The sequence below is a fragment of the Azolla caroliniana genome, unplaced genomic scaffold, assembly GCF_043228905.1.
Source record: "Azolla caroliniana isolate FFs.n. ecotype wild unplaced genomic scaffold, voAzoCaro1.0.p SCAF_12, whole genome shotgun sequence".
NCBI lineage: Eukaryota > Viridiplantae > Streptophyta > Polypodiopsida > Salviniales > Salviniaceae > Azolla > Azolla caroliniana.
The window spans coordinates 228,312-367,876 of record NW_028230447.1 but is presented as its reverse complement, the minus strand read 5'-3'; the positions used below and the strand labels follow the sequence as shown (position 1 = coordinate 367,876).

Sequence of the window (139,565 nt, the reverse complement as noted above, 5' to 3'; positions counted from 1 at the left end):
TCATTTGTGGAATCATAATTGGGGATTCAAGGTTGTGGTAGGATTTGAGATTGAGATTACATAGGTTTGGGTGTGCTTTTCAATCATAAATGTGATGTTGTCTCTATTCGTCATTATTGTTTTTCTTTTCGAAATTGTGACATTTTTGTCCAAGATGTGATGTCTTGAGCAATTGTTGAGACAAATTTTTAAGAAACAAGGAGAATATGATTATTATTGTATCAAATGCTCTGCAGTCAAGTTTCCTTACAATAGAGAGACCTAAAAAATTGACTGAATTGTTTCTACTAAGCGATGCATCAACAATGGTAGGTATGAACACAAAGACGTAACTTGGTCGATGGTGGCATGTGTGAAGGAATTTTATTAAATTTATTCACTCATTGTGCAATAATTTTGTAAAAGATGAACCAAGAGCAATCTAATGATTGGTAAGCAATTAATTTCAAAAGTTGTTAACAACTTTTGCACTAAGAGAAAATCTTGTTTTTTACATGTATCAATCACTTGAACCGTACTAAAATCTCCTTTTTGAAATAATCCCCAAAAAGAATAAATTGCCTCATTTATTTTTATTGCATGTGCATAACACTCTTGCAATGTTGTTTTCTATACATGGATAAGGTAAGAGAGCATATAACACCCTCATGTTTTTTTAGGTTCTTCTTCTTGCTTGAAATGAATGGGACAAAGACACCTTCATACATGTGTTCTTCATGTCGGTAAGGAAAATGAGAGAGAGAGAGAGAGAGAGAGAGAGAGAGAGAGATTAGTAAATGCTACCATAATTGACAACGAGCAAGTCAATAATAAATAGTCGAGGTTTTCAAAGATATATGGATCCATAGGGAGAGAAAGAGAAAGAAGTTAATAAGGTTTAGAATTTGAGAGGAGAAAATCAACAATGATTTCACGAGACAAATTAATTGAAGACACATATAATAGAAAAACACGGAAAGAGAATTTCATATATTTCATTAAGATCAATAGTGTTAAGAGTCTATTACTAATCAATAGACCAAAATAAAGTAAAAGAAGGAAAATAGAATGGATAGAAGAACCCGTTCCACCCAACCACCCTCGCGCTATGATCTAGACATAGCCAACCTACCACCGACGTCCCATACCGCCGGATATTAGGATGACTAATACCTTGGAAGAGATAAACACGATCGTCGAGACGAAAGCCTAGCCCGCACCACCGGTGTCTAAGACAGCAACCTTATGACGTAATGTGATTATGAGGGTAGCTAAGCCTCATATTTATACCTTTTCCTAGGCCCCTTGAATAGATGTGCCTTTCTAAAAGGCTCTCCATTCATTGGTTGTCCAAATCATGATAGTGCATGCACTTATCATTCCTTCTATCCAATCATTAGTCCCCTTTTTAACATTAGTGAACACACCCTTCACTAATGTAAATATTGGTGACCTACCCTCACCAATATTATGTGTACATAACAAATAGCCACAAAATACCCCCTTGTGTAAGCGTTGTCTTTTATCCAAGCACCAAAAAATAGCCTCACGTGTGCATCTAATGAACAACAACAATCTATCAACTTGATCTAGAAAAACCTCTTAGCAAAATGCTAACTTGATTTCAAAACAATAGCTTCTTTTTGGGATTTTTTTTTTGCTTTCAAAACGCCAATGAAGTTAGAAAGCAATAGTAACATGATTTGACACATTGAGGTGGCCAAGATAAGTTTGGCAACATGTGCAAGCCAACCTTAATTGGACAACAATAAGCTAGAAAATCTCAAATACTACATCCAAAAATTGCAAGGACAAGGAATTGAAGCAATAATTAATTGTGCCACTAACATATTTTGTGTATGGCCAAGTGACAATATCAAGGAATCCATATGTTTTTAGACAATTAGTGAAACATAGATTTTTCTAGATGTCACCAAAAATATGTGTGTATAGCTGATAAAAGAGTATGTTTGGATGAGTAGAGATAGTGTAACATGGGGTTTGTTTCATTTGTTGGGGATAAGGGCCGCGTGAGTTTTGCTGGTTTTTTTTTGTTGGTTTTAGAGTTGTTCCTCCATGTTGTATATATTGATCCCATTGTGAATTCTTGTTGAACTTTGTTGTATTCTATTTGCTAACTAATGCGAAGTAGTGTTTTTTATTGGAAAAAAGAATAAGATATTGGAACTAGATATAAACAACATACATCTCTACGAGAGTTTGAATAAGGAAATCATGTCTAAGATAATATGCCCAATATTCCTTCCAAAAGCTGCCATTTTGCATTTGGGATTCCAAATATCTCTTCTTCACATCTAAATATCGTTATATCTTTTACAAGGAAATACCTTTTAATGTATTGTTTGTGCTTCCCAAATAAACATGGCCTTCTTGGCACAAACAAGATGGTGTAATTTGTGAAGCTAATGCTTTGTATCATTAAGGTTGTGGATTTAAAAATTGAGCAATGAGGTTGATGATGTGCTATTGTAAAGTTGCTCATGATCACTGAATAAGATCATGTACACCAAATATTTTGTCCAAAAAAAGGTTTTACAACTAGAGTGGTTAGAGAGTACTAATAGCTAGTTAGATAACGTTAAGATTACGTTAACTCAACAACAACTCCTGCCTAGGTCTGTATAAAATGGGTGAGGGGAGGGAAAGACAATTACATTGTTCACTCAAAATATATCAAATAACGTTTCCTATACAATCAATGAATCAAAAACACTTGTTGCACCTCCATACTCATATCTTCCTTCCAAAACTAGATTGCTCATGATATTTAATTGTTTTCTCAAAATGCATGATTGAATTTTGTCCATTCATAAGGCCCATGAAAGCCATGTACTCAAATATTGTGTTGTGGTTTGTTTTGTAGGCCCACAAAACATAAGGTGACAAACATGAGTACTCACATTCCCCTAGCAAGTTTTGAAAAGTGTTTCCTTTGATTGCTAGGCTATGTCTCCACTCCACCTTCTTGTTAACCTCTTGATTGTATATCATGGTTACAGAAACCTTGATGTCTAACTATGCAAAATGATTCTTAACATCTTTAGCATCTAACTCCCTCGTGTCTGCCACAGATTTCCCCACATATCTGTATCGACAGATGACATAAATTTTATATTCAAATATCTCTGCCTTATTTTAAGACCTCTACCATCAACTTGGTTTGTAAGATCCTCCCTTGACAACTCTCATTCTCATTTCACCATCCACTTATAGTGCATTGCCAATGAGTAAGTTGGGTGGAGCCCATCCATGTGTCACATTTCTTAGTGCAATTGGCAAATCTTACACAACTTGTGACATGTCCTTAAATAGTCTTGGCCACCAATAGTTTTTCAGAGCTTGGCAAACGTTCCCAAGTGCCTTTACATCTTGTCCTTAGGCTAGATCATAAAATTTGATAATAAAAAAGGTTCATTCCTTTTTCCCACTCAACACCCTTTATGGTGCTCCCAATGTCTTATTTGGGTGTTTCCATAGATGCCCTTCATACAAGAAGACCTAATTCTCCTTCCAGATTCATTGAGCCTCTTCTCTATATTATTGGTCTTTGTAGTCATCAAGCTCATGAATCTTCCCTATTCATGGCCATTCCCCGTCATATCTATCCTCCTAGAATATGGTAACCACATGCACCATCAAGTATTGGCAATTGCATCTAGGGTGACATGAAAATTTCAAGGTCTACATTATATTCCAACACATTAAATTGTCCCCCTCAGTGTGCCATAATGTTGATGCTTCCTAGACACATGCAATCTCTTTGTAAATGCATGTAACCTCTTTGTTTATGTTTGCTAGCGTATGTATCTAACACCAAAGCATATTTGGGTATTAGTGAGCTTCTAAGAGAGGTGAATGTGAGTTCATAGGATTAGGGTTAGTGAAGTTAGTGGCTCCAAAGTGTTTGACAACCACACTTTTTCACCTCACCATCAATGAAGTATATGCCCGTCTAAAACCATCAACCAATGATATTGGTGTTGGGGCAAAAATCCACTGATACAAAGATGTGTGCTTGGCGTGAACATCTAGAGCTAGCATAACATGTCACACTCCAAGGTCACATGATCAAACTCTCATAAAACAACCATTAGCTTCATCAATTGTCTATTGATGGTTGTAAACTACTACTCACGCAAAGGCAATCAACAAGTGACTCTATGAGGCGTACTAGGACAATAGTCTCCAAGAAGACCATATAAAGTCCATAGAGGTCTCCTTGGAGGAGCTATCTAGAAAGAGTTTGTCCTATCCGCATTCATGACACTTCCCATTACCATACTTTCATCTACAACCACATCCACTCTTCAAAATAATGTCATAACCATATGTATGTATGGGTCATTGTGTTTGGCCGAGCTACTCACTATCGTGGAGTTTATTTGTTAGATCTTTAGAGTTTGTTTGTTAGATAGTTAATATTTTAGACCAACATGAGCTCTCCTCTCCTTTTTATAGGTTTTAAGAGGGCCCCTATCAAAATAATAAGTTTCTTTTTGTAGCACTTGACTTGAGATTCGACGAATGCAAAAAGAATTACATCCCTTTTCCATTTTTATCGTATATATCGACCATACACCTTGTTATTTATGTTGGGATTACGGTCCCTCCGGATGGGATGGTCGGATGTCCGGGAATCCGGATGATGAAGACCCCGGCTACGGAGCCGGATGATGAAGACCCCGGCTACGGAGCCGGATGATGAAGACCCCGGCTACGGATTCGGATGATGAAGACCCCGGCTACGGATTCGGATGATGAAGACCCCGGCTACGGAGCCGGATGATGAAGACCCCGGCTACGGAGCCGGATGACGAATGTACCCGGAGAGAGATCCGGATGCGGGGACATATTTGTGAATATGTTTGCCAAGGGCCCTTGAGGCTATATTTGTAAATAGCCCGAAAGTCATATGTGTATAAATATGACTTAGGGCAAACAGTTTTGTGTTGTTGCTCATTTTTCTGTTTTCACTTAGAGGGAGTGAAGAGAGCAGCCGAGAGAGAGAGAGAGAGAGAGAGAGAGAGAGACGAAGAGGTCGCTGCCTCTGTGTATTACCGCCGCCTGTGGCGAAGATAGTGAGCTCAAGGTTGTTGCCTTGTAACTTCACCATTGTACATCTCTGTTTGTAGTGATAGTTGGAGTTTGAGGACTCCCGTGGTTTTTCCCATTTAGGGTTTTCCACGTAAAACATCCAGTGTACCCTTCTCTCTATTGTCTTCGTGCATTTTGTATTTCCTGTTTTCTGTGAGTTAATCCTATTCCTCGGTTGTGACCGAGCATTGTCTTCAACAATTTATTATAGATCACCTTTGTCCCTTCATCATTTGTTATGAGATTTAAACCCCCGGCTTTTCATTCATAACATACGTTTTTTGACGATTGAGCTAAGTACTTTTGTTGCTTTTAAATTCATCTTACATATAATATATATATATAAACTTGTTTCCTCATGTGCACTTCCCACAACATGACACCGCACAAACCCCATAAGCACCTCACCTCTAGTGCATGGTGTTTCATCGACCTTAGAAAATGCTTATTGATGACTCACCCCTACACCTATCTTTTTCTCCACCAATGTCTTCGACCAGATGTGAAGACCTAATTCGTTTAACATTTTAATCACAAACATTTCTATGACCAATTTCTTGAGCATTTTACGTTGAATGACACACTTTACATTGATGTGGAAAGAATGAAAAAAGGAGCGTGGCCAATGGATCACCTTGGCCATCACTATACTACACCACTTTGTTAACAATGTGATCCTATTGATAACAATCGGGCAACGGTTTGGTTCAGTTTGAGAGGTTCCAAATCGTTTAAATTTTTTGAAACCTGAACCAAACCACGAAACCGTTAAACCGAACTGGTAAACATTTTTCAAACCGTTAAACCATTAAACCGTAAATGTAAAAACCACGGTTTCGTGGATTGGTTTTGGTTTTCAACATAGGTCAAATTTTTAATTTTTAATTTTTTTAATTTTTTTAAAGATGTTCCTAAAATGTGAGAATAAGGTCAAAAAATGAAAAGATTGTTTAAAAACAAATTTTAAAATTTTATAGAAATTTTTAGAAATTAAAAAAAGAAAGAACCATTAAACTGTTTAAACTGAACTGAACTGTTAATAAAAACCTAAACCCGAACTGAACTGTTAAGCTACGGTTTCGCGGTCCGGTTCTGTTCAAACCAAACCATTGCCGATTGTTACCTACCGACTCACCAAGTAACCAATTCTTTCTGAAGATCAATGTCAAGCATTACTAGCATATGTGTGTTTGTGTAGGATAGATAGATAGATAGATATGGAGAGAAGGAGAGGAGAATACCATGGGAAAAGAAAATGATAGCTTCGTGGTGGCATGTTGGTAATAATGCTATGATACTTTATTATTCAAAATCTATTATGGTTCAAAAATTAATGCTTTCTTGGCAATACTATTTGACATTGTTCAATTGAGGATCCCCTAAGTGTAGGAAAGTTAATAATTCTTTGACAATAGGGGTGATGGTAGCCACAAGAATATAACAATGGGATGGAAAAGAAATCTCAGGTCAAAGTTCAATCAAATGGCACATCTTGGCTTGGTAAACTATGGAAGATGTTATATTAGATTAAAGTAGGAAAATGATATTCTTTAATACACTATGAAGTAGGTTTCATATGCCACATAGATATAGTAATATTTGACAATAAATATTGGTATTGCCTATTATTTTCAATTCTAGAGTTGGTGGTTGAGGAATAATGTAAATATTGATCATTTGGTAGTGAAAAATCCATATTTGTGGTGTACTCTAATGACGTATACCATAAGTTCGTTGAAAGCAGAGCTTGGTTAAAGAATAGGATTTTGGATACATGACACATTGATGTGTAAAATGGTGGTATCGAGTTTTAGATGCAGGACGTGCATTCTCGAATTCCATTTCATGCTGGCTGAAAACATTTGTAGGTTGCCTTTGGTGATAGCTTTAAAATGACGACATATTTCTAATGTATGGTGATTAAGGAAGATGGCAGACACATGTTCATTGCATGCCTAGTTGCTAAAGCCATTTGGTTTGTATGGACATTCTCATATTCCATTTCATGCAAAGGTGTTCCTTGGGCTTAGATCGTTTCCAGGTTGCCTTTGATGATAGCTTTAAAATGAAGACATATTTGTTATGTTTTGTGATTGAGGAAGATGGTAGACATGTGTTCATTACATGCTTAATTGCTAAAGCCATTTGGTTTGTCATAGTACAAATTTGGGCATCGTTAATTGGTAGTGTTTTGTTACCTTATAAATGGGTTTTCATTGAGGGTGTTAGAGATCTACCTACTCCATGATATTAGGTGGTCTTTCACTAACACGTTCATGTTCACAAGTGGAAGGATCATATGCATAAATGGAATGATAAGGAATATTCCGTTTGATTTTAGTACTTTTTTAGTGATATTACAAAACACATTGATACTAATATCATACATTCTCAAATATACTATGAAAATGGTTAAAAATCCACCATTTTTGTGATTTAAAAAAAAGAAGAGGAATTTCAAAAAGTTACATTCTCAATTTATATCACAAACTTTACAACCAATGTGTTTTATAATAAACGATATTCATAGGAATCAAAAGAATTCAAAACACCAACTTTTATATTACTCGATTTGTTACAAGCGAAAGGTAGTTACACTTAATAGCCAAAAATACATTCATGATCACTCCTTTACGGAGAATCATTACTATAGCTAATATACAATGAAGATTCCTCCTCATCATCCTCGGATGTAACAATCAATGCATTATCTTCCTCATAAACCAAATAGTGTGACTCTAGATTATGTCCAGCAGATCTCGTTCGCCTTCGACTTGAGCCACCTTCTAGACCTAGTAATTTTTCTTTTATTATATCTATTGTTGACTTCCTTAAACGTCCAACTTTTGTAAGTGTGAAGTCGTACACGATGATAACCACATCAGAGATATCAAGGGTTGAGGTGTTACGAATGTTTCACTTCCTTTTCCTATTTCCCCTTGTTGTCGGGCATTCCATCATCTTCGATGTATACTTACCCTTACCCGTAAAAGCATTTTGGCTTCTAGTGTTGTACCAATGCACTTTTACAGACTTGATCGTGTTTTCTATTTCATGCATCAACACTTCTAGAATCCTAACCGATCCAAAATTGGTGGCATTGTTCGTTGTCATCAGTAGGTGTTGCAATCAACCTCCCCATCGCGAGCTCTTGCAAATTGCCTTGCCATCTAGCTTCAGCTGCTTTGGTCATCCTTGGTCCCACATAAATGTCTCTTTGTTGTGGATGGACCAAACTGTCATTAATCGCATTAGTTGTTTGCTCCGGAGATTTATTTTCACGATCATGTTGTAGCGACCATGTGAATGACATTTCCAAAGTCGAATTATCATCAGATACACATTTGTCAATAATTCCTTTCTGATCACTAAAAAACACATTCCACCATGATGTGTCTTGTTGTGTGACATATTTCTTTGCGGCCTCAATATGCTTCCTTTTTTCTATTAAGGCTTGGAGCCATAAGTATTTTTATTCTTCTACTAACTCACTATGCAACTGTCCTTTTGTCTCAATTGGCATTTGTTTAGCTCCATAGACTATTGTACTCGGCATACAAAGTAAGAATTGGCAATCGCCTTCAAGTTCCCATTTTGTTGAAGATGAATATTGCTTGGCATACAAAAGCGTAGAACTAATTGTATCATTTTTCTTTATAAAAAATATGTGATTGAAGCTTATATTGTTTAACAAGGTGAGCACTTTATCATTCCCATCCCCCCCATCTGATATATATATCATATATCTCCTTCTAGTGTAACACTTTTGGTCGTGGTGAGTATGCATCACAAATGACATCAATAGTTTCGGTAATGTGAAAGCATCATGTCGAGACACCTATCTAAAGAATGTGCTAAACATACATTGTGCTTCACATCACCTTCTTTCGTTCTAACGATTGTGCTTCATGATGCTCTTGTAGTAACTTCTTACTCATATCCTTTTCCATTGTTGTCTTCACACCTTTAGCCATACTTTTAAGCATAGATTGACATATTTGCATTTGTCGGATTTCCCATTCGAATGCAAATGAATATGAATACGAATGGGTGGTCAAGTATTCGTTTAACCCAAAAAAAGAAGAAGAGAACTTTGTCTTTTTTAATTTCCTAGGATAGAAAAAAAAGAACTTGATAATAAATAGGGATAATAAAAAGGGACTTGGGGACTTGACACTACTAAAATTTTATAATAAACGTATAACTTATAAGTTATAAGTATTCATTTTATTTTTAATAAATAAATAAAATAAAATAAAGGCTCATTAATGTCTTTATTCCCTCAAAATTTATGGATATTTTTATTTTGACATTAAAAATAGTACTTCAAACTAATCATATCTTCAAAGTTTATACTAATCATATTTGTATAATAAATATAAATATATTCGTTTTTAAAAAGTTAATTAATTAATTGATTAATTAAAATAAGTTTCATAAACTCTCTTGACACTATAATCTATTAATGAATAATTGTTCTTTTTTTGGTGAAATAAATTTATTTAAATAAATAAATAAAATTTTTATATTTATTTTGCAAAACGAATGGTTTTTTAATATTCTTGGGGCCATTTCGTATTCTCGAATATTTAGAATATTGCGCATGGAGAATATTACGAACATCACGCATGTGTCAATCTATGCTTTTAAGGTTTGCACAAATCGAACAAAACCGCATGCATACTTCCCGCGGAATAATAACATTGGTAAACCATGTTCTCCACAATCTTGTGAACTGGTTGTATGTGACGTATTTATCACTTGATAATAGCATTTCTGATCGATAGACATCATAAACTTTCCGACGTGTGTAATTATCAGAGAGGTGCATCCTGCTTGTAGTAGGCATTACTTCACAATTTAGCTTGTAGTAAATTCTCATTCAACCAATAACATGTCTTCCAATTGCACCTTTCATACTTGGAACATCTTTGCAATTGATAGTGAGATCCCCACTAAGAAGACGTTGTTGTACTCTATGTAGCCGCATGTTACTAACACATAACGCAAATTTGAATGCCACTCTACATCATTGTTGCGCATGAAGAATATAATACTTGAATGATACTTTGATCGCTGAAGATTTGTCAAACACCAATTGCATATGTGAGCCGAGGTAAGTGTCTTGCTCATCACTAGTCATCGAAAAATAGTAATGCCTTAATTCACGCAACTTTTCCTTTCTAATCATATACATACATCCATGGGCACAACATCTTTTGCTGACATTAAATCCAAGTTGCTTATCTGATCTCACCAAGTTAAATCTTGCTCGACGTATTCTACGTGGGATTCTCCTGAGGTGTAACCACATTAGAGACAATTATGTTGTTGTTAGCTTGACCCCCCATGATCTCCGATGTTTCATTGGCATTACCTTCATTGTATGTATCTTTATTGTAGTCATATTCTTGAACTGAGAACTCTTCACATGAGTCATTATTCACAGGAGGTATAGGAGAAGATGAGCTCACGCAATATTCTTCGACAAAAAATTATGATTCTGCTGACAAACAATACTATTCAACTGAAAACGGTGAGTTTTCACTCATTGCTTAAGATCCAAACAAAGGTCTCTAAATAATGTGCTTTGACTAATATAATAACTTGAAACAAATGATAAGTACTAATGATAAGTACTTGAAACAAATGATAAGTACTAATGATAAGTACTTGAAACAAATGATAAGTACATAAGCTCCCTCAACGTAATATACAATAAACAAAGATATGGCCGAATGTTATGCTTTGACTACAAAGACCTCGACTCCCTCAATCTAATAATATTAGTAGACTGTTCAAAGGGAGTCCAAAAAATGTTTTTGTCGGAAGATCGACTTGTTAAAGATTCATGTGCTCCCGAATATTTTAAAGTCGCCATCGAGACTTAAAAAAATCTTATAACAACATTAAGACCATATATTCAAGGCCACATAACTCTGAGGAATGTGTCGCCATCTCCAATGAAGGCCCCACAAAAGGTCTCAAAGATGCAATCGAGACCGGCGAAGAAAAAGGTCTCAAAGATGTCAGAGTCTGAATCATCAAGTTCAACAGATGATGAGGAAACTCGGGCCACACCAGGTGCTGAGCTAGCATCTGGTGTTTTGTTTTCTGAGCAGAACAAGATTCGAAAAGAGATAATGCAAAAGAAACCGGTAAGAAAAGGTCAAGTCTTCAATTTTCCTATAACACACATTCATAGGCCACCAGTAGATGTTAATATAGGACGAAGACCACTTGAGATTAGAGAGACACATAGAATGCATGTTCAAAATCTCAAGAAGAAAATGAAAATAAATTCACATGCCACAATTGTACCATTTATCGTAATGGTGGATCCTGACGAATGTGCTTCAATTGAGTTTTTTGATGTGAGAAAGCACGGCCAATACAATTACTTTGTAATTGGTGGGTCACATTTTGTTGAAGCACGATGACAACTTGTAAGAGAACACCCAACCACTTTTTTCTTCAAGTATGCCGAGACTAGTATAAAATATATGTGGGCCTCACAACTGAAGAGGCAAACTCTTCGCCTTGGACCACAACAATAGTTAAATGTAGAGTAGATCCCCAACTCGAGTTGAAATCAACAACGACAAAGAAAATAGACCTCACAATTGAAGAAATAGCCAATGACATGAAGTTTTCTCTGTGGAGAACAATGCAAGGCATAAAGGATGAGCATCTATTGGTGTCAGTATTGTCAAGGGTTGTGGCCAAAGAATTGAGCCCAGAGGAGATGGTCACTGAGTTCAACAAGTCTTTTCATATAGTTAAATGTAACAATTATGGTTTTATATAAAGTTCTAATCTCTATTGGTGATTTTGCAATCATAAGGTATATATGAAGATCCAAGAAGTTATGATGAAACAACTTAGATGTATAGCTTGGGAACAAGTGATTGAGGATTATCCTCTGACGTCTTCATATAAGGCATTATCTGAGTAATTCATTGCATTCAAGGATTGGGTTAGGATTCGTTTTTATAATAATGACTTTTTAATTTGTAAAGGTTCTGTATTAATAGTCAATGCCTTATTTTCTCTATAAGAAACATTGTCGTGGCAAGAAACTAGGAGAAGTCCAAAAAATGTGCACAAACGAACAGAGCGAGGAGCAATGGCTGAATAACGACGGATACCTGATGCATAGAGGGGGTTCCGGTGCAGCTCCCCTCGATCTGCTTTCTAACTCTCCCCATATCTCAGGTAAGGTCGTCTCACTCTCCTTGTCAGATTATGATAGGACCATTGTGTTGGCAGAAATACAGCGGCTAGAGGTGGTCTCTCTAGTGGCGCATATGGAAGGATCAAGGCCGAATAGGCCTGACTTGCATCGAATGTTGTACGCATCCCTCCTAGAAGAAATTAGTACTATTGTGGACATCCAATTCATGGGGAAAGGATGCTATCATTTGGAGTTTACAGATCCTTCGTCAGTTGATCGTTTGTTGAAGATAAAACATACAACATTGTAGGGCAGTTGGATATCTTTTCACAAGTGGACTCATAATGTGGTTGCAAACGAGATTTTGCAACACAAAGAAGCCCAAATGATATTTATAGCCGTTTTTCCGGGATTAAAGAAAGAATGACATCAAGTATTAGACCAAATAGGCTCTCTTTTAGGTATTGTAATAACGATTAAAGATGAGGCTTCACAGGAGGATGTTCGTATACGAGGAGCACCAGTTGTGAGGATTTTGGCACCCAAGAATAACATTTTACCATCTTCAGTTTTGTTGCCAAATTTGCAAGAAAATAAAGAGCCGTTGCCCCAAAGGATTATGTATCAAGGGCTTCGAGACCAATCTTTTATATGTAGGCATTTGGGAAGGATTGTCCTCGGAAACGTTTTTGATCACAGGAGGCCTCTAAATCAACTTCTAAGGTGGGGAGATTCGATTGGACTCCAGTAGCAGCTAAGCATATTTTTAAACATTTTAACTCACCGATCAATTCGATAGTTTTGTTTGATTGTAATCCGTACAATACTTTGAATAGTGATGAAGGTAGGAATATCTCCTCCTAAAATATTGTAAGGAATATCAACCCCATATACGTATTTCTCTTTTCCTTATATAGTGATAGAAGAGGCAAAACATTATAACATCATGCTTTTCTAAAGTGTTCATGCACACTAGATGTGCATGTGTAGTTGTTTTTCTATCATGAGTTTTTCTTCTAACTAAAGCTTTTTCCTAGAAAATATGCGAAGTAACCTTTCGATGTGGGATATCTACTTTTTTTTAACACTCATGATGTGTTAGTGTAATGGTAAGGCTTTAAATTAGTAACATGGAGGTACAAGGTTTGAATCTTCCCCTATGCATGTAATATATATTTTTATATTTTCTTCTATTTCTTCATATTTATTGAATCTAGTACTATATACGTTTTTTATGTAGTGTACAAAATACACTACGACAACGTCTCTTAAGATATGGGAACCTTCTCCCTGGGAGGTGGCAACACTTCTAGTTGCCGGCTTTTGGACCAAATGATACTCAGGGGGGTTTATGTATTGCGTCACATGTTTGGGCTTCACATGCAAGTTTGTTAGGATCACTACCAATTAAAAGAGCACAATATGTTGCTTTTCAAATAGGTGAGATTAAGTGGGGTTTGCTTAATCTTTATGCGCCAAATTAAGAAGCAGTGAGGTCTCATTTTTGGACTGAAATTTTATTACAAATATCTCAAATTGACCATTGGGCATTAGTTGGGGATTTTAATATGTTAGAGGATGTGCAAGACAGGCAAGGTGGTAGTTTGCACATTATCTCTGGATCAAAATTTAGGGAGTGGGAAAGACTATGTATATCACTACGGTTGGTTGATCTTTGGTCAGTGCAATCCTTTAATAGATTACTGGAATGCTTATCTTTTTCAAGATCTGATAGGAGATTGGTAGGTGTCAACCTTTCTAGTTTGGATAGGTTTTATGGGGATGCTTTTATGTGGACTAGAGGTGGTCAATTAGGAATTATACTTGGTTTTTCTTTTTCTAATCATTCACCTGTTAAGTTAAAATTATTTTTATCATCGACAAAAAGGGCTAATAGATTTAGAATCCCTAACTCCGTTTTTCTTAGAGAAGATTGTAAAGATTTTGTTCAAAGTGTTTGGTCTCGTTATCATTATGATGTGGATGTTATCTTGATTAATGTGGTTCATGTGTTGAAGGAAATTCAAGATTTTTTTCAAAGTAAAGTGAAAGCTTTGTACCTTGATTATGATTCCAAGATTGGAAAATATAACCGAGCTTTGATAGCACTACAACATTTGCAACAAAGGTGGCCTAGGTCGGTAGATTTAGCCACGAGAATTATTGACGTTAGGAAAATGATTACTGATATACAATTGTAGAAGTCAGATATTTGGTATCAGAAATCCTTTGCAAGATAGATTAGACAGACTGATACGGTTTGTAAAGAATTTTTTCAACCTCATCGTATTAAATCACATAAGTCTCAACCGACAAGTATGAGACGAGTTGATGGATCTTTTACGTCGGATGTGGTAGAGATGAGGGACATAACATCAACTTTTTATAGTCATTTTTTGACAGCAGCTCCAATTTCAAGAAATAATTTGATTAAAAGAGATGTTGTGTGGGCTTCGGTCTCTAATCGAGTTTCACTTGAAATGCAAATTGCTTTGCTTGCTCCATTGCAACCTTCTGAAGTTTTATTAGCAACAAAGGCTTTAGGTAAGGATGTTTGTCCAGGTGTTGATGGGATGGGAGTTTCATGGTATATAGAGTATTGGGATATGATAGGTAATGTTTTGATTTCTTCCTACCAACAAATTCTTGATCATGGTTATATTCCTCACGAATGGACAGAAGGCCTAATATATTTGATTCCGAAGGGGGATGGCCCTTTGGATGATATTCGAAAATGGAGGCCTATAACACTACTTAATGTTGTATATAAGTTTTTAGCTAAAAAAATAGCAAGGAGAGTGCAAACTTTTTTACCTCAACTAATTCATGATTCGCATACGGGTTTTGTTCAACAGAGAAGTATTTTTTATAACATTTTTCTGTTTTGGGAAATGGTGGTTATTGCAAAGCAACAACAACAGGAATTGGCTATTTTGTTTTTAGATTCGAGAAGGCTTATGACAAAGTGAATTGGGATTTCATGGAAGGGATATTAATGCGAATGGGCTTTCCAATGCAATGGATTAGGGCTATCACAACTTTGTATAGGACTGATCGTAGTTTTCTTTTGTTTGCAGGTGATGTTGGCTGTAGATTTACAATTTCGCGATCAGTAAGACAAGGGTGTCCGTTGGCTCCCTTTTTATTTATTTTAGTCTCTGAAGCTTTTTCTTATTACCTTAGGAGTAGGAGTGTCAATATTCATGTTATAACCTTACCTATACAGGGATATGCAGCTATGATTGTTGATTCAGAATTTGCTGATGATACCGCTTTATATGTTTTTGCAGAAAAGGAGAACTTGTTGAATCTTCAACAAGCGGTAATAGATTTTTGTGATGCTTCAGGAGCTTTGATTAATTGGGACAAGTCCATGGTATTTTGGGTCGCGTCTTCCTCTCCTCCACAAGATGTGCCAACCGCAGGTTTTATTTGGGTACCTCGAGGTAAAGCAGTAAGGTATTTGGGTTGTCAAGTGGGGCTAGAATTGTCAGCAGAAGATATGGTAACACCCCTTTTGTTACGGGTTAGAAATAAATTGTTGTATTGGGATACAACTCATTTTTCTTTACCGGGACGGGTAGTTGTGGCAAACTCGGTTTTGCTCGCATCAATGTGGTATGTTGCATCAACTTGATTATTTTCACGTTCTATTATATTAAAATTACAACGTTTAGTTCGTAATTTTATTTGGGGTGCTTCGCGGAGATCAAGGGCTGTTGCAAAAGTTGCTTGGTCAGTTTTAATCTGGCCAATAAGTGAAGGAGGATTGGACTTAATAGATCCTATGCTCCAAAGTAAGGCTCTTCTTGCAAAGCATGTTGTGAGAGGATTTATGCTTGGGGATGAGTTGTGGAAAAAGTTATGGTTGTTGTATCTTAGCAACATTAAGCCTACCATAGGAGGACAGTGGCATGATAGTTTTAGATGGTTGTTCAATTTTGAATTTCCAATTAAGGCTCAAAATGTTGGTTCTAGGAGATATTTTACATGTATTTTGAGGGCATGGAAGGACATTAGTGAGGCTCTTCTATTTCAACTGCCATCAACAGAAGCCCAGTTTCTAAGGCAATCATTGCTATGGAATCCTTTGTTTATTGATAACTCTAGTCGTGTTTTAGGTATGAGGCCGCATTTATCGTGGGGGAAAATGGACTTGAGACCAGCTACAAGTGTGGTTGATTGGGATCGGTTTCACTTTCTCTCAAATGAGGACAAACAACAATTCTTGTCTTCATTACGTGGTGTCATGATATGGCAAGACTCGAACCCATGACCTTATGATATATGGGTCGAGCTCTTAACCATCACACCATCTATTGTAATTCATGGGATATTATTTTCATTTATGTTTTATTATAAGAAAGTAATGTATATTCCAGATTTCTCTGGAACATTCTAGAAGTTTCAGGATTACTCCTTACAACACTATAAAAGAAGGCACTAGGCATTATGTTGAACCAAATTGGTTCAACGCCAGTCTTAAGCCTCTCAGCCGCTTTGTACTTATCATTTCACATAATATATTAGCTGCTGTCATCATCTTTCTCTCTCTCTCCTCTTCTCACTTCCTCTCTCGGGAATCTTACGCAATCCCATCCTCTTAGTACTAATAGTACTTCTCTTCTTAGTACTAATTCCATCTCTACTTTAGTACTATTCCTGACAGTTTGAACCAATTTTTCCTTTCCTCCAGCCTACTTGTCGTTCTCCCTCATCCTCCTACCCTTTTCCCTATACTATGGCTACTGTTAGAGCCCAAGAATATCAATCCGTTTTCTTCGAGTTACAGTGCCTAAAAGAAAAGTTTGTTTCCCTAGAACAAGAAAACCAACGGTTGATAGGGGATCTGCAACAAATCGCTCTCGAAAAACAACAAACGCAACAACAACATGGGGAGTTAGCATTACGGGTACAACAACTCGAAGCAGCGTTGCAACAACAAGGATCAAGTTCCCAAGGATTTCATAATGAGCCCAAGATTGGACTTCCTGTGAAATTTGATGGAACGCGATCGCAATTCCGGGGATTCCTTAATCAGGTACGCTTAGTCATCTAGATGCATCCTTCCCGATATCCCACTGATGCATCTCGAGTCGGCCTAATAGGCACGTTACTTAGCGGCTCAGCCTTGGCATTGTTCGCTCCACTTCTAGAAAAACAATCACACTTGCTTAATAACTTTGAAGATTTTATTGGTGAGTTTAAAGCCTGCTTTGGAGATACCGACAACATCAGGACGACGATCAACAAGATCTGAAGATTACGTCAAGGCGATCGTCCAGCCTCTGCCTACGCGGCGGATTTCCGTCTACTCGCCTCAGATATTCCCTGGGATGATCAGGCCCTCATGGAGCAGTTTCGCTACGGCTTGCGCAATGATGTCAAAGATCTGCTTTTAACCTTCCCCGAAGAACCAAAGTCTCTTACGGAGGCAATCAGTCGAGCGGTCTGATGCGACAACCGCCTTTTCGAACGACGTTCAGAGCATCAGTTACAAATACCACGCTCTTGGCCGGAACCCACATACGCCTCAATCATGGCTAAACCGTTTGCACGCGATGTACCTCAAGCCAATATTCCGACACCGATGGAGATCGACACCATGCGTCGATGCGACCTGTTATCGGAAGAAGAAAAGCGACGACGACGTGCCAATCGATTATGTCTTTATTGGGGTGGACCAGGGCATATCACCATCAATTGTCCCCATAGGCCAAGAAGATAGGTAAATCAAATCGTCGCTTGTACTAAACCCGAGTCAATTCTTCCCTTCGGAGTGTCTGATAATATTAATAGTACTAATAGAGTGTCATATAGTATTCATAGTACTAATAGCCCAAGTATCTCAAACAAATTTGAAATCCTTAGTCAATTCGATGAAGAGTTAAACGATTGAGTCCAGCCAAAATAGGAGCCGTTTGGTTGGACAGCAGCCCTAGATCTGTACAGCCCATTAGTGGTTCCATTCCTTCCAAGCAAGTTAGCAATGTGTTCCTAGCCCAAGTCATTGTTAGTACTAAAAGTACTCCCCAGTACCCGTCCTAGCACTCTTAGATTTCGGAGCTAATTCCTGTTTCATGGATCGAAATTTTGCCCAAGCTTCTCAGATATCCCTAAGAAAACTTCCTTGTCCCGCATCTGTAGTAGTCATTGATGGTCGTCCCATTGCTTCCGGGAATATTGTAGAAGAATCAGAACCCATTCAAGTTGTCCTAGGTAGTTTTGTGTGTGTAATATCATTTAATATAATTAGTAGTCTAGAGCATCCCATTGTCCGAGGATTACCTTGGTTTGAATTACATAATCCTAGGACAAGAGAAGTCCGATATCGACCACCCCAAGAATCTACTCACCGAGTTTTGACCATTTCACTCCATCAATTATGCGAAGAAGGACACAAGGAGGCAATGTTCCTATTTGCAATATCAGTACATCCTTCCAACACTATTAAGAAGTACTCCTCAGTACAACTTCCGGCAAAATATCATCCTTATGCCGATGTATTTGACAAGGTAAAAGCCGGTACCCTTCCTCATCACCGTCCCTATGACTGTCCCATCGATTTACAACCAAGAACCGAGCCACCATGGGGACCAATTTACAACTTGTCACCCACCGAGTTAGAAGTCCTTCGAGCCTACATAGAGGAGAACTTGGCAAGCGGGTTCATTCGTCATTCGAAATCTCCGGCCGATGCACCCATCTCCTTTGTCAAGAAGAAAGATGGTTCACTTCGTCTCGTCGTTGATTACCGCGGATTGAATAAGGTCACCATCCGGAATAGGTATGCACTTCCTCTTATATCAAGTCTTTTAGATCGAGTTAATGGTGCCAAGTTTTTTACCAAAATCGATCTACGAGGAGTGTATAACCTCGTGCGGATCCGACCGGGAGATGAATGGAAGACCGCCTTTCGGACGCGGTATGGGCATTTCGAGTATACTGTTATGCCGTTCGGTCTAACCAATGCACTCGCAGTCTTCCAACACATGGCAAATGATATATTCAGAGACCTCTTGGATATCTGTTTGATCATCTATCTTGATGATCTATTGATTTATTCGAAGACCCAGCAAGAGCACGATTCTCATGTACTATTAGTACTAAAGCGACTCCGCGAGAATGGTCTTTATGCCAAGCTAGAAAAATGTAGCTTTGACTGCAAGCAAGTAGAATTTCTAGGCTACGTCATCTCCTCAAAGGGCATCGCCATGGATCTAGCTAAAGTCCAAACTGTACTAGAGTGGCAAATTCCACGGTCGGTACGAGATGTACAATGTTTTCTAGGTTTTGCTAACTTCTACCGTAAGTTTTTACAGGATTACTCAAAGATTATCTTACCCCTCACACAACTTATGAAGAAGGGCCAAGCATTTCATTGGTCCATTGAAGCAGATATGGCTTTTCGGCATCTTAAGAAAGCCTTTACATCAGCACTGATTCTAGCTCATGTGGATACTAGCAAACCATTCATCATGGAGGCCGATGCTTCAGATTTCGCCCTCGGTAGCATCCTTTCTCAACAAGGAGATAAAGAAGAGTTGCATCCGTTGGCTTTCCATTCGCGCAAATTCGATGTTGCGGAAATCAACTACGAAATACATGACAATGAGTTATTAGCCATCGTGGATTCATTTGTGTAATGGTGGCATTTCTTAGAGGGCTCTCCACATCAGGTCATTGTCTTTAGTGATCATAAAAATCTTGCTTATTTCCAGAACGCTCGTGTACTAAATCGACGGCAAGCTCGGTGGGCGCAATTCCTCACGCGTTTCGACTTCAAAATCACATATCGACCGGGGAAGCAGCAAGGAAAAGTAGATGTATCTTGCACCTCATCCTGGTGATCCAATATTTGATAATCAAAAGCAAGTAATCTTGGGACCAACACGATTGCACACGACGCGGATTTTTCACACCCCGATGGATTCACGGATTACCGATGACATACGTGCAAACTTGAAGACGGATAGTTTTGCTCAAGACATCCTAGCGCACATTGATACTTCTTGGGCATCCTGTTCTCAATCTCAACAACCAGGTATTGACTACCGACAATTCGAATATCATGATGGTTTGTTATTCTTTAAAAAGCGCGCATATGTCCCCGATTGCTCTTGTCGCCTTCAAATCGTCCAGCATTGTCACGACACCCATACAACGGGACATTTCGGTAATACTAAGACATTGGAGCTAGTGCAACGAACTTTTTGGTGGCCCCACATGCACTGTTTTATCGATGACTACGTTCGGACCTGTGATGCTTGCTGCCGAGCAAAGATGCCACGACACCATCCATATGGCTTGTTGGAACCCTTACCGATTCCTAGTAAGCCGTGGCAGTCTATTTGTCGTGATTTTATCACAGATCTACCGGTCTCGCAGGGGTTCGATGCTATCTTAACCGTCGTCGATCGATATATGAAGATGGCACATTTTGTTCCGTGTACTAAGGCCATCACTAGCGAGGAAACTGCTGCCCTAGTCATGCGTGAGGTATTTCGGCATCATGGCCTCCCAGACAGTATCATTAGTGACCGAGGACTGCAATTTGTCTCCAAATTTTGGCAGCATCTCTTCAAGATGCTCAAGGTCTCTTGCAACCTCTCCTCCGGCTACCATCCTCAGACCGATGGGCAGGCAGAACGAACAAACCAAACGCTGGAGCAATATCTCTGGTGTTTCCTGAGTTATCAACAGAACAATTGGGCCGAGATTCTCCACTTTGCGGAGTTTGCGTATAATAATGTTGTTCACTCCTCGACTCGAGTCTCCCCATTCTACGCTTATACCGGTTCTCATCCTCGCTGGTCGGTGATCGACACCCCGAAGCAACCTACCAATCCTCGTGCCGAGGATCATTTGGAGAGACTACGCAAGATCTAGACAGATCTCTCGACTCATCTTCATCATGCTCAACAGACACAGAAGACTTATGTGGATCGTCATCGGCTTCCCCCCTCTTTTGCCATCGGAGATCGAGTATGGCTCTTACGTCGTCACATCAAGACTACTCAACCGTGCGACAAGTTGGATTATCGACGACTCGGTCCTTTCCGTAGTACGGGTAAAGTTAATGATGTCACATTCCGCCTTGATCTCCCTCCGCAGCTTCAGACACATCTGGTTTTCCATTGTTCTCTTCTTGAACCTTATAAAGCAAACACCGTTCCCGATCGTGTTACACCACCGCCGCCCCCGCTGGAGTTGGACGCCGGCCCGGAGTATGAAGTTGCTGCCATTCTCGATTCCAAACTTATTCGCAATAAACTTTATTATTTGGTCGATTGGGTTGGTTATAGTCCGAGCGAACGCACTTGGGAACCCGTCGAGCATGTTGCCAATGCTCAGGATCTGCTTGCTGATTTCCAGCAAAAGTATCGGGACAAACCCGGTCCGCAATCAGCGCCGACTCGTTCCACTCGTCGTCTTTAAGGGGGAAATAGTGTCATGATATGGCAAGACTCGAACCCATGACCTTATGGTATATGGGTCGAGCTCTTAACCATCACACCATCTATTGTAATTCATAGGATATTATTTTCATTTATGTTTTATTATAAGAAAGTAATGTATATTCCAGATTTCTCTGGAACATTCTAGAAGTTTCAGGATTACTCCTTACAACACTATAAAAGAAGGCACTAGGCATTATGTTGAACCAAATTGGTTCAACGCCAGTCTTAAGCCTCTCAACCGCTTTGTACTTATCTTTTCACATAATATATTAGCTGCTGTCATCATCTTTCTCTCTCTCTCCTCTTCTCACTTCCTCTCTCGGGAATCTTACGCAGTCCCGTCCTCTTAGTACTAATAGTACTTCTCTTCTTAGTACTAATTCCATCTCTGCTTTAGTACTATTCTTGACACGTGGGGGATATTTGATGTCCGTTCACATTCAACATGCTTTTCAGAATTGTCAAAGGAAAATTAACTTACATAACAATTATACATGGTATGGTCTTTTCTCTCCTTTGGGCATTTTATTAGGTGCCAGTTCATACATTAACGAGGGTAGAATAAGATTTTATGAGGTTGGACATGGTGGTTTTTTATATTTAGTGGAAGACGAAGCTGAAGTTATGCAACTAGCCTCCCAAAAACCCATTAGGGTCATTGCTAGGTTTGGCAGACCATGCACTAGCAATGGGCCCGGTTCGATTTCGATTCAGTTTGGTTTCGGTGCCTTGAAACCAAACCAAACCCTTTATATAAAACAAAAACCAAACCAAACCATTTATGAACATTTGAACATTTAAACCAAACTATTTAAAAAAACGTAAACTAAACCATTTAAACCAAAATCGTTTAGGGAAAAGTTAAAACCAAACCAAACCATTTAATAAAAAATTTAAACCTAACCACATTTAAGCCAAGCTAATTAAATAAAAATACATAAAATTAAATAAGCATTTACGTTAAAATAAATAAATAAATAAGATTAATTGAGCCATTAGATTAAATAAACAATTAAGTTAAGTGAAATAAACCAATGAAAAACATTAATTAAACCATTAAATTACATAAACATTTTATGGATAAAAAAAGATAGCCCAAAAACCTATAAACCTATAAGCCAAACCTATAAGCCTATAAACCAAACCTATAAACCTATAAACCAAGCCTATAAACCTATAAACCAAACTAAACTGAAACCGAACCGTTTATTATTAATTAAAAGCAAAGCAAACCATTTAATTATTTTGGAACTTATAAACCTTTAAGCCATGGTTTAACGGTTCGGTTCGGTTCGGTTTAAGCCGAAACCGGGCCTATTGCTACCATGCACGACAACGATGGGCATTTCAAAGTAAATTGGTGGAACAATTGAATTGGGATTTGGCTGATAATGCATGGTTGTTGGTTGGAAGGTCCTCGACAAATGAACAAGAAAGTAGAACTATTCCTTTTTTCCAGTATTCCGTGGCCTATGGGAGACGTTTCTTGTTGCATCGACATTGCTTAAGTCATGCTGCACAAAAGTATTGGGAGTCAGGTGCAATATCGTCTCAATATCTAGCAGCTTACTGGAAAAGTTTATGGGCTCTAGTATCTACCATGTTTGCGGAGAGCCATTTCTTTTACGTGGTTATTACATCATTATGCTTTACTTGTAGATTTTCATCTAAAAGGACAGGTTTATAATCGGCATTGTGTGTGCTGCCAATTACAGGAGGAGACTTTGAAACATTTGTTCTAGACTTGTATTACAACTCGAAAATATTGGGGAAGAATATTAAGGATGTTTTCGTGTAAATATAGAGGAGCGATTTTTACATGGGTAGCCATTTTTTGGGGGTCTTTGGATGTGTAGGTATCCATGTACAAAGGGGAACAATATGCGGAAGCATTGCGTGTATCGGAGAATAGAATTGAAGCGGTTTTCCTGAACATTGCGGGTGGTAAATATTTTAAAAAGTCTTTTGTTTGGAATATTGTTTCGATTAATGCTTTATGGGTGTGGTGGAAGTGTCGATGCAGCAAGAAATATGAAGGTATCGAGTATAATGTGGTGGATATGATAAAGATGTTCGGGGACAACTTGATACACACAATTAAGGGAGAGTATGATAATATCAAAGGAACAACAGAAAAGGTGCATAACATATATTGTTGACTCTAATATGGAGAAAAATGATTTACTTAACCTTAAGCCTAATGTCGCGCATCTATTGTTGTCTCTAATATGGAGAAACATGAATACCTTAAGCCTCATTTCGAGCATCGAAGAAACATGACTTATTGATAGTGACAATCTTCCAGGTTCAAGTTTACTTGAACATATTATCCCCATTTCCATATGTTGCACACAATCATGTCGAGATTGTCAGTTTGGAGACTTTCAAGACTGACAAAGTGTGTCTAATATATAATTGTCCATATATTATGGTTCTTTGTCTTCTATTACTGCTTAGAATGGGTAGTGTGTTGATAATGGACGATGCTACACCGTCCCATTAGTTGCACAACCTTGGAGTAACACCTCTCATCAATATCCACATGTTTCATACACTTGTAGTTTAACTAGCGTTATCATTCGTAGTTCGATCCCATGAGAATCACCTAAGAATTAGATTGCATCAACTTTAAACACAAGTATGGAAAGCTTTAATATCTTTGTTATTTCAATCACATTATCCTAAGGTTCACTATCTTACATTAAGAACAATTAAGATATAGGTACAAGTATGGGTCAAACTCTTAATTATAACTCATTTTATTAACATGGATACAATTACGCCTCATAGTATTGCTAAACTTACCAAACAAAGTTAAGTCTTTATCTGAGTGTTTTCCAAAAGTGTGATATTGAGCCATTGTTGGACTTTATTATAATCGCATTAACATATCAACAATTCCAAAGTTGAGTAAATTTCACATGTTCTCTATTCGGAGACCTATCATGTTTTATTAATTTTGCAAATTCTAATCAAGTTGTTGAACATGTGATATTAGTGCAACCAATTTTTGTAGAGAGGGTACATTTGGATAATTACAAAAGGAATCTATAAGTGGAATGCGCGATCCTTCCACTTGTGAACGCAAACGTGTTCACTATCTTATAAGGTATTTGAGGATGTGGTATAATTGGAGCCTAAGAAATGGGTTCTTGTTTGATGGGTTTCATGGAGTACCACAACAAATAAATATGCTGAAAGGGGAGTTGATTTGGTTGTTTTCCCAACTATGTTGTATGGGCACTGTTAATAATAGGTAATTAAGAGGGTTAATTAATGTCTAATTATGTGAGTGGTTGATAAGAGAAAGATTATGAGATATGTGTGTGTATGTGTGTGAGAGGGAGAGAGAGAGAGAGAGGAAGTTGCACTTATGAACAATAATATAAATGGGGGATGATTAACACGAGTGTATATTAAAAAGCATCATCAAATACAAAAATACCAACAATGAGGTATATATACATTTCATGTGCAAAGGTGCACATGTGTGAGTAGAATATAGGTAGGTACAAAGGTGTAAGTCTTATATTAAATGAACATGGGAGTGGAGGATCTACAATGTATCCCACTCAAAGTACAAAATCTTATTTAAGGCTTTAAGGTCAACACACTAACTAGATTCTATCTAGGTAACTACTAAGTTATGTGTGTTGAGTAACTAACTAAATCTAGTTGAGCTTGATATCTCAACACGCCCCCTCAAGCTCAAGTGCGAGGCATCCGACGTCCGCTTTGGCTTTCGTTGTCTTCAGCCTTTCTGAGGCAATCTCGGTTCCTCCCCCTCAAGCCGGTGACAAAGGCTTGCAGTGTGAAATGGGCGAAGGCCAACTGCTCCCACACATTGTGGGTCACGAGCCTCTTTGGTAGAGCTCTTGGTCACTTGTTCGGCCACTACCTTCATCTCGAAGGCATAATGATGGGCCATATACTCGTTGTAGCCGAGCTGAGTGACGAGGTTCTTCTCTCTAGATGAGCGTCAAAGTTTTTCACTTGCTGATGTGAGCGCCTTCTTTATTGCGGGTGTACGCATGATGGGTACACAAAACTCACTGTCTAGTGAGGGAACCGACACATCCGAATCACTGTCGTCGGGGTGGTCGACTTCGTATTCCACCATCTTACCTTTGCCTTTGTCTGATCCGGCCCCTAGTTGAGACGCACTTGGAAGGCTGAAGGCTCGTGTGGTCGTCTTAGCTCGGTAGAGCTTAAATTGTCCTTTGGTAAAGGACCTAACCGAATATCATTATCCGAGTTGACATTCAACTCTTCCTCGGTCAGGTCGGGTGGAGCCGAATTGGGCTTTTACCAAGATGCCGATTTGTCGAAGACCTAGTCTCGACTCACCCGAACCGCTCAGGTCGAAGGGTTATAGCACTTGTATGCCTTTTGCTCGGACAAGTATCCTACGAGGATACATTTCTCCGACTTCGCGTCGAACTTCTTTCATTTTTCACTTGGGACGTATACATTCGCAACGCTTCCGAACATTTTGAGGTGCAATAGGATAGGCTTCCTTCTGACCAGAAGCTCATATGGAGTTAGCTCATGCACCTCATTAGTGGTGCACTGGTTCATGAGATCGATGGTTGTGGCTGCCACTTCGACACAATAGAAGTTTGGCATGTGCTTCTCATGCATCATGGCACGTGCTACCTCAAGTATGTGCCGATTCTTCCTTTCGGCTACTCCATTTTGTTGGGGTGTGTATCGGGCGAGAATTCTCTCCGGATGCCTTCACTTTGGAGGTAGGAGATAAATTCGTCAGAGAAGTACTTCTTACCTCCAATTGATCATCGTTGCCGATTAGGAACACAGTCTACGGTCAGTCCTTCGACCTAAACCTCAAAGTGACTACGTTGCAATGAATGGTACCATCGTACCGTTGTCGCGAAAATACGACGAGGATATGTGAACGTTGAGGCAAGACCCTGGGGCCTTTGACTAGAGGATATCAAATTCGTGTATTTATGTACTAAGAATTAACCGAAATGAGAAAGATTAACAAATTTCATTAACAAGTAGAAAGAAAGATTACAATTAATCTCGAGATTGGGATTACAAAAAGTTTGCTAATGGAGATGGCTAGAGTAATAGATTAGAGGAAATTAAGATATGAATTCTATAGAAATTAGGGTTTTTGGCTTTGATAAGAGATTATGGTTTTATGAGTTGAATAGCTTCCGTATGGAAATTTAGAGTTATGAGTAAGATATGGCTTCCGTAAGGAAATTCGGGTTTTACTTGAGAGATATGGCTTCGATAAGATAAGGGAACTCCGAAAGAAAAATAAATAAATTTAAGATAATATGGAGAGAGCATCCGTGTAGGAAAAAAAATGGAATTTTATATGAGTTCTCCCTTGATCATCTACATGTCCACTTTTTGTTGCACGGCCTCTACTTTTAGTTGCTTAGCTTTTTCTTTTAGTTGCATCTATTTTTAGTTGCATGGCTTTTTCTTTTAGTTGCATGCGACCGTCCACATGACCTTTACTTTTTGCATGCACTCCAACTTTAGTTGCTTGCGTCCACATGGCCTTTACTTTAGTTCTCTTCACTTTACTTTAGTTTGTTGCATGATCCAATCTTCCGTCAGTCCGTGTCCAACCTCGTCCGATAGCCGGTTCCGCCCGATCGCCGAATCCCTCGCCGGCCGGTTTCCGGATTCCAGATTTGCTTACCGGCCGATTTCTGGTTTTGCTTATTGACCGATTTACAGTTTTGCTTATCGGCCGGTTTCCGGATTCCAGTTTTGCTTACCGACTGGTTTCCAGATTCCGGATTTGCTTACCAACCGATTTCCGAATTTGTTTACCGGTTAGTTTCCGGTTTGCATACAAACCGGTTTCCGGATTTGCTTGCCGACCGGTTTCCAGTTTTTTGGGAACCTGGCCACCATCATCCATCAAGACAAAGTGGCCAAAGTGCTCTTAGCACAAATGAAAAATGAGGGAGCTCAAGGTACTTATATAGCCAGGGCCTTAAGTTTCCTATCTATGTGGGATAGTTCTAATTTCCCTATCTTCTCAAACTTTATTTTCACATAACTTGATATTTATTTCTCCATTTTGTATATAGTAAAATACGTTTTGAAGCTCTTGAGTATATCCATCTTTCTATAATAAGCTACTAATCTAATCTATAATAATTATTTCATTTTTTTTTTACATAGTGTGTGAAGATTCACACGACACCGTAATATGTAATGGGATACCTCCCCGTATCCTAGTAGCATATAAGGGAGACGGCTACAACCGAACTCCTTAGACAGTGCACTAGTAATAGCACTCGCACTCACACCTACGCCCTTACGATTACAATACGCCACCAACAATCACAGACACATAGTAGATAGTACTCTATTAAGATAACACTCTATGCACCCAAATTTACACACTACCTCTTACAGAGGATATCTGCCCTTTATATACACATGGTCTTTTAGCCGTTCATGCTTCCCGCGTGAACCGTTACATGCGTTACGTTTTTACTATATTCTATATTTCTGCGCTCCTGTCCGTCGGTTACTATTCTGGCGGACAACACCTGTCACGCCTGTGGGATAGTGCCATGGCACATCGGACCCACCCCTTTAATCTTCCTCCAAAAGGGCCAAGATGTTTGGTTCCGCCCCAGTGTCCAGGTCCAGGGATGGCGTAGTGTCCTTAGGCACGTCGTTGGGTGGTAGAGGAATAGAAAGATGAGAGGGTCAGATCTTGTAGAAGCCATGGCTTCGGCTGTGGATCAGACAATGAGTGCGCGCGAAGGCACAAGCGCCCTCGATAGGGCTATTGAAGCAGTCGTCGGCACGATAGGCCGGTTCGGTGGGAAGGACGCCACGAGCTACTTGGAGGCTTACCGAGCCAAAATGGTGATGAGGGACATCCCGGAGGACAGGCGACTGGCCGGATTCCCTTGGGTGGTGATGTCGGGCATCCACGTGGAGGTGCTTGAGGTACGGGCTGAGAGTCGAACCTGGGAAGAGTTTGAAGGTCGGCTCCTTGAAAAATATGGGCTTGATGATGCGCTTCGGCTATCGAAGCGGGACTTCATGGAATGGGTGGAGACCCCCGAAAAGGGGAGAAACACATCGGTGCTCCTTCGGGAGTTTGAAGAACGCTTCGCACGTCTTTCGGCACTGGACCGAACCGTACCGGACACAAGTTGTGTCCTATTGTTCGTTAAATCGGTGGACGTAAGGGACTGGGAGCAAGTGGGCTTCCTGTTGGAGACCGATGACGGCCTAACAACCGACTGGGCTGTGGTAAAGAGAGTCTACAGCCGTTTTGACAAACGGTGTGAGTGGGTCAATAAAGGCTTGATAGGGGTGGGTTCTATTGCGACAAGGAAGGTCGAGGTACCCCCACCGGCGCGAAGGGAAGAGACCCGAGACTGGCTCGAGACCGGCTCGACTTCGACCAGCATGGTTAAAGGCTCGTCTGGAGGAGCTGATTCAGATGGTGAGGGACCTCCAGATTGCACAAGCAAGGAGGAACGGCGGCAAACAAGTCCGTGACCGAAGGCCTTCGGCTGGGAACCAATGCTTGTGGTGCGACGTGGTAGGCCACGCCCGAAAGGACTGCGGGGACTTCGCCGAAGCGATAAGAGCTAACGTGGTGTACCTATGGAATGGTCAGGTGCATGCTAGCGAGGCCCAAAGGGCCCTGGATCTGAATGTCGGACGAGGGGGTATGAAACGGCTGATGGAAGAAGCGCCAGCTCGCCACGCGGAGACCATCCACTACTCGGCGTCGGCTAGAATCCGGGTCGGAAGTGATGAAATCCGAAAGACGAGGGTAGCCGGATTTTGGCCGTTGATGCTTGAAGGCCTCGCCGGCGTACGACTGAGGAAAGAGGAAGCGGACCAAGCGGAAAGACGGGTCCGGGAGGCAACCGGGTGGAGTGACCCAGTCGAAGAGAAGACGGGCTGCACCTGCATGTTAATAATGTGAAACCTTACCATTACACTAGCATTTCATTAGTGTTAAAAAGTAGATTTCCCACATAGAAAACTAAGTTCACCTAGGATAAACTTTAGTTAAAAGAAAACACATGCTAAAAAAAACAAAAAACTACGCATGCACCTCTAGTGTGTATGAACGATATAGTTTATGAAAAACACACAAGTTAGAAATTTAAGCATGATCACTTTAGATAAAGCATATAGTCTATCTATAGAAAAAGCATGGAGTCTATAGTTAGAGAAAACGCATGGGTTGGAAAAGACTCTCTCATCTCTATATAAGGATGAAGAGCACAATGTAATGGGTGTGAAATATTTGGGAAATTGGATATATTTCCTAAAGCACCAATTAATAAACTATAATCGTGGGATTCACGAGATTTCTATATCTTTCTCTATCAATCTAAATACATATTCTTACATACTCCTAGTCCAAAACCCTAGCGGTTCCCACCCGACTCACGCAACGATCTGGCGCCGAAAGGCACGACACAAGTGGTGAACCCGACGTGAAGAGGGGTGGTAAGGAGGTGGTGAATCAACAAGAAGCAATGAATATGATGATGATGATGATTAAGCGGATGCAAGAAGAGCAACACACAATGTCGGAGATGAAATCGGTAGTAGCGTGGCTTGTGCAAAGAAACGGGGAATTCGACGGAAAGGATGTGTCACGCTATCTATGCGAATACAAGGCCGAGATGATGCGATGTGGAATACTAGAAGGATTGCAAGTGACATCCTTCAATCGAGTAGTCACAGATGAGTTACAAGAGAGAATCCATAAAATAGGGCAACAAAACCCGACATGGGAGTCCTTTGAAGAAGCTTTACGAGAGGCATATGATTTCAAGAGATCGAAGGGACAAGATCGATGAGAATTCGACGAATGGGTGGCATCAGAGAAGACCTACAGGAGTGCAACACAAGTATTCCTAGAGTTCGAGCATCGTTTTGCTCGACTCTCGAAGCGGGAACAAAGATTGGTGAGAGAGGATAAAGTCCTGATGTTCGTAAAATCGATCGATCAAAAAGAAAGGATGGACATCGGAATCGAACTCGAAGACGATGACAGTGCGAATGGTCTTACCGAAGATTGGGCCAAAGTCCAAAGGGTATGCCGGAGACATGATGAGAGGAAGATGAGAATGTTGTCAACGACATGGCCGATGAAGGATGGTCGATTGAGGACAAACGATGGAGCCGATATGAAGGCCGAAATACAACATGATGGTGCGACGGAAGAGGGTGTAAAACAAGCTACCCTCTTGTCTTGCGAAAGAACGACGACGAAGGATAAGGCCGATAACCCAAGTGTAGAAGAAGATTTCGGAATACAAGTGTCCGAAACATCGGGTGAAAAAGGGGTAAGCATAATTGATATTTGCATAATTGATGCAGTGAAAGAGAGCAATGAGGACTTGATTGAGGAGGTCGCCACGAAAGAGGACATCGAATCATGAATCAATGGCGGATGGCCATATCGAGACTTCCTCACCACTGATTCCAGAGACTCCGGCGGTTGCGTTCGAAAGGCAACGTGAGACCGAAGAGATGGAAGGTGGTGGAGAGAAAACAAAGGTCGAAGCCGATTCATACGACGGAGAGATAGCTGAGAAGGTGGCTATGGTTGAAATGATAGAGGATGATAATACCGAGGGTTCATGCGCACTAATCCTAGAGACTTCGGCGGTTGCGTCCGAGAACCAACGTGAGACCGGAGAGACGGGAGATGGCGGCAAGGAAGGTAAAGTCGGAAGCCGGTTCGGATGGAAGATGATCCGTCCGAAATTCCGGTCTAAAAGAAAGCTAAAGCAAGTGGAAGTGGATCCGGACAAAATCCGAGAGTTCGACACGGATGGAAATCATTCCAACCAGAAGTCAATCGAATGAGACCGATCCGGAAAGAAGTTTCGGAAGTCAAACCGGTCGAGACCGGTGAAAACAAAGAAAAGAAAGAAAATCTAGACGAAAACCAATCGGTCGACACAGATCCGGAAGGGGACTGAATCGGTAAAAACCAATCAACCGAGTCCGAAATCAGCCGAATACGAATCGGAATGGAAGCCGATCCAACCGAAAGACGATCAGACGATACCGAATCGGAAAGAAGCTAATCCGACTCAACCGGAGATCCGAAAAGAAATCAATATTGATAAAGACAAGGAAGAGGCCAAGCAAAGACACTACCACGGATGACAAGGACCAAGCGGGCCATAGCAATGCAAAAAGCGAACAAAGACTATGGTGGATCGGATGACGACAATGGTTCGGGTGGAAAGAATGGATGTGTTCAAAATGGAGAGACAAAGCCGACATAGCAAGAGAAACGGAGGGTACTACAAGTAAAGAAGAATTACGAGGGCCGGTAATTGGAGACTGGATAGAACCTGCAACCGAACAGAACTGGAAACCGGGCGGAGTCGACAACCAAAAACCGGAGACCAAACGGGGCCGGCAACCAAAAATGACCGGCAAAGAAACCAACCATGCGGAGAACGGACGGACGAGACTAACAATCATCGACAACTTCGGCACATACCGGAGGATGTGTGGGTTCGGAGGGGGTGAGTGTCGTAGTGTATTTCGTACACTACGTGAAAAACTTATAAAGTACCAATTTAATAAATATGAATAAATAGTAGAAAATATTAAAATATATATAACATACATAGGGCAAGATTCAAACCTTGCACCTCCATGTTAATAATGTAATGTCTTAGCATTGCACTAGCATTTAGAAAGCTAAGTTCCACATAGAAAACTAAGTTCACCTAGGATAAACTTTAGCTCAAAGAAAACGCATGCTAAAAAATAAATAAAAAACTACGCATGCACCTCTAGCATGTATGAACACTATAGTTTATGAAAAACGCACAAGTTAGAAAAAGCATGATCACTTTAGATAAAGCATATAGTCTATCTATAGAAAAAGCATGGAGTCTATAGTTAGAGAAAATGCATGGGTTGGAAAAGACTCTCTTATCTCTATATAAGGATGAGGAGCACAATGTAATGGGTGTGAAATATTTGGGAAATTGGATATATTTCCTAAAGCACCAATTAATAAACTATACTCGTGGGATTCACGAGATTTCTATATCTTTCCATATCAATCTAAATACATATTCTTACATAAATATTAATCAATAAAATACATTATACTTGTGGGATTCACAAGTTTCTAATAATCTATTCATAATTAGAATCGTCTCAAATTCTTCTTCCTCCTAGTCCAAAACCCCAACAGTTCCCACCCGACTCACACAACGATCTGGCGCTGAAAGGCACGACAACGGGAAGGCTTTCACATTCTCACCAGAGGAGATCTGGGGGGACGGTTGTGGAACCAATGGTGATCTTCATGGTACCGCATGTGTCGTGGAATCTCAAACCGATTTCGGTACCCAGAGCTCACATCCCGAAGCTGTTGGAGATGCTGAAACAGAAGGTGGAGATGGGCATCCTCGAACCGTCGAGTGCCCCATACTCGAATCGGTGGTTTACCGTGCCAAAGAAGAACGGCACATTGCGCTTTATTCAAGACCTGCATCCGGTCAACAAGGTGACCATTCGCAACGCAAGAATCGGACCGACCATAGATGAATTCGCGGAGGCCTTCGCCGGAAGGTCGATTTACTTAGTCGGTGATCTGTACTCGGGGTACGATCAGTTCCAACTAGCCATGGAGAGTAGGGACATTATGACGATGCAGACTCCTCTCAGCCTAATGCGGATGTGTACCCTCCTGCAAGGAGGGACGAACTCGGTAGCCCACATGGTGAACGCAATGAACAAAGTGTTGAGGGATTGTATCCCGAACATCACCATGTCATTCTTAGATGACATTCCGATCAAAGGATGCTTGGTGGAGGAAAGGACGAGACAATTGGACCGGACGAATGTCAGAAATTCGTGGCGGCTCACATTGATGATTGCGAGAAGGTATTGCAAAGACTAGAAGGCGTGAGGCTCACCTTCTCCAGGGAAAATCGGCCTTCAGGCAATCGGAGATCATGGTTGTTGGACACCTATGCGGGCGATACGGTCGGAAACCGTCTCCGGCCAAGGTGGAGGCCATCTCTACGATGTAGCAAGACTGCAATTCGGTTACGGAGGTTCGGAGATGCCTGGGAGCATGTGCGTTCTACCATATCTGGATCCCGCATTACACCCACGTCGTAGAGCCACTCTATGGGTTGCTGAAGAAAGGGCGTATATTTGAGTGGGGAGACGAGCATACGGAGTCGGTCCGGAAGATGAAAGAAGCACTTGTCGCGGCACCGGCGCTCCGAAAGGTTGTCTACGGCAAAGACACTCCGATTTACGTGACTGTAGACACGAGTCCGACCGGGATAGGATGGGTGATCAACCAAGAGGATGACGATGGCGCGAGGTTCCCCATCCGGTTCGGCGTGAAAGTCCTCAGTGAGCGACAACGAGGATACGCCCAGGTTAAACGCGAACTCTAGGGTATCGTTTCGGCGGTCAAGGCCGATAAAGACTACCTAATCGGGACAGAGGTGATAGTCGAGATGGACTGCCTGTCGATTCTCGGCATGGTTTCCGGATGCGCGACGTCGGACCTGGCAATGCTCAGGTGGATAACGTACATCAAGTCCCTGAATCCGGAAATACGACACATTTCCGGAAAGGACAATGCCATGGCCGACATGCTTTCGAGAGCGAGGTTTGATGAAGAGGACGGCATGGTTTCGGAGGACAAGGAAGTCGGCGTGGACTTCTTCAAGGTGGCTTACGTAACAACAAGAAAGGGGAGCACTTCGGCGCTTAACGAATTCAACGAGAGCAAGTACGATGGGGAGTGGCTCCAGATCGGCGGGTTCCTAAAGGCAATGACACCAGACCCGACGTGGACGAAGGAAGAGACCAACTGGATTTGGAAGAAAGCGTACTGATTCTTCCTACGGGACGGGAGCATATGGAAGCACCCGAAGAAGAGAAACGGCATCCCACTCCGAGTGGTGGTGAAGAAAGAGGAGTAAGAAGAATTGTTGACGGCATACCACGAGAGTCCCTGGGCCGGACACCGCGGGACGTGGGCCAGATTCGAGAAGCTAAAGGGGAAGTACTGGTGGTCAGGACTATACCGGGACGTGCATCGGTTCGTGACGACTTGTGAAAGCTGTCAGGTGCACTCCATAGTCCGAAATCGAGACGAGCTTCACCCAACCTACCCTCTGACTGTCCACTTTAAGTGGATGGTGGATCTGGTGACGATGTCGATGGGGGTAGGGCAGATGCGGTATCTGGTGCTGGCTTGGGAGGACCTGACGAACGAGGTGGAAGGCCGAGCGTTGCAGAACAAAACGATCGCGGCCGTGTGCCGATTTTTGATCGAAGAAGTGGTATGCCGGGACGGGTGCGTAGGTAAGATCGTGGCCGATTGCGGAGAATTGGACGCGCAAGAGGCGGAAGAGTTGTTTGACTGGCTAGGGATTAAACTCTTGCTCACCACAGCATACAATCCGGAGGCTAACGGGAAGGTGGAGCGCGGACATGGAGCGTTAGTACGGGCGTGTAGAGGCCAAGTCGGGAACTGGCCGCGGCTCTTACCCTATGCATTGTGGGCGGACCGAACCACGCACAGTTCGGTAACCGGGTTTATGCCAGCAGAGCTAATGTACGGGCAAAAGCCGATCATGCCAACAAAGCAGACAATCTCCTCATGAGCCACGGTGGACTAGAAAGACGAGATGAGCCGGGAGGAGCCGTTAGTGGCACAGATTCGGCAGCTGGAGCGAAGACCGGAGGACGTGGACCGAGCCGTGGAGAAGCTACGGGTGGCGAGGGTAAAGAACAAAGCATGGTTCGACCGGATTCACCGACTGAGACCAATGAAGATCGAGGAAGGCGACTGGGTTCTAGTGTATGACAGCAGCCTCGACAACCAGCACAGGGCAATGGGAAGGTTGCAAGAGGGTGGTTCGGGCCTTATGTGGTGACAAGCGCCAACGACAATGGGACCTACCATCTCGCGGTGCTCGATGGGACAAGGATGGCGGTACCGGTGGTGGGGAAAAGAATCAAAGCATTCAAAAAGAGGCACGAGGCTGAACCGCACACCCGGACGACCTGGATGGCGACAACGACCGGCTCGGAACGGATGTTGATCCAGAAGACGAAGGATAAGCGTGGGCCGGTCTTCTCCGGCAAGAGTCTAATTTTGGCGCATACCGGTGGATGCGCGGTTAGGTGGGGGCGGATGTCGTGGAGAAAACCGTCCCTAGGCGGAACCCGGGTATAACGTGCGTAAACCGGCCCTTACACGTGGGCACAAGTTTTGTTGTATAGTACGTAGATAGGTACAAGTCGGCTGAGGCGAAATCCTAGGTAGCACGCATTCATTAGGGAGAAAATCGAGGCGTATCCCTATCCGAAAGGACAGGGAATAAACATGATGTAACGGGTGGTAACGGCCTCCCTCCTTGGGTTATAAAAGAGAGGGAGAGGTATTGTAAAAGGGGGTATTGCGTTTTATGGAGGACGAAGCTCTTCTCCTCTGTCTTCTCCATAGTCGTTTTGTGTAGGCTTTCGGGAGGCTGACCCTGCTCCGCGGAACGCCAAGTCCTTCCGGCAGAGTCTTCATCTCGCGTTGTGTGTTTGTGTGTGCAAGCATCAAACCCTATCACTCACCAGCTTGCCGGTTGTAACTCCTTGAATTGTATATAGCTATACATTCGTTTTGTCTCCATTGTTCAGAGTTAGTTGCAACATCGGTAGTTTCCTTTCCCTCTTCTCATTCGGTTATTTCTCGTCCGAGACACCCGTGGTCCCGCCCCTTCTACACGCACATGCATAACAATGCGACAACGGTTCAAATCTAGTCTTACAATGTAGCGTGATTTAAGGAATTTTATTCCTTTTTGTATTAAAGACGAAATTGGCGACCCCCCTTCTTTTTTTCCTATAAAAGGAGGTCGAGAGGGGCTTATTCGAGAGGATGTTTTGGGAGGAGGAGACTATCGCCATTTTTCCTTCGGAGCTCTTCATCTTCTTATTCACCGCCTCTCTTCATCTCATACCCCTTCATCCCCCCACCGCCACGTGCTCATCTTCTTCACGTCGGCACTCGAAGTGCTCGTGAGCCCCAACTTCGTTGGTTCGACATTGGTCCGCCCCGTTCGTCGTTCCGAGCCCGTGTGCTCGCCGTTCGAGTGGTCGTGGTTCGTTGGGATTGGCATTTTGGTGGTACTCGTGTGCTCATCTTCGCCGTGTTCGGATTTGCTCTTGTCTCTAAGGGCATTTAGTATTTATGTTTTGATTGAGCTTGTGGTTAACTATAAGTTGCCATTGTAATCAAACCCTATTTTATAAAGGGTGCTCTTGAGTATTTATTTCATTGGCCGATATCATTCGTGTTTCTTTCTTTCCTTCTTTCTTTGTTCGTGTCTTCCTTGTACGTTCGGCCGTCTTTTGTGAAGCGAGAGAGTTTCGGGCGTGCCCATGCACCTCTCCTCCTGATAAAGATGTACGAGCATTTGTGCGTGTGTTTGTGTCTTCCTTGTACGTTTGGCCGTCTTGTGACGAGGGACCGTTTCGGGCTTGCCCATGCACCTCTCCTCATAAAGGCGTACGAGCATTTTGTGCATGTGTTTGTGTCTTCCTTGTACGTTCGGCCATCTACTGACGAGGGACCGTTTCGGGCTTGCCCATGCACCTCTCCTCCTCATAAAGGCGTATGAGCATTTGTGCTTGTGTTTGTGTCTTCCCTTGTACGTTCGGCCGTCTTGTGACGAGGGAGCGTTTCGGGCGTGCCCATGCACCTCTCCTCGTCATAAAGACGTACGAGCATTTGTGCATGTGTTTGTGTCTTCCTTGTACGTTCGGCCATCTTGTGACAAGGGACCGTTTCAGGCTTGCCCATGCACCTCTCCTCCTCATAAAGGCGTACGAGCATTTGTGCGTGTGTTTGTGTCTTCCTTGTACGTTCGGCCATCTTGTGACAAGGGACCATTTCGGGCTTGCCCATGCACCTCTCCTCCTCATAAAGGCGTACGAGCATTTTGTGCGTGTGTTTGTGTCTTCCTTGTACGTTCGGTCGTCTTGTGACGAGGGACCGTTTCGGGCTTGCCCATGCACCTCTCCTCCTCATAAAGGCGTACGAGATTTTGTGTGTGTGTTTTGTGTCTTCCTCGTACATTTGACATCTTGTGACGAGGGAGCGTTTGGGCGTGCCCATGCACCTCTCCTCCTCATAAAGACATACGTCATTCGTGTTTGTGTTATCGTCACCTTGTGCGTTCATCTTGCATGCTCATCTTGCTTGTACCCGTTTGATCACTTGGCTCGTGCGGTGATCTCGAAAGGTCAATGAGTCGTGTTCAACGAGAGCCACCGGCCTCACAAAACAAAGGGCAACGAGCCCTTGCTTGGGAAGGGGGAAGTATATTGTCGTAAAGCAAACCTCGGGTCTTCTCTATCCCTTGAGTACTCCCTAGTCCAAGACCCCCGTGGTCCCGCCCAAGTAACACACGCGCGCGAAACTTCGCGACATAAATCGGTGAACCCGACATGAAAGGGAGAACCAAGATGCGAGGAGGAGAATTCGCTGAAGTGATGGCGGCGGCGGTGGACCGCTTGGTAAATGCCCGAGAAGGCATCATCGGCCTAGACCGGGCCATAGAGACAGTGGTCAACACAACGGGTCGGTTCAATGGAAGAGATACCACGAGCTACTTGGATGCCTATAAGGCTGAAATGCTTATGCGAAACGTCCCCAAAGATAGGCGGCTTATCGGATTCACTAGAGTAGTAACGCCGAGTATCCACGCATGGGTACTTGAGATCCAAGCGGACTATTGCAATTGGGTGGAGTTCGAAGAAAGACTCCTCGAGAAGTACGAACTTGATGACTTACTCAGAATTTCGAAAAGGGATCTAATGGAGTGGGTTGAGCTTCCCGGCAAGAGGAGAAATAGTATGGTACTTCTACAAGAATTTGAGAAGTGCTTCACGGGACGCTCGGCTCTCGATAGGATGATGCTTGACACAAGCAAGGTCCTACTATTCATAAATGTTGTTGATGCACGAGACCGAGAGAAGGTGGGGCTCCTCCTCGAAACTGATGATGGGCTCATGACGGATTGGGCTATGGTAAAACGGGTTTGTAGTCGCTTCGATAAGAGAAGGGAATGGAATGACGGGTCTCCGTTGAGCGGCCAAACATCCACAGGCTCCATTAGTCGAAAGAGTGCAAGCAAATGCAAGGTTCGTCCCCGAGAGAAACATGGTTGAAGCACCGTCGGGAGGGTCGGCAATTGACGAGCTCACAAAGATGGTGTGAGATCTCCAAATAGCACAAGCTAGGAGAGAGAGTGGCGGCCCTCAAGATGGACGTCCCCTGTTTGCGCAAAAATGTATGTGGTGCGACAATCCCGACCACCTACGAAGGGAGTGTGGAGACTTTAAAGAGGCCCTAAGAAGGGATATTGTGTATCTTTGGAACAATAGGGTCTATTCAACAGAGACAAGGTGCCCCTTGGGATTGAATCAAGGCCGAGGGGGCATGAGAAGGCTAATGGAGGAGGCCGAAGCACGACATGTTGAAGCCGTCCACTACTCGGCGTCGGCTGGGATCCGAGTGGGGAAAGAGGTGAAGAGGCAAGAGGAGAAAGAGTTTGACTTTTGGCCATCAATCCTTGGAAGCCTCTCTAAGGGAAAGTTCAAAAGAGAAGAAGTGGACGAAGTGGAAAGAAGGGTCCAAGAAGCAACCGGGTGGAAGAAAAGACGGGCTTAGTGGAAGCCGCTTGCCAAAACTACGAAGTAATGGTAGAAGAGAAGAGGGTAGGAAATGACGAGGGAGCCGGTCCATCAAGTAAATACGACGCTCGAGGTGCACGAAGAAGGGAAGAGCCGAACCAGTCTCAAGCACGTGACGAAAGATGGAAAGAGAAGGGGAACCCCCCCAACTTCAAGCTTTGCTCGGAGATCGAACAAGCAATGGACTTGAAGAAGGTAGTGGAGGAAAGGATCCTCGATAGTCGTGTAGAGTTTACTCTGCGAGAGGTCCTCGGAATTTCCAAGAAAGAATTCCACGAGGTCATCATCGACCTAATGAAGAGGAAGCGGCTCTCAACGGAGCAAGAAGTGGCAAAGCCCACGATTGTAAATGCATAATGATACCCCCACACACACGATCAAGATTGGGGTGTATGCTTTGGATCATGTGTGGGATCATTCCATGTCTACCCTACTTGTTACGGACATGACCATTAATTATCCCGTTCTCGCAAAAATCCATGGCTTTGCGGGTCGGCTTGGGTGGGACCATCAAGGTCTTGGACTAGGGAGAAACGGTGACAAGGGAACCTAGCTTCGTGGGTATCTAGCACTTCGACTAGGATGTTGGCCAAGTCGTCATCTCAACCATGACGGATGCAACCAATTGAGAGAGAGAGAGAGGTACACACACGCACACATACCAGTGAAGAGAGAGAGAGAGAGAGAGAGAGAGAGAGAGAGAGAGAGACCCTAATGACTAACAAATACAAACACGATATGTAACACTATATTCATATATGTATATAACAAGAACGATTGAATCCATGGCATCAAGCCGATCAATACCGAAATGGGGTACTACAACCCAACGAGCAAGCCACCTGCTGCATGTAGATCTCTTCATCCAGTTCCCCGCGCAATAATGTCGTCTTGACATCCAACTGTTCCATCTCTAAGTCCATGTTGGCAGCTATGCTCAGAACAGTTCGGATGGATGTCATCTTCACGACTGGTGCGAATATCTCGTCAAAGTCGACACTAGAGTCAGTTTATGGCTACTTATTATTATAGATAATAATAGTAGTGATGTGTAGTAGGAGCTACATTTGTAAATAACCCATATGATGTATGGGTATAAATACATCTACGGCAAACGAGTAGTGTGTTGTGAGTTGAGAAGTGAGTGTGTGTGAGCGTGAGAGAGAGCGGTAGCAAAGTTCAACGAACTTGCTAAGAACCCTAAGTGGGTTATCCTCTGTATGTGTCAGAGAAGATTGTAACTGTTTTTCTATACTCTCTTGTGTATACTGGAATCTCTATTCCCATGGTTTTCCTCATTTAGTGTTTCCACGTAAAACTGTGTATTCATGTATTTGCCGTGTCTCTATCTTTCCGTGATATTGTATATTCCACAGTCGGATTTTCTCACGATTAGAAGGGAGCTAATCCCATCAAACTAGTATCAGAGCTTAAGGTGCAAGCATGGAAGGAGGTGTGAGTGGCTTCCCAGGTTTGATAGTTCTAAACTCATAGAACTATGCAGACTGGAAGATAAAGATGGAGGACCATCTCATAGTCAAAGACTTGTACGAGCTGATTAATAGAGTATAAATACCCATGGGGATATTAGAGTCGGAATGGAAACTTCTTAAACAGAAAGGAGGTGGCCACCATCCGACAGTGTGTCGATGTAAGTGTCCTTTAGTATGTGGTGAACGACACAAATGCTGACGAGATGTGCCAGAAGCTATCAAGTCTATACGAGAGGAAGAACACTCGAAATAAAACCTCATTGATGAGAAAGATCATACGACTGAAATACAGAGATGGTGAGAGCATCATCGAACACATAATCATATTCATGGGGTATATAAATCAACTTGTTGCAACCAAGTTTCCCCTTGATGATGTGATGCAGGCCATCCTACTAATGTGCACACTGCCCGATAGCAAGGAGAACCTGGTGGTTACTCTTAGCACCTCCTGTCAAGAAGAGAACTTGTCTTTACAAGTGGTGAAGACAAGCATCTTGAATGAGGAAGCGAGAAGGAAGGACAAGGGTGTGCAGTCTCATTCAGATGCGAATGTGTCACAACATTCGGATAGAGGAAGGAATCGGCAAAGGAGTCCACAAAGGTGAGAAAATGCCCATGCTAGATCGAAGTCTAGATGTAAGCTAACATGCTTTTATTGTGGAAAGCCTAGACATTTCTAGAAGGACTATCGACATCTTAAGAAGGACCAGAGTGTCGGTAATAATGTCAAACCCAGGAAGATTCCTGATGAAAAGAACACTTCGGCCATTGCTACGACCAATGAAGAACTACTGTTAATTTGTTAATAGGCAAGTGCAAATCTTGCAAGAGAAGAATGCACTTGGGTGATCGACTTCGGTGTCGCGAAGTTTTGCGCGCGTGTGTTACTTGGGCAGGACCACGGGGGTCTTGGACTAGGGAGTAGTCAAGGGATAGAGAAGACCTGAGGTTTTGTTTACGACAATACTACTTCCCCCTTCCTGAACAAGGGCTCGTTACCCTTTGTTTTGTGAGGCCGGTGGCTCTCGTTGATCACGACCGATCGACCTTTCAAGATCACCGCACGAGCCAAGTGATCAAACGAGTACAAGCAAGATGAGCACGCAAGATGAACGCACAAGGGGACGATAACACAAACACGAATGCCCGTATGTCTTTATGAGGAGGAGAGGTGCATGGGCACGCCCGAACGCTCCCTCGTCACAAGACGTCGAACGTACAAGGAAGACACAAAACTCACGCACAAATGCTCGTATGCCTTTATGAGGAGGAGAGGTGCATGGGCACGCCCGAAACGGTCCCTTGTCACAAGACGGCCGAACGTACAAGGAAGACACAAACACACACACAAATGCTCGTACGTCTTTATGAGAGGTGCATGGGCACGCGCTAAACGCGCCCTCGTCTCAAAAGACGGCCGAACATACAAGGAAGACACGAACAAAGAAAGAAGGAAAGAAAGAAACACGAATGTATAGATAAAAGCCGGTGATGCCCATTGAAGACATGATCGCGTCATGGGTAGCGATGTCGTGGGAAGATGAGATGAGTCGAGAATAGCTTCTAGCAACAAGGATAAGGCAACTTGAGAGAAGACCTGAAGACTTGGAGTTCGCAAAGGAGAGGTTAGAAGCGGCTAGGCTAAGTTACAAAGCCCGGTTCGACAAGACACACCGACTACGCCCTCAGAAGATCGAAGAAGGAGAATGGGTGATTGTATGTGATAGTAGTCTCGACAATCAACATAGCTCAATGCGGAAATTCGTAAAGCGATGGTTCGGGCCGTACATGGTAATGAGTGCAAACGATAATGCTACCTACCATCTCGTTGAACTTGATAGGACTAAGCTGGCAGTACCAATAGCCGAGAAGCGGGTCAAAATCTTCAAAAAGCGACATGACAGGGAGCCAAACCTCAAGGATCTTGACGAAGATAAAGGCAAGCAAACAACAAGCCATGGGGTCAATGAGGAGGAAATGAACTATTGACCACCCTCAGCCCACCATTCTTGGCACATACCGGAGGATGTGCGGTTTGGTGGGGGTGAATGTCGTGATGCGGAGTGCTCGAGAGTGGGAAAAACTGGCAAAAAGGGGGGGGGGGGGGGGGGGGGGGGGGTCAAAATGTGCATGTGCAATGTGTGTGCACACAAAGGCGATTAATTGTGCACATGAAAAAGAAAAGGGAAAAGAAAGGGTGGAAAGGATACATAGAAGGCTGTGTCAAAAGTACGAGAGAGGAGAGATAAAAAGTAGAGGGGAGATAGGCTAGAATTTATAGAGATAGAATCATATATTATATAAGAGAGAGTTAATGGGATAGTCGATATTCACATTGACTTCTACTTAGAGGTGCATGATTCAAATTTAGTCTTACAATGTAGCGTGATTTAAGGAATTCTATTCCTTTTTGCATTAAAGACAAAATTGGTGACTCCCCTTCTTTTTTTTCCTATAAAAGGAGGTCAAAAGGGGCTCATTCGAGAGGACGTTTTGGGAGGAGGAGACTATCGCCATTTTCCCTTCGGAGCTCTTCATCTTCTTATTCACCGCTTCTCTTCATCTCATACCCCTTCATCCCCCCACTGCCACATGCTCGTCTTCTTCGCATCAGCACTCGAAGTGCTCGTGAGCCCAAGCTTCGTTGGTTTGATGCTGCTCTGCCCCGTTCGTCATTGTGAGCCTGTGTGCTCGCCGTTCGGGTAGTCGTGGTTCGTTGGGATTGGCATTTTGGTAGTGCTCGTGTGTTCATCTTCGCCGTGTTCGGATTTGCTCTTGTCTCTAATGGCATTTAGTATTTATGTTTTGATTGAGCTTGTGGTTAACTATAAGTTGCCATTGTAATCAAACCCTATTTTATAAAGAGTCCTCTTGCGTTGGAATCGAACACGTATTTATTTCCTCAGATTGAAACATGTCCTCAAATTGACACATATCTAATTGTGTGTTGTGGCCAAGAAGGCAATTATTCAAATATTTTTTTAATGAGTTTTTCATAAGATCTCAAGGGTAAACCAAAATGAGGGCCTTGATGCATCTCAACAAGACTAGTGAGAGTTGAAAGGAAGGGGTCAATGTCCTTAAATTTTTAATTTATTGGTTGATCATTGTTCATTCAAGATTTGTATTTGATAACTTATTTTTTACATGGTTATTGAATCCTACTCATTTTTTACTTTCTCTAATTTATATTATTTTTCTTAGGTTATCTTTGTGGATTTGTTTCTTTTTTATTTTTCAAACTACACTAATCCTCATTATGAATAAAGGGAATGCCAGGAATTTTCCATATTCCTTACAATCTCTTGTACCAAGTGTGATCGGCAAGATAACCCGATCCCACTTTGGTTACAATAGGCCGATATTACACTATAGACACCACAATAGGAGTAGTCTCACAAAGAGGCTCATTGGCACGAACTCTTACAACAAAATGGAAGGCCAACACATGGTAACCATGTGATTCCATGATTGAGAATTAGACTATCTCACCAAGGAATAGAAACCAAGAAGGGTCTCCAAACTCCTTATAATCCATCCCACGATTGGCCTGACATGACACATCGCCAACATCTCACAAGAAGAAGAAGTTGGGAACTCATGAAACCCCAAGTCATTGTAGATTTCATGAAGACGGAAGGATCCATGTAGATACATTCACTTATAATTCACAATAAGGACACTATCCATTGGCAGTAGTTCAACTACTAATGGCAGGAATGGTATGATATATATATATATATATATGACCAACCATTCATAGCAAGACATCAAGGGAATGTAGGGTCTCCTAGAACAACTTCAATCCCCTTTGACCGTAATATTGCGTGAGTTGTGCTAACATTCTAGAGTTCCCTCTAGGGCTCATTGGTACTCATGGAAATTTCTTCCTAGTATTTCTCTTGCTCATTGTAGTGCCCATGTGCACACCTTCCAGCTGAAGTGGTATTAAACCACAATTGGCATCTTCTATTAAAGAAGTGTCTTCTTTTGTGTGCACTTTCTCAATGGCCTCACTTGCTTGGTCAACATTGCACAAACATTGGTGAGGGTTGTTGTATCCTGTGCTACAGCCCAATCATGTAATATTAAAGCCTCGTATTACCCATGTCGGGTATAATTACATTTGTTTCTTGACTGATCTTGAAAGTAGCATTAATATTTCTAAAGGTGGTATCTTGGGCGTCTGAACTCCAATTCACGAATCGAAAATTTCAACATGCTCCTTGTCCTAAGCTCTAGATGGGAAATGTCCTTCTATAGATTTTTGACATTGTCGGGCAATTCTATACAATCAAACAGTTGCCAGCCGAGACTGTCGCAGACTTTAGTTTACGCTTCCAAAATCTACGGCGGAAATTAGAACGGAGCCTGACAGAGGAGGAGGCTCGAGAGACATTTCTGGTAGCCTTACAGTGACCTATACGGACGACGCTCAACAACAATAGCATGAAAGGAGAAACAACCGATATGGTCATAGAGCGAGCGTTACAACTCGAGCTGGATGAGGAAGAGGAAAAGTTTTCCATGTCCTCCTCATTACGACATGCATTACCTCAGGACGAGGAACGACATTTTCGTCAGGCAATCCAATGCACGATTTGCCTCAATTCCGGGCATTCTGCAGTGGAATGCAACATGTGAATCCACTACCCAATCTGTCACTCGAAAGCACACACGGTCGAGCAATGTGAATACAATATGCTGAACAGACCCACGCCCACAGTACGAAGCGTAGAAACACAACGACCACCTCGCCGAAATGATCAAAGGCGCCAAGAAGAACAACCCCGGTATACGGATCAGAATCCACGCGATGACCGGCACTACCGGAATCGCCGGAATAACAACGATTCCGAGGAAGAAGAGCCGGAGGAGAAAGACTACCGGGGCAACCACAGATATAATAAAGGAGGACGTCGTTACGAAAACTACCGTTCGGCGAACAAACGTGGTGGCTTCAATGGGCCTCGCGGGAAACATCGACAATATAGGGACCAACAGAGTTACGACGAAAGTTCGGAAGATGACCGGCATCAGGAGCCACGTCGGGACCAACAACAACCACCGCGAAATTTCAGAAGAATAAACCAAGTCCAGGAGGAGCAAGCCACACCTAGGGATAAGAACACGCCACCGGCTGCCGAGAAAGGCAAATCCAGCATCAATGTCCACTACGCAAGGGCAAAGGCGCCGCCGTCAATACAATTATGGCGGAAGTTCAGCAAGTTACGACAAGGCAGCAAACGAAAAATGTTGATTGGTCCGCGCAAGATGAGATACGTAAGACGGCCCAAGCATGGGTCGAAAAAGTGAACGCGGCCAATACGGAGCGCATGCGGCAGGAGTCCGCAAACAATGTGGGGCCATTGGAGGAAGACATAATATCCCCGGATCCCATATGGCAAGCACTGGCAGGCTGTGAAATAACACTAACCATGGAGAAAATACTTCAATTAGTTCCACGGTTCTGTCAAGCCGTAGAGGATCACATAACGGGCAAACCTGGGGTCACCGTCTCCGTCAATTTTACGGACACCAGCAACGGATCAACGGTGGTGGATCACCACAATCTAGCTATTAAGTTGGTATTATGCGGTAAGGAAATCACAAGATGCGTAATTGACAAGGGCTCTAACGTCAATGTAATTAACGCGAAGACATGCGAACAATTGGGAATTTCAGAATGGGAAACTTGCCCGTTTTGGCTTCGCATGGCGGATACCCGCTCAGTTAGGCCTTTAGGCTTAATCCGAAAATTAGGCATCATCATTGGCGGCCATCGCTTCGACATCTCGGCAATAGTCCTCGCCCTCGACGCTCCAGGAGCATATCCAATGCTGCTTGGCAGACCTTGGCTTCGTTCGGCGAATATCAAACAAAGTTGGCAACATAAGTGCATCAGTTTTCGCCGAGAACGCACCAAGGTTCGCATACCCACAGAGGAAATGACGGCACAACCCAAGGGGATAACACCATTATATGCAGAAGATATAAATATGTTGGATGGGGTGGAGGATACAGAGTTGGAAGCATACCTGGACGAGCACCCCCAAATCATTCCACTATTCGAAATCGACGTAATGGAAACCGCGGCGGAGTATGCTACGCCCTCTTTACTTCACGAAGAGGCTTATGAACCAAACCTAGAGTCGATCATGGAATTAAGCAGAGCACGGGCGGCTTTCGAGAAGGAAATGGAAATTTCACAACAAGTCGTTGCCTCAACCCTAGAAGAAGTTAACGTAGGCACGGCATCAGACCCTCGACTCCTCTCCATCGCAAAAGAGTTACTACCGGATTAGAGAGAGGCGATGATAGCACTACTCATGAAGTATAAAGATGTGTTCGCTTGGTCCCACGAGGACATGAAGGGATTAGATCCGAAGTTCTATCAACATAAGATCAATTTAGCGACCGATGCAAAACCAATCCAGCAACGTCGATACCGCATGAATTCGAATTACGCGGCTCGCCTAAAAGAGAAATTGACAAACTTCTCAAGGCCGGATTCATTCGACCAGTCAAGTAAGCTACATGGCTAAGCCCGATAGTAGTCGTACGTGTGTGCGTGGACTACCGGATATTGAACGTCGTAACCATTACAGATGCGTTCCCTTTACCTTTCACCGACAGCGTACTGGATGCAGTCGCAGGGCATGACATGTACAACTTTCTAGATGGCTTCAGTGGGTACAATCCAGTACACATGCACCCCAATGGCCAAGAGAAGACGACGTTTGTCACGAACTGGGGAGTTTATGTTGCGGTCTTCATGATGTTCGGGCTAAAGACGGCATCGACTACATTTCAGCAGACAATCACAGAGATTTTTGGGGAATATATACCCACCTTCATGCAGGTCTTTTTAGACGATTTTGCGGTGTATGGGATAGCAACCGAACATTTTACGCATCTACAGCTTTGCCTGAAGCATTGCCGAACTTCACGCTTAAGCTTGAATCCCGACAAATGCACCTTCATCGTCACTAGTGAAGCCCTCCTCGGACACATAGTCAATAAGGAAAATTGGCTAGATGGATGTTGTTGCTCCAAGAATTCGACTTTGTAATTTAGCACCGACCGGGTGCGCAACATGCGGTGGCGGATTTCTTGATCAGATAAGATAATGGAGAAATGGCGCAAAAGGATGACGACGACTTTCCAGATGCGGACATTATGCGAGTAGCAACTTTAGCAACAAGAACAGAAAAGACTTTTCCGGATCGGTGGTGGATGGAAAGGACCTACTTCCTGACCACGGGGTTACCTCCACCACAATTAAGGACGGACGAGAAAAAACGGTTGGACGTCCGGAGTCGTAATTTCTGTTTAGTCGAAAACGTCCTATATCACAAAGGTAGTGACGGCATCTAGAGGCGTGGAATACGGCAAGATGAGAAGGCAGCAATTTTACGCGAAGCTCACTATGGTACGGTGGGAGGACATTACGCGGGCAATGTTACAACCTGGAAAATCTGGCAAGCAGGACTGTGGTGGCCGACTATGCAAAAGGATGCGTATGAATATTGCAAACAGTGCGATTTATATCAGCGGATGGGCCAGCCCACAGAAGTCACAAGAATGCCACATCAACCGGTGTTGCCGTTGGATCCTTTCCAAAAGTGGGGGCTCGATTTTGTGGGGCCCTTTACACCGGCGGCTGCCCGAACCGGCAATAAGTATATCCTGGTGGCTACGGATTACTACACCAAGTGGGTAGAAGCGAAAGCACTACGCGAAAATACCGCGGCGGTCACAGCGAAATTTCTTTGTGAACATATCTGGTGTCGTTTTGGTTGCCCTATTGAGCTCATCAGTGACCAAGGGAGTCACTTTTTGAATACGGTGATCAATGAACTGACCCAACACTATGTCGTGGTCCACAAAAAGAATATGCCATATTACCCACAGGAAAATGGCTTGGCCAAATCCACGAACAAAACATTACAAACTATCCTCAAAAAGATAGTCAATGAGAATAGAACAGATTGGGATACCAAATTGCACAACGCGTTATGGGCATACCGAACCAACTATAAGACCAGCATACAATCCATGCCCTTCAGGCTAGCATTTGGGTTGGAGGCCGTAATGCCAATCGAATTTCAGGTACCCAATCTGTGGATTCAAGTACGAGACCGGCTGCCAAAGGACAAATCCGAACAAATACGGCTACAACAACTGTTAGAACTAGGCGAAACACGGTTACGCAGTATGGCCATATTGGAACAAGAATAGCGGCGGCGCAAAGCATTCGTGGACCGACATCGGCATGCGCGTGAAAAGGATTTCACGGTCGGGAAAGCGGTATTGGTTTTCCAAACACGCATGGGACAAATGCCAGGAAAATTAAGATTCCGCTGGACAGGCCCGTACTGGATAGTTGGAACGGAAAACGGCACGTTTCAACTTGGCACCTTGGCCTGAGACGTGCTGCGACAAACGGTGAATCGGTTTCGCTTAAAACCTTACTTGGGGCCTACGCCACCTAACCCGTTCCCCGCCGGACAAGACAAATCCGGAGAATCTACAAAGTAATTATAGAGACCTATTTGTACTATAGTGTAAACATAATATTGTATGTAACCGTTACAAAAGCAGAAAAAAAAGAGAAGATAGCGACGCTATTAAAAGGACTTGATGCATGCACAAACTTCTAGAGCAAGAACACGCGGCACCATAATGGCTCACAGACCAATGAACCCGAGGCCACAAAAAGAAGAAAATAGAAGGTTTTCTGCACAGTACAGAAACCAATCTTCTAACCTTATTGCTTTCATCGCTCTCCTCACTCACCTTCCTCTCCATCATACCACAGAGCCCATGTTCGCCATAGCCAGCATACCTCACCCACTACCCACGAGTCTCACCCACCTACGATGCCGATCACTATTTCTGTCACCCTGCGTCAATGGCTCGTCGAAAAGCGACTGGATGGATACATCAAAGTCGTCGAGGCACCTGCTTGTCCTGAAGCCCTGGACATTGCCAGGAAACTCAATATAGACACGGTCACCAACACATCCATCCGGAAGAAGCTTGACCTATCATCGCTTGGAGAAAGACATTTCGACATCGCTCCTACAGAAACCTTGCAGAGATATTTCGGGGCATATTCGGCGTCCGCCAAAGCATACAGGACGAAGGAAATCCCCAACCCCTTCTTTCGCGAAATAGCCAAGTTCTTGTTGGAGGTAAGATGTGTGCATGTAAATGCCTAAGGGATGCCAAAGCAGAAGGCGGGCATCATCATTGATACTTTCGAAGGGTGTGCGGTCGATTGGGGGGTAATTACAGGACCAACGTTATGGGAAGGCTTGCACGCATATCAAGGTAGAAAAAAGCTAAGCCCAATCATACAACAATATCTGACGATACTATTTCCACCCCGAGGTCTGCCCGCACCACAACCGAGCAAACCCACGCCGCCGCCATGTTTTGCGAAACGGAGGTTAGCGGAGTTGGCTACCACGGAATGGGAGGATGAACCCCAATCTTCCCAACCCAGCACGCGGAACCCATCGCAATACCAGAAAGTGATACTGCCGAACAGGAGGAACCTCAGCCCACTTCATCGAAAATAACAACTACGGTAGGCAGCATGGGACAATGATCGGAGCCCATCGCGATACCGAAAAGTGAGACCGCCAAACAGGAGGAACCTTAGCCCAATTCACCAGAGAGGACAACTACGGCCGGCAACACTGAGGAAGTTACAGACAGGATAGAGCCTCAACCTACCAAGAGCCCGCAGGCAGATGAGCTAGCCACAGTAGAACGGGATGAGCCAGCAGAGCCTAGTCCACCCACACAGGGAGACGTTGACGCTATGGAAAGCCCCACCGAGCAAGTATCAGACATGGAAACGCGCAACGACGCGCGTATGGACACTACGCCATCCTCGAACCAAGACATCGGAGCGGAACCAAACATCCGAGCTATTTTGGAGGAAGAATAAAGGGATGGGTTCAACGTGTCATGGCACTGTCCCATAGGCGTGCCAAGTATTGTCTGCCGAAATAGTAACCGACGGACAAAAGCACAGAAGCATTATAATATAGTAAAGCGTAAGAAACACATGTAACGGTTCACGTGGGAAGCGTGAACGGCTAAAGGCCCTATGTATATAAAGGGCAGAAATCCTCTATAAGAGGTAGCGTGTAATTTTGGTGCATAGAGCGTTTTTCTAATAGAATACTATCTTCTCTAATTTCTATGCATATTTGTGGTTTTATCTATTGTGTTCCTTGTTCTCTGTTGCGTACTGTTAATCGTAAGGGTGTAAGTGTAAGTGTGGATACTAGTGCACTTTCTAAGGAGTTCAGTTGTAGTCGTCTCCCTTATATGCTACTAGGATACGAGGGAGTATCCCATTATGTATTACGATACGACGGTGCCATTGCTTGCAACACGGTCACCTTAAGGTCTACGTCGAAGGACTGACCGTAGGCAGTGTTCCTAATCGGTAACACTTACCCCCTAGTTCTCAGCCAACATATGCAATCTTCGTACTATCTGGTGTGGTATAGAGCTCAAAATGAGACTCCCATCGGCCCAACCACATGCAGATTGCTTCTTCGGTTCTTTCCTTTTTTTCTCCTGTAAATGGCTTAACGACAAACGATGGTTCACCCTGTTGCTCATTAGGTGTATTAGTCTCACGTTGTAAACTAATGACACGTGCCTCGAGAGCACTTTGAGATTGCCGAAGTTCGGTCATTTGTTGAGCAATGAAACTAAGGTATTGGGTTATTTGCGAAAAATACATCTCAATGGACATTTGTCCAGGAGGATTTCCTTGAGTTCCTTCCGCTTGAGCGGATGACATTGGGTCGTTATTTTGAGCCATTAAATGATTATTTCTAGCAAAGAAATAGGATAAGGTCATACAAATAGTCATAACATCATGTCGTGATGTAAACATATCATAGACAAACATTAATCGATATCATGATCTCACGTCAATACCCCTCTAGACATATGAGATGAGGTTCAAGATCAGGTTACTATGGTAACACAAAGGTGCTTTAAAAACCATGAGGGTGACAAATTAATGTCTTTCCCTTATCTCTATATCGATTTTTTCATGGCGGCTCCCCGAGGCTCAACCATGTATGTTCGCGTCATGAGTAGTTTATACACGACGAAAATGTTAACAATAAACTATGTTTCTGTGCCCACATATGTGGTTTCGACTCTTTAAGTCCTATTACGAGGACCCCGAAGTGCACTTAGACCTCAAGTATAAACATGTGTTATAGTCATATGTAGGAACGATGTTGTATGGTCTTGGTCATATTTGAACTCGAGACCTCAAGAACAAATGCATTAAACACTTCAGCCAACCAAGTAGGTTGCTCTTCTTGAATGTTCAATGTTTTATGCGTATAAAAGATATGCAAGGCATTTGCCCATATATGTTTTTTTCAAAAGAAACATATATGTCAAGAGTCCTTATTTCCCCCTCGTTAACCACAAACTTTGTTATTACGTTACCTAACCTCAAGTCTCGTAATTATGATGACATATGCCAATGCAACCTAATGGTCAAGTCAAATGAGCCCTCTTTTCGTAGTAGGCCCACGTGGCCCATCACATGGTTACGTCATTATGAATGCCTTTCGTAAGAATGATCTCATGGTGGCATCGTATCCATGTAATGAGGGAGGGATGTTGAATATGTGTGTCATAGGAGCGACCTCACATGAAGTGGGTTAAGCCCTACGTACTTAACACCATTGTGGCTATGATTGTTTCATTACGTAACGAAATATCAAAGTGACCAACGGGGATGTCAACAAAAAATTGTTGAAAAAGGGATGGTGAAAACGTCATTCTCACAAAAATGTGAGGACGGCCACCAAGATCCTTTTCCTAACAAGGACAACATTTGATAGAAATCACGTAATATCAAATATACACATATGTTTACTTATCACATATATACCATCAAATACGTATACACGTGACCACATATGCGTACATTAAACAAATCGTTTACATCAAATAGCCAAAAATGATGTAATCGAGATACGTAATCGAGGCATATACCCTCTACGCACATAAAACATCCAAAAATAAGGGTTCATCCTGATACGCAACTGAGGTATTGACCTCTTACGCATACGAGACCAAACGCATATCATTTACAATGAAATCGAGGTATTGACCTCATACGTCCAAACCCTAACAGGAACCGCATAATGAACAATCAACCATCTAAATAGAATAATCTTCTTTGGAATTTGTATAGCCCATAGCCATTTCCAAAATATTGTCATGTGAGTAGGATCAACATTATAAATCAACCATGTTGTAGCTGTTGTTCGCCAATGGGGTACCCTACGTCTTATCATCTCCCTTCCCAATGTGAGTAGAATCTTAAGCACTTGTATTAGGATGAACTACAATTAATTGAAGCATGATGTTTGACCTTTTGTTATTTCATTGCATTTAATTTCTTAAGTGTATCAAGTCTATTGGGGAATTTCATTTGGTTCTTAGTTATCTTCTTTATAAGGGTTTTAGTGTTAGATTAATGATGTGTTCATCAGTGGTAATTAACACCATGCTAGTGGCTAAGGAACAGTTGACATCCACCCCTTCCCGCATCGTCAACAATAGGGTAGACACTAATCTGAACTCCCCAAATGAGGATCTCAGTGTGAGAGGAATAACTCCACCAAGTGAGAAGTGCGTTGAAAGAATCTTGCACACAATGCCCATCAAGTGAAAGATGGGGTTCCACACTATTCAGAGTGTGGATGCCTACATAAGATGTGTGTAGATGTAATACATTCCAACATTTCAACCTTCATCTCACATTTTAGCTTTTCCAATGTGGTCAATTGTAGATAGACCATTGAACAAAATGAGTGATGCAACAAATTGTTAGTTTTAGGGTGTACTCCAATGGTGAGTACACCAACTAGTACTCCAAATCTCATTACCCAAGATCGACCCTAGTAGACAAGGTTAGGAAAGGGACTTTGTTGATCCTCCAAATCGTATATAGCTTGTAAGCTTTTAAGGGGCAAGTGAATGTTGAATTGTCGAATGTGTTTCTCATCTTGTTTTGTTAACAAGTAATTGGCCTGAACTTCATGTGGCCTTTTTATAGGTGAGGGCATTGTTATAATCCTAAGGTATGCCCAGTTTAATGGAGACATGTGTGGTTGAGTTTGGAAACTTGTTCAACATCTACTTCAAATCAAGTGGGAAAGCATCACTTAAATTGAGTCAATGTGAGAAAGCAAAAATCTCCTATTGTATTTAATGATGTGACTCGTGAGTTTGAAAACTTGTTCAACATCTACTTCAAATCGAGTGGGAAAGCAACACTTAGATTGAGTCAATGTGGGAAAGCAAAACTCTCCTTACGGTACTTTTTCCTATTTGCTAGTTGTTTAGTTTTATAAGAGGGATTAGATGTTGAAAGAAGAACAATCTCTTATAATTAATTAACCTTGATTCTCTAGAAGACGAGTCCAACTATTATAATCATTTAACAACCAATTTGGAAGAGAGCGTGTAACTATTAAGGATTCCTTGGCCACCTTGCACTTTGATAGTAAATGCAAATATCCCATCCATTATGGGGAGCTTGTCCAATAAAGCTTGATCTTTTTTTTTTAATTAATTAAAGTTTTTTCTTTTTTCTTTAATTATGTAAAGTCTTTAAGGTTGCAATCGCAATATCTTGAAGTAATTAGGGTAAGAATGAAAATAGTTCCCTTAGGGGCTTCTTTTGTTCTTACCCAAGTTACATTAACATATGGGGTATCTCGATTCTCATGGTGTACTATTGTACTCCCATGCACTATACTTTGATTTAAATATTAAGAAATCATAATAGGTCATTTAAAATAATATCTAGAATAATCCACAATATATTTATTTATTTATTTATTGATGTGATTTTATAGCTCAATTCCTTACTTCTAATACAAGTCAATATATGCTTCTCCTAGGTAGATTTGATTTACAATGTCACAAAAAGCAATTGAAAACTTCCAAATAGGAAATCCACTATTACAATCTTTTCCCAAGTGTTAGCCCAATAGACAATATGTGAGAAATTACCTATGCAATGCCACAATTTAGCCCTACATTGCTACGCAAATTTGTAGTGTTATCTGCAAGTAAGCTTACGAATACAAGTTATAGAGATGTAGATACTATATATTAACAATGATCATTCGAATGTGGATAGTGGATGTGGGAATTCACAATAAAGAATTTCGTATAGTAATGTATTTGACAACGACCATGCAAATACTTTAACATCCGAAGGTTTATGTGCAAATGGACGGAAATGAATTTAAAGATATATGCAATACAAGGCCAATGATGGAGAAGTGACCACTCACTTGTTCTTCTTTGTCTCAATCATGAAATAAATAAATGTGAATGTGAGTATGCTAAGTGTGTTAGATTGACTAATGTCTAAGGTGGGACCCGCTTTAATAAAATGAAGATCAAGTGATATAAACTTTAGCATGATGCCAATATATAAATATGATTCTCATATCCAAAAATGTGAGCTCGTCAAAATTACCGAATTATGTGTTGCACCAATTATAAAATTGGTGTGTTTTTCAAAGAGTGGCTCCAAAAAGTAAGAGTGAACTTGACAATGGCATCGTCTATAACTAGAACAATGATTTCGTTGCTTCATGATGAATCTGGGGTATCCATAGGAAGAAGTTCTCTGAATCTATGATAACCAAACCAATCTAAATATGGTTGCAATATTTGCATTGTATCACATGCATGCCTTTGGGATGCTTCTTAAGAATCGAGACATCTCTATCGTCCTCACTTTAGAACTTTACAAAAAAATGAGTATGAACTATAGAGATTGAAACAAAATATGTCATTATAAATTATAATAAAACGTTCAAAAACATATAAAACGTATATTTTAGAATATGAAGAAAACATGACATAGGCAATAGTAGCATAACAACTTACCGTTAGGGTGAGCTAATTTCTAATAACAAAGAAAGAAAAAAAGAAAAGAAAAACGAAACTATCAAAAACATATCAAACGTATATTCGAGAATATGAAGAAAACATGACATAGGCAATAGTAGCATAACAACTTACCACTAGGGTGACCTAATTTCTAATAACAAAGAAAGAAAGAAAGAAAGAAAAAGGAACATGACACTAACATAAAATTTTGCCATGACATAGGTTGTAGTAGTATAACAACTTATCATAAGGGTGAGCTAATTTCTAATAACAAAGAAAGAAAGAAAAAGAAGAAAAAGGAACATGACACTAACATAAAATTTTGCCATGACACTAACAAGAGGATATGAGAAAGTTAGGAATTGAACCCAAGACACAAGTAATAGTAGCACAACAACTTACCACTAGGTTGTGCTTAATTCTAATAATAATAAAAGAAAGGGAAAAGTACCAAGATAGCACTAGAAGTTCGTTTATTTACCAAAATGCCCCTGGAAGTTCACAATTTACCAAACTACCCCTATGTCCAAAAAAATACACTTTATAAAGTAATTATACACTCAAATCTTTGGTAAATAGGGCTTGTAGATTTGAGTGTATAATTACTTTATAAAGTGTAATTTTTTAGACATAGGGGTAGTTTGGTAAATTTGGAACTTCTAGGGGCATTCTGGTAAATAGATGAACTTCCAAGGGTATCTTGATACTTTTCCCTAAAAGAAAAGAAAAAAAACAATTATAACACTAACATAAAATTTTGTTAGGACATGGTACTAATGAGAGAGAATGAGAGAGAGAGAGAGATGAGAAAATTGGGAATCGAACCCAAGGCATAGACAATAAAAGCATGACTCCTTACCACTAGGGTGAACTGAATTGTAATAACAACGAAAGAATATAAAAAATAGAATCTATTTTTCCCATTTCAAACGTATTCGTTTCCAAATGTTTGAATGCTTGCACGAACATGAATATTACGTTCTATGATTGGGATTATAATTTTTGTCTATTGTCATCACAAATCATCACTGAGCAAATGTATATTAATATTAAATCAGTCATGGGAAATAAATGATATTCATTTGGTGGTGAGGTGACATTCATGTTTACTAGGATGGTTGATGATATTTAATCATGACATAATAAGGGGTAGTATGGGCTAATTAAACCCACATTAATGTGCCAAATGTATTAGACACCAATCATTGATGTTCTTACAACTTACTTAGCCTTCCACCATATTGATGTGACATGGATCGGTCACAAGGGAACCATCGACATCAACGTACTCTTCTGTGCACTCTTCCTTCACCCCCCCCCCCTTGGTATTTCTTATCGGTTTTCATGTCATCGCAAGGTTTCCCACTAGTTATAAAAAAGTGATACTAAATTAGGAAACATTTCATGCGGGAGCTTGGTCATTGAGCGTGTCAGAAGCATCTCGTTGATGGAGAGCTCCAACATCTATGAGATAGTGACATGACCATGTTGTTCAATGTTGTCAATGAGAGAGAGAGAGAGAGAGAGAGAGAGAGAGAGAGAGAGAGAGAGAGTCCCATCTCTAGGGTCAATGCCTACATTTGCCTTTGACCGATTGTGTTACATTGTATGATTCAAGCCCACCCCAAGAAAAAGGGGTTATGATTCATGGGAATCCAAGTCCCATAGGTTGTGAATCCTCTTTTAAAACAAAAAAGTTAAGTAGGGGGGTGTCATAGATGTTGAAGAATTTGATTATATACAATAGCAATGACACAAACTAATGAATACATTAGAATCATGATTGATCAAACCGCATTCGACCAAATTTGATCATATCACCACATTGCAACATTTGGTACTTTTGTGGTTAAAGATCCTACGACTTGTCAATTTACACTCATTTGATCATAATTTCCTTTGCTTGGAGGTGTTGCCATCTTCCCATCTTGGATGTTAAGATGATGGTAAAGACATTTTAAGACCCGATCAAATCAGATGGCTCAACTTGACTTGGAATTGTACCAATACATCACTCTTTAATTCTCAATTATCAAAGGGACACTTACAAGAAATGATATGATACATCCCATTACAATTATCATCCTCCTAACACAGTTCCATTGCAATCAAATAATGTTGCACACATGTCTTACAAATTTCCATCCATCTTATAACAAATTTCAGAAAATCTCTATGTTTTGAGAAATATCAAATTTGACAGCCCTTAACAAATAAAATAAAATACAATATCAAATTTGTTGAATATTCATATTATAAAAATCGTAGCTACTTTTTCATAATGTGTGAATTTCATGATGTGATGTTTTACTACTAACAATGTTGGAGAACTATATTGCTCCTATGCAAATATTTTGTAATTTAGATTTAATATACAAATAACTATAAATCAAAACCTCATTTAGAAGCCTTAAAAGCACAACTCTCGCAAAAATATTTGATCCACTTGTTCTGCAAGTAGTAGTAGCTAAAATGAAAATTTTACATAAAAGAATATTCAAAATTATTGTATGGAAACAATTGGGCATGTACAAAAATACTTAGGATTCAAATATAAAAAATCGACGATAGGTTACAGTCGTGCATTTGTAGCCAAAACTTTATTTTTCATTTGGAAACCAAGATTTGGTGTGAGGCATAGGATGTTGATGTTATGCATTACCTAGCAAGTTTTTGCCTCGTTTGATTGCAGACAGTAACTTAGAATCTTTCTAAGCAAAAAGTATGATAGATTAGTTCTAACATTGAATTGATTGTGATGCATTTTCCTCTCAATGTATTGCAATTTTATGTTAGACATAGACTTGGCATGTATTTGGAAGTAAAATAGGCCAATCGATGCATCACACCAAATTTTACTTCCTTGAATGGGATGGTCGGAGGACAATGCATGCAATTTGATTGTACACGTGACCATAAATTTCCTTTAGTTGGAAGTGTTGTCTTGCTATCTTTGCTTGGCTTGGCTTGGCTTGTGAAGAGGCTCACAATGCTTGAATCACAAATCAAGCATGATAAACATCACACGCTTCAATGCGTAGATTTCCCAACCATGGGTCAATGTTCCCTCGTGTGAACTTCTAGATGATTACAAGTTATTATTAGACTAGTGAAATATAAGCTTCTTAACATGAACTAGTCTTTTATGATTGTTCACTTTGGAATACTATATGTACTTATCTCAAATGTATGACTTTTATGCCATACTATGCTGCTTTATTTATTTCATACTTGTATCATGCCTCAATCAATTCGGTTACATATGAACACCCATGAGTCTTTGCCTTTTAAAAGTGTAATAAAAGAGAAGTTGCCCAAAAGGTTGTGCTATTGTGCATAGACCTATTTACCAGTATACATTGCATGTGCAAAACTTTTGAATTTTCCTCGTTTTGCACTTGTATTTAGATCTAGGTTGCCAAGAAACATGGGAATTGGGCATCCTTGAGGATGACTTCTTGCATCAAATCTAGGTCAACCAACATGGGGGTGTGGCATCATGGGGGATGAATTGTATTATACTTTTACAATGGCGATTAGAAGCAATACCTTTATACAATGTTTCAATGACCTTACAAATATTAAGATTTCGCATACAATAGGAATGTCTTAAAAGAAATCATATTCCAAAATTCAAAAGGCCACAAGTATGAGAAGTGGTTGAAGATGAGATTCATTGCATGCCACCACCCACAAATATTGAAAATGTCTTCTCGACCAACGTCGTGTCTAATTGTCTTCACGACCAAGATTAGCTTTGCAATAGCGAAAGTGCAAGGAAGTCTTATCCATAGTGTGCAAGACATGTGCAACATGTAAGCAGAACTATCATATAGACATCAATCATGTCCCTTTACTATGTTTGATTGGCGAGGTCTTGAAGATTATTGTGTATTAATTCTACTTTCTTCCATTACAAAACATAACAAGAGCATATAATAATAAAATGACATGTGAAGTGATTGCTTAAATGAAGTGCACGTTCATGATTTTTTATTTCTTTCTTTAAATGCTAGCATAATTTGCTCGATAAATTATGAATACGAGGTATGTTAGGAAGGAGAGTATTTTTGAGCCAAGGAGTGACAATTTTTTATTATGTATGCAAGCTTCATAGGGCAACATTGTTTCATAAGAGAGTTTTTTCTCTCCATACCATCATCCAATAAGCAAGATTGGCTTAGGGGTATGTAGCATGGTGCCCATCCATTGGCCATGCTCATACGACAATGTTCGGAGTCATACATAAGCATCTCGCCAAGTTGAAAAGGCGAATGGTAGCATTTTATAGCAAAGACAATTTGTGGATGTCTTATCATAAGATACAAACCTACACATAATTTATTTTGCAGATCATCTAAAAGTCGGCATTAAGTGAGGCTCCATGTCCCTCGAAAGGCATGGGTAAATTAGATAGTAGACAACAATGGTGAAGCTCCATTATACGTGAAGATAACTAGGGTTTAATTAGATATAACATCATAGTGGATCCCTTGTTCATAATCTCATTCATATGGATCTACCAATAAATTTCTCCTTGAAGATACTGATTGGAGAGCAAAATGGGCGCTCAAGTAAGTGTGCACATTGTGGTTACGTGTCAATGGGCTCGAAGAAAGATTTAAGTGGTCAGGAATGAGTCAATACTAAATAAATAAAGGCTTGCCAAGGCTTACAAGTCAATGGAGGGGGTGCCCAATTCCTTTTATTCAAAGCAAATAAGAATTAAGAAATGGAGAGAAACCGTGTGAATGAGAGGGGTAATGGAGAAGAGACAGCTCACCTGTCTGTCTGATTGATGATGAGGCCAAGCAGTTACTAGTAATTAATCCCCCATAGAAACTCTGTACATCAGAAAGACAAGGAGATGTGTGTGAGAGAGAGAGAGAGAAAGAGAAATTATGGTTTTATACTTGTTTTCGAACTCACAGAAGAAAAGGGAAAAAAGAAAAAAGAAAAAAGAAAAAAGAAAAAACTGCTCAGTTCTGAACTGGGATGAATATATACATATGACAAAAACCGTGAAGATTCGTGCATCAATAAGTCAACATTCCTCTTTTTCTCCCTTTCCTGCCCCTATTTTTAACAAGCTTCTTCCTCTGGAGATCTGAGCCTATCTGCCCCACCCCTCTCTCTTTCAAGAAGAAAACAGGCTACATATGCATATGTTGATCATGCAACGAATCCAATGTCACCGGTGTGGTGCCATGTGGCCTCTTTCTCAGGAAAGATGGTAAGAGAGGAAATATATACAAATACTAAGAGAAATATACACACCCATATAGACAAATCCTGATATGGACAAAGCATACGAAGGAAAAAAAGACCAGTATAAATATATATATATATATATGCATGTATGTATGTATGTATGTATATTTATATATATATGTGTGTATATATGTATATATATATATATAGAGAGAGAGAGAGATGTATGTATATACAAATGTGCTATTGGCTAGGTACCTTGGTCAGGAAGGTCATCACTTCTCTCTCTCTCTCTCTCAAAGATCAGGAATAGTAGAGAGGGTCTGCAGAGATCAAAGCAGGTGGCAAGGCAATAGTTTATACAGTACATACATATTATGTATATAGACCATGAAATTAGCTCTAACAATTGCTGCTGCCAATTGACCACAAATAGATAAACATAGCATTGCAAAATCAATCAGGTGCATCATCCAAAGGCAAAACAGATATATATCAAGAGTCTATACAAAGATTAGATCATGCAGGGGTATAATGCTTGGGGAGGCTCGGCATTCGAGGTGGCCGATTCGGTAACCGACGATGAGAGCCGGGGGCGCCCAGACCCTGATGTTGATCGAGCCTCCTTACAACGCCTTGAAGATCAAGCCACCCAACGGAGTTGGCTTCTTGGCCCCTCTGAGCAGGCAAAGAAAAGGAAGGAATATGTCGATTTCGGGTGCATGGTTTGTAGCAAGAAGGTACTCAAGTATATCGGCTTGGCTCTCCTCGTTGCCACTATCATCATTGTCATTGTTGTCCTCGTTGTGAAGCTCGTCCCACACCATCACCCCCCACCTCCCCCTGAAGACAACTATACCCAGGCCCTCCATAAGGTTCTACGCTTCTTCGATGCTCAAAAATGTGAGTCTGATCAATTAGCCCTCTACCTAATAAGAAAGGCATAACATAAATACTGCCTTCTAATAAGCATGGCCATCCACCTCATAAGAAGGGGTTTTAAATAATGGCTGCCTCTAAGAATGCTGCTGCGAGAGTAAGATCAGACATCCTAATAGTCCTAATAAAAATTTCAAAGCAGTTCTTTTTCTTAAAAATAAATAGATGTTTTTGGAAAAATATATTTTACCCTTTCGAAGAGACAGGTTCGTTCTTCCAGTGTATTATCTATGTTGCACTTAATGTCTTATCGTTTCTTTTATTTTTATGCAATGCCAATATTTTCAAGTTTCACACACCCACATGCTCTCATTTATTTATATCATTCACATCAGGGAGAGTGTGGCTTGCCTAAATTCCAACAATGAGCCAATTCTTATGTTTGTTAACTAACCATCGTTGACATATTTAGGGATATCTTGTGCACAACTTAACTGCCCAATATTTCCACCAATGATCCAATTTTTATGCTTGTTGCCCATTCTTAATATATTTTGGGATTGCTTGTGCAGCGGGTGTGCTGCCCAAGAGCAACAATGTGTCATGGCGTGGCAATTCCGCAGTGCGTGATGGGCAGCCGAATGCAGATCTGTCGGGTGGCTACTACGATGCCGGAGACAACATCAAGTTTGGGTTCCCTGGTGCCTTCGCCATGACAGTTCTCAGTTGGAGTGTCATTGAGTACGGCCCCAAGTACAAAGCCATGGGAGAGCTCAGCCACATCCAGGATATCATCAAATGGGGCACTGACTACATCCTCAAGACCTTCAATAAGACTGCTGACAGCATCAACCAAGTTTATGCACAGGTCAATATGGTTTTCAGTCTAATAATAATTTAGCGTACCAGTAAGAAACCTTCACCAAAAGAATATTTGTATCTAAAATGCCCTATGGACAATATGGAAAGCTTTGACTTTCTCAAAGAAAACCTGAAAGTTGTGTTGTGGAAGCCACATATTCCTCCCGAGTCCACAGCCCAAATATGAAGAGCTTTCATATGCATTTCAATCTCATGACAGTCATATCAGAGTATTAGAACTATTCATCTGCATTACAGATACACAAATCATCCTTCCTTGGCTCTTCACTAGCCAACCCACCTGAGTCAGCCCTTCCATATAAACAATAAAAGCTGGTTCTTGCCCATTGCTGGAATAATCAATTAATCAGCAGATTTATCTCCCAATTTAAGAAGCATGAAAAAGGCTGTGCAAAACATGCTTTGCAAATTACATGTGAAATTCATCTGAATTAAAATTCATCTCATTCAGGTCGGTATCGGCTACACCGGCGGCGAGGGTGCAGGTGTAAACAATGACCATAGCTGCTGGGAGAGGCCAGAGGACATGGATTATGAGCGACCAGCATTATCATGCAGTGCATGCTCAGACCTGGCAGCAGAGATGGCAGCAGCACTGGCAGCAGCATCCATCGTATTTAAGGACAATCGACAATACCACCAAGAGTTGGTTCACGCAGCTGAAGTAGTCTACCGATTTGCACGAGGGCCACGCGCCCGCTACACTGAAGGTGTGACAGATGCAAAGTACTTTTACAACTCCTCCAGCTACTGGGACGAGTATGTGTGGAGCAGTGCCTGGATGTACTATGCCACTGGCAATACCTCCTACATAAGCTTAGCCACAAGCTTGACATTGGCCCAACATGCCAATTCCATCGATAACAGCCTGCACAATCGTGTCTTCAATTGGGACAATAAGATTCCTGGTGCACAGGTAGGGCATTAACAATTTGATCACTCACCAATAATACTTTACTATATGCAATTATGTGCTGTACCTATAAATGCTTCTGTTCGCAGTTAATTTTAACTCGATTTCGGGTCATGATGAATCCGGGGTATCCATATGAAGACGTCCTCCGAATCTACAATAACCAGACCAACCTCAATATGTGTGCGTACTTGCCTCAATTCCAATCCTTCAATGTAACTAAAGGTAATTACATCTGCATTATATTTGACTAAAGTGACATCAATTCAATATATATCATGTATTATTGTTGATGTTCCAGGAGGGTTGGTGTGGTTTGTTTATGGACAACCACAACCACTGCAGTATAACGCCGCATCAGCATTTTTGGCAGCGCTCTACGCTGATTACCAAACTGAAATAGGTGCTCCAGGGTGGACTTGTGGACCCACTTTTTTAAAATCAACGGAACTACGCAACTTTGCAAGATCACAGGTAACATCCATTACAAAACATTACCTGGAAAACAAGACATGATGTCATGTATACTCGCCCAGATGTTGCTTACAACATTCAATCTTTAAAATATATGCGTGTGTAGCCATGTGCATGCTTTTCATAATCAATCTCAAAATTATAATATTACGAATATATATGAGCACAACACAAAAACTTGTCTATTTCTTATTTAGATAGCTTTATTCAGACTTAACAGATAACTGATGAATCTAGGATTTCGCAAAATAACACTGACTATCTCTCAGAGAGATCGTGCTAGTACCATCATTCATGACCCAAAAATGTGAGAAAATATCCTAGCTTGACTATACTTAAAAAATCTCTTGTATTTATTTCACAGATCGATTATATATTGGGCAAAAATCCCAACAGCATGAGCTATGTGGTGGGCTTTGGCGACCGCTACCCCTTGCGTGTGCACCATCGAGCATCATCAATTCCAAGCAACGTCAATTCCAAAGGATGCACACCAGGATTCAAGTACCTCCAAACCAGCTCACCCAACCCACACGTGCTGGTGGGTGCCATGGTGGGCGGCCCTGATGCCCAAGACCGTTTCTCTGATATCCGATCCAACTATAATTTCACTGAGCCCACCATCACTGGGGCTGCCCTCCTTGCTGCTGCACTTGTTTCCCTCTCTGGCGGTGACACTGGCACTATCGACACGAACACCCTCTTCTCTGCCCTACCTCCTCTCTCTCCACCTTCACCCCCTCCACCCGCACCTTGGACGCCTTAACCCCAATCATCATTATTGCTTTCCTTTCTTCAGTTTTCCTTATTCCTTTCTAATCATCAGCTACTCCAAAACAATAATGCTACTACAATTTCATTTCATTCTAGTTGAAATTCCCATTCATTGTTACTTATATGAAAGTTGGATCATGATGTTTACGAAGCATACTAAACATATACAGAATTCTATTATTTATTACATGGCTAAGAGAACTCTATCTTGTGTTCTAAGCGGAGAATATCCAATGCCTCTTGCTCCCTTATTTACTGAAATATTTACATTACTATAGATGATAATATACAAAGTGCCACATACAGGCTGCAACAAATATGGCTGATCATAGGGCAGCACATAAGGACTATAATGGCATAAAAAGTTTTATGCACAGCAAGAAATCACTCCGGAGGGCTATAATGGCATAGTGCAACATTCACCTGCAAAGAGCAGGTTCCAAACGTCCCCAAACTCGAAGAAATCAGTAGCAATGTTGTTGCACATCACAAGATGAACCAGAAGAAGACTCCCATAAGCTATGAGTATGGATCAACTCTGTTCAAATACGATTGAAGACTGTTGCAGTGAAGAAACAGTCTCCTAGAATACTTTGACAGCAGCAACATTCCGAAATGCATCATGAACCGATAGAAACAATCATAGAAACATATTGTGTTTGTGTATAGCATAATTCTTCTTGGCCCATTGAATGCATCATGTCTAATGACCCTAAAAACTAAATTGCTGATATATGAAAGAAAACATGGTCAAAATTGTCCACCTCGTACAGAAAGGACCATATTTTGTCGTAAGCCAACAAACACTCCCAAAGCATGCCTCGCAACTCGTAAACCAGCCTTTAAAACAAAAGAGCTATGCCCTTCCATACCAAATGAGCATGTATGCAAGTCTGAAATAGTGTAATATATTCAGGCAACCCTGAGCAGCATGACTAATTTCCACCCAGAAGTTCAGCATGCGCTAACATACACATGAAAACACTATCTTGTGAGAGATCTTCACACTTCAAATGTGCACTGATATTTGCGCGTAGAAATACATGGGATAAATTTTCAGCCTCTCATGCTGGAGAACTCAGTTAGGAATTCAATATTGCGAATGCCAAAAATATGGCTCCGAATCCTAGTGGTATATGGAAAGAAAGGTACTGGTTAGATGAGATAGCATCAACAGAACACCATTCACCAGGATCATCCCAAAACTAAAGACTGTACCACATGAGATTGGGCATTTTGACAAGTAGGATCAACGAGTGCCATTTTCTTTTCTCCGCAACTCTCCCTGGTTCCTAAGACTGAGGCAGAAAGGCACATACAAAACCAAACCGATGGAGTCTAAATTGTGGTCCATTCAGCTGAAAGAAGCCAGCTCGCCCACCATAACCCCTCGAATTGAACCCAAAAAAATGCACTACATGCTCATACGCAAGAACAAACCAGTTCTTTTTCTTTTCTCTACCAGAAAAAAAAGCCTTCGAGTTCATTAACCTAGGCAAAACAAGCTTGTAAAGATACCACCGACCTCTCTCCACGTTCCACCATTGAAGGAAGCTTCTTGAGCAGGGAGCATCTGAGCAGATGAATATTGTTGCCCATTTGAATAAACTACAAAAACAAAACTGCAGAGAGAAGCGAAGGAAGCGTGAATGCTTTAATCAATGAATGATCTGCTCACGAATTGAGAAGAAGAGGATTGGACTCAAATCCAATCCATATCTTGTATGTGTTTTGATCGCTTCACAATCAAATCAAAAAGGTCTGTTTCTGATCAAACTCCCACAAATTACCAGGTTACTGCAACATTGTTAAACCATCTCCTTTCCTAGTGTCTTGTTTTATGTACATGGAAGGTGTTAAATATGTAGAAAGTTTAGAGTTTAGGGTTTTAGGGCTAGAGGAGTTCACTCAAAAATAGAGAGGAGTGTGCCAAGATAGGGTAATGTGGTAGAATCGGCAAGGGCTCCGCTCAAGCCTAAACCGAACTGCCAAACTTGGCGGTTTGGTTTGGTTTGGTTTAGGCTTGAGTTTCCTTAACCGGTTTGAGCTCAGTTTGTGATTGCTCAAAATTGTTAAGCCTAAACCGGTTACCAAGCCAGAATCGCGTGGCTAAACAGTTTAGAAACCGATTCGGTTTAGGTTTGGAAACCGCCAAACCGGTTTGTGCTTAACCAGTTGGTCTCCCAAACCAATTAAAGTCTAAGACGAACTGTTTTCAATTCCTACTACTAGATAGAACTGTTGAGTGTTTATGATTACATTAGTGGTGTACATATCGAATTGTAAAGACACACCTAACTAGTGGAAGGACCCTTTCTTCAGAAAAATATATATGTAGAAGGTGTATATATTATATTAAAGATCCATCGCGATATTCATCTTATTTAGATTGTATACCTTTGACTGATCGTGAAGCCCAAGAACAAGTTCTGAAAGCAAATGGAGGTGGCAACTAATCGTTGCAAGTTGCAAATCCAACGCGATCATCACACTCATCATAACGTTGAAGTTGGAGATATGGAGGGGTCAAGCACATGAAGAAAAAATAGAAAATATGAAAAAAATGGTTTGGAGTATGGGTTGTTGCACAATTACTTCATTATGCATCAATAGATTACTTTTTGAATGAGGCCTTTTTACAATGCCAATATATCATGACATGGGAAATATGTGGAGGCTCACACTTCACACTTTATGACCACATATGTTGCAACTTGCAGCTAACCACAAAACCATATTCTTTGCTAAAAGAAGAAATCGCACACATCAATACATGTTAGAGCCCAATCTCATTGTATACCATCCGAACCATTGCCTCCATGCAACTTAGCTCACACTCACTATGATGTGAGATGGGCGTTGGGGTACATGTGATGAGAGTAGCATATTAACGTTTTGCCATAAACAAACTAGGAGACTAAGTATACAATTTCCGTATAATGCTTTGCCTTCAATCACATTCGACAATGCTTTCCAAACATCTCTTGCAAACCGAATCCTTCCACAAATTTCTCTCCCAATCAAAATGTTCACTCTAGATTGGGACATTCATTAGTGAAGTTGTTGAACATCGAGAGCATTTACTCACTTTCACATGCATTACATGAAATGTTATATTTTTTATCTTGAAGGTCATATTTGACCTTCAACGATGATAATAATCTCTCTCTCTCTCCATAAATCTATGTTTGAATTAAAACAAGATGACAATACAAAACCTTGATATATCCACTACTTCAATAAATTGATTTGGCAAGGTAAATCCTCTTAGGTGTTGTAAAACTAGACAACACAAATTGAACTCTTTTAGGGACAAGGTGCCTGTTGAGATATCAAGCTCAACTAGATTTAGTTAGTTAGTCAACACACGTAACTTAGTAGTTACCTAGATAGAGTCTAGTTAGTGTGTTGACCTTAAAGCCTTAAATAGGATTTTGTACTTTGAATGGGATACATTGTAGATCCTCCACTCCCATGTTCATTTAATATAGGACTTACACCTTTGTACCTATATTCCACTCACACATGTGTACCTTTGCACATGAGATGTATATATACCTCATTGTTGGTATTTTTGTATTTGATGATGCTTTTTAATATACACTCTCGTTAATCCTCCCCCATTTATATTATTGTTCATAAGTGTAACTTTCTCTCTCTCTCTCTCTCTCTGTTCCTCTCACACACATATCTCATAATCTTCTAGTTATCAACCACTCACATAATTAGACGTTAATTAACCCTTGCTTAATTACCTAATTATTAACATGGTATCAGACTGTGTGGTTTAGTACATCCACTAAGCCCACCCGACTTCATGATTGTGTGTTCGAGACACCGACGACAAATCTGGTTATCTACTATCGTAGTGCTGCTGTTACGGGCATGACCATATAATATCCCGTGGTAAGAATTTACCGTAGTATTCTATACACGTGGATAAGTGTGAGGGTTAAACGAGAGTGTAAAGAAGGGGAGGATTACTTTTAATCCTCGGGATTGAGACAACCCATTAGGTCAAGTGTGAACTTGCCTGGGGGCCTTGGGTATCGCTATAAATAAGAGGCCTAGCTACCCTCATTTGATCATCTTTTGACTACATCAAGACTTTGCTCGTGTGGTGGGTCAACTCTTGTAGCGAGCGCGCCAGCACCAGGTACGACTCGACGCCACGGCGGTGGTATGGGACGCCGATCGAGGCTCGAGTCCGTCTCGATCCCTTCGCTCGGGGGTGGTCGGGTGGATCGACACCCTTCTTTCTCTTTCTCCTTTCTATCTATTATTACTTTATCCTTATCTTAAGCTTACTTTAGTACTTAGATCTATAATATTTGGTATCAGATTTATGTACTAATGTTTCTTTGTTTTTCATTTGTCTTTTGATTGATGCTGATCGATCGATGTGCGGTCGGCCTTGATCCAGACAACGATCAACAAAGAACTTCGGTAACTCTTTCCAGAATTTTTTTTCTATTCTCTCTTCTCCCATCTAATCATGTGTTTAGTTTATAATATGTCATTTTTTTTCATTAAGTCAATGATGTTGTAGTGGTCTTTAATTGATTATCTAAAACGTTTACATATGTGCACAAGGTCAATACCTCGTTTGACATATTAATAATATGTAATGAGTGTCGTATGCGTACGAGGTTAATACCTCAATTACGTATTACGTTCACGAACATATGTTACGTTTGCGTATGAGTTGTTGATTTGTAGTAAACGATATGCGGTTGGTCTCGTATGCGTAAGAGGTCAATACCTCAATTGCGTATTACGATGATCTCTTATTTGTGGATGTTTCGTGTGCGTAGAGGTATATACCTCGATTACGTATCTCGATCACATCATTTGTGGCTATTTAATATAACGATATGTTTAATATAGGCATATGTGGTCACATATATACGTATTTGATCGTATATATGTGATAAGTAAACATATGTGTATATTCGTTATTACGTGATTATATCGAAAGTTGTCCTTGTCGGGAAAAGGATGTTGGTGGCCGTCCTCACATTTTTGTGAGAATGGCGTTGTCACCATCCCTTTTTCAACATTTTTTTATTGTTGATAACCCCGTTGACGACCTCGATTTCGTTACGTAAAGAAACGCCAATAGCCAAAATGATGTTGAGTACGTAGGGCTTGACCCACTTCAAGTGAGGTCGCTCCAATGACGCACGTATCCAACATCCCTCCCTCGTTACATGGATACGATGCCACCATGAGCTCGTTCTTACGAGAGGCATTCGTAATGACGTGACCATGTGATGGCCCACGTGAACCTACTACAAAACGAGGGCTCATTTGGCTTGACCATTAGGTTGCACTTTGGCGTATGCCATCGTAATTACGAGACTTGAGGTTAGGTAACGTACCAACATAGTTTTGGTAAATGAGGGAGAAATAAGGACCCTTGACATATATGTTCTTTTAAAAAAAAAACCATATATGATCAATTGCCTCGCATATCTCTTATACGCATCAAACATTAAGCATTCGAGAAGAGCAACTTACTTGGTTGCCTCAAGTGTTTAATGTATTTGTTCTCGAGGTCTCGAGTTCAAATATGACCAAGACCATACAACATCCTTGATACATATGACTATAACACATGTTTAGACTTAAGGTCTAAGTGCACCTCGGGGTCCTCGTAATAGGACTTAAAGAGCCGAAACCACATATGTGGGCACCGAAACATAGTTTATTATTAACATTTTTTTTGTGTATAAACAATTCATGACGCGAACATACATGGTTGAGCCTCGGGGAGCCACCATGAAAAAATCGATATAGAGATCAGGGAAAGACATTTATTTGTCACCCCCATGGTTTTTAAAACACCTTTGTGTTACCATAGTAACCTGATCTTGAACCTCATCTCATACGTCTAGAGGGGTATTGACGTGAGATAATGATATCGATTAATGCTCGCCCATGATATGTTTACATCACGACATGATGTTATGACTATATTTCTGACCTTGTCCTATTTCTTTTCCAGAAATAATCTTTAATGGCTCAAATTAACGACCCCATGTCATCCGCTCAAGCGGAAGGAACTCAAGGGAATCCTCCTGGACAAATGTCCACTGAGATGTATTTGGCACAAATAACCCAATACCTCAGTTTCACCGCTCAACAAATGACCGAACTTCGGCAATCTCAGAGTGCTCTTGAGGCACGTGTCATTAGTCTACAACGTGAGACTAATAGACCTGATGAGCGACAAGGTGAAATATCATTTGTCATTAAGCCATTTACGGGAGACAAAAAGGAAAGAACCGAAGAAGCAATCTGCACATGGCTGGGACGATGGGAGTCTCATTTTGAGCTCTATCCCACGCCAGATAGTACGAAGATTGCATATGTCGGCCGAGAACTCGGGGGTAAGGCCGCCGCCTGGTGGCGTGGGCTCCATACTATGGGGAAATTGCCCGATACCTGGACAAATTTTGTCACGGTTTTTAAGGGCCAATTTCTGCAACCTCCCTCTCAAACCGAGGCAGCACAAGCTTTAATGAACCTCTCTAGCAGGAAATTTTCCTCGCTAGAAGACTATGTTCACCATGCTAGAACCCAAATCCAAAAATCGGGTCTAGAAGGGGACAATTGGTTGATAGCTTGTTTTATCAATGGCATCCCCAATTCGGACTATCACTGGATAGTGCACGATAAGGATCCAAAATCCTTCGAAGAGGCCGTTGAAATAGTTCTTCGCTATCAACGCACTTCGAAGAAGGACCATAACAAACCCAACGAAGCGCCCGGGACTAAGCAGTCGCAATTTGTTGGGAAACGCAAGACACCCAACGAATTCTTGGATCGCGATTGTAAGCGACAACATCCTTTTTGTGTATTCTGCAAAAAGAAGGGTCATACAAAAGATCAATGTCGAAAGCTCCAACGGAAAGAGCACGACAACAAAGCTAAAGCTGTAGACCATAAAGGTCAGATTCCTAATGTCCTTCAGGTCTATACACATCATTTAAGTAATTGTCAATGTTCTTTCCCTCACTATGTATTGGGTCCCAATGATTTACTACGTGCAAACGGGTATATCAATGGATCTCCCGTACAATTTTTATTTGATTCGGGAAGCTCACACAATTTTGTGAATGATCGTTTGGTTCAGATATGGGGAATCCAACCCACCGTAAGTGATCACACCTACACGGTGCACTTGGCTGATGGAAGAGTACAATACATCAACGGGGCGATTCATTCGTTAGGAATTTCTATTGATACTTATATAGAGGAAGTAGACTTCCATGTAATGAATCTGTGTACCACTGATGTAATACTGGGTTATCCCTGGTTTTATAATAAAAACTCTTCTTTATTTATTGATTGGGTTCACCATTCCATTTCTTTTGTACTGAACGATTGTACGCAATTTATTCAATGTGTAAAAAAACAATCCCTCTCGATTGTTTCCTCGTGTCCATCAATATCCGAGTTGTCTTGTTCTACGTTATTTTATTGTGTACTTGATCCGGACATTCACGTTTACAATATCAATAATGTCCCGGTTCAATTATCATATTTTGAACAACAACAACTTGATGAAATCTTAAATGATTTTCATGATGTTTTTCCAAGTGAACTACCTGATGGGTTACCTCCTAAACGTAATATAGACCATCGTATAGATATTGTACTTGGTGTTGCACCAATAAGTATACCTCCGTATCGCTTAAGTCGATCCGAAGAAGATGAGGTATCTAAGCAACTCAAGGACTATTTACGAATGGGTTATATACGTTATAGTAAATCTCCATGGGGTGCACCAGTTCTCTTGGTTAAAAAGAAAGAGGGCACATGGCGTATGTGTATTAATTACCGACGCTTGAATAAAGTGACGATCAAGAATTCATACCCATTGCCCCGGGCTGACGATCTAATTGACCGTCTCCAAGGAGCTCGGTATTTTACGAAACTTGATCTCCGTACTGGCTACCATCAAATACGAATAAGTGAGGACGATGTTCCTAAAACGGCATTTTGTACGCGCTATGGCCATTACGAGTTTTTGGTTATGCCTTTTGGTTTGACCAATGCTCCGGCTACTTTTCAACAAGAAATGAATGACATTTTCCGAGAACAACTTGGAAGATTTGTCGTTATTTTCTTGGATGATATTTTAGTTTATAGCCGTACATTACAAGAACATGCTAGACATGTCCGCTTTGTTTTACAAACATTGCGTGACAAACAGTTTTATGCAAAGATCTCAAAATGTGAGTTCTTCAAGAAATCAATTACTTATCTAGGACATCTCATAACCGAACGAGGAGTTGAAATTGATCCTTCTCGCACTGAGAAAATCAAGCTTTGGCCCACTCTTCGGAATATTCGAGAAGTTTGATCATTCCTTGGTTTTGTCGGGTTTTTGCGAAAGTCTCTTCGTAATTACTCCCAATTGACGACACCGTTTACTGATCTTTTAAAAGGTCAAACACGTAAGTCTACAAAACCTATTGTGTGGAATGGTACACTAGACCTCGCCTTTAAGGAACTCAAGGACCTAGTTTGCAAGGCTCCTTCACTTCTTTTACCTGATCCTTCAAAACCTTTTGAGGTTGAAACCGATGCGAGCGATTATGCTATAGGTGCTGTCTTATATCAAGATGGTAAACCAATAGCGTTCGAGAGTAAGAAACTTGATTCTGCTCAATGTCGGTATACCGATCAAGAAAAGGAATTATTTGCAGTTATACATGCGCTCAAAACATGGTGCCATTATCTTTATGGAAATCGCTTTGTGGTAACTACGGACCACGAGTCCTTGAAATATTTTTGTGACCAACAAGACCTGAAAGGTCGTAAGGCACGATGGGCTGATCTCATCCAGGACTTTGATTTTTCCATACGATATCGTAAAGGTTCCATGAACATTGTCGCTGATGCACTAAGTCGCATCCGTGAAGTTAACACGCTTAGCTTCACTGAAATATCATCAGATCTTTATGATCACCTTCGAGGAAAGTATCCTGATGACAGTTATTTCGCAAAATACTGGGCAAGAGTTGAGTCTGGAACAGACACCACCACATCCTTGAAGGAATACTTCCACATTGCTAACGGTTTGCTCTACCGTAATGGGAAGGTTTGTGTTCTAGATTTACCCGAGGTCAAAAAGAGGATTCTTTTTGAATGCCATGATGCACCCTCAGCAGGGCACCCTGGAATACATCGTACACTCGTTCTCATCTCCACTCAATTTTATTGGCCTAAGATGCGTCCTGACATACATAGCTATGTGACTAAATGTCACCAGTGTCAGGTTAACAAAGCCGAGCGACTTAAAGCCGCAGGACTTTTACATCCCTTGGACATTCCCAGTAATAAGTGGGAAAGTATATCCATGGATTTTATTGTTAGCCTTCCTCGCACCCAAAAAGGTCATGATGCCATCTGGGTTGTCGTTGATCGACTAACTAAAATGGCCAGATTTATTGCTACTAAAACCACGGTAACAACTCCTGAACTGGCTTACCAATTCGTTGACGAATTGTTTCGTTTTTATGGGTTACCGATGGATATCGTGAGTGATCGAGATCCAAAGTTTACTAGTGACTTCTGGACGCAAGTCTTTAAGAAGTTAGAAACTACGTTGAGCATGAGCTCCACGGATCATCCTCAATCCGATGGACAGACAGAACGAGTAAATCAAATTATTGAGGACATGCTTCGAGCATACGTTGGTGCAAAACCAACAAAATGGGAACGTTATCTCCCAATTTTGGAGTTTGCTTATAACAGCTCCAAGCATACGTCGACGGGATATAGTCCTTTTATGTTGATGTATGGTTTTCAGCCACGAGCCCCGATTGATGTTAATATACATCATGATGAGTTGCGAAGTACGCAAAACTTTCTTCGGGATATGCAAGATATGTTGCATATTGCACGAGATAATATAAAAACAGCTCAAGATAGAGCGCGTTTTTATGCCGATCATCATAGGCAACCTCGTGTATTCAACCCTGGACAGAAGGTATTTTTACGTGTACCTCACAATTCTAAGACATTGTCTACGGGTAAGTGCGCTAAGTTAGCCCCACGGTTTTGTGGACCTTTTACAGTCCTCAAACGCATTGGGTCATCAGCCTATCGTCTCGCTCTTCCCGATGGTGTCGGAATTCATCCAGTCTTTCATGTGAGTCGTCTAAAAGAACTTCTAGGTTCTTGCGACAATACAATTACGACTGAAACTCTGGTTACTTCTGAAGAAATATCTTCTAAACCACATGTACCAGAAAGAATTCTCGATGTTAAAACAAAAAAATTACGTACTAAAGAAATCCGAGAATTTAAAATAAAATGGATGGATAAATCTATAAAAGATGCCACATGGGAACGCGAAAATACTCTTAGAACTAACTTCCCTAACTTTCCATTGCAAGAGTGCAATGTTTTAAAGAGGGGGAGTATGTTACGGGCATGACCATATAATATCCCGTGGTAAGAATTTACCGTAGTATTCTATACACGTGGATAAGTGTGAGGGTTAAACGAGAGTGTAAAGAAGGGGAGGATTACTTTTAATCCTCGGGATTGAGACAACCCATTAGGTCAAGTGTGAACTTGCCTGGGGGCCTTGGGTATCGCTATAAATAAGAGGCCTAGCTACCCTCATTTGATCATCTTTTGACTACATCGAGACTCTGCTCGTGTGGTGGGTCAACTCTTGTAGCGAGCGCGCCAGCACCAGGTACGACTCGACGCCACGGCGGTGGTATGGGACGCCGATCGAGGCTCGAGTCCGTCTCGATCCCTTCGCTCGGGGGTGGTCGGGTGGATCGGCACCCTTCTTTCTCTTTCTCCTTTCTATCTATTATTACTTTATCCTTATCTTAAGCTTACTTTAGTACTTAGATCTATAATAGCTGCTACGTAGCACGTGTACATGACCAAAGGAAGAAAAGCTAAGAAGGAAGACACTACATCAACATGAACACACAAATGGGTAGCTCGCTCCCTTGTGAAAAGCTAGACCGGAGTAATTATTTATCTTGGGTGTACAAGATGAACCAATACCTAGTCAGCCAAGGGTATTGGAGTTACATCACCGGTGCACTTGAAAACAAACCCGACATCACAAACGCCTACTACCCAACGTGGGAGCAAGGAGCGAGTTGGGTAATGTATTGCTTGGCAACATGTGTCCACGACCATGCCAAGACGCCTAAAGAAGAGTGGGCGAACTTAAAGAAAATTTTCACTGCCAACACGACTACCTGCAAGCTTCAACTCCGACAAGAATTGAACAACATACAACAAAAAGATATGCTCGTGTCGGACTACACCGCCAAGATCAAGAGCATTTGCGACTCGCTTGGCTCCATCAACGTAAACGTCAACGAAGATGAGATGGTTCAAGTATGCTTGGGTGGCCTTGCACATCGGTTCGACCCAATAAGCACAACTATCCTAGCGAGAGAAAACCCTCATTTGTTTTTCGACCTTCAATCAATGGTATTGGTCGAAGAGAACCACGTTGAACCAAGACCAAGAAGTTGGAAGGACAAATGTTCTTCTTGAATTCGGATGGTGGCCGAGGACGAGGATGAGGTCGAGGTGGTAGAAGAGGTTGATTTGGCCCACCTCATGAAGGGAACTCAAACCTTTGACAAGAAGATGGAAGCCATCTAGGAACCTTCAGAAGAAGGGGGAGCTTCCATGCTGAACAAGCTCAGCAAACGAGGCCCGCCACTACTCGTCATCGGACTTCCGGCATTCGAGTCGAAACAAGTTGACCAAGTGTGCAAAGCATGTCAACTCGCCAACAACATTGACTCCCATTCCTGAAGGAGAGCAACGTATCCAAAGGCCTCCTCCCATACATTCGGATGTATGGGAACCGGCTCAAATGTCGACGATCAGCGGATGTTGGTACTACGTCACCTTCATCGACGACTACTCGCGCTACACGTGGATCTTCCTGATGAAGAAGAAGAGTGAAGTGCTCTCCCACTTCCAAAAGCTCAAGTGCCAAGTCGAAAAAGAAACCAGTCGGCACATTCGATGCCCATGATTGTTGTTCGCCGGAATAGTAACCGACGGACAGGGGCGCAGAAATATAGAATATAGTAAAAACGTAACGCATGTAACAGTTCACGCGGGAAGCGTGAACGGCTAAAAGACCATGTGTATATAAAGGGCAGAAATCCTTTGTAAGAGGTAGCGTGTAAATTTGGGTGCATAGAGCATTATCTTAATAGAGTACTATCTTCTCTGATTCATGTGCATATTTGTGGTTAATCTACTGTGTGTCTGTGATTCTTGGTGGCGTATTGTAATCGTAAGGGCGTAGGCGTGAGTGTAAGTGTTGTTACTAGTGCATTGTCTAAGGAGTTCGGTTGTAGCTGTCTCCCTTATACGCTACTAGGATACGGGGAGGTATCCCATTAAGTATTACGGTATGATGGTACCATTCATTGCAACGCAGTCACTTTGAGGTCTAGGTCGAAGGACTGACCGTAGACCGTGTTCCTAATCGGTAACACTTTTGGCACGCTTGGTGATTTGTGTCTTTTCACAAATGAACAACGACGAATGGATGTTTAGCTACAGATGTCCCAAAGAACCAACACGACAAGACCGAACAATCACAAGGTCCATCACACGCCAGGCAGAGGAACGCGCACAATAAAAACCTCGCCTCAGTGACCTCAATGATACTTGTCGGGACCACAAAGACGTTTTCCCGCTCACCAAATACCCCGGCGACAAGTAGGAAGTGTGGTCGCCACTGAAGCACTGTGGTCTTTCCCTGCCTGCCATAACGTCCATCATGGCCTTCTCTTATCCCCGCTTCAACGGCGAAACCGACGCTGCAACCCACATTCGCCTGTTCCTGAATGTTTGGAATGCAAATCACATGGCGCAGAAACTTCCCGAAGAAGTAGCGCACCAGTCCAAAATGACATAGTTTGGATTAATGCTGGATGGGAGAGCGGCGTTTTGGCATTTGTAGATGGATCTGCTAGCAATCATGACCTTCAACCAGCTGCAGTTGGCCTTTTTGTGTTTCTTTCATCGGAGGGTGCCACAACGCGAAATCCTCGGGTAGTTTTATACAATTAAACAGTTGCCGGCTGAGATTGTAGCGGATTTCAGTTTACACTTCCAAAATCTACGGCGGAAATTAGAACGAGGCCCGATAGAGGACGAGGCTCGGGAGACATTTCTGGCAACTTTACGATGACTGATACAGATGCCGCTCAACAACAATAGCGTGAAAGGAGAAACAACTGATATGGTCATAGAACGAGCGCTATAGCTCGAGCTGGACGAAGAAGAGGAAAGGTTTTCCATGTCCTCATTACGGCAAGCATTACCTCAGGACGAGGAACGACATTTTCGATACGCAATCCAATGCACGATATGCCTCAATTCTAGGCATTCCACAGTGGAATGCAACATGCGAATCCACTACCCAATTTGTCTCTCGAAAGCTCACACGGTCGAGCAGTGTGAGTACAATATGTTGAACAGATCCACGCCCACAGTACGAAGCGTGGAAACACAATGCCCACCTCGCCGTAATGAGCGAAGGTGCCAAGAAAAACGACCCCGGTATACGAATCAGAACCCACACGATGACTGTCATGATATGGCAAGACTCGAACCCATGACCTTATGGTATATAGGTCAAGCTCTTAACCATCACACCATCTATTGTAATTCATAAAATATTATTTTCATTTATGCTTTATTATAAGAAATTAATGTATATTCCAGATTTCTCTTGAACATTCTAGAAGTTTCAAGACTACTCTTGAGACCACTATAAAAGGAGGCACAAGGCATTGTTTTGAACCAAATTGGTTCAACGCCAGTCTTAAGCCTCTTAGCCACTTTGTACTTATCCTTCACATAATATATTAGTTGTTATCATCCTCGCTATCTCTCTCTCCTCTTCTCTCTTTCTCTCTCGGGAATCTTACGCAATCCCGTCCTCTTAGTACTAATAGTACTTCTCTTCTTTAGTACTAATTCTCTCTCTGCTTTAGTACTAATTCTCTCTCTGCTTTAGTACTATTCCTGACAGTTTGAACCAAATTTCTCCTCAAGCCTACTTGTCGTTCTCCCTCATCCTCTTACCCTTTTCCCTATACTATGGCTACTGTTAGCGCCCAAGAATATCAATCCGTTTTCTCCGAGTTACAATGCCTAAAAGAAAAATTTGTTGCCTTGGAACAAGAAAACCAACGGCTGATAGGGGATCTGCAACAAATCGCTCTAGAAAAACAACAAACGCAGCAACAACATGGGGAGTTAGCGTTACGGGTACAACAACTCGAAGCAGCATTGCAACAAGGATCAAGTCCCCAAGGATTTCATAAAGAGCCGAAGATTGGACTTCCTGTGCAATTTGATGGAACACGATCGCAATTCAGGGGATTCCTTAATCAGGTACGATTAGTCATCCAAATGCATCCTTCCCGATACCCCACTGATGCATCCCGAGTCAGCCTAATAGGCACGTTGCTTAGCGGCTCAGACTTAGCATGGTTCGCTCCGCTTCTAGAAAAACAATCGCCCTTGCTTAATAACTTTGAAGATTTTATTAGTGAGTTTAAAGCTTGCTTTGGAGACACCGACAACATCAGGACGACGATCAACAAGATTCGACGATTGCGTCAAGGCAATCGTCCAGCCTCTGCCTACGCGGCGGATTTTCGTCTACTCGCCTTAGATAACCCCTAGGATGATCAGGCACTAATGGAGCAGTTTCCCTATGGCCTACGAAACGATCTAAAAGATTTACTTTTAACCTTACCCAAAGAACCAAAATCTCTTACGGAGCCAATCTGTCAAGCGGTCCGATGTGACAACCGCCTTTTCGAACGACGTTTCGAACGTCAATTACAAATACCACGCTCTAGGACAGAGCCCACTTACGCCTCAGTCGCGACTAAACCGTTTGCACGAGACATACCTCAAGAAAATACTCCAATACCGATGGAGATCGATACCATGCATCGACGTGGCCCGTTATCGGAAGAAGAAAAGTAACGACGACATGCAAATCGGTTATGTCTTTATTGCGGTGGACCAAGGCATATCGCAATCAATTGTCCCCATAGGCCAAGAAGACAGGTAAATCAAATCGTAGCCTGTACTAAACCCGAGTCAATTCTTCCCTTAGGAGTGTCTGATAGTATTAATAGTACTAATAGAGTGTTTGATAGTATTAATAGTACTAATAGCCCAAGTATCTCAAACAAATTTGAAATCCTTAGTCAATTAGATGAAGAGTTAAACGATTGAGTCTAGCCAAAATAGGAGCCGTTTGGTTGGACAGCCCTAGATTTGTACAACCCATTAGTGGTTCCATTCCCTCTAAGCAAGTTAGCAACGTGTTCCTAGCCCAAGTCATGGTTAGTACTAAAAGTACTACCCTAGTACATGTCCTAACACTTCTAGATTCCGGAGCTAATTCCTATTTCATGGATCGAAATTTTCCCCAAGCTTCTCAGATATCCTTAAGAAAACTTCCTTGCCCCGCATCTGTAGTAGTCATTGATGGTTGTCCCATTGCTTCCGGAATATTTTAGAAGAGTCAGAACCCATTCAGGTTGTCCTAGGTAGTTTTGTGTGTGTAGTATCATTTAATATAATTGTTAGTCCAGAGCATCCCATTGTCCTGGGATTACCTTGGTTTGAACTACATAATCCAGACATAGATTGGAGAACAAGAGAAGTCTGACATCGACAACCCCAAGAATCTACTCATCAAATTTCGACCATTTCACTACGTCAACTACGCGAAGAAGGACACAAGGAGGCAATGTTCCTATTTGCCATATCAGTACATCCTTCCAGCACTATTAAGGAAGAATCCTTAGTACAACTTCCGGCGAAATATCATCCTTAGGCCGATGTATTTGACAAGGTAAAAGCCGGTACTCTTCCTCATCATCGTCCCTATGATTGTCCCATCGATCTACAACCGGGAGCAGAGCCACCATGGGGACCAATCTACAACTTGTCACCCACTGAGTTAGAAGTCCTTCGAGCCTACATAGAGGAGAACTTGGCAAGCGGGTTTATTCGTCAATCGAAATCTCCGGCCGGAGCACCCATCTTCTTTGTCAAGAAGAAAGATGGCTCACTTCGTCTCATTGTTGATTACTGCGGCTTAAATAAGGTCACCATCCGGAATAGGTATGCACTTCCTCTTATATCAAGTCTTTTAGAGCGAGTTAATGGTGCCAAGTTTTTTGCAAAAATCGATCTACGAGGAGCGTATAACCTCGTGCGAATCGGACCGGGAGATGAATGGAAGACTACCTTTCGCACGCGGTATGGGCATTTCGAATATACTGTTATGTCGTTCGTTCTAACCAATGCACTCACAGTCTTCCAACACATGGCAAATGATATATTCAGAGACCTCTTGGATATCTATTTGATCATCTATCTGGATGATCTATATTTATTCGAAGACCCAGGAAGAGAACGATTCTCATGTACTATTAGTACTAAACCGACTCCACGAGAATGGTTTTTATGCCAAGCTAGAAAAATGTAGCTTTGACTGCAAGCAAGTGGAATTTCTAGGCTACATTATCTCCTCAAAGGGCATCTCCATGGATCCAGCTAAAGTCCAAACTGTGCTAGAGTGGCAAATTCCACGGTCGGTACGAGATGTACAATGTTTTCTAGGTTTTGCTAACTTCTACCGCAAGTTTATATAGGATTACTTGAAGACTATTTTACCTCTCACACAACTTACGAAGTAGGGACAAGCATTTCTTTGGCCCAATGAAGCTGACATGGCTTTTTGGCATCTTAAGAAAGCCTTTACATTAGCACCTATTCTAGCTCATGTGGATACAAGCAAACCATTCATCATGGAGGCCGACGCATCAGATTTCGCCCTCGGTAGCATCCTTTCTCAACAAGGAGATAAAGAAGAGTTACATCCTGTGGCTTTCCATTCGCGCAAATTCGATGTTGCGGAAATCAACTACGAAATACATGACAAGGAGTTATGCAATGGCGGCATTTTTTGGAGGGCTCTCCACATCAGGTCATCGTCTTCAATGATCACAAGAATCTTTCTTATTTCCAGAACGCTCGTGTGCTAAATCGACGGCAAGCTAGGTGGACTCAATTCCTCACACGTTTTGATTTCAAAATCGCATATCGACCGGGGAAGCATCAAGGAAAGCCAGATGCACTATCACGACGTTCATTTCTTGCACCTCGTCCTGGTGATCCAACGCTCGATAATCAAAAGCAAGTAATCTTGGAACCAACATGATTGCACACAACGCGTATTTTTCAGACCCTAATGGATTCCCAGATTACCGACACCATACGTGCGAACTTGAAGACGAACAATTTTGCTCAAGACATTCTAGCGCACATTGATACCTCTCGGGCATCCTGTTCCCAGTCTCAACAACCAGGTATGGACTACTGACAATTCGAATATCATGATGGTTTGCTATTCTTTAAAAAGCTTGTATATGTCCCCAATTGCTCCTGTTGCCTTCAAATCGTCCAAAGTTGTCACGACACCCATATGGCGGGACATTTCGGTAGCACTAAGACGTTGGATCTAGTTCAACGATCCTTTTGGTGGCCCCATATGTGACGTTTTGTCGACAACTACGTTCGGACCTGTGATGCTTGCTGTTGAGCAAAGATGCCACGACGCCATCCATATGGCTTGTTGGAACCCTTACCGATTCCAAGTAAGTCGTGGCAGTCTATTTGTCTTGATTTTATCACAGATCTGCCAGTCTCAAAGGGGTTCAATGTTATCTTAACCATCGTCAATCGATATACGAAGATGGCACATTTTGTGCCGTGTACTAAGGCCATCACTAGCGAGGAAACCATCGCCCTTGTCATGCGTGAGGTATTTCGGCATCATGGCCTCCCAGACAGTATCATTAGTGACCGAGGACCGCAAATCGTCTCCAAATATTGGCAGCATCTCTTCAAGATGCTCAAGGTCTCTTGCAACCTCTCCTCCGGCTACCATCCTCCGATCGATGGGCAAGCGGAACAAACAAACCAAACGCTGGAGCAATATCTCCGATGTTTCCTGAGTTATCAACAGGATGATTGGGCCGAGATTCTCCATTTTGCGGAGTTTGCGTATAATAATGTTGTTCACTCCTCGACTCGAGTCTCCCCATTCTACGCTTATATTGGTTCTCATTCTTGCTGGTCGGTGATCGACACCTTGGAGCTAGCTATCAATCCTCGTGCCGAGGATCATTTGGAGAGACTACGCAAGATCCAAATGGATCTCTCTACTCATCTTTGTCATGCTCAACAGACATAGAAGACTTACACGGATCGTCATCGGCTTCCCTCCTCTTTTTCCATCGGAGATCGAGTATGGCTTTTACGTCGTCACATCAAGACTACTCAACTGTGCGACAAGTTGGATTATCGACGACTCGGTCCTTTCCGTATTACCGGTAAGGTTAATGATGTCACGTTCAGCCTTGATCTTCCTCCGCATCTTTGAATACATCCGGTCTTCCATAGTTCTCTTCTTGAACCTTATAAAGCAAACATTATTCCCGATCGTGTTACACCACCGCCGCCCCCGCTTGAGTTAGACGCCGGCCCGGAGTATGAAGTTGCTGCCATCCTCGACTCCAAATTTGTTCGCAACAAACTTTATTATTTGGTCGATTGGCTCAGCTATAGTCCGAGCGAACGTACTTGGGAGCCTGTCAAGCATGTCGCCAATGCTCAGGATCTTCTTGCTGATTTTCACCGACAAACCCGGTCCTCAATCAACGTCGACTCGTTCCACTCGTCGTCTTAAGGGGGGGATAGTGTCATGATATGACAAGACTCGAACCCATGACCTTATGGTATATGGGTCGAGCTCTTAACCATCACACCATCTATTGTAATTCGTAGGATATTATTTTCATTTATGCTTTATTATAAGAAATTAATGTATATTCCAGATTTCTCTTGAACATTCTAGAAGCTTCAGGACTACTCCTGAGACCACTATAAAAGGAGGCACAAGGCATTGTTTTGAACCAAATTGGTTCAACGCCAGTCTTAAGCCTCTTAGCCACTTTGTACTTATCCTTCACATAATATATTAGTTGTTATCATCCTTGCTATCTCTCTCTCCTCTTCTCTCTTTCTCTCTCGGGAATCTTACACGGTCCCTTCCTTTTAGTACTAATAGTACTTCTCTTCTTTAGTACTAATTCTCTCTCTGCTTTAGTACTATTCCTGACAATGACCGGCACTACCGGAATCGCCGGAATAACAACGATTCCGAGGAAGAAGAGTCGGAGGAAGAAGACTACCGAGGCAACCACAGATATAATAAAGGAGGCCGACGCTACGAGAATTACCGTCCGACGAACAAACGCGGCGGCTTCAATGGGCCTCTTAGGAAACATCGTCAATATCGGGACCAACGGCGGTACGACGAAAGTTCGGACGATGACCAGCACCAAGAGCCGCACCGGGACCAACAACAACCACCGTGAACACTCAGAAGAATGAACCAAGACCGGGAGGAGCAAGTCACACCTAGGGATTGGAACACGACACTAGCTGCCGAGAAAGGTGAATCTAGCGTCCATTGTTTCATTTGCCAACAGCCTGGACATTATGTCATGCAATGTCCACTACGCAAGGGCAAGGGGCCTGCCGTCAATATGATTATGGCGGAAGTTGAGCAAGTCACGACAAGACAACAAACAAAAAATGTTGATTGGTCCACGCAAGATGAGATACGTTAGACGGCCCAAGCATGGGTCGAAAAAGCGAACGTAGCAAATACAGAACGCATGCGGCAGGAGTCCGCGAACAATGTGGGGTCTTTGGAGGAAGAGGTGATATCTCCGGATCCCATATGGCAAGCACTAGCAGGCTGCGAGATAACACTGACCATGGAGAAGCTACTTCAACTAGTCCCACGGTTCCGCCAGGCCGTGGAGGATCGCATAACATGCAAACCTGGGGTAAGCATCTCCGCCAACTTTACGGACACCAGCGTCGGACCAACGGTGTTGGATCACCATAATCCGGCTATTAAGTTGATATTACATGGTCAAGAAATCACAAGATGCGTAATCGACGGTGACTTTGGTGTCAATGTAATTAGCATGAAGACATGTGAACAATTGGGAATTTCAGAATGGGAAGCTTGGCCGTTTTGGCTTCGCATGGCGGATACCCGCTCAGTACGGCCTTTAGGCTTAATACACAAGTTAGGCATTATCGTGGGCGGACATCGCTTCGACGTCTCGGTGGTAGTCCTCGCCCTCGACGCCCAGGAGCATATCCTATGCTGCTTGGCAGACCGTGGCTTTGTTCAGTGAATATCAAACAGAGTTGGCAACATAAGTGCATCAGCTTTTGACGCGGACGCACCAAAGTTCGCGTACCAACAAAGGAAATGGCAGCACAACCCAAGGGCATAACACTGTTATATGTGGAACATATAAATATGTTGGTTGGGGTGGATGATACAAAATTAGAAGTATACCTCGATGAGCACCCCCGGATTATTCCGCTATTCGAAATCGACGTCATAGAAACCGAGGCGGAATATGCCACGCCCACTATGCTCCACAACGAGGCTTACGAAACAGACCCCGAGTCAATATTAGAATTAAGTAGAGCACGGGCAGTGTTCGAGAGGGAAATGGAAATTTCACGATGAGTCGCTGCCTCAGCCCTAGAAGAAGTAAACGTGCGTACGATGTCAGACCCCCGATTCCTCTCCATCGCAAAATAATTACTACCAGATCAGAGAGACGCGATTGTTACACTAATTAGGAAGTATAAAGATGTGTCCACTTGGTCCCATGAGGACATGAAGGGATTAGAGCCGAAGTTCTATCAACATAAGATCAATTTAGCGATCAACGTGAAACCGGTCCAGCAACGTCGATACCGCATGAACCCAAATTACGCAGCTCGCGTAAAAGAGGAAATTGACAAACTCCTCAAGGCCGGATTCATTCGACTAGTCAAACAAGCCACATGGCTAAGCCCGATAGTAGTCGTACCAAAGAAAAATGGCAAAATACGTGTGTGCGTGGACTATCGGAAATTGAACGTCGTAACCATTACAGACGCGTTCCCTTTACCTTTCGCCGACAACGTACTGGATGCCGTCGCAGGGCATGTACAACTTTCTAGATGGCTTCAGTGGGTACAATCCAGTACACATGCACCCAGACAACCAAGAGAAGACGTCGTTTGTCACGGTCTGGGGAGTCTATGTCGCGGTCGTCATGATGTTCGGGCTAAAGACGGTGCTGCTTACATTTCAACGGACAATCACAGAGATTTTTGGAGAATATATACCTACCTTCATGCAGGTCTTTTTAGACGATTTTGCGGTATATGGGACAGCAACCGAACATTTTTCGCATCTACAGCTTTGCCTGGAGCGTTGCCAAACTGCACGCTTAAGCCTGAATCCCGCCAAATGCGCGTTCGACGTCACCAGCGGAGCTCTCCTCGGCCACCTAGTCAGTAAGGAAGGGATAGCAGTCGATCCAAACAAAATCTTTGTGATTACTCATGCAAAAACACTGACAAACGCGAAAGCACTCAACCGGTTTTTGGGACAAATACGATGGCACAGTCGGATGATACACTATTTGGCGGATTTCACCACACCATTACATGCCGCCATTCACCGTACTCCTTTCAAATGGACAACAACGGAAGAGAAGGCATATGATGCGCTAAAAATAATGCTAACGTAAGCACCGATCGTACAACCACCAATTTGGGCGAAACCATTTCACGTGTTCGTGGATGCCTCGGATATAGCAATAGGTAGTGCGTTAATGCATCTCACGAAGCTGAATTGGTACCGACCAATGCACTACGCTAGTCGAAAACTATCAAAGGCTGAGCATAACTATTCCACAACGGAACGTGTTGGGTATGATATACAACATCAATAAATTCTGGCACTATATGCTAGGGCGGAAATTCACGTTTCACGTGGATCATATGACATTGCTATATCTGGTGGGGAAACATGCACTGACGGGAAAATTGGCCAGATGGATGCTGTTGCTCCAAGAATTCGACTTTGTAATTCACCACCGACCGGGGACACAACACATGGTGGCGGATTTCTTGAGCAGACTAGATAATGGAGAAATGGCGCAAAAAGATGACGACGACTTTCCGGATGTGGACATTCAGCGTATAGCAATTTTAGCAGAAAGAACAGAAAAGACTTTTCTAGATCGGTGGTTGATGGAAATGACCTATTTTCTGACCATGGGGTTACCGCCACCCCAATTAAGGACGGACGAGAAAAAACGGCTGGCCGTACGGAGTCGTAATTTCTGTTTAGTCGACGACGTCCTATATCACAAGGGCAGTGACGGGATCTGGAGGCGCGGAATACGGCAGGATGAGAAGGTTGCGGTTTTACGCGAAGCCCACTGTGGTACGGCGGGAGGACATTACGCGAGCTATGTTACGGCCCGGAAAATCTGGCAAGCAGGACTTTGGTGGCCAATACGCAAGAGGATGCGTATGAATATTGCAAACAATGCGATTTATGCCAACGGTTGGGCCAGCCCACGAAGGTCGCGAGAATGCCACATCAACCGGTGTTGCCGTTGGATCCTTTCCAAAAGTGGGGGCTGGATTTTGTGGGACCTTTTACCCCGGCGGCTACTCGAACAGGCAATAAGTATATCCTAGTGGCTAGGGATTACTGCACCAAGTGGGTAGAAGCGAAAATACCACGGCATTCACGACGAAATTCCTTTACGAACATATCTGGTGTCGTTTCGGGCTTATTGGTGACCAAGGGACTCACTTTCTAAATACAGTCATCAGCGAGTTGACCCAACGCTACGATGTGGTTCACAAAAAGAGTACGCCGTATTACCCACAAGCAAATGGCTTGGCCAAATCCACGAACAAAACATTACAAACTATCCTAAAAAAGATAGTCAATGAGAATAGAATAGATTGGGGTACCAAATTGCACAGCGCGTTATGGGCGCATCGAACTAGCTATAAGACCAGCATACAATCCACGCCTTTCAGGTTAGCATTTGGGCTGGAGGCCGTGATGCTTGTCGAATTCCAGGTACCCAGTCTGCGGATTCAAGTACGAGCTCGGCTGCTAGAGGGAAAATCTGAACAAATACGACTACAACAATTGCTCGAACTAGGCGAAACAAGGTTATGCAGTATGGCCATATTGGAGCAGGAACAACGGCTGCGCAAAGCATTCGCGGACCGACATCGGCATGCGCGTGAGAAGGATTTTACGGTTGGGAAAGCGGTATTAGTTTTTCAAACACGCATGGGGCAAATGCCAGGAAAATTAAGATTCAGTTGGACAGGCCCGTAGTGGATAGTGGGAGTGGAACAAGGCACGTTTCAACTTGGCACTTTGGCCGGGGAAGTGTTACGGCAAAAGGTGAATGGGTTTCGCCTTAAACCTTACCTGGGACCTACGCCACCTAACCTATTCCCCGCCGGACAGGACAAAGCCGGGGAATTCGCGGAGTAAGTATAAGGCCCTACTTGTACTATAGTGTAAAAATAATATTGTGTGTAACCGTTACAAAAGGAAAAAGAAAGAAGAAGAAGAGAAGATAGTGATGCTATTAAAAGGACTTAAGGCATGCACAAACTTCTAGGCCAAGAACACGCGGCACAACGATGGCTCACCGACCAATGAAACCTAGGCCACAAAAAGAAGAAAATAGAAGGTTTTCTGCACAGTACAGAAACCAACCTTCTAACTCTCATCGCTCCCCTCACTCACCCTCCTCTCCATCCTACCACAGAGCTCAAGTTCGCCATAGCCAACAGTCCTAACCCACTACCCACGAATCTCACCCTCCTACTATGCCGATCCCTATTTCTGCCGCCTTGCGTTGATGGCTCGTCGAGAAACGCATGGATGGATACATCAAAGTCACCGAGGCACCCCCTCACCCTGAAGCCCTGGACATTGCTAGGAAGCTTAATATTGACACGGTCACCAACACATCCATTCGGAAGAAGCTTCACCTGTCATTGCTGGGAGAAAGACATTTCGAAATCCCTCCTATGAAAACTTTGCAGAGATATTTCGGGCCATATTTGGCGTCCGCCAAGGCATAGAGGACGAAGGAAATCCCAGACCCCTTCTTACGCGAAATATCCAAGTTCCTGTTGGAGGTCGGATGTGTGCATATAAATGCCTATGGGATGCCCGAGTAGAAGGTAGGGTATCATCATTGATACCTTCGAAGGGCGCACAGTCGATTGGGGGGTCATTACGGGACCAGCGTTGCGGGAAGGCCTGCACGTGTATCAAGGCGGCAAAAAGCTAAGGCCAATCATACAACAGTATTTGACGATACTATTCCCGCCCCGACGACTACCCGCACCACAACCCAACAAACCCACGCAACCGCCACGATCCGCGAAACGAAGGTTAGCAGAGTTGGCCACCACAGAATGGGAGGATGAACCCCAATCAACCCAGCCCAGCAGCGAACAACACAGGAGGAACGGGCGGAGCACAGGGAGGAAACTCTGTATGAGCAGGAAGCCAAGCAACGTTAGGGAAGCCCAAGGCCGAAACCACAGAGGCTGGACAAGAAAGATGGGTGCGGATTAGTTAAAGACACACTCGCGGCCATAGAGACGACCACCGTGGTCGACAGCTCCGTAGCTACGGAGCCCAACACCACCTTCGAAATAATCCGGGAACCATGACCGATCATTTCAGCCCAGTCACAGCGGGGGAAAGGCGTATTTATGGTGAAAAGCGAGATCCTGGCATATCCGGACATTCCAGACACGGCCCATGAGTTCAGCGCACTATTACAGTTCGGAACTACTTTTGAACTCATGGAATTTTTGGCAACACAACAAATAAAAGTCTCCCAACGAATGGCCGAGGAGCATGCGGAACGACAAATGATCGAGCGTGCGCTAACACAAACGACGGAAAGCGATGATGAGGAGCAACCAGCCAGAGTCGGCAGACAACGGAACGCCGGTATACGCCGAATGGGGATGGAACTACCCCCATTAAACGCGGCCCTCGTCGAGGTTCATAGGGGTTCTCTGCTTTCCTGTCGCCACCTTCCTTCTCTTCGGTCTCATGTTGACTCTCGAGCACAACTACCAAAGTCTCTAGAACCGGTGTGGGGAATGTCTCGGCACCATCAATCATTGACGAACTGTCCATTGCCACCTCTACCTTCACATTGTCGTTCGTGGCTATCTCTCCATATGCTTCTCTGACCTTGATTCTGCGGGCTTTCACTATGCTTGCTTCTCCTTCGCTCGATGTTTCAGACCACCATTCCCCGAAATATGCGCCCACTTCCGAAGTGGCCCCCATCGTTCCATTGTTCCTAGCCTTCTCCTCAGCTATCTTTTCTTTGCAAGATGAGAGGGTGTCTTACTCCACACCCTCTCCCATGGTATCTTCGTATCATACTTAAGCCTCTGCATAAGCCCTGTCCTTCATCCCCAAGGAGGCGACTTCCTCCTTGTCCTCCGGTCCTCTTGATTCCAACTACGCATCGGACCTTTCCTCATCATTGACCTTCGTCCTGAAGATCTCGTACATTTCCCTAATCAAGCCCTCGACGTAGAGCATGTTGAACTGTCCTGTGGCATCCTCTCTTCTTGTTGTGATGGCACGCCATCGCGTGTCACCCTCCTTTGGATACCGCTCGTGGGCCATGTCGTGGCTGACGAGCACCCCGTCTACTTCTTATCCAGCCGTCAGCATACCCTCTCTACCTCCGTCCAGTCCTAAGTGAGGCCATTTGCACCGTCTTCATCTTCAAGTTCAAGCTGGATGGCCATCCATTCCTTCCAGTTGATTGACTTCACGAAAAGTAAGACCTTATCCACCCACACCAGTCTTTATTCTCGCTTCGGAAGTTGAGCAAAACGCCGCTCAAACTCCAGGAACACATCTGTTGCGCCTTGGTGGATTTTTGCTGATAACACCCATTGGTCGAACTCGCACCAACCTCGTCCTCTTGGCCTCTAGAAGTGATATGCCTCCAACACTGCCTCTTCGAAGGTTTCCCATGAACTATGAGCTTCCCATACCTCCTTTACCCCCCCGTGTATTTGTACAACCGCCACCCGACAGAAATACTCCAACCTCATTGCATTGTCCACATCCCTCGTCGTCATCTCAGCGTTGTAGGGTTTCAAATACAATGGAATTCTATCCCCGTTGAAATAGCTGACTCAATCGACCATGCTCTCGACAGCTTGTTGCGCCGCGTCTCATTTCAGCTTCGCCCGTCCGAACTCCATCACTATCCTTGTCATCACCTCCACGAAGTCTTCAGCTTTAACCCTCATCCTCCCCTACTGCCCTTTCACATCGGGTTTACCAAAGATGTTGCAGAAATCCGTGACTTGCAGGTTAGCTTAGGGGGAACCACCGGGGTCCTAGACCAAGGAGAAACGGTAACAAGAGAACCAAACTTCATCGGTATCTAGCGCTTCGACTAGGATGTTGGCCAAGTCATCATCTCAACTGCACCGAATGCAAACGATTGAGAGAGAGAGAGAGAGGCACACGCACACACACACGCACATATCGGTGAAGAGAGAGACAAAGACAAAGACAAAGAACGACTAACAAATACAAACACGATACGTAAGACTATATTCATATATGTATATCACAAGAACAATTACATTCACGGCATTGAGCCGATCAATACCGAAATGGGGTACTACAACCCAATGCGCAAGCTACCAATCGGGGAGCACTTGCACCGTAGTCGGAGCAAAAACCCTAATGATTGTTATCGCTAGGGCTGGACAATGGCCTAACACAAGGTGTCCCTTTGAGACACTTCACCAAAAGGGTGTTGCGGTGAGATAAACTTAGACCGAACTATTAATGAAACCCTAATTGGTTACTAATCGGCAAGATCATTAATCACAATACATGCGTAAGATGAATTACACTTAGCACAGAATGGTAATTAACAATGATTAAGATACAGAACAACAACACTCTATTAATTATCTGCTAACGATTACAATCTAACCAGGCCCTTTTATAGGTCTCCGGCTCTAGGTACAAACCGGTGCGAATCCGGATTGGCATACCGATTCTGGGTCCGTCCGTTCGCTTCTCAAAATCATAATAATTCTATATTATAGATAATCAACTCCCGGTTATTAGTTATCCCCCTTTCCCCATTCTGGACTTCCCTTGCCGGCCGGCTAACACATGGCACGCCCGTGGGACAGTACCTTGTACGTTGAATCCCACGATCTTGCCTTCATTCTTCCTCCAAAATGTCCAGAATGCTTTGATCTAAGGGTTCCAATGGTTCTTCGGGAAGCTATTCAGTCGTCTGTTGCTGTTGTTGTTCCTCCTGTTGTGGCCCTAGCTTCTGTCGTTCCTGCGGTTGTGGCTGCTCTTGTTGTTGCTCCGGCTCCAGTTGTGCCTGCTTCACTTCAGTTTCCGGCGGCTCTGTTGGTCTTATCGGCTCTTCCTCCTTTTTTGGCTCTATTGGTCTTGGCGTCTCCTGGTGCTGCTCTCCGGCGTGCACCACTTCTTGTGGATGACCTTCCTTTAGCGGCTCCTCCTGATGCTGGTTTTCAGTATGCCGGTTTCAATCCGTCGGTTGCGCCTCCGGAGTTATGTTTGTCTTCTCCTCCTAAGTTCCATACGGTTGGCTTTCCCCCGTTCTGGCTTCCTTCGCCGCCTGCTCCGAACACTGCTCTTCATCATTGATATTGATCGTCGCAGTTCTTCGGACCACTTCGTGTCGTCGCCATTCTCGTTCATACCGCTTGAGTTGGAGTTGTGTATCCATTTGGTCATCGTCTAGCTACTCCACCAATTGCCTCACCGCCGCCAATTGGTCCCCAGTTAATGACAGGAAGTCGTCCGACAATTCCTCCCTTATGGCAACAATGTTTTCCTTGTCTAATTTATAGAAATCATCGTCGTCCTTCCGCCGATTCTCCGCATCCGATCGTAGCAATTGTAACTCTGTTGCCTGCTTAGCCCATTGAGACCACCATTGAGCCGCACTTTCTTCTACCATTCTTTTCGTCCGGTCTCTCCATGCCAGTACGATGTCCCGGATCCGCCCCAGCCCCATCTTCGACTTGTTCTCTGCGGCCTGTTTTTCGTCCTTCAATTGTTTGATCAGGCTCGCGGTTGCCACTTCTTGGCTTCTGTAGTACATGAGTTGGGTCTAATAGGTCGTCTGAACTTTGTTCAGAGCCATTGTAGCGCGCTCCGTTGCCTCCGAGTGCTGCCGGGTCAACTCTACCCAGTCTTTCGCTGTTTCCGCCAATTGTTTTGTTGCTTCCTTCGTCCGAGTGGGGAGTCTGCTGCACGCGGAGTGACTCCGTGGCCACTCGCCGGATTGCTTTGGAAAATGATCGATCCGCACGGATCTCTTCTGCCGCTTGTTGGAAAGCCTCTCGCTTCCGCAATCGTTCAACAAGTCTTCTTGCTCACTCCGTAACCGGGTCGTTCGTTGGTCTAGTCATCCATTCCCGCCGTTGTTCGCTGCGTTTGTGTAGGAATCGTGGTCGCCAAAAAGTGTGTTATCACTAGGGCCGGACAATGGCCTAACACAGGGTGTCCCTTTGAGACACTTCACCAAAGGGTGTTGCGGTGAGATAAACTTAGACCGAACTATTAATGAAACCCTAATTGGTTACTAATCGGCAAGATCATTAATCACAATACACGCGTAAGATGAATTACACTTAGCACAGAATGGTAATTAACAATGATTAAGATACAGAACAACAACACGCTATTAATTATCCGCTAATGATTACAATCTAACCAGGCCCTTTTATAGGTCTCCGGCTCTAGGTACAAACCGGTGCCAACCGGTTACCGGCTACGAACCGATCCGGATCCGAATCCGGATCCGGATCGGCATACTGATTCCGGGTCCGTCCGTTTGCTTCTCAAAATCATAATAGTTCTATATTATAGATAATCAGCTCTCGGTTATTAGTTATCCCCCTTTCCCCATTCTGGACTTCCCTTGTCGGCCGGCTAACAATGATGTTCCCAAAAGACCAAAATCGGAGAGAGCTTAGAAGAGTCCCCTCACTTCCTTTTATAGTCCAAGGAGGGAGGGACGTTACAATATCGGAGGCAAAAAATTCCCCTCCTTTTCAGAGGAGGATATTTGCCTCCATTTTAGGGGAGTGGTACATTAACTCCCCTTAAATCTCTCACACTCACGCCACTACCTACTTTACAACGTGTGCATGTGCACTAAAGTACACATCACATCTACTTCTCACTAACTTTTTGGTGCACTCTAGCACCTTCCATTTTCCCTTTTATTCCTATGTACATTTTCTCATGTGCATGTGCAAGTCATTGCACATCCCCGTTCTTGCCCGTCCCACTCGTTTATCCCACCGTTGCCAGAAATCTTCACGGCATCATCCCGTGGTAAGTTATAGTGTAGTATTCTACACACGAGGATAAAGTGTGAGGGTTAATTGAGAGCGTAAAGAAGGGAGGATTACTTTTAATCGTAGGAATTGAGACAACCCATAAGGGCCAAGTGTGAACTTGCTTGGGGGCCTTAAGTTCGACTAGAAATATGAGGCCTAGCTACCCTCATTAGAGACATCATTTGACTACACCGAGACTCTGATCTTGTGGTGATTAAAAACTTGTAGCGAGTGTGCTAGTACCAGGTACGACTCGATGCCAAGGGAGTGGTATGGGACCTTGATCGAGGCTCGAGTTTGTGTTGATCCCTTCGCTCGGGGGTGGTTGGGTGGATCAACACCCTTCTTTCTGTCTCTTTTCTTATCTATCTATATTTTATTTCTTTATTTCATGCTTACATTAAGAATAAGCTCTAACACTATTGTTGGCAACATCGGTAGCAACGATTCATGATTGCACTTAAGCTACTTACATCAAGTCAAACAATCAAGAGGAACCTCTTTCGAGTGTGTTTACTTAATGAGCAATCCTATAAACCTAATCACTCACTTAATAAAGTGAAACAAATTAGCTAGAATGCATACTTCAACAAACACATTCCCATATAAATGAAGGGGATCAAACAAATAAAAACATTAGAGCAAGGCTTGGAGTGACGTGGTTAATACTAATCCTTTACGAGAGAAAGAGGGAAAAATGGTTAAGAAACAGCTAAAAGTCTAGAGAATTAGCACTTGACTTAGAAGAAACTTTGAGAGAAGCTAATTCATTTGCTTTTACACCTCTTTATAGCTTAAAAGTGCGTTTTTCTTCATACTATGTGGGGACACCTGACCCTTCTCATAGTTCTGCCAAGTCTCTTCCTCGTAGTACATGTTAATGCCAAAGCCTATGCCAATGAAGCATATGACAAACGAGTACTTAACAAGTAGCGCATCACATGTATGTGCCAAAATATAAATACCATATAAAAACTTTGTCGATATACATTTTGTTGCATCTATAGGTTTGGGTTTTCTTTCTATATTGCTAGGACAAAAAGAACTTGCAATCGTATGTAAAACAATGACCAAAACTATTCCTAATTAACCACCAAAATGGATCATTCTTCTCTCCGACATGCTAAGTTAGCAAATATAATATCATCCAAAAAAATTTATCGAACATGCAAAAACTTTAGAGGCTAGACACAAGTAAGTGAACGTGAACCTAGATTCCATGCAACCTCACCAAAAATTAAAAGAGAATGATGAAAGCATGACTAGCAAATGTAGACAGGACCCCTAAAAAAAGGGAGGTTTTTAGTTGGTGCAATGTTATCCTAGGAAGTTAAAAATAGAAACTCTTGGAATAACCTTTATTGGCTACTAAATCATTGATTGACAAAAGGATATGTATGTGCATGAGAACTTTTTAATAAAGAGAGATGCAATAAAATTACATTACGTTTTCATTTATGTTTGGACCCTTTTTTCTAGCTTAGATGGCTTAACAATAGAAAAAATGTGATATTTTTGCAATATCAACATGTGGAATCCTAGCTCATTCCAAACACTTCTCATATAATGTATTGGAGTAATATTCGTCTTTTTGTACGATACTCCACTTTATTCTAGCTTGTAGATAGGGGCCATGCAGATCATTAGCACCTCTGTCACTCTAGTCCAAGTTCTAATTAATTGTTTGGGTCCTCTATCATTGAAAGTCTGGTCTGGTTTCTACTCCTTTCCATGGTATCTTATTACAATGGATATGGAAACAAAAAGAAGTGGGACTCACAACAAATATTACCTACCTTGACAAATTTATGGTCGTGCAATGAGGAATTCTAGTTACCAAGGATTCAATCGGTGACAGGTGTGCATACGAGGAGAGGTCTTGGGGTGTCAAAACATGTTAGTGACATGTGATTCCACACCTAGATACATATGTGTACCACATCAAAGAGCGGAGGAGTGGATGACTAATAATTTGTAATGTAAGAGCACACTACAGTCCAAACACTTTCCCATTGGATGGGGTGAGGGTCCATGGATGTAAAGAGATAAGGATGGAAGTCATTCCAAACCTCAGCATGACACTCACACTTACCTCACCATGCCTATAAATGTAGAGAAGCACTTGGATCACTTCCATCATATCTTTCACTTGCTCCAACAATTGTGATAGCCTTTTGTGCCTTTTGTGGTTTAAGTCCCAAGTCCCAACACAATGAGGGGAGGAGGAGCAGCTAGTAATGGAGGAAGAGGAGCTACTACAATGGTTGGTTTAAGGGTGGCCATGCTGGCAGCCACACTCATGTTGTTAGTGCTGATGGGTGTATCGGTTAGCAACACTGGCGACGCCATGGGCCATCGTGTAGCTGCTCGACGCTTCCTAGCTGCCGAAGGTATAACTCGTTATATCTTGACCTCCAACATGTTTGATTCTATGCTACATTTGAATGCTCAAAGATATATAAGACTGATTCACCATTAGAAGATACTTGAATCTGCATTGCAATGGTCCTACAATTGTGATTGTGGGGTAAACTAACATGCTTAGTGATGGCTGGGCAGGAGCTGATCAGAGGAGCTCCAACCAAGTGGTGACACTGCCAGGGATCTACGACAGCGCTTCGGCCCTAAAGGTGAAGGTGAGCAATGAGCACATGATGGGGCTCGGCAACGACGAGATCTACGACTTCAAGTTCTTCATGAAAGTGCGCGATATGGGATTCCTTCACGAGTCCAAGATGGGACCCGGGAAGATCATCCAGCGCCACGCTCACAAGGGCGACATTCTCAACTTCGTGCTCGATGGCTCCCTCAATATCAATGGCAAGACCTACACCAAGGGGGATTGGTATCTTGTCACGAAGAACACCCGTTACTCTGGCGCCGTGGGTGACTCCGGTGTCCATGCCCTTATGTTTTGTAGCTTTGCCGAGGACACTGGCGATGCCGCCCATGTGGAGGCATGGGTCTACAATGACGCATCTGTCCCATCACCGCCCTCTGACTAACATCTCCTGTGGGACACCAAATTCCACACCACCCCTGCTTTAGTTTGCCCCATCCTTTCCTAATGCTCTTCGGTATTCCTTTTCTCTAAAAGGAGAAATATGTGTGTCTATGTATGATCATGCTTCCTTTCATGTGCTTATCTTTATATATATATTTTTCCAAGTATGTCCATCCTCTATGTACTAACTATCGAGGTGCCTAATGTCATTTAAGTTTGAAGATTTCTGCCATCAAATAGACCTTCATAATCGATAATCATGATGAAAGGGGTTGCTATCAGAATATTGAGGAGAATAAGAGAGCACGGCCTATGCATAGTCTTTAGCATTGACTGAATTTAGTTTTTGTATCTTTTTTGCACTGTCACTAGAGTTTTGAGGTGAGCTCATTCTTACACTTACGAATCTAATGCCTGATAACAACTACCAAAACCCCCAGAAATGCCTACTAATGTCTCTCATTCTCATGCGTGTCTCTCTTTTGACATATTAATACATCTGTTAAATTTTATACTATTCAATTGCATGGATGTTATGTACCTATCATATGTAGCACAATTCATGAATACATTGGTAATGAGTTTCTCCCATTCATTCTCTTGCTCATGGATACCTTAACCCTAATGGTGACTTCAATGTGAAAGAACTATAAAAGAACTTATAGACGATTGAGTAAGAGATAATACGAGGTTAGAAACTTGAGCGTGAATAACGACCACTCTCACCAAACTCATTATCAGCTTACGATACTAACATAATAAAGGTACAACTCACACAATATTAGGGTGGTCAAAGGTTCAGCATGCCAATGGGACTGAAGTCGTTCTAGAAGATCCTACATTCCCTTAAATTCACTTTTTATGGGTTCAGATGTCTTGCCACGATTTTTTAGTCATGTATATACTATATCATTCTTATCATGTTGGACTAATCCCAATCCATGGTGTCCTCATTGTGAATATATAGAGGACACCATGGGGTGCATGTATTTGCATGGATCCTTCTTTCTTCATGAAATCTGCAATGCCTTGTGGGCTTTCATGGGTTCCCAACTTCTTCTTCTCATGGAATGTTGGCACGTGTCATATCGAGCCAATCGTGGGATGGTTTATCCGGTGTTTGGGAACCCTTCTTGGCCTTGTTCCTTGGTGAGACAGTCTAATTCTCAATCATGGAATCACATGCTTACCATGTTTTGGCCTTCCATTTTGTAGTAGTTCTATCGTAAGAGTCCGCACCATTGTGACCATGCCAATGAGCTTCTTAGTGAGACTACTCCTATCACAGTTTCTATAGTGTCATATAGGCTTATCATGATCGTGATTCGTGGTGGGATTGAGTTCTCTCACCCATCACACTTGGTACAAGAGATTGTAAGGAATATGGAAAATTCCTTGAATCCCCTTTACTCATAATGATAATTAGTGTTGTTTGAAAATAAAAAAGAAACAAATCAACAAATATAGTTACAAATAATATAAATTAAAGAAAGTAAAATTGAGTAGGATTTTATAACCATATAAGAATTTAAGTTATCAAACGTAAATCTTAAATGAACAATGATCAACCAATAAATTAGACTTTTAAGGACATTGGCCCCTCGGTTTCAACTCTCACTAGTCTTGTTGAGATGCATCAACACCCTCATTCTCGTTTACCCTTGAGAGCTTATGTAAAACTCATTGAAAAATATTTGAATGATTGCCTAATTCCTAGGAACAACACAAAATTAGAGATGTGCCAATTTGAAAACATGTTTCAATCTTGGTTGAGATGGAATGATCCCCCCCCACACACACAACAAAGATTGGAGTGTATACATTGGATTCATATGTGGGATCATTCCATCGTCTACCCTATTGTTAGCAACATGGGTAGGAGCAATTCATGATTGCTCTTAAGCAACTAACACCAAGTCAAATACTCAAGAGGAACGTTTTTCGAGTGTCTTTACTTAATGAGCAATCCTATAGACCTAATCACTAAATAAAGTTAAACAAATTAGCTAGAATGCATGCTTCACAACACATTTCCATATAAAGGAAGGGGATCAAGCAATAAAAAAATATTAGAGCAAGGATTGGAGTGAACTTGTTAATACTAATACATAAGTATGCCAAGTGCAAGGCTCAATCAAGTGGGGGAATGTATGTTGGCTATCATGGCAAGCCCCAATTGACAGATATGAGAATCAGGAAGAGGGGATGACTTTGGTTATAAAAGCCCAAGAGGTTTTTTTCTCCACCATCGACAATGTTCACTCAACTCCTATCAATGCCAAATCTCAAGTTGTGTTGGAATTGGTCAGCCCAATAACTCTTTGGATTCTATGGAAACAACGGTGTAGACGGGTTTTCTCCAACCAAACCGTGCAGCCAATAGTGTTAATGCAAGAGATATGGAGTGAAGTTGTAGCCACTCTAAAGAGCCAATATGATGGCCCAAGGGTGACTCCAATGGAGTTGAAAGACAACGACTAGCCTTCATCCAACAATGGTCATCCTCCCCCTTTATTGAGTTGGTGGGCATCCACATAAGATGGACCTATCGTGTCCCTATAGGGATTTGTATATACTAATCTCATCTATAAAATTTTATAACTAATGGAAGGAGTGTTTTTTCGAAAAAAAAACAAAAAACTAATACATTAGGAGAACTTTAGAGGCTATAAACAAGTGAACATGTGAAAACTTTAAAGGCTAGACACAAGTGAACATGATCCTAGATTCCATAGAGCCCTAAGAAAGAGAGGTTTTTGGTTTGGTGCAATGTTATCCTAGGAAGTTAGAAATAGAAACTCCTAGAATAACCTTTCTTGGCTACTAAATCATTGATAGTCAACAATGATAAATGTATCTAAGACTTATCCTTGCATACATTGGAGAAGAACAAGGTGATGACACAAGGATATGTGCATGAGAACTCTTTAATAAAGAGAGATTCAATAAAATTACATTACGTTTTCATCTTTCTTTGGACCCCTTTTTCTAGCTTGGATGGCTTCACAATAGATTAAAAAAAAGGGTGATACTTTTGCAATATCAACATGTGGAACGAATTCTAGCTCATTCCAAACACTTCTCACATAATATATTGGAGTAATGTTCATCTTTTTGTAAAATACTCCACTTTATTCTAGTTTATAGATAGGGACCATGCAGATATTAGCACCTCTGTCACTCCAGTCCAAGTTCTAATTAACTGTTTGGGTCCTCTATCGTTGAAAGTTTGGTCTGGTTTCTACTCCTTTCCATGGTATCTTATTACAATGGATATGGAAACAAAAAGAAGTGGGGTTCACAACAAATATTATCTACCTTGACAGATTTCTAGTCCTGCAACGAGGAATTCTAGTTACCGAGGATTCAATCGGTGATCATAGTAGGAGAGGTCTTGGGATGTCAAAACATGCTAGTGACATGTGATTCGACACCTAGATAACACGTAAAACACTGAGGAATGGATGATTAACAATTTGTAATGTAAGAACACACTACAGTCCAAACACTTTCCCAAGGGGTGGGGGATGTAGGAGATAAGGATCACCGTCATCGCTAACCTCAGCATGACACTCACACTTACCTCATCATGCCTATAAATGTAAAGAAGCACTTGATCACTTCCATCGTATCTTTCACTTGCTCCAACAACAGTGATAGCCTTTTGTGGTTTGAGTCCCAAGTGCCAACACAATGAAGGGAGGAGGAGCTAATAATGGAGGAAGAGGAGCTACTACAATGGCTGGCTTAAGGGTGGCCATGCTGGCAGCCACACTCATGCTGTTAGTGCTCATGGGTGTATCGGTTAGCAATGTGAGCGAAGAACGCAACAATGGTGCCGCCATGGGCCACCGTGTAGCTGCTCGACGTTTCCTAACTGCCGAAGGTATAACTGGTTTTAAGTTGACCTCCAACATGTTTGATTCTATGCTACATTTGAATGCTCAAATATTTAAGACTGATTGACCATTAGGCGATGTATAATCTGCATTGCAATGTTCGATTATGGGGGATTCAACCTGACATGTGTTGTAATTCCTAAGCAGGAGCTGATCAGAGGAGCTCCAACCAAGTGGTGACACTGCCAGGGATTTACGACAGTGCTTCCGCCCTAAAGGTGAAGGTTAGCAATGAGCACATGATGGGGCTCGGCAACGACGAGATCTACGACTTCAAGTTCTTCATGAAAGTGCGTGACATGGGATTCCTTCACGAGTCCAAGATGGGACCCGGGAAGATCATCCAGCGCCACGCTCACAAGGGCGACATTCTCAACTTCGTGCTCGATGGCTCCCTCAATATCAATGGCAAGACCTACACCAAGGGGGACTGGTACCTCGTCACGAAGAACACCCGTTACTCTGGCGTCGTGGGTGACTCCGGTGTCCATGCCCTCATGTTTTGTAGCTTTGCCGAGGACACTGGCGATGCCGCCCATGTGGAGGCATGGGTCTACAATGACGCATCTGTCCCATCACCGCCCTCTGACTAACATCTCCTGTAGGACACCCAATTCCACACCACCCGCATTAGTTTGCCCATCCTTTCGTAATGGTCTTCGGTATTCCTTTCTCTAAAAGGACAAAAATGTGTGTCTATGTATGATACGCTTCCTTTCATGTGCTCCATGTATGCTTATCTTTATATATATTTTTCAATGTATGTCCATCCTCTATGTACTATCAAGGTGCCGAATGTCATTTAAGTTTGAATATTTCTGCCATCAAATAGACCTTGAGAATGGTATAATCATGATGAAAGGGGTGGCTGCCAGAATATTGAGGAGAATAAGAGAGCACGGCCTATACATAGTCTTTCGCATTGACTGAATTTACTTTTTGTATCATTTTTACGCTGTCTCTAGAGTTTTGAGGTGAGCTCATTCTTATCTTTTTCTCTCCCTCCTGATAGCATTGCCATATCATAATCATCTTCAAATTTTTGGCCATGATATATCCCTACATATCTCTCTCACGGCCATAATGTGGCCTCTAATTATGATGTTTATTAGGAAAAGTTGTTGGCATCGACAAGTCAATTACCACATGCATACAAACCAAGTAAAACTTTTTACTTCCATCCTGTAAGTCATTTTTTTTTATCTCTATACATATGCATTATCTGATTGTTTTACATACAGAGGCTGTACCCTAACATAAGCCATACTCCTCCTATTAACCCCCATATCTGGTTTCAAATCCAACCAACTTTACTAGATCTCCATTGGGAATGTTAGAGTCGAACAAATCACCTTCAGGTCTCTGATAATAATCACACCAATGGATATCCCTCTCTTTGTGGATACATCCATCCCATCTACTCGCCTTTGCAAGTATTTTCTCTTCCACTATGTCTTTTTAGCAAAATCTCCAAAGTGGAAAAGAAATCAGGTAGGTATAGTTTCATATTACAGTGGATGGCAGCATTTACAGTATGCAAATGTCAAATTTGGTTCATGTCGGGTATACACAATAAATAAAGCAATGGAGTATCTTAAATGTAAGTTCACGTTTTCCTTTCCACATTTCCCCCTTGACATTTTGTTTCAAGATCAACTTGTGAAACAGTGGTATACATGTTCAACATAAACATATAAGCTGCAACACCATTTTCATCCATTCCTAGCGCATGTCCAAAAGCATGTTTCCCAAGATACATGTTCTTCCAGGTCTGACAAGCTCCCAGTAAAGTATGCCATACGACGATATCAGGATGCAATGGCATTTCCTCAATCAATGCCATTGCCATGTCCAAGTGATCAGCACGACCAAAGAGATCAACCATACAATTGTAATGCTCAATACCTGGGATATAGCCATAGGCATTAATCATGGTCTCAAAATACATTACTCCCTTGTGCACTACACCTGCATGACTGCATGCATTTAGAACACACACAAATGTAGCCAGATTTGGTGTGATGCCTTTCCCTGTCATCCTATCAACCATATGAAAAACACTTTCAATCTCTCCAAGTTGGACATATCCAGAAATTAGGACATTCCAGGAGGACACGCTGAAATTTGGAAGTTTCTCAAACATTTGTATTGCTTCTCCAGTGCATCCAGCCTTTGCATACATGTCTATCAGCATGTTTTCAATGGGGGGTGTTTGTTCGTGACCTTTTTGAACAATTTCCATATACACTTTTTGGCCCTTGATAGTAGCACCAATGCACATACACGATTTCAAGATGTAAATATATGTAACAGCGTTCAGGAGAATTCCCTCGCTTTGCATCTGTTCTGTACAAATGATTACCTCTTCCCAAAGCCTAGTTTCCACATATGCTGAAAGCAAGGCATTCCAAGATATCATGTCTCTATCTGCAACGCAATCCAAAACATTCCGGGCCATTATTAAACAACCACATCTAGCATACATATCTATCAAGCTATTTGAGACAAAGACTTCTGTTTCAAATCCCTTTCTTACAATCTCAGCATGCATTTCTTGACCCTTGACAATTGCTCTCATACTGCCACAAGCTTTTAAACATGTTGCAAATACAACAGGATCCAAAGCAATACCATCCTGTTGCATCCAAATAAAATGTTGAAGAGCTTCTTCTGCACGAGCCTGATTTATATACACTTCCAATAGACAATTCCAGGAGACAACATCCTGATTAGGCAAGCTATGGAATGTTTTATTCGCTTCTTCCAGCAAGCCACACTTACCATACATATCTAACAACGTGTTGCAGATGAGAATATCTTTTTCCAGCCCTCTTTTAGTAATCTCAGTGTGTGTCTCTTGACCACAAGTTGTGTCTCCTATATTTGCACATGCTCTTACAATGCAAGTAAGTACAGCAGCATTGATAGTAATACCATCATGTCGCATTTGTCCTACACAATGCAGCACATCGTCACCATTAGCATGGTCCATACATCCAGCAATCAGTACAGACCACGATACAATGTCTCGAGATGGAAGTTTTTCAAAAACCTTCCTCGCATCTTCAAGCAAGCCATATCTACAATACATATCAACCAAAGCGCTTCCAATCAGAGTATCGCTTTCAACAAGCCCTTTTTTAATGATTTCAGCATGAACTCCTTGCCCCTTACTTCTGGCATTAGTGATATTACATGCTTTCAAGTTACAAATAATGGCAACAGAATCTAGGAGAACTCCCATACTCTGGAGCTTTTCTAAACAATCAAATGCTTTTTCACCATATCCATGCTCAACATATCCTCTTACCAGTGCAGTCCATGAAACCAGGTCTTGGGTTGGAAGCTTATCAAACACATCTTGGGCCTCTAAAAGCAAACTGCATTTAGAATACATGTCAATCAAGGCATTACCAATAACGTTCTCCGTCTCAAACCCTCTCCTAACAATTTCACAATGTACGAGTTTACCCCTGTCTGAAAAGCCTACACTTCCACAAGCTTTCAATCCACAAACAAAACTGACAGAGTTAGGGCAGATTAAGTCGTGTTCCATCTGTTCCAGATAGCTGAGTGCTTCTTCACTGTAGCCATGCTCCATATATCCACAGATTAGAGAAGTCCAAGATATCACATCCCTGGCAGTAAGCTTACAAAAAGTCTCCTGTGCATCTGCCACTGAATCACATTTCATATACATGTCAACTAAACTATTTCCTACGAGAACTTCGTCTTCTAACCCTCTTTTGACAATATGTATGTGTACCCATTTCCCCTTCTCTGCGATACCTAAGGTTCCACAAGCTTTCAGTGTGCAAACAAATGTCACAGAGGTTGGGCAAATTTCTTCTCTTTCCATCTGTTCAAAATGGTGTAATGCCTTCTGACCTTGGCCTCCCTCTACATAACCTGCCATGAGCACATTCCATGAAACCACATCCCGCCTAGGAAGCTTCTCAAACAAATATTGTGCCATTGGAAGAGAGCCACATTTAGTATACATGTCAATCAAAGTGTTACCCAATAAAATATCTCTTTCTAAACCTTTTTTAACAATCTCTGCGTGTATCTCTTGGCCTTTTACCATAGATTCAGCCTTAATACAAGCTTTCAAACAACTACCAAGCGTGCTGGCATTTGCAGGGATCCCATCAAGACGAACCCTTTCAAAATAGTAGAATGCTTCCTCACAAAAACCATGCTCAGCATAACCCGAAATGAGTGAATTCCAAGAAACCACATCTCGAACTGGAAGTCGATCAAAAACCTCTTGTGCTTTCATTATAAAGCCACATTTGGCATACATATCCACTAAACTACATCCAATGAATACATCAAAATCGAGCAAACCTCTCTCGTTAATCTTTGCATGCAAAATCTGACCAATCTTCACATTTTTTAGCAGAGTGCAAGCTTTAAGCAACGCCATAAAAGCTGGCACACCCAGATGCAAAGACTCATCTAATTTGCTCATCTTTTGGTACAAAGAGAGAGCACTCTTTGAGTCTTTAAGTTTTGCATACCCCACAATGAGAGAGTTCCACGAAGATTCATCAGGAAGCGAAAGCCTATCAAAAACCTTTTGAGCACAACACATGCTTCCAACGTCTACAAGAAGTGAGACAAGTTGGCTTCCTAGCGACGAAAAGTGTTCTGATCCATGCTTGGAAATATAATCATCATGTAATTGCAGAGCTTGCTGCAAATTCCGATCTTTCCGGCATTTCTTCAAACTGGTCATGAATCCTTGAGACCACTTCTGTAAAGACGCATCCATGGTGGAACTCTGGTTGTCGGGTCTCTCTACAGCACTGTTCCATGAGAAATCCTTAGTTTTTCCTCACATTTTAAAGTTTCTTGCCTAAACGGTGGTGCGTGCTTTTCAGTGTCAAGTTTTGCAGGTGTATGTTGCGTATGCTAGCACCATGGTTGACCATCAAGGTTAATCCTGGATGTCAATGAAAATGGCAGCCCACCAATGTCAGGTGTGCCTAGAACATGTTGTATAGCTTTTTTCTGCACACCTTCTTTTCATGACAATAGTTCTCTGTCTGCATGGCTAGAAGTGATGGCAGCCCACCATATCCTATGTAGGAATCTTATAATTTCGTGATCAACAAGGTTACTGATCCTTCTGGCCCGACTAATATTTTGCGTTGGAGAACATATACGTAGCTAGATTGCAGGAATAGTGCCATGGCACTATTGTCAGACCACATGTGTCAATACTATCTAACTTATATTACAACTACACATGAATGTCAAACCATTCGACCGAATAAGAAGTTTTTGTCCATCCATTCAGAAAGCTCATGCCACAAAATTGCATTAGCGCCATTGCTTTTATGACCAAATTCTGGTTTGTTGTATTTGTAAGTCATGTGACTAGCCCAAATGTAAGCGGTCTTCTACTGAATAATCCAAATAAGGATTCCAATGCATAAGAGTAATGACTACAGTAATTATGTTCTCTTCGTCGTGCAAATGATTGTATTGGTTATAGCATTTTGCTAGGTGGGTTATATTTGACAATTTTGTCTACAATATTATCATGTGGCATGAGAGAGAGAGGCCACGGTGAAACAATTTCATCAAGGCAACATATAATTTTGTGTGTATTGTCAAATTGAGCATTAGGGCTGGCTTGCTTCTCGTCATATTGAAAACCTGATTGGGCTATCAGTGAAAGTTCTAGCTAGGTTCAAATCCTTACATTCACATATCCTTATTTGTTGCGCCATACAAAATTACGTACCACACCACTGTACAGAACAAACAACCTCATAATATGGAAGCAATTGTAGGAATCTCTCTCTCATATTGCACTGGAACTCGTTGAAGAAGCTCATCCCAGTCAATTAATCCCAAGTTCTAATCTCATTTACAGGGGCCAAATAATGGCCCAATAGTCTACCCCCACACACCTAAACAATGCACAGAAGTAATATTGTTCGATTGATTATGTTTAGGAGGAATATGTTGCACATGTATATTGATGAAGCAATAGTATGACATCATTTTCTTAGCGAGTCTGTCAAGATTCAGTAAAACCTGACCTTGTTGCATTGTAATTGTTCCATGCATTAACAGCACCAATGGTGCACACCCACCATTAGAGACTGTGATTAAGAATGCATAAAGTACAGGGAGAGCACAATACACATATGTATATATCATACACATCAGAGTTAACCAATAGAAATGGAATCCTGAATTGCTTCCATTGTTATCCAATAAGTTCACGATGATGAAGATGAGGAGATGGAGAAGGAATACAAAATTTAAGCTAGGAACCCCAGCTTTTCTCCATTCTTCTTGGCAAGCCTGATCAATCCCTGCCTCTGCTTGGCATCTGCACCAATGGACTTGCAGAATTCTGTAATGACCTGAGATTTCAATAAACCAGAAAATGGAAGCCGTTTCTATCATCAGGCCAAAATCCAGCAAAAAGAAAGCCGAAGCCAAAGAGAAGGAAGTACAAACAGTCTGTGAAGATAAAAATGGCATTAACAGGGAGAAAAGGGGGAGGGGGAGTATTCAGAAGGGTTGCCATGGTGGCTATTACCTGTGAATGCAGGGCAATGGCTTTCCCTCGCAACTGGTTGAACTGTTTCTTTCCCACAATGTTACGTGTGATGACTACCAGGGGAGCAAACAATCCTTTCCCTTCGTTAACGTTCCCCATCCTCACGATCTGAGTTCTGCGTCGAGGGGCAATGGCAGGCACAGAAGAAGAAGACGAAGACGAGGTCGAAAAAGACCCAAGATCATTGCCGTAAGAGCGCAGGGATGAATGAGAACAAGGGGCGAGAGACAGAGAAGCCATGGAGGGAAGGGTGGATGAAGGGAGAGGACGCAGAAATGCAGGGCGAGAGTTGAGAATTTCTTCTGTGCTTTGTTTGGTGAAAGAGCAGACAGAGGCAGGGGAGCCCTTCTTCTTCCTTCTTCTTTCTTCTTCAGGTCACACGTGGCCTTACTCTTCACCTCACCTCCTCTTCTTCTTCTTTTTCTTCTTCTTCTTCTTCTTCTCTTTAAATGTTAATTTCACACACAAATCACAATCTCTCTCTCTCTTTTCTGCTCCAGCAAGCAATTCTCGTTCGTTCAAATTCCACACCACAAATTCCCTGTTTCTCTCTCTCTCTCTCTCTCTCTCCTCCTTTCTCAATTGACTGATTCATGTGCCTATAATATAAAGTGTGCCCTGCACACAACTATAGGATCTCTCACGTGGATGAAGGTCAGTCATACGAGATTTGCAGAGTGCCTCCAACGTGGGAACCACTCCAAAATGTGAATCTGAGGTGAACCTGCACACATGGTTCGTGTGCAATTGTAGCCATACGTGGATGTGACTTTAACATATACAGGGACCCACTCCAATAAGGAAAAGCTGCCCCCCCCCAGCAATCAATTCACTCCCAATTTGTCACAAGAAATATAATAAGCTCATATCACAAAAAGAGACACTAGGTGCTTATGGATTCTTCTACTTGGCCATTTTGGGGTGGAAAAATCAAACTAAAGGTCCCAGCATGGACTACAGAAAGAGAAATACACCGGAAGAAGGGTAATAACGAACAATGGATACCAATCTTTCCTTACAAAACAATCACAAGTTGTGGAAGTAATTAGTGTGTAGTGCATGAAGTTCAATATATGTTCTTTTGCAGAATAACTGAATGCAACATGGCTACCAAGTAAATAAAAGTCCGCAATCTAATGTCTCAAACATAATAATTTATTATTATAGAAGAGGATTTGATTATATGTTCCTTACCAAAATATTGCACACAATTAAGAAGCTTCTAAGAAATGACGAATACAATCAAGTGAAGGAAATTGAAAAACACATTTCCAAAAGCTAAAACATCCTTCTCTTGTACAACTTCATCTCAGGTCACCAAAAGAACTCATATTTCAAAATTTGCACTTCCATAATGAAGAATTCCCAATGTATATATAATAGTCATAGGCATTATATCACAAATCTGTCATACAAGGCAATCACCCATAGGACTAGCCATTTAACCTAACCTACTCTATGATTACCTTACTTCAACTATATACCTAGATAACCTACCACTTTCTAGGTCACCCATCATCTCAAAGTCTCAAAAGAACCAGACAAATATCCCCTTAGCCAACAGTTATGTGACTGTATAAATCAAAACAGATTAAGCCGAAGCACTCTGAGGTTTCACTTCTGGTTCCAGAATTTCAGCTTCAGTCACTCCCTGTGAAATTGGACCCGCAGTGGTAGACCTTGATGCTGAAGCATTACTAACTGGGCGATTGCTGGTCACTCCTGAAGACATTAATTCATATATTTTGGTGCCAAATCCAGCAGGGTCCTCAGGCTGCATACATAATACTCATTAGTCCATTATACATAATTAAAGATAATAAGAAATTGCTGAACATGTTCCACCTTCAAGAGGAAATCCATGAACAAGAAATATGTTAAACATATTCCATCCTCAATCAAAAATTATCTATGAACATATGCCATCTTCACAAAGCAAACATTGTAAACATTTTAAAATTTGGACATTATTTTACTTACAACAAAGCCGCTGGACATCAATGCAGTCTCATATAAGAGTTCCACAATCTGATTGGTGCCAGGTTTTCCTTCTTTACGCGCAGCCTGCAGAGAAACCACCATTAACAACAAGTCTCCAGGAAATTTGTAGTCTTCATACTTATAAACAAAATACACCGACTCCCATTGTTCCTACTTACATCTAAATCTTGAATGATTGGATGGTCTGGATTGATTTCTAAAACTCGTGTTGATGCCATGAATTCTCTAAGTCCAGGTGTATCTCCAAGATTTTGAGCTCTCATAATCCTACATCACATATGGAATATGATACGCAAAAACAAACTTCTGCTAAGATTTTACACCATTCAACAACAAACATGATGAAAAAGAAGTTCATAAATGCAATCTTAGTACCTCTCCATGTTTGCAGACCATCCATCCTTGCCCGAAATGAGCACACATGGGGACGCACTGAGACGCTCTGATACCTCTACTCTGTTAACTTTCTCGCCCAACTTTTGCTTCATCCAATCACAAAGCAGACTATATTCACTTGCCAAGCGCTTGATCTTTTCATCATCGCCACCTACATAACGATAACATAAACAATTTAGAAATTTTAAGAAACCAGAACTAAAAGCTAACTAGCTCCCAATTGCATCATGTCAAATGGAATAACAAACGAACTAAATAATACCTAGATGGAAATTCTCCTTGCTAATATCTATGAACTTCTTCCCATCATAGTACTTGAGGTGATGAGCTGTGACTTCATCAAGTGGCTCTGTCATAAACAGAACCTCATAACCTTTGTTGTTCAGCTGCTCCAAGAAAGGAGCATTCCTTGCACTTTTTACAGATTCAGATGAGAAATAATAGATAGCTTTCTGGTCAGGCTTCATATTGTCAACATAATCTCTTAGAGATGTCATTTCCTCCTGGTGCTTAGAGGAATAAAATCTCAAAAAGTTTGACAGACGTTTCTTGTTGTCACTGTCCTCAGTAACCCCCAATTTAATGTACTTCCCAAAGTTCTTGTAAAACTTCTTATAATCCTGATGAGAAAATGGAGTAAATAACATCATTCTGTGGCTGAAATCTTGATTGAAATCTGAGATGCCTGGTATTATAAGCTACATACCTCTTTGTTGTCACTGTTAGCAATTTTATCAAACAAATCAAAAGATTTCTTTATAAGCCTTTTTTTCATCAGACGAACCTGTAAAAAGCTCCAGTCATTCAAATTTAACATTCCCAAAGAATGAACCCAAATACCAATGCAGATTCATAGGATATAACATACAATGCGACTCTCTTGCAAGAGCTCCCGGGACACATTCAGAGGAAGGTCATCAGAATCAACCACACCTTTCATGAAACTCAGGTATCTAGGGAACTGCACAACCAACAACAAAATGACAAATTTATCTTCTGTGAGGAATAACATGATGCTCAAATTTGGACACCTTAGCATCAAATCTTACCAGTTCACCATGGAACTCATCAGAGATGAAGACTCTCTTCACATACATCTTAATATTCTTTTTACCTCCATCATCTGAACCAAAAGGAGCCATTCCAGGAACATACAGCAAAGTTTTGAACTCCACTTCACCCTGCATACAAACAAAGAATAATCTTGATACCTCAAGAAGTTGTGCAATAGAAGACCTTCATTGTTGTGCAAGATTAATAAGACTTACTTCTGTGCTGAAATGTGTATATGTCATTGGCTCAAGATGCTTATCATATGTCTTCTTATAGAAAGCATAATATTCCTCTTTAGTGACTTCCTTAGGGTTACGCATCTGATATGAAGTTTCTGGGTCAGGAAACAATGTGATAAAACAACAGCATAGAACACTTGAACGATAATCCAATACATATCATACCCAGATAGGTTTGTCATCATTCACAATCTCATATGTATAATATCTCTCTAAGATTGTCTTTGTTGCCTCCTGCACAAACGCAACTTAATGCATCACATACACTAAACATATCGAGGAAAATATTTGGCATGAAACAAACTCTTAGGATCTGAACCTTCTTCTCTCCTTCAGCTCCTTCTTGAGGTGCTGCATTCTCATCCTTCACCTACAGCATATACCAATAATCTTACACAGGGTACATGTTACAGAACATCAGAGGCAAAATATAAGCACAGAAACTAGAACCCAACCTCCACTTGGCGATGCTTCTCTGTTCCAACATAGATAGGGAACGAAATGAACTGAGAATAGTTCTTCACAAGTTCCTGGATTTTCGATGAGCTTAGATATTGCTTTGCATCCTCCTGCAATCAACATTATCATACCAAGAATCAGATTTTTTGTGTACTACCAAGTTGTTTGACAAAAGGTTTTCTAAGAACAGGACCAACATCCAAGAAAATGGATTGTCCTTACCTTCAAGTACAGAATGATCGAGGTTCCTCTGGGAACAAGGAAATCAGGATCTGTTTCTTCACGAACAACAAATGAACTACAATCAGCTTCTGCCTCCCACACATACTGTTTATCCGAATTAGGATTCTTTGTAGAGACAGCTACCTGCACAATAATATATGTCACGGAGGCATCCTAACAATACTAACATATATAACAACTCCTATACACACTCTTTCACATCAAAGCAGCATGCATGTCATAGCCATCATACATCCACTCCTTCACACAATAGAAAACCATGTTCATGATTTTGTGAATTAGTTCTCACCTTGTTAGAAACCAAGAAAGCAGAGTAGAAACCAACTCCAAACTTCCCTATAAGATTGTTTCCACCTCCCAAGGCATCCTTGTTTTCCTGCGAAGTATATAATTTCAATGTAAGATCTCTGAGTGATTATAAACACAACTGTTTACTAACTTAAGGATACATTGATTGTATACCTTCAGGGCCTTTACAAAGTTAGCAGTGCCACTCTGTGCAATAGTCCCTAGACTATTAATGAGCTCATCCTTTGTCATACCAATACCAGAGTCCCTGTTGAGGCCAAATTGCACATGAGGAGGTATGCTTCAGATGTGTGGTTGACATAGTTAACATATTCCCTTTGCTTACTGTTCTTATAGATGAGACAAGACTTTGTTATAAGGCATGTCCATTTATACATCTTTTGTACATCATTTCATTTACTGTTGTCTTTCCACTATCCCAAATAGGGCCAAGAGCAAGACGATTTGTTCAAAAACGGATTCTGTACTTACGTAATAATAAGTGCTCCCCTTTGAGTGTCAGGTCGTATCTTGATTGCAAGTTCCGTTTCACCACCTGCCAAGTCCGGCTTTGTCTGACTTAGGAACCTAAACTTATCCAGTGCATCGCTTGCATTGCTGCAATGGCACATGATCAGAAGAGAAAGGTCATACACATTCAGTGCAAGATTTGACTGTGACAAAATGAGTTGTCCAGATAATCAACAGGAAATGATGAATAAATCGTCTATACTTACCTCACAAGTTCCCTCAAGAAGACCTCTTTGTGACTGTACAAACTATGCACGATTAGGTCAAGTAGCCTGCTCACCTGTTTAAGTGCCAAAAGAGAATACCTATGATTCACACGAATCCTAGCTAAAACACACACACATCCGGTAACAATGCCTTCTACAAAGAAATTAATGAAATGGAAAAGGCTTAAAGAATTAAATGGAAGGACAATGGGATACTGAAACTGATGCTTGAAATTTTCTAACCCATAGAGAAAGTAAAAACGAAAAAGGTCGAAAGATATGAAGGATTTCATTCCACATAAATGGAGAAGGTGATACTTGAAAGATCAGAAAACAAACAAAGAGACAAATATAAAAGAAAACTTGCTCTAAAAAAGAGAAATTTTAAACAAGCAGCCAATTCAACCGCTCAAGGAAATCCATTTGAGGGAATCAAACACTTTAAAAAGGAAGAATCCCGTTCCATAGAGAAACAACGAATCAAATATATGCAAATGTTCGGCTTACAAGAAAAAACAATCTATAGCTAATGAAACAACCGGAAGCCTTGAATTTAGAGCCTACAGTTCCACATGAAATCAAACGATTAAGAAAAAACAGCGGAATAATGAAGAAAAAGAATTTGAAGAGAGTTAAGAGACGACAAGAGAGATTAAAGTTCCATAGAAGTACCTCGGCCTGGTAGGTGTATTTCTCGACAGGAGCTGAGGCATCCTCTCCCGAATTAGGAGGGGGCGGAGTAGCCGTTGACGTCGTAGTAGCAGTATTTTCTGATTTCTCGACTGAAGCTACGGTGGCTTCACCTCTGACACATCCATAAGACCAAGCGCTAGTACTCCTTAATGGCAACTTCAAACAATCAGATGATCGAATCGACGTCTGAGCAAACAACGGCTCCTTGGAATGCAGAGAAGAAAACTTCCTTCTAGTCCCACCATATGCCTAGAAGAAAAGAGAAGAAGGCATACGGTTATACAGAGGAGAACTAGCAAAAAAGGAGAAGCGGTCGAATCGAACGAGAGACGGCTTCAAAAGGGGATTTGAAATGAAAAACACATATCCAAAATAAGATGGAGGGAAACGGGGAGGAGAGGTGCAGGAGAGACCTGAAGAGAAGCATCGCGAAGGACAGCAGAGACATGGCGCAGAGATCTGCGATGCATACTGGCGGCGATGATGGAGCCTGACTTCTCCCTCACTCTACTCTCTGTGTGTTCTCCTTGACGCACACAGGCACACAGAGCAGGGGCTGTCTGTCTGTTCTTCACTCTCTCTCTGGCTGTGTCTCAGTTTAAACCACGCTACTCACTCCCTAAAGCCCTAAACCCTAAAAAAACCCTTGGGGGGGTTGGGGTGCAAGCTGCTACTGCTTAGAAGCCTCTAGAAGAAGAAGAAGAAGAAGAAGAAGAAGAAGAAGACCAACCAATCCCCCGATTCTCGTCTCATTTGATCCCTACAATGTGAAAGGGCCCACGGCCCATAGACAAAAGGATAGGGAAGTCCAATGGAGTCCACAAGAGAATAGGGCGTAGCGCAGGCGTGGGCACCCTTCTTCCATAGATATATGTGGCTTACACAAACACGTATACAATTAGCCCATAGAGCTTTTGATTGAGACATGCTTCAGCACGGGCACTTCGCTGCTCTTGAGCGAAATGGATCATTCTCCGAATTCTACTTGGTTGTGCGAAACCGGCGTGTACGAACGTTTCGCTTGTGAATAATGTTGATGCTGCAACAACTTCAAGCACAACGGCGTGAGCAGAACACTGTCAAAGACACGAGAGTTTAGGCGTGTAAACCTCCCACACTCTGTCCCCTCACTTATGCTCTAGAAAAACCTCCTTACTTGTTTTCGGCCATTCCGTCACACCCCTTGACATGAATGCAAGAGAATCTAACTTCCATTCTGTTAACTTCTGATGTTAATTGGCTCCCCTAGAATATTCTTGCCTTGAAAAATGGCCCCAGTTACATCTATTGTTCACAATGACATTTTCTTTGACATTATTAAATCCTCCCCCCTTTTGTTAAGGTTCATTAATAACTTAGTTACCCTTGATCAATGCTCATATTTCACACTTGCCATTGTGTGATGATGGTGCTTATACATTGTCCTATCAATACTAAATCAATTGTTATTCTTATTGCCATGACTCTTACGATCTTGCTTCTACCTTTGTTCTTCTTCTCTTGGTTTGATCCATTTTTTATCTCATATATCTTAGCTCTCCTTGCAAAACAAACGATTAAAATGCAAAATCTTATCATAGGATGCAATGGTTGATATCCTAGAGGAAGCACTTGCAATTATGTACTTGAAAATGATCAATAAGGTTCTTGATGACTCTAATTTTGTTGCATACAAAGTGGAAGAACTTTATCGAAACTCTTTCTTCAAGACTTTGAGGATATTTATGGGTCATAGAAAGGTCTACTCTACCACATCTCCGAGTAATCATTGTCTTCTTGTACGATATTTCCAAGTAATCATTGTCTCCATGAAGCCATCATGACCTATCTCATGCACTACATTGAAATACTAAGATAGATGCTCATGAAGCATTCCAAGTGGAGAAGATTCTTTGATCTTAAGGTGTCATCTTATTAATCCGTTTCAATGGCATCGACATTGACGATAAACATGTAATCAGCAAACGTTATTGGAACACGCATAAATGCATATTGAACCTTCGCTAAGTTTTTTGACACTTCTAACCTTGATCTCGGCATCCACATAGGTGCATTTCAAAGTCATTTCTGCTAACAAATTTGAAACCAAAGTTTCCAATGGCTTCTATCAGTTAAAGGTTCAAATAGATTGGATATGACCCAATAAAGGAGCGTCGATCATTCAACATGCATTAAACATCACAGTTATTCAGCTAATCACTTTGTTTAACTTGAGGCAATTATGAGGGCCTCGGTATATACATAAGTTCTCGTTACAGAATTCTCGAGCACTTCATTTGCATATTATAATGATGTAGGATGGAAATCTGAGGCATGCTCACACTAGTGCTGGTGAGCAACATGCATTCAATACATCATCCAAGGATGCATGGTCTCCGGTCCCTTCATCTTTCCTAGCAAACACAAGCTGCTTTCCTTTAAACACATAAAGCCCACCCTGCAAAGAATAAACAGAGTTTCTGAGTTACACATCTTGCTAATACACCCAAGAGAAATGAAATAAAATGAAATACTATCTTGAAGGCCAAATGAGCTACGAAACCAAAGTTACATCCAGATGCAATGTAGAGAATCTTAGGAGCACATAAGGTAGGGAAGGACATCCAACAAAACATAATCAAACACCTAAGAAAGCTCGAGCATACAAGCTCGTCAGGTGTATATAAGCATGATCTCATCCACTATTCGTAGGGGATGGATGCCATACTTCATAGCAAGGCTTTAGCCTCACATTTAATTGTGTCATTACATCTTTCGAAGGATTATGTATATACGATTGAAGTTATTATGCACAAAGTTCTAATAACTCCCCACTACTACATAGCTAAACCATATAAAACGTTATATTTAATCATTCACCTGTTGTAATAGGGACGCCATATCATATGGGGTAGCTTCCAGGGTGTATTCTTTGGTGGCTTTTTGAACCGCATCGATTCGGCCTAATATTTTTGCCTGAAAGAAAGAAACATAAGAGTCACCTCAAAAGAGATTTAAGGATCCCATGCATATTTCTAGTCAATTTACTCACACTCGCAGGGTTGAAGAACGTTCGACCTACACCATAATACAGACCAAGAGCATCATATGCCTACAAAAATTAAACGTAAGCAAAACATAAAAACAAATACAAAATCTGATATGGTTTGCATGAAATCAGAGCATTAAACACAACAGAAGGCTTGATTTCATGAATCATCAAATATCACATACCTTCCTTTCTGGGTCCGCAAATAAAACTTCTTTAGGGAATGGAAGCTAGAGATAACACACAAACAACATGATAAGACTTCTGGTATTGATACAGAGAAAATATAGAGGAAGCATACACATACAAGCATATATTGAAAAGCAAATAAGCAACAAAACACAGATTGTAAACATGAAATAGAAAGAAAGAGAAGGGACAGCGTGAAAGAAGACATACCTTCTCTGCCAAAATTTGGGCTTTGTCAGGAGTGCCAACACCAATGGCAATGACTTTAACTCCAGCAGCATCGAATTGAGGTTTTAAATCACGCAGAGATGCAGCAAACTCCCAGCTATAGTATGGACGATGTGGAAGAGAGCCAAATCAGTAGATTGGCCCTTACAGTAGAAAAGGACAAACCAAGACTAGATTGATCTGGAAAGTAGGAAAGGAACAAAGAAATAGCAAATCGAGCACTACACTAGAAAAGCCACAAACCAAAACGGAATTGATCTCTCTATTGGGAAACTGGTACAAAATAGACAACATTTACCAGAAAACGCAACCGAAATGCCTGAGAAATGCCACCACTGCCGTTTCCTGCGAAAATGAGAACCCCAAGAAAGAAAGAATGTAAGAAGATGGATCCAGGTACGAAAGCGAACGGAGAATTAAGAAACATTACATAATGCTAATTACCGAGTTCTGGTTCCAAAGGTCTTTGAACTGCACACGGACACCATCGGTGGTTAGGATGGAGATAGAAGAGAGCTTGGCAGCCTCACTAACAGAAGAAGAAGAAGAAGAAGAAGCGGTGGCCTGCAAGCGAGTATATTTATGGTTGACATAGCCTTGTGCTTGAAGAAGCTTAATCTTGGCAAGGGAAGGCTTGATGGAAGAGGAACAGAAGGGAAGTTTGTTGTGGTGGCTGTGGTGGTGGGTGATCATGGAACCGCAAGATGCTTGCCATGAGGAGATGGCAGCAGGAGCCATTAGGAGGCAGTATACTGCTTAATTCTATGGATGGATACAGAGCTACCTAATGTCTGCTCATGCTGCTCTGTTTTTCTAGTCACCATTCTTTCTGTCCGTCTCTGTCTCACGCACATTCATTTTGTGGTGGTACTGGTGTGGTGCTCTGTAGACCATCAAATTTGGTAAGACCCTTTTCCCCCTGGTTTTCTTTTGGGTTTGGGTGGCTTTAATTTGCAGAGATAAGCACGGTTTGATGTGGGTGGCTCAAGCCTGAACCGTGCTGTTAAACCGTTGGAGTTTCGGTTCAGGATTGAGCTTCCTTAACCAGTTTGAACTCGGTTTTGGATGGCTCAGGCCGAACCAAACCGTTATGGGCCAAACCGGTTAAGCTGAAACCAAGCCCTTGCCAATTCCTAGGCACAAGAAGATGGACACAATGGCATTCATGATTCAAAGGATTCATTGTGATTGTGATTGTAAGTCCACTTTGTTCAAATGATGAAGTACCTCTAACCGAATATGGTAGCGCCAATGTTGCTTAGAAGCCTCTAGAAGAAGAAGAAGGAGAAGAAGACCAACCAAGCCCCCGATTCTTGTTCCATTTGATCCCTAGAATGTGAAAGGGCCCATGGGCCATAGACAAAGGATAGGGAAGGCCAACGGAGTCCACAAGAGAATAGGGTGTGGCCATGGCCGTGGGCACTCTTATTCCATAGATATAGGTGGCTTACACATACACATAATTAACCCATAGAGCTTTTGATTGAGACATGCTTCGGCACGGCACTTCGTTGCTCTCGATCAAAATGGATCATTCTCCAAATTCTACTTGGGTGTGCAAAACTGGCGTGTAGGAACGTTTTGCTTGTGAATAACGTTGATGCCACAATAACATCGAGCATAAAGGTGCAAGCAAGACACTCTCAAAAGACACGAGAGTTTAGGTGTGTAAACCTCCCGCACTACGTCCCCTCACTCTAGAAACCCTTTGTTCTATGCTCTAGGAAAACCTCCTTACTTGTTTTAGGCCATTTAAATTAACGTCATAACACCCCTTTGACATGAATGCAAGAGAATCTAACTTCCATTCCATTAACTTCTTATGTTAATTGGCTCCCCTAGAATATTCTTGCCTTGAAAAATGGCTCCGATTACATCTATTGTTCACAATGATGTTTTCTTGATGTTGTATTGATTCAATATGAATCTCTTTACAGAATTCTCGGAAAAATCATTTGCACAGCACACGTGTAGGATGAAATTCTCCAAGCACTTATGAGGGCAACGGTCTGATGTATACATAAGCTCTCTTTACATAATTCTCGAGCATTTCATTTGCATATTATAATGTAGGATGGAAATCTGAGGCATGCTCACACTAGTGCTGGTGAGCAACATACATTCAATACATCATCCAAGGATGCATGGTCTCCAGTCCCTTCATCTTTCCTAGCAAACACAAGCTGCTTTCCTTTAAACACATAAAGCCCACCCTGCAAAGAATAAACAGAGTTTCCGAGTTACACACCTTGCTAATATGCTCGCATGCTGTGCAAATGTAAACGAAAGAGAGAAATGGAACGAAATACTATCTTGAAGGCCAAATGAGCTATGAAACCAAAGTTACATCCAGATGCAATGTAGAGAATCTTAAGAACACATAAGCTAGGGGAGGACATCCAACAAAACATAATCGAACACATATAGTGAGTGAAAAACAGCTAAGAAAGCTCGAGCATACTAGCTTGTCAGGTGTATATAAGCATGGTCTCATCCACTACTCGTAGGGGATGGATGCCATACTTCATAGCAAGGCTTTAGCCTCACATTTAATTGTGTCATTACATCTTTCGAAGGATTATGTATATACGATTGAAGTTATTATGCACAAAGTTCTAATTACTCCCCACTACTACATAGTTGAACTATATAAAACGTTATATTTAATCATTCACCTGTTGTAATACGGATGCCCTATCATATGGTGTAGCTTCCAGGGTGTAATCTTTGGTGGCTTTCTGAACTGCATCAAGCCGACCTAATATTTTTGCCTGAAAGAAAGATAAAGAGTATATTTTTGGGTGGATTTTCCTGATTCAACATAGAGTCATCTCAAAAGAGATTTAAGGATCCCATGCATATTTCTAGTCAATTTACTCACACTGGCAGGGTTGAAGAACGTTCGACCAAAACCATAATACAGACCAAGAGCATCATATGCCTACAAAAATGTTTTCATATAGTTTAAACGTAAGCAAAATATTAAAAAAATAATACAAAATCTGATATGGTTTGCATGAAATCAGAGCATTAAACACAACAGGAAGCCTGATTTCATGAATCATTAAATATCACATACCTTCCTTTCCGGGTCGGCAAATAAAGCCTCTTTAGGGAATGGAAGCTAGAGAAAACACACAAACAAAATGATAAGACTTCTGGTATTGATACAGAGAATAAATAGAGGAAGCATACACAGAAAAGAAAACAAGCAATAAAACACAGAGTGCAAAACATGAAATAGAAAGAAAGAGACGGAACAGTGTCAAAGAAGACATACCTTCTCTGCTAAAATTTGGGCTTTGTCAGGAGTGCCAACACCAATGGCAATGAGTTTAACTCCAGCGGCATCAAATTGAGGTTTTAAATCACGCAGAGATGCAGCAAACTCCCAGCTATAGTGTGAAAATGTGGAAGAGAGCCAAATCAGTAGATTGACCTTTACAGTAGGAAAAGGACAAACCAAGACTAGATTGATCTGGGTAGTAGGAAAGGAGCAAAGAAATGGTAAATCGAGCACTACACTAGAAAAGGCACAAACCAAAACCGGATTGATCTCTCTATTGGGAAACTGGTACAAAATAGAACAAAACTTACCAAAAAGGGCAACCGAAATGCCTGAGAAATGCCACCACTGCCGTTTCCTGCGAAAATGAGAACCCCAAGAAAAAAAAAAGGGACGTGAGAAGATGGATCCAGATACGAAAGCGAACGGAGAATCAAGAAACATTACATAATGCTAATTACCGAGTTCTGGTTCCAAAGGTCTTTGAACTGCACACGGACACCATCGGTGGTTAGGATGGAGATAGAAGAGAGCTTGGCAGCCTCACTAACAGAAGAAGAAGAAGAAGAAGAAGAAGCGGTGGCCTGCAATCGAGTATATTTATGGTTGACATAGCCTTGTGCTTGAAGAAGCTTAATCTTGGCAAGGGAAGGCTTAATGGAAGAGGAACAGAAGGGAAGTTTGTTGTGGTGGCTGTGGTGGTGGGTGATCATGGAACCACAAGATGCTTGCCATGAGGAGATGGCAGCAGGAGCCATTAGGAGGCAGTATACTGATTAATTCTATGGATGGATACAGAGCTACCTAATGTCTGCTCATGCTGCTCTGTTTTTCTAGTCACCATTCTCTCTCTGTGTCTCACACACATTCATTTTGTGGTGGTACTGGTGTGGTGCTCTGTAGACCATCAAATTTGGTAAGACCCTTTTCCCCCTGGTTTTCTTTTGGGTTTGGGTGGCTTTAATTTGCAGAAGATGGACGCGACCATAGGAGTCAGCGATGGCTCGGCTCAATCCTGAACCGAGCTGTTAAACCGTTGGAGGCTCGGTTCGCCTCGGTTCAGGTTTGAGCTTCCTTAACCGGTTTGAACTCGGTTTGGTATGGTTCAGGCCGAACCAAACCGTTTTTGGCCAAACCAAGCCGTTGCTGATTCCTAGGCACAAGAAGATAGACACAACGTCATTCATGAGTTGAAGGATTCATTCTGATCGTGATTGTGACCACACAATGGTGTACCTCTAATCGAATCTAGTAGCACCAATGTTGTCGATGAAATTAGTGTGGCGGCATTTTATGAAGGACATGCGATCCAAAAGCCTTGCTCCTTTGTCATGGTTCATATCAACTAAAAATGAATGAATGAATGCAAGGTTTTTTGCTTTAGGACTTGAATCTGTGTCACCTCAACACATGTTTTGGCATTTGAACCAATCAATGTGACTACAAATATCGGTGAGATGTTCTACAATCACGTTCAATTTTTGCTTAAGAAGTTATTTAACTCCTACCACTATGAAAGATTTAGAAAGGAAAAAATGAGCAATTGTAGAGGTGTTGTCGTAATGTAATTAATTCCAGCCTACTGGTTTGGTGCCTTCATTCACCCCAATAACTTAGAACTTGTTCTCACATTCACTAATGTAGAAGTGTTTCAATCACCGATGCACCTTTTTGGAAGTGAATTGTTTTGCAACTATTATGTGCATGTCGTTTGAAGGTGAGATATAACACAATGTGTTTCTATATAGGAGGGGATGGCAAACATAGAACCGAGAATTTCCACAAAGATAAAGAGCATAATACACTAACCATGGACCATGGACCATGCCTTTTCTCGATCCTGCTTTACTATGTTTGTTTTTTACGGCTGTAATGCTATTATAGAAGGGGATGGCACACGTAGAATTTAGAATTTCCACAAAGATAAAGAGCATATATAGACAAATCAGTCAAAGATGGCCCTATCCTTGTCTCAATCATGCTTTACTAAGCTTAGACACATTTGCCCATGTTTATCCCTCTTCAACTCCCCCCAACTCTGGAAATCTAGATTTCTGTTGAATTCCGGCCCAGCCCAGCCGGATGAAGCGTTATGCGCGAGGAGGAAGCGCTTCTTCATGAAGCACATGAAGGGATTGAAACCGTAGACCAATCACGGATGAAGCGGTTAACAGTTGAGCTACCAGCGCGGGAAGGGAATAACCGCTGACTGAACACAAATTCATGGGCAGGTACCGATGAAGTGGCTCACTTACCACCGGCTCGCACGTCGGAACCTCAAGTTCGTCAGAAGCCAGCCCATGTTCTATGTTCTGTGGGGGCCTAATGTCAACCTGAATTATTTGTACTTGGATTGGTTTCTCGACTCACTCTTTGTTGGTTGGAGAATGTTGGACAACACCACATTTTACTTCAGCCCACACCTCAATACAAAGGGAAAGAACCATCACTAATTGAGCAAGAAAATCAAGCAAGCCACTTGCTTTTGTATCAATTTCATAAGAAAAAGCATGTGTGTGCGCACACACACACACACACACACAATTGGAGAGAACTTATGAACATGTTCGTTGGTCCTTTGTTTTCGAGTAAATGCATAAAATGGGCTTTGGACCACTTATGTCTCACCTTATACTTTTATTAGGTCAAGATGTGGTGTCCTAAATAATGCTTAATTGGGCAACTACATCGATATTGCACTCATGCGTCTACTCCTTAACGATGCCCACTTAACCCATTGTTGTTTGGTATTGTTACTCTACCCCTTGTTGGTGATGTTATCAAAGTGTGTGGATTCCAAGTGCTTAACACTGGAACCCGTCTATAGATCAATGGAGTTTTCCCTCCCGTTGATATCGTTGGGCCAAGGATCTGGATTGGTGTATAATACCCTAATGGTAGCGAATCAGGCAAGAGTGGTCGTCGATGACTCTTGAGCTACTAGTTAACTAACCTTAGTATTAGCATTTACTCTCTCTCTCTCTCTCTCTCTCTCTCTCTCTCTCTCTCTCTCTTGTTTTGGTAAAAGCACACAACTATATTAATTGTATGTAAAATCCACTTAGTTACAACACTTCTTAGTCTCCCCTACCTATCATATGCTATGTAGGTAGAGGGGCGTCCTGTAATGCCATTAAAAAACCTAAATATGCATTTGAGGAAATGATCCCCACATGCTCTAACATCCAAAAATTCCACATGAGAATACCTTTCAGCTTCTTTATATAAGCTTTCATCCCATGTCTATTATCAAACATGAAAGCATTACACATATTCCAATTGTGTTGTAGTCCCCAATAACGTAAAAATTGGAACAATATCTCCATCTCATCATTTGAACCATTTTGAACATATTGAGAAAAAACACATTGTTGAGGTCTCAAACAACAACGGGTTAAAACATGCCAAATGTCTGATAAGTACTTCCAAATGGTACACGCTATAGGACATTTAATGAACTTATGTGTACTATCCTCCAATGGAACGATGCAAAAGAAATAAGTGCCAGACCCTAGTCCTCGTCTCTTTAAGGCCAAACCTAATGGGAGCCCACCAATCATGACTCTCCATATGAATACCTTTGCACGAAATGGTAGATGGCAATGCCAACCACATTGTAATATTTTCCACCACCTTGCATCTTACTTACATACTTCCACAACTTCGCTGCTTTAGGAGATAGCCAAGATAGTGATTCCATTGGATAATGATACAATATATTTGTACCGACCTGTAACAAGCGTGTATCATCTTGTAACCACTAATCCACCCAAGGTGCAACATTTGTTTTCCATGGCAAAGATCCTTGCAATAATTTGAATATGCTAAGCAATGGTTATGTATTCCCCCAAATTATGGATTTATTTGGGGGAATACATAACCATTGCTTAGCATCTTCAAATTTCGACAACCTTTGAGATTCATTATCAACCACACATTCCAAATGTACAATTATCCCCAATTGAAATAAACGATTGAATTGAGATCTCAACTTCTCTTTCCCATGTCAAAACAACACTGGAGAAGAAACAAGCAATTCATTTTGTAATGAATTACAAGATTCTCGATCACTTGATGGTCTCCATTCAAATAGAGATAATGCATCTTGCCATGATCTTACCAAATGTTGTCCACATACAGAATGTCAAATCTTTAGAGGTATACTTCTATTGAGTAATGGCCACCAGGATGCTTGAATCTTTGTTTTCCCGTGCACCAATCCTTCATGCTCAATAAAATATTGCATCATAGATATCCATGGTTGACCTTGTTGAAATATATATCGTAATAATACAAATCTACAAGCCATGAAATGCATTTCCAGATTCCAATATTGTTGCACCACCTAACCTTTTAAGAGTAGCCAAATGGTCCCATGAAATCCACGTAACTCCCATAATTTCTCCCTTCCGCCACAACATGAACCGAATAGGTTGTTACATGTTTTGTAATGCCTTCTTAGTCCAAGGTAGTAAAGGCAAAAAATTATAATAACATGGGTATCAAGATACAAGGCACCACTTTGAGTCGTACATGAAAGGGCCATAATTGAGACTTTCAATACATAAATTTGTCCTTCAATTTACTACCAATCCAATAAATCAATTGAACACCAATATCAACACCCAATGGATAACCCAAATGTCAATAAATTGATCCTCGTGTAATCATTGACCCTTGCCATCCCAAACACTCCAAATCACTCTTCGTACAAGAAATAAGGCGAGACTTCCTCCAATTTATATACAACCCGGAAGCCAAAGCAAATTGATCCCAAACTTGCATACTCCTTTCAAGATTTTCTTTTGATGCTTGTAAAAACATAAAAGAATCATCAATCAATGCTTGTGCCACCAATTGTCCACCAGAAGGAAGATGCAAACCCACAATATCACCACTAGCCGCAAGATTTGACAACACTACTAACAAAGGACGTGTAACAATAGCAAATAATAATGGGCTTAGTGGACATCCTTGCCGCATGGATCTAGTAAGAAACACTTTCGGAGTAATTCCGCCATGAAGCATCACACGCGAGATTGCATTTTGTCCTAGCAAAAAGATAAGTCGTCAGATACGAGGACCAAACCCCATATTATACATCACACCTGAGAGGAAAGACCAATTAACATGATCATATGCTTTTTCCAAATCTAATTGAACCATAACCATTTCTTGATGTGTATGTCGAGCATAATCGATAGCCATTTGAACATTCAAAACATTATGCAATATATTTCTACCTGCAATAAAACCATATTGAGATGGATGAATAAGTTGAGGTAAGAATTTCTTAAGTCAGTTGGATAATATCTTTGCAAACACTTTGTACAACCCTCCTATCAATGAAATAGGCCTCCATTGATGAAATGGCTCCGAAAATGGTACCTTTGGTATCAATTTGATTAAGCCCACCTTCCAACTCTTGGGCATGAAACCAGAATCCCAACATTGTTGAAACATTTGTGTGAATGGACCCTTAAGCATGTCAACATACTTCTTAAAAACTTCATTTGTAAAACAATCCCAAGGAAGGTGTAACGATACCTTTTCCACCTCAGTTTCTTCAAAATCAACATCCAATTCTTGACAAATATTTGTATTCACGACACACCCAATTACATTATAAAACTCTTGGCGTGCTTTCAACACATCCTCATTAATAATCAACTCTGGCCCAATCAAATTCTTAAAATGAGTAATACATAACTCAATAACCTTGATTGGGTCTACAACAATGTCATCCCCTATCTTAATTTGTACCGCATTTGAATGAGCATATAATGGTCTTAATCCTTAAAAACATATGAGATTGTGATTGATTATCTATAAATCCCTCATTTAACTAACGTAGTTTGGTTAGTGGATAACTTTGACAAGACAAATTCTTCACAATGTCCTGTACTTGAACTTGAAGATCCAAAAGGTCTCCATCATGCGGATTATTCATCATTAGTACATTGCATCGCATAAAAATATATGAAAACTTATCAATCAATTTCTTACGTCTTTAGCATTAGTCATATCATACGTACGATGAATATCACTGATGTTTTGTAGTGTTGTATCCCATGCATGCCATCCTTTTGAAATAACTTGTTCTAAAAACATGCCAAAATTTTGTTGCATATAGGCATCAAATAAGGAATGTAATAATAAAGAAGAATTAAACCTCAAAGGAACTCGATCAAGCAATGTTTTGTACAGATCAATCCCATGTTTATGAAACTCAAAACATATGGAAAAATGATCCGATGTCACAACCTCTTGCATAATTGATATATTAAGCATCTCTGGCAAAAAGGACTCATTATGCATAACATAGATTCTATCTAACCTACTTCATGTTTCCGTATATTGCATAGACTGAAATATAATCCCAACCTCATGTTGATGCAACCATCTCCATACATCCAAATTCAAAACCTATGATGCCAATGTGTCCCAAACTTCTTGGTCAGGAGAATCCATCAATGAGAATCGTGAAGTAGATTGTGAAGCATCAACACACATTAAAATCACCCATTAACAAACCAGCACGACCCACTAATAACCATGGTGTCACGGACCGTGACACATGGATACTTGAAGACCATAACTCGATGCGTTGATTAGCATTATTGCGTGCATAGATTCCTACCAATCATATCAAATCCTCAAAATACTTGACTTCCATTACCAACAAATGTCAATATGGATCATTATAGACTATATGCGGACAAAACAAACCACGAATAATCATGACTACCCCTGCGTAATGATGTGATAATTGTCATGCATAATATGCGAATATCCACACAAATGTTACACAGATCCTGCTAAATCATGACACGTATGTTCAACTACACATAAAACATCCCATTCTTTATCAAATAAAGTTTTCCATAATATATATTTCTTATGAGGAGAAGGTGCCCCTCGCACATTCCATGATACCACTTTCATTTAACACCTTTAGTAAGAACTTGCTCTTTATGAGCATTGTATTCATGAATGTACTAACTACTTGTTCAAGAGCTACATAAGGATTTGTGTGTACTACATCTCATCCACCAATAATACGATTTTGTTGTCTAGCTCCACGAAAATGAAGTCCTTGATTTAATTGAAGTTGCACCACCCTTCGTGAAGATTCGAATTGTAATTGGTTGGACACTCTCTGATTTCGCACTTGTTTCTGCCAAGGATTTTTCTTATAGTCCTCATCCAATCTCAAATTATCTTTTGGTAATGCCTTACCGTTAGTATCTTTTGTGTCCATTTGTATGGCAACACCCTTCCCTTTTATCTTGTGCTTCACTTGATGCCACTCTCCATCTTCAACATCTAGGCCATCATTAATACTTACTCCATTCTCCTCCCCAACACCTCTGACATGACCATGAACTTTAGGATCTTGCTCTAACCCATGAGATGTTCCCTCATCCATGACCATATCAACCATTGAGACAATATCGTTCTCAACATCTTCCTTATTTTTCCCTTTGACACAACTTTTCAGGGATAGTTCACCATGATATTGGCATTCATCCATAAAATGCCCCAATTTACCACATTTAAAATAATGTCTTGCAAAAGTCTCCAATTGAAGCTTAAAACGAAATCGACCAAATCGAGATGTATCTATACTTAATCATCCTGGAAGTTTACAACTTGTATCCCATAACATGCAAAATCTACATTTGTTCAACGAATTAACATGAGGAGCAACCAAAACTTTACCAATTTGAGACATCAATCCTGGTAGTAAATCCCAAAAGAATGAGTTACTACAATCAATGGTCACCCAAATTGGACATTGTTGTTTTAATATATCTTTACAATCCACCACCGAACCCATTCCATCACATGCACGAATCTTCTATCAACTGTCAATATCACAATCATCTCCAATAACATCTTTCCCACCAAGAATAGCAACATATGATGTTTTCTCATGTTCTGTAAAATCAATAAATGTTTTCCTCTTGTAATTTTTACAACCATCATTACTACCACATCCATCGACAATCATCAACTCACTTCCTATTGTTGTGTCAGCCATCCTAATAGAGATTGAGAGAACTAACCTGAGACGATGACCATTTTCCTTGTAGCTTCTTGTAACGATAACGAAACTCAACTTCCAAATAATCTTTGGAAAGCCCTATGAATGAATGAGCTTCGCAACGAGCTAAAAATCATCAAAACGGAGTTCTGAGTACAAAGTTACATCAGAAACATGTTTCAACCCTATTATTGACGAAAGCTTAAGCCTGACCTGACCCAAGGATGCTTACAACGGCCCACTCACACGTTTATGCCACAATGCTCTAAGAAAGATGAACAACTTGTCACATTTTTTCATAAGATTGTGATTGTACAGAAGCACGAAGATCTAAAAAGAAATTGGCTCCGGGTACCAGTAACTAGTCTTTGCCAACAATCTACCACGCACACATGCATGATGAAAGCCATCAACCTATGCACATGTTGGAACTACATCCCTTTTGTTTGTTTGCTACAGATGTAGCACGCATCCTCGCTCCACCAATTTTGCGCTTAGATATTAGTTTGATAGGCAAGGGCCAACAATGCATTTTTTACTCAAGAATAATATATATGATTGATGTTGATGTGCAAGAACTTATCCTTGGCTTATGGAAACTAAACTTCTAAGGTCATACTTTCAAGAGCAATATGTGAAACATTCATGATCTCAAACACAAAACGTGAAGATTGTTAAACCCCTTCATTACATGGGACTAGAATCCATATGCAAAATACAAGCTTTGCAACTATACCCTCATCATTGCTAGTTTGTAATCAAAAAGTTTTGGTGAGATGAGGTTGTGAATGTACATATATAATTTTGTTGAACCAAATTGACAAGGAGGGTTAGCAAGAAGATTACTTCAAAACATATCCATGCTATGTCATGGATGACTATATTAAAAACTTTTAACTACCCATCAGTTAATAATGCATCCTCTATGTCATATTGCTGTACCATATCTTTGGCACCAAGATTACATGCAAAGTACCTTTTGACCAAACTTTACAATAGGGTTTTGACCAAAAGGTATTCGTCCATGCTTGTCAACATATTTTCCAAATTTGTCAAGAAGATTCTTGAGCAAGGTTCCTATGGAGAAGATTTTTGAGCAAGGTTCCTATGGATATTTAACATCTAAACACGGCATTGAGAACCTTGGCCAAACCAAGGATTCGTGATCATCAAGCTAGGTTTTCATGCCTTATCAGATGACCACGATAGAAGGGTCATTAGCCCAAAACATTTGGAAAACATGTGATTGAAAAACTGAGACCTCGCAATGATTCAATCAATATCACCTCCTATATTTTATGGACACAAGCGTTATATCGGATCTACATATAACAAGTAGAGAGAATCACCATGATTAAAGAGACCAAAGAAGTATTTGAATAGGAAATGTATAAATTGTTATTGTTCAAGCAAACTGCCTTCATATTAATTCATCAACAAAGATGCTCCCACTGTCTCGCTTCTTCCATTAAGATTAGCAGGACAAACTCATATGCAAAATTGATCTTCTTCTCCTTTGAATGAATAAAGCATAGCTTATACACCAGTTTATGTACATGTGGATCAACTTCATAGTATTATGATTATTATTCTTCCAACTGTACAAATCTTTCGTTTTATATAAAGTAAAGTAGGTCTCCGAAACATCCAACCCAACTTCCTCAGTCGCCCCCCCCCCCCCCCCCACACACAAAAAAATAATAATTATATTTGCTATTTTAAATCTTTGCAGCCCTCTGCACTCGTTTTGCCATTCACCACAAATTTCTTTTAACATCCTGCAGTATATAAGAAAACCAATCATTTGAGTGCTGAAGGGTATAAAATAATTCATTAATATTTTGAACATTGAATGAATCCTGTGACAGAAACAACGTCATAATTATTGAAGTTTAAATGTTTTCAGCTATTGCAGAAATTGATAAGGAATAAACTCCAGAAGTCTGTATTGCGTAGACATGGCTCAACACCATTATTCAACATTCAATAATCAAACCCTGCATTGTCATGATGCAGGAAGGCCATTGTCTAGTAGTTCTATCTCAAACGAAAAATAGGCAGCTATTAACCTACTCCTCAAATCATTTATTCAATTGTGCAACTACCGCTCACTTTACTGTAGATTCCGATTTTTTATGTTCACCAACTTCTGCATATTTCTAACTTCACCAAATTCACTCTCACTAGTTGACTCTAGTTCTGGTGTAAGCTGTATTAGTTTTTACGGCTACTTCCCAATTTTCAAATCATGACATGACACTTCTATGCATGTTATTACGAAGTTTAAGACAAACTAATTTCCTTCTCATTTAAATGTCTGGAACCGAGTGATCATAACCAGAACAAAGGAATACTAGCAGCATAAACACACAAAATCATAACGCTTACATTCAAGTTCTCTTGATCATGAGTTTCTCGACCAGCTACTGTTTTTGAAGCCCCCGTCTTGGTACTGGAACAAGCATAAACAAATTGATAAGTTCGCGAAGACAAACAGAAAAGTGCAGTAAATTGCAATAAGAAAAATTGTTTTCTTCCATAGACTTACACAGTAGAGCGTCTTAAATTGTAACGCTTTGTCCTGGGAGTCTCCTTCAAATCACTTGATAAAGAAATTCCGTGATCTTTACTATGCCGTCTCCTCTTGCCACCTGTTGTGATCTCAGACTCTGCTTCCATGTCTCCAGTTTCTGCTTCACTCATAGTATCAGTAGTCTGACTAAAAGCTCGCTTTCTCGTTTCAATATAAGACATAGTGTCTTTATCATGCTCAATAGCTGATTGAGTGCCTGAATCTATGAACTTTTCCTCATGCATCTGCAATCCTTCTTTGTACTTGTGACTGCTGATAATCTCTTTATGTTGCAATTGAGACTCATATAATCTTTCAGCATCTACATTCAGTGTAGGGGTAGGGGGCGCCCTTCTAAGACTTGGGGTTTTGGCTTTCTGACTCTTCTTGAGTTTACCTCTAGTACTGCTAGGAGTAAAGCTTGCACTTGACCTTGAAACTGGATTGAATCCTACTTGGCCTCCATCAGATCTTGTGTCCAGTTGGTTGTTACCAAGCTCTGACCCCAGAGAAGCATTACTCTCTTCCAAATCCTTGGTTGTTCCATTGGAGTTTGCCATCTTTTCTGGTGATACTGATATACCTGACACACATTTCTGTAGCCAAGAAAGTCGGGCAGGAGACTCGGTTAATTTTCCATCACTGATTCTACCATCAACATTCAGTGGAAACTGAAAGGTTGAGTCTTCAGCTTCACTAGGAAGTAAATCTGGTTCTGAGTTTTGTCTTAGCATTTTGTCTCTATTGCCATGGGACAACAATTCTTCATTTTGCTGACTAGTTTGTTGCTCAATTCTCAACTTCTTAAGTCTTTCAGCCTCTTCAATGTTTTCTTCTCTTTGTTTAATTAAAGCTTCACTTTGCTCCTTAAGCTTCTCCTTCTCAAATCCCAGCTCATTGATATTTTTCCTGATCTCAATCCACTGCTGTTCAGATTCTTTATGTCTTCGAGTAATCTCTTCCCTCATTTTCTCAAGCTCTAGTCTTTCCAAACGGACTTCTTCTAGCTCTTTTCCAACCACTTCAGACGGTGCGGTAATCTTTTCCCTCTCCCTTTCAAGTTCTCTCTTCATTCGCAGCTCTTCTTCCCTTAAATGATTTCCAATGTCCTCCCTCTGCTTTTCTATGTTTGTTTCCAACTCTCTTCTCCTTTGCTCCAGATCTCTTATAAGGTCGTCCTTATCCTTCTCTACGGACGCAAACCACTCTGCCCTTTCATGTTCAATTCTTCTAGTGAACGTCTCCATCTCCAGCTTCAAAGCTTCTGATTCCTTTCTCATTTGATCTTGTAACAGCCTTCTCTCTTCCTTTAACCTCACCTCTTCAGCAAGCAACCATGCAGACACTCTTTGTGCCTCTTCATCGACTTTTTCCATTGATTTTTTCACATTCTCACTCTTCTCATCAAGCATTTCCCATTCTTTCTCAAGCCTCTCTTTCTCTCGATTCAATTCCTCGGCTTCCATACTCATTGATTTTGTTTTAGCTCTATAGTCATCAATCTCCTCTTTCAGGCATGTTTTCAGCTTAAGTTGTTCTTCTCTTTCTTGCTTAGTAAGTGTAAGCCTCTTTTGCTCTTCGATTAATTCTTGCTTCAGCAATTGCTGTGTTATAAAAAGCTGTTCATAGTCTGCCTTTTTGGAGTTAGCCTCCTCTTTTTGCTGTTCCACTAAAATTTGCAGCTCAGTCTGCATGTCAACATAAGCCATTGCAAACATGATATAGCGCACTTAATAAAGCTATGCTTGCAGCAAACTACTCTGCCACCAGAATTGAAGGTACACAAAATACCAGAATGTACATGTGTGCTTGAGCACTTAAACCCTAAACCCTAAGAATAGACTCTATGCTTCAAGTGCTCCAACTGACGATTAATTCAAAACCTCAATAAACAGAAACAACCATTCATAAAATACATGCATGAACTCCAGAAGTTACAAGCTATCATGTAATCGAAGACATTGGTATGCAAAATTATTCACACCATGAAAGGAATGGATCAACCAAGCAAGTTGCAATATAAGCTAATAGCTTGGTTGATTACAATAATAGCTTATCCATCTGGATTGCAATTATTATATTGTAAAGCTTGCACAAACAAGTAGTACATACCCAAACTCTTCAAGTAACGTGTTGAAGAGTTCAAGCAAATTCCACTTCTTAATGTCGCTCTATATAATAATTGTTTAACATCTACACGTGTTTGCATCTACCAAAGTGGTCCCCATCATTGGCTCAGTACATTCCATAAATGTAAATATGTTTTTATTTTCTCTTTTTCCTGACACTTTCTTGATGCAATAAGAGGAACTAGTTATAAAGAAAGAGAAACATTGACAGTTGTTTCCTTTAAATCACAATAGAAGTTAGGAAAAGAAACTTTTACTATGAGTTTTTTCTCTGCACTAGATTTATTAAAAAAAAAAATCAATGATGTGATTAAGGCTTACCAGATTGTGCTGTTTTTCTGACAATGCAGCTTCTCTTTGTTTCAATGTCTTCTCTAAATCTTCTATATGTTGTCTTTCTTTTGAGACAAGAACCTCAGTCGCATTGACATGTTCATCACGCTTCTCTAGTATCTGTCAAACAATCTTGAATAATCAAGGTCAAAGAAAAAATTATGGACTCTAATAATGAGACATCATCTCATTCTGGGATTGATGTATTATACTCTTCCTTACATGATTTAAGAAGTGCATTTCATTAGACAGATTCCACAGTTAATGAGTAAAATGGGAATTATCCATTATATCTTACACGTTCTCTGTTTGAAAGCATCTCTTTAAGCAGTATCAATTCGCGCTCCTTTGTTTCCATTGCAATCTCCTTTTTTACTATTACCTGATTCATCGAAATAAAATTAGAAGCATGAGGATATCTCATTAGGAAAGTCCATACAGCAATATGTTGAGAGCATACCTCTTCCCTAATTGCTACACTAGAGAGCTTTGATGAGCAATCAGCTTCTAATTGTTGCAATGATGAACGTTCATCCTCCATTTGTTTTTTCATAGCTAGTAAATCATTTTTCATTTTCTTCAGAGCAGACTCTGTTTGATTTATACTCTCCTCAGTCTGATTAAGTAATTTTTGCCCTTCTAGCAACCTTGCTTGACCTTCTTCCAGCTTTTTCTCCCATTCAAGAAAGCTCTGTTTCTGACGGTTCAGCTCCTTTTCGTTAGCTTCTTGTCTAAATATGAATATCATACACTTTATATTAGTATATTTTGACTCCAAGTATGATTATACATGCATACAAGTTATGAATCAGCATAACACATTTTTGGAACCTTAGCATACTATAGGAGAAAAAGAGCCCACAATCTGTTACATAAGAAGGAATAGGATTATACAGTCATTAATTGATCGATATATTTGCAATCTCATAAGAAATGCTGAAAATAAGCTCTTATCTGATGATAAGCTAGAGATATTAGAACAATGTGGTCTCCCATTTCTACTATACAACTATATCATTACACAATATAAAAGTAACTAAAAAACTTACTGAGCTTTGAAAGCTAGCCTTTCTCTCCTCAAAATATCTTCCTGTGCTTCAGCTTCCTGTAGCTTCCTTTCTGCAATGCCTTTCTTGTGGCTCAATTCTGCCTGTAAGGCATCCATCATGTGCAGCTTTGACTCAGCCTCCAAAGCTTTATTAGTTGTTCCAGAAATCAATTCTTGTGCTTCTTTCAATTTATTTTCAGCCAGAAGCTTTATTTCTGCAGACTCAGACCTCACTTCCTTCAATGCATTCTCAAGCTGACAATAATACAGTAACAAGAATTAAAGGATTACAAAAAGCCGCTAGAGATTCGGCATATTTGTAATTCCAGATTCCAAGACCAAGCTGAAAACCATAATATAAAAAATGCAAGATACTCACATTATATACACATAGTTTTTCAGCAGCAAGAGCTTGCTTTAAAGACTCTTCACGCTTTTCAGCTTCTGCGACCGCTAAAAGGTGTGCAGCAAGCTCTCTTCGTAGCTTCTCTTCTGCATCTTGAGCTATAGATTTCAATTTCTCAGTTTGTTGACCCCATTCATTCCGTTCCATTAGCAGAAGGCCCATATTGTATTGATAGTCATAAAGCTGCATCAATATTTATTGAAACAAAAACCATTGTATTATTGTTTGTATTGAGAAATCACTGCAACTACTTCATGTGATAATAGTAAGAATTTGCCTAGAAGCGAACCATGAGTTTGTTCTAAGACTATCATTGAAATGCTAGACCAAGAGTGATGGTCAATGATCTCTAACGCTTCCCCTAAATCGCAAGTCCAGACAGCTATCATGCAGACGGTTCAGGAGTCTCCGAAAATCAAGCTCATATGCTGATACATAATGCTGAATAAGTATGCTATCATTCATTTGTTTTCAACTGCTTGTGTTGAACATATTAAAGTAACCAAGTTGAATATAGAGTGTCATTCATATTAACCAAGCTTGCCTAGATTAATCCAGTCATCTAGTCTTATCTATGCAGAATACAAAGCATATCTACATTTACCAAACAAAGACCAAAGCATATGTACGGCAGCCAACACATGATTCTAATTATATCAATGCATAGAATTATTGAAGTACCTCAGATTCCAATCTGGAAATGTGGCCCATTAAAGTAGCTCGATCCTTCTTCTCAATTGAGCCTTCATCAAGAGCCCCTACCTCTTTGAAATGCCGCCAAATGTCAGTTTCAGACTGTCCAACAGAGCACCCATCTCCTTCTACAACTGACCTAATCAATCCTTGCGGAGGGCTTATCTCTCTGTTACTCTCTGTAGCAGCAAGAATGGTATCAACTGGAATAGAACAAACTACCGTTCCTTTCTCTTTCCTTTCTGCATATAATGGAGACCATCTTGGCCATGCCTTTCTCTGTGGAGTAAACATGGCGAACCGAAATGCAACCCTTCTTCTTCAATGATGATGAGGTTCTATCGTTTATTTCTAGGATTTAGAATGAGTCACGGACTTTTTAGGGTTTCACATACATCAAAGCCACGTCTAGGGTTTTGTTTTCATCAAAACCTTTTTCCAGGGTTTATGTATCGATCAACATGAGAAAACTTTGAAGGGTTCTAGAGTGTTTTTGTCTTTTAAGGCGCCGGGGTCTTCTTTAAGGGTTTAGAATGCAGCAGAGGGATTTCTGAGAGATTTTCAGAGTGACGACAAAGGAAGGGATTCGTTGCAGTGGTTAAAGACGATGGTGTATGTGAAGGAAAGGCGGCGCAGGATCCGCCATAGCCATGGCCAAGAAATTGTAGCCAAGAAACGAAGCGGAGAGCAGGCGAGACCATGGGGGTAGATGATTATACATACATACATACATACATACATATATATACATACATACATACATACATACATACATACATATATGTATATATGTATGCATAGACAGATAGATGAACGACATATTATTAAATGAGATCAAGAGAACTTGTTTGTATGTATGTATGTATGTATGTATGTATGTATCCTTCTCCATCCCATGAATCAATCATGAGGCTTCTCCATGGCCCCAGGTCGGTCGGTCTCTCGAGCAGCGTATGCTTGCCTCTCATGCTCCTCACACTTGAATCACAGTATATGATCATCATCATCATCATGCTTCTTGGCATTGGTCACTGAGCAAGGATGGTCGAGCCGTCGCGGCCTTCTCCTATATGTTTTTCAATGCATTTGCTCCTCCTCAACTCTTTTATCAGGCAATGGAGAGTGATTTGTGCTTCGATATATGATGGATTGGCAAGCAATGGAGAGTCCTTATGTATACAAAGGATTGGTAAGCATTGGGTTGACGTAATACTATGTAAAGAGAAGCTGCATTTTATATTCCTCATAGAGAGTCCAACCACTATAATTTGTATGAGCTGCATTCTGACGATCCTCTTTCCAATGTGTGCGCTAGCATTCTTACATCAATGTTAAAGCTCGTAGAAGGTAAAAATGAAAAGGTTTTAATAATATAAAATGATAGGGCGAAAGAAAAGGCGATATTATCAAATGTCAGAGGACAAAAATGCAAATGTTTAAACTCCAACCAAAGTTAGCATAACTCAAAGGCATGCCACTATTATAAAAACTTTATAATTACTCTTGTGATTAAATATAATGATCTTGGAAGCCATGTTTCATAAAACGGATTTTTTAATGTATTAAACAAGTGCTTTGGGCCTCCTCAAGATTTGTTATGTTAGCATGAATATACTTAATCTTGTGTTCACCCCTTGAGTGTTGCCGCGAAGTTACATGCATGCATGTGAAGTGGAACAGATCCACCGAGAACTTGAACTAGGGAGATTAAAGTAGTAAACCTTCATGGGTTTAGGGTTTAGGGTTTAGGATTTCTTGGTTTAAGGAGAATTCTTGGATTTTGTTTGTTTGTTCATTAGTTTGTGTCTATTTATAAGTACGTTGAGGAGATAGATATTTGATTATTTTTTTCTCCAAAAAAACACTACTTCACATTAGTTAGCAAAGATATTTGATTATTATGTTATGTTATGTTATTTTCTATTAACCACTATTATTTAATTGTTTTTTTATTTTTTATTTTTTCCAAAAAAAGATATTACATTAGTATTATAAAACGTTGTAAGGCTATACATACAAGATATACCACAAATCCCCTTTTTCTCTAAATTGTACCCATCAGCTTAAATAAATACGTTGGTGCCAAGTAAAACCACTCCACCTTATTAGACATCCGTTTATAAAATATAACTATGTCCCAAATGGCATGAAACTCAATCGCTTAAGCTCTGCTTGTTGCATATTACCTTTTATACTATCCAACAAACCTCCGAGATTATGCACAATCTCTGTTCAAATCCTAGAAATTATTTGGCATCCATGTTTGAGGTTTATTTGTCTTTATTTGTGGATTCAAGTAGAACCACTCCACCTTATTAGACATCTGAGAATAAAATATAACTATGTCCCAAATGGCATGAAACTCAATCGCTTAAGCTCTGCTTGTTGCATATTACCTTTTATACTATCCAACAAACCTCCGAGATTATGCACAATCTCTGTCCAAATCCTAGAAATTATTTGGCATCCATGTTTGAGGTTTATTTGTCTTTATTTGTGGATTCAAAGGTATCACTTTTTTTCCATCAAACCATGTCTCATCACTATAGCATCTGCAACCTCCTCTTGTTCATATACCATAGGTTTATCTTGTATTATTGCCAATAATACCACTCCCCATGTGTACATTGCTCGAGGTACTGACATTAATAATGTTATGATTCGTTTCCATATGTCCATAACAAAACCACAACTCCACAAACAATGTTTAACCGTCTCTACTACATCCATAGAGAAAGGGCACATCTTGTCTACGTTCTCTTTTTTACACCCCTATAGCTTTATGAACCAATAACAAACGGAAACAAACAAATTTTCTACTCATTTTTATACCCCACAACCATTTCCTAAATAGTTGATGTTGTGGAGAAAGTCCATTTCATCTCCAAATGACATTTGCAGTTGGCTCTTTCCATGATCTAACACCTAATATTTTCCTACCAATATTCACAGAATATTAAAAAAAGGCACATATTTTATCTAATCTTGAGCCCACACCTTGCAATACAATTCTCCAGGACCCCAAGATAATCTTGATATTTGTCTCCTTTTCGTAATCCAAATCCACCAAAAAGATTTTACCTTTTGATGATTCGTATCTAAAACCTAATTTGATCCATCATTTGTAATCACCCTCACTTCTTTATGCAAACAAAAACTAAACAAATTAGTTTCCTTAGGTGTGAAGATTAACCTACCATCATCTTGTACATAAAAAATCATACACTCCTGTTCCCCAATATAGGCTTTTACTATAATCAAACCATCCAATGGAGTAAATAAACCCATCCACTTCTGTGCGACAGTTAATTTGCATCTGAATATTAGAAAGGGTGTTTTGTATTGCAGAATACATTACTTTTCTACCCCTTATATTATTAAGCAGTAACATTTGTTGGTCTATAGGTTTAGACAAAAATGTTGTCCACGCACGCACCTACAAATTGTACTGGTCCACAATCTAGTTCAGCCCATG

At 41.4% G+C, this 139,565-nt stretch overlaps 9 protein-coding genes and 1 long non-coding RNA gene across 10 annotated transcripts; 3 read left to right on the top strand and 7 right to left on the bottom strand.

Annotated features, from left to right (window-relative positions):
- Positions 1-61,637: 61,637 nt before the first annotated feature.
- On the bottom strand, positions 61,638-66,522 carry LOC147856687 (uncharacterized). The gene is made up of 3 exons (XR_015530649.1): positions 65,509-66,522; positions 63,905-64,335; positions 61,638-63,829 (listed from the first exon to the last, which is right to left on the bottom strand). It is a non-coding gene; the product is annotated as an uncharacterized LOC147856687 (long non-coding RNA).
- Positions 61,685-65,269, top strand: LOC147856688 (endoglucanase 25-like). The gene is made up of 6 exons (XM_087328875.1): positions 61,685-62,066; positions 62,615-62,910; positions 63,376-63,840; positions 63,927-64,062; positions 64,139-64,311; positions 64,676-65,269. The coding sequence occupies exons 1-6, from the start codon at positions 61,685-61,687 to the stop codon at positions 65,075-65,077; spliced, it is 1,854 nt and encodes a 617-aa protein (XP_087185001.1). The 3' UTR covers positions 65,078-65,269.
- Positions 66,523-96,691: 30,169 nt separating the features above from the next.
- Positions 96,692-97,895, top strand: LOC147856686 (uncharacterized). Its single transcript, XM_087328928.1, has 2 exons — positions 96,692-96,923; positions 97,093-97,895. The coding sequence occupies exons 1-2, from the start codon at positions 96,746-96,748 to the stop codon at positions 97,536-97,538; spliced, it is 624 nt and encodes a 207-aa protein (XP_087185054.1). The 5' UTR covers positions 96,692-96,745; the 3' UTR covers positions 97,539-97,895.
- Positions 97,896-101,154: 3,259 nt separating this feature from the next.
- LOC147856685 (uncharacterized) lies at positions 101,155-102,249 on the top strand. The gene is made up of 2 exons (XM_087328198.1): positions 101,155-101,423; positions 101,584-102,249. Exons 1-2 carry the CDS (start codon positions 101,231-101,233, stop codon positions 102,027-102,029), a joined length of 639 nt encoding a protein of 212 aa, XP_087184324.1. The 5' UTR covers positions 101,155-101,230; the 3' UTR covers positions 102,030-102,249.
- Positions 102,250-102,426: 177 nt separating this feature from the next.
- LOC147856684 (pentatricopeptide repeat-containing protein At5g27110-like) lies at positions 102,427-106,715 on the bottom strand. Its single transcript, XM_087328197.1, has 2 exons — positions 106,371-106,715; positions 102,427-106,220 (listed from the first exon to the last, which is right to left on the bottom strand). The coding sequence occupies exon 2, from the start codon at positions 106,211-106,213 to the stop codon at positions 103,043-103,045; it is 3,171 nt and encodes a 1,056-aa protein (XP_087184323.1). The 5' UTR covers positions 106,214-106,220; positions 106,371-106,715; the 3' UTR covers positions 102,427-103,042.
- Positions 106,716-107,395: 680 nt separating this feature from the next.
- On the bottom strand, positions 107,396-108,330 carry LOC147856683 (protein PROTON GRADIENT REGULATION 5, chloroplastic-like). The gene is made up of 2 exons (XM_087328943.1): positions 108,002-108,330; positions 107,396-107,822 (listed from the first exon to the last, which is right to left on the bottom strand). The coding sequence occupies exons 1-2, from the start codon at positions 108,260-108,262 to the stop codon at positions 107,718-107,720; spliced, it is 366 nt and encodes a 121-aa protein (XP_087185069.1). The 5' UTR covers positions 108,263-108,330; the 3' UTR covers positions 107,396-107,717.
- A 1,001-nt stretch (positions 108,331-109,331) lies between these two features.
- Positions 109,332-114,659, bottom strand: LOC147856682 (heat shock protein 90-5, chloroplastic-like). The gene is made up of 19 exons (XM_087328276.1): positions 114,545-114,659; positions 114,111-114,380; positions 113,439-113,512; positions 113,194-113,319; positions 112,876-112,969; positions 112,703-112,789; positions 112,393-112,536; positions 112,167-112,280; positions 112,031-112,081; positions 111,877-111,945; positions 111,688-111,792; positions 111,469-111,600; positions 111,288-111,380; positions 111,126-111,203; positions 110,682-111,039; positions 110,399-110,570; positions 110,182-110,290; positions 110,003-110,086; positions 109,332-109,796 (listed from the first exon to the last, which is right to left on the bottom strand). The coding sequence occupies exons 1-19, from the start codon at positions 114,599-114,601 to the stop codon at positions 109,614-109,616; spliced, it is 2,400 nt and encodes a 799-aa protein (XP_087184402.1). The 5' UTR covers positions 114,602-114,659; the 3' UTR covers positions 109,332-109,613.
- Positions 114,660-116,347: 1,688 nt separating this feature from the next.
- Positions 116,348-118,345, bottom strand: LOC147856681 (thioredoxin-like protein AAED1, chloroplastic). The gene is made up of 7 exons (XM_087328759.1): positions 118,021-118,345; positions 117,875-117,921; positions 117,559-117,673; positions 117,345-117,389; positions 117,163-117,222; positions 116,991-117,086; positions 116,348-116,568 (listed from the first exon to the last, which is right to left on the bottom strand). Exons 1-7 carry the CDS (start codon positions 118,312-118,314, stop codon positions 116,449-116,451), a joined length of 777 nt encoding a protein of 258 aa, XP_087184885.1. The 5' UTR covers positions 118,315-118,345; the 3' UTR covers positions 116,348-116,448.
- Positions 118,346-119,547: 1,202 nt separating this feature from the next.
- On the bottom strand, positions 119,548-121,656 carry LOC147856680 (thioredoxin-like protein AAED1, chloroplastic). The gene is made up of 7 exons (XM_087328758.1): positions 121,324-121,656; positions 121,174-121,220; positions 120,857-120,971; positions 120,656-120,700; positions 120,458-120,517; positions 120,252-120,347; positions 119,548-119,789 (listed from the first exon to the last, which is right to left on the bottom strand). The coding sequence occupies exons 1-7, from the start codon at positions 121,618-121,620 to the stop codon at positions 119,670-119,672; spliced, it is 780 nt and encodes a 259-aa protein (XP_087184884.1). The 5' UTR covers positions 121,621-121,656; the 3' UTR covers positions 119,548-119,669.
- An 8,607-nt stretch (positions 121,657-130,263) lies between these two features.
- Positions 130,264-136,817, bottom strand: LOC147856679 (uncharacterized). Its single transcript, XM_087328385.1, has 9 exons — positions 136,079-136,817; positions 135,371-135,580; positions 134,993-135,246; positions 134,404-134,674; positions 134,242-134,325; positions 133,932-134,063; positions 131,458-133,169; positions 131,298-131,361; positions 130,264-130,687 (listed from the first exon to the last, which is right to left on the bottom strand). The coding sequence occupies exons 1-9, from the start codon at positions 136,382-136,384 to the stop codon at positions 130,664-130,666; spliced, it is 3,057 nt and encodes a 1,018-aa protein (XP_087184511.1). The 5' UTR covers positions 136,385-136,817; the 3' UTR covers positions 130,264-130,663.
- Between the last annotated feature and the right edge of the window lie 2,748 nt (positions 136,818-139,565).

Bases quoted from the DNA above. Each gene is read 5' to 3' on its own strand.
- LOC147856688 (XM_087328875.1), top strand. From the start codon at position 61,685: ATGCAGGGGTATAATGCTTGGGGAGGCTCGGCATTCGAGGTGGCCGAT. The intron at 62,067-62,614 runs GTGAGTCTGATC...TTGCTTGTGCAG, and splicing joins CTTCTTCGATGCTCAAAAAT to CGGGTGTGCTGCCCAAGAGC. The intron at 64,312-64,675 runs GTAACATCCATT...TTTATTTCACAG, and splicing joins GCAACTTTGCAAGATCACAG to ATCGATTATATATTGGGCAA.
- LOC147856686 (XM_087328928.1), top strand. From the start codon at position 96,746: ATGAGGGGAGGAGGAGCAGCTAGTAATGGAGGAAGAGGAGCTACTACA. The intron at 96,924-97,092 runs GTATAACTCGTT...ATGGCTGGGCAG, and splicing joins ACGCTTCCTAGCTGCCGAAG to GAGCTGATCAGAGGAGCTCC.
- LOC147856685 (XM_087328198.1), top strand. From the start codon at position 101,231: ATGAAGGGAGGAGGAGCTAATAATGGAGGAAGAGGAGCTACTACAATG. The intron at 101,424-101,583 runs GTATAACTGGTT...ATTCCTAAGCAG, and splicing joins ACGTTTCCTAACTGCCGAAG to GAGCTGATCAGAGGAGCTCC.
- LOC147856684 (XM_087328197.1), bottom strand. From the start codon at position 106,213: ATGGATGCGTCTTTACAGAAGTGGTCTCAAGGATTCATGACCAGTTTG.
- LOC147856683 (XM_087328943.1), bottom strand. From the start codon at position 108,262: ATGGCTTCTCTGTCTCTCGCCCCTTGTTCTCATTCATCCCTGCGCTCT. The intron at 107,823-108,001 runs GTAATAGCCACC...TTGAAATCTCAG, and splicing joins CCATTGCCCTGCATTCACAG to GTCATTACAGAATTCTGCAA.
- LOC147856682 (XM_087328276.1), bottom strand. From the start codon at position 114,601: ATGCATCGCAGATCTCTGCGCCATGTCTCTGCTGTCCTTCGCGATGCT. The intron at 111,946-112,030 runs GTTCAGATCCTA...GCGTTTGTGCAG, and splicing joins GAGCTGAAGGAGAGAAGAAG to GAGGCAACAAAGACAATCTT. The intron at 111,040-111,125 runs GTATGTAGCTTA...TTTTCTCATCAG, and splicing joins CTAACAGTGACAACAAAGAG to GATTATAAGAAGTTTTACAA.
- LOC147856681 (XM_087328759.1), bottom strand. From the start codon at position 118,314: ATGGCTCCTGCTGCCATCTCCTCATGGCAAGCATCTTGCGGTTCCATG. The intron at 117,922-118,020 runs GTAATTAGCATT...TCATTTTCGCAG, and splicing joins ACCTTTGGAACCAGAACTCG to GAAACGGCAGTGGTGGCATT. The intron at 117,674-117,874 runs GTAAATGTTGTC...TCCATACTATAG, and splicing joins CATTTCGGTTGCGTTTTCTG to CTGGGAGTTTGCTGCATCTC.
- LOC147856680 (XM_087328758.1), bottom strand. From the start codon at position 121,620: ATGGCTCCTGCTGCCATCTCCTCATGGCAAGCATCTTGTGGTTCCATG. The intron at 120,972-121,173 runs GTAAGTTTTGTT...TTCACACTATAG, and splicing joins CATTTCGGTTGCCCTTTTTG to CTGGGAGTTTGCTGCATCTC. The intron at 120,518-120,655 runs GTATGTGATATT...ACATTTTTGTAG, and splicing joins TTGCCGACCCGGAAAGGAAG to GCATATGATGCTCTTGGTCT.
- LOC147856679 (XM_087328385.1), bottom strand. From the start codon at position 136,384: ATGTTTACTCCACAGAGAAAGGCATGGCCAAGATGGTCTCCATTATAT. The intron at 135,247-135,370 runs GTGAGTATCTTG...TATTATTGTCAG, and splicing joins AAAAACTATGTGTATATAAT to CTTGAGAATGCATTGAAGGA. The intron at 134,675-134,992 runs GTAAGTTTTTTA...ATTCATATTTAG, and splicing joins AGGCTAGCTTTCAAAGCTCA to ACAAGAAGCTAACGAAAAGG.